General features: G+C 36.5%; 2 protein-coding genes across 2 annotated transcripts; one reads left to right on the forward strand and one right to left on the reverse strand.

Annotated features, from left to right (window-relative positions):
* Positions 1-31,122: 31,122 nt before the first annotated feature.
* Positions 31,123-99,731, forward strand: vps37d (VPS37D subunit of ESCRT-I). Its single transcript, XM_030155121.1, has 4 exons — positions 31,123-31,348; positions 53,074-53,245; positions 87,645-87,727; positions 98,497-99,731. Exons 1-4 carry the CDS (start codon positions 31,226-31,228, stop codon positions 99,040-99,042), a joined length of 924 nt encoding a protein of 307 aa, XP_030010981.1. The 5' UTR covers positions 31,123-31,225; the 3' UTR covers positions 99,043-99,731.
* Positions 99,732-123,294: 23,563 nt separating this feature from the next.
* On the reverse strand, positions 123,295-128,114 carry LOC115433246 (ATP-sensitive inward rectifier potassium channel 1-like). The gene is made up of 2 exons (XM_030154553.1): positions 127,715-128,114; positions 123,295-124,538 (listed from the first exon to the last, which is right to left on the reverse strand). Exon 2 carries the CDS (start codon positions 124,529-124,531, stop codon positions 123,383-123,385), a length of 1,149 nt encoding a protein of 382 aa, XP_030010413.1. The 5' UTR covers positions 124,532-124,538; positions 127,715-128,114; the 3' UTR covers positions 123,295-123,382.
* Positions 128,115-139,241: the final 11,127 nt, after the last annotated feature.

Below are 139,241 nucleotides of genomic sequence, written 5' to 3' on the forward strand. Positions count from 1 at the left end.
ATGTCCAGTAGATGCTGACCCCAAAAGGCACAGACTTATACCAAACTTCTCTTTGAAAATGTAAGATTCCAAGATTTTTTCCCCCCGGGTTTCATTCTGGTCTCATTCACTTTATTTGGAACCTCTAACAGGTGTTCTGGTCCATCCATTTCCTCCATTAATAATATCTTAGGGCTTTTATTAAAGGGTCTGTATGACAGCTCTTTACTAATTAAAACCTATTTTTCTAACAGATGACTCAACTGTAGTTATGTGTAATACTTTAGACCAAGATCATCAAATGGCTTTCTATTGCAAATGTTTGCAAAACTATCACCCATGAATCACTCAGTTTGGATGACTCTGACCCCTCTCACACCCTTAGCTTCACTACTTTTGTCCAAATATAGTTCTTTGCGGCTAACAAAAAGATAACTTGCTACTGGACAAAATGCAACAACTGGCTTTGAAGCAGCAGTTCAGAAATTAACAGGTAATGTCACGGCTCCTGCACACAACTATAGTCGCACATTGACTCATGGGGATCCACAGGTTCTAGATGTGGTAGTTTTTATGCTGTTGTGTGTTCATGCATGCTGTACTGCATTTGTCCAGCAGTCACTGCCAAAGTATTCTGGGTATAACAATGTGATTGTAAGGCTTTTGTATTCCAAAATTACTAATATCTTCCAAAATATTGGTCCTATCAACTTGCCGTTTTCACTGGTCTATTCCTTGACCAAAAATGCGTAAGTATGACAAACTGCAGCAGTCAGCTCTTTACAGATTTTGTGTCAATCTCGAGACACACATACACACACACGCAAGTACACAGGGGCCACTTGGCTTTTATAATACAGATACAGTCTGTGATGGGATACAGTGATACATTAGTCAAAACACCAAACTATTATTTTTACTTCAATACTTTACTGCTAATACTTGTACTTGAGTAAAATTTTTTATGAACAGTTTTTTATGTTTCTTAATTTGTACGTCTACTTAATGAATACTTGAAAATTTGAAGTAGTTGTTAGTAATGTTTTTGCATAAATGTAGAATATACTGTTTATAAAGCATTGGTTTACAAGCAGGATTAAAAATGGATTGCAGGTGCACAAGATAACAGTAGTAGTGATGAGGTAGCACTCAACCAGTTTAAGAGGAACTGAAAATGTAAAGCAACTCGGAAATGGATAATCATTCATTGCTCTGCATATAACACATTAAATATGTGAAAGCAGTACAATGTTCCTGGAAGCTTATTATAGTCCATTTGAGCTTATTATACTCCATTATATTCTGAATTGTCATCTAAGGCCTTTTTCTACTTTTCAATATAAAAAGATACAAAAAAGGCACAAACTGGTGGGGAAAATATACTAGAACACAAAGAATGAAGTGTGTGATGCTTAATGATCCCAACAATATTCAACCAAATCTTGCATCCATTTACTTGACTAAATGGTAGAACAGTTCATGTTGCTTTATACCGTGGACACACACTCTCACACACTCACTGTGTATGTGGTCTGTGGAGCGTAGCAGAAGAATCAGCCACCTCGGTCTGTTTCAGTTTTGTAGGAAAATTAGAAGCTGTATGCAAATATGACAAACTCTTGTCACATCCAGCAATAAAATTAAATTCATTATCGATTTAGTGAGAGTTCAGACAACTGTCATTTGAGCCCACATAGAAGTCACCGCTCTGAACAGGTAAGATTCATTCATTTTAAGTTTTTTTTATCAGCTGATCAGCCAGTCATGCTACAGCTGCGGCCTTTGTCACACCTCTTACACCTCAAAGTGGAACTATTCAGGCACAGATAAAACCCAAGTTCTTCAAATTTGTTTTATTTCTCATTTTGTGTGAGTAGCTTTGTGCATCTCTTAGAAGAAACTTCGTCTTTATTTTTCAGAATATAGTTTTCATGTGAACACACCCTGAATTTAAAACTCTGCATTTAACCCATGACTAGCTGACAGTGTCACACACTGCAAACTAGGAGGGGAGTTAAGTGATCAGCCAACAATTTAACTGCTGGTTTGGGGAATTGAACCAGCAACCCTTCGGTCACAAGCTGATTCTCCAACCTTCTGGGCCATGGCTGAGTCTATATCCTGAAATTCTGTTAACATATTCAAGTAAGAAGCCGGTGGCACCGACTGAACAAATAAGTAGGATCTAAATTACACTATAGCTTTGTGTATAAATGAACTATCCTGAACATTTTATAACCCTGTCCACATCATCTTATCATATGTTAAATACATGAGTAGATCTCTAAAAAACTGGGAATATGTCCAGAATGTACCCCGCCTTTGCCCATAAGTAACTGGAATAGGCTCCAGTAACCCCTTGACCATCCTGAGGATTAAGCAGTTCAGAAAATGAATAAAATAAATAAATGAATAATATAATAGGTATAACAGCCTATAGATAATAATCCACATTTTTCTCTTTGCTTTAGTGTGAGAAAAATCAAACTGTAATATGTACAACCTGAAATTTCTTAAGGAAAGTAATTGTCAACAGTTTCAACAATATTATGTCTCAGCTTATTATTAACACAATGTACAGATCACAGTGAATCTACAAATGCACAAAACATTTATTACCTCCGCCAAGGAGGTTATGTTTTTGCCAGGGTTTGTTTGTTTTTTTGTCTGTCTGTTTGTCTGTCCGTTAGTGTGCAACATAACTCAAAAAGTTATGGACAGATTTTGATGAAATTTTCAGGGTTTGTTGGAAATGGGATAAGGAAGAAATGATTAAATTTTGGTGGTGATCGGGGGTGGGGGGGCCCATGGGGGGGCCCATTTCCAACAAACCCTGAAAATTTCATCAAAATCTGTCCATAACTTTTTGAGTTATGTTGCACACTAACGGACAGACAAACAGACAGACAAACAAACAAACAAACCCTGGCAAAAACATAACCTCCTTGGCGTGGGGGGGCCCACGGGGGGGGCCACTGATCAGCCTTGGCGGAGGTCTGCGCTCTCCGAGTGCTTCTAGTTTACAGATATATTATTGTTAAAATTACACTTCTCTTCATGCCTTTCAGCTGGTCCATGTTTCTTCCGGTTATTCATATTTTATTGTGAAAGGATAGTTTGTAAATGTAAACATTTTCATGACATAACTCAACTTGTTTCACAGTAAACCAAGAAGGAAATTTGGATATTTCATTATTTATTGGCTATTATGCTATAATTTTACTTGAGATCACACTGGACTTCATCAGGTCCCTGAACTAAAATGAATTCGACACCAGTGATGTTTAATTTCTTCATTTTGCAACTTCATCCCTGGGGTCGGATTGGATTAGACCCTACTGTGGGCCCTATTTTGGCCCGCAGGCCGTATGTTTGACACTCCTGGAATAGATAAATGATATATGACAAGTTTTTTATGCACAGGTATGTGTTCTTGAAAACACACAGATGTTAAATTCTTAAGGAGTCCAATAAATGTATCACACCTTCATTAAAATATCACTAATACTACAGAAACAAAAACACATCATGTGACTTTTGGCACAATCTTTCCATGGTGATTTTCATGCATATGTCTGGAATTATTTGCAATAACAGTGGGCCCTAAGAGGTGTTAAAATATCCTGTTGAGACAAATCTACACCAGCAGAACCAAATGATGCAAATTAGTGAGAAAATCTTCAACAAAAGTTATTACATTTTACTTCTTCTTTGGTATTTAGTTCTTGTAAGACATCTTGTAGTGATTTCTTTCTTCATTTCTTCTTTTGACATTCCTATTGTGCTGCTCTCTTTTATCTGCTGTATCTTATAAGTTGCTGTAATGTTTTTTGCATCTTTTCATCTTGTTATATCATTTTTTTCTCAATGTGTCTTTACATAAACTTGTGGAAAACTTAAAATTGCAATAAGCAGATATATTTGTGTTCAAGGCATTTGTAAAGAAAAACGACAGACAGACAGACAGACAGATAGACAGATAGATAGATAGATAGATAGATAGATAGATAGATAGATAGATAGATAGATAGATAGATAGATAGATAGATAGATAGATAGATAGATAGATAGATAGATAGATAGATAGATAGATAGATAGATAGATAGATAGATGAGCATTAGTACATAATGGCTGAAACAGAATACCCAGCATGAGTTCATCTCTATCCATTTGTCATACTTGCTTTTTTTAAGTTGACAGGAAGCTGTTGACAGGATGTGGTTCATACAGATAAATAGAAAAGGCCACACTTATACTTGGCTGTTCTGGGAGATAACACACACACAAATACTCTTCAGCTGGTAGAGTATTAATTTGAAAGCTGCATCGAGCAGAGATCAAACATCTTCTGATGCTCGGAGCAAACACTACCATATTGTGAGGTAGTGAGGAACAGACACTGCTTCTTCTCAAGAATAAAACTCCCTAGAGATCATCTAATCTGTCAGGTTTCTACTGTAAATACCAAAATAACCCTAAGGCTTAGTCAACATACAGAAATGGGAAGTGGAACTCAGTCTTCTTTCCGATGTTGAGAGCTGTGTAACTGAAAAGCAGCAGGTCTTTTTTCGCAGTTTACAATTTTCACAGCTGTTTTTTTTTTTTTCCTTTTCTTTTTTTCTCGCTGTTCCTGGCGGGGTGTCAATCAGAGTCCCCATGGGTCTTCTACGAGATTACATCTGGCTGTGGGTGATCATTGTGGTGATCTTTGTGTCTTTTTTGATCAGTATCATCTTTGTTCTCATCAACAAGTGTCTATCCAGAGGAGGTAAGCTCTGCTCAGCAGCAATTATGCTATAACTGTATGTAGCACCTGATAACCTGCTTTTTTTTTCTTCTAGTTTTTCTTTATATGCATTTCTTCTTCATCATTTAAACACAGAAAAGTTGACAGACCGTGGCAGTGGATTGCGCAATATGAATATGTTTGTGTCGTAGTCAGCACAGAGGTCATGTTCTGAGTATCATGTCACTGAGTGTATGTATTAAAAGCATGGTGCATTGTAATTATGTGCCAATTTGAGTCAAATGTGAAGATATACAGAACAAATATTGTGGAAAACAGTGTATTTTTCTATTGTAATGCAGTAATGTATTTTTAAGCATTATTTTTATATAATTTTTACATGATTTGTACAATATTGTTCGGAAAAGAGCCAATATGTCCCACTCAAAATTACAAAACCACATTAAATTATAAATATAAACCTAGTAAAACATATTCTCATTTGGTATTTTATGAAATTAATTATTCATTTCAGTAAACTTTGATATAATCTAGATGGATAAAATACGATGGATAGAAAGATAGAAGACTTTATTGGCCATTTCTATTTACATGAAAATGGAAATTTGCCTTTGGCCTTCTGACATAAATATACAATTAACAATACACACATATAAAGAGCATAGTGCATTCTAAAAACACAAAACAACAAAGGAGTATTATATGGAAGCAGTATTTCTCTTATTTCTGTGGATTCAGTATTGCTTTTTGTCAAATATTATCTCAATCCAAAAATAATTAAAATAAAAGCAAACATTTTCAGTATAATAAACCTAATTCATGCTTTAAAAACACTTTTTTAGTTTGACGATATCTCTATAAGGAGGTCTGTTAGTCATCAGTTTCATTATGATTGTTTGAGTGATGGTTTGATAGATTCTCACAAATGTGGCTTTTTTTTTCTTTTTAATTTTACTTTCACTCCAATGTTAAGTTGAGGTGAGACTATGGCCAGTGGTCAAAGGTCACCAAGACTTCAAGTCACAGGAATGAGGATTTGAGGATGAACTGATTAGATGCTGGTGGCCGAGGGTCAAAGGTGACCTGACTAACACACTTTTAATCGTAACTGATACAAACTGAGACAAGATTATGATACAAGGATAGTGTGTGCATCTAATTCAATTTAAGGTTCTTGTTTGAATATTTTGGAACCACTTTTGTTGCTATTTATCACTATTTATCAAAATTGAAGGTTCTTTTACTTTACTTTTTATGAGTATTTTCATTTTCTGCTGCTTTGTCTTTCTACTTCATTGCATCTCAGGGTCAAATATTGCATTTTTTACTATTTGTCAGACAGCTTTAGTTTATTTTCAGTTACAAACAAATGTGGTGATTTTGAATGTTTGTGATAAACTGAAGGATGAAGTGTCCTATACAAAGCCGTGTTTTTCTGACCTTAGGACTTTTTATATGTTTCTGAGGAAAATGATGCTATAAACATATGGTGATCTTATAAAGTGTGATGCATTTCTGTACGTTTAACTACCCATTGTTTAGAAAGTAGTATGAGCTCAACCTTCTACATGTACAGTGGTAAAATTAATGTAAACATAAGTATCAGTAAAATGAATCCAAAAGCTTGATGTATATCAGTAAAAGCACAGTTTAACATAAGGTAGATCTTTCCCATATTCTGGTTCTCTTTGAAGATGAGGATCTGGATTCTTGAATGTTTTAAGCATTACTTCACCACTGGGCAGTAATTGTCAGAAATGAAGGCAACTAAAGAAAATTCACACATGTAACAGGCAGCGGCGGTTGGTGAATTTACTTTTTGGTGGGGTGCAGTCTAGGGCGCCAACAGCAATTGTGGGCCTCATGAAAGGTAAACATTTTGGGCCCTTCATAAAATTCAGTATCTTTGTCGGAGTGGGGGAGGCGGGGCAGCAGTTATATACGTGGGGGTACGGTCCATGACTAATGTAACTACTGCTGTCATGAAGCGAAAGTCAAACTTAACATACTTTCAATGTCAGACTCTATTATACACCGGATCTTACACGAAAATTTCACTACTTCTAACCTGTATCCACTGGGCCCCCCCCCCCACTGCTCAATGGGCCCCCCAGAAATGCTGGGCCCTGTGAATTTTTCACGTTTATCCCCCCTTTGCGGTGCCCCAGGGTGCAGTATGCAATTGAGTTTTCGGATGCTCAGTAACCACATATCACCACTAGGATACACCTATGGGCTAAATGAAATGCAAAGTTGTCACTGCTCCTGCCAGGATCCAAACCCCAGTCTCCTGCATTGAAGTCAGTAATGTTACTTACTCAGATATACAGCCACTGATATGCAGAATAGTAGTATGACCTGCTGAGCTATCCGCTGGTATCATTTTGTCGTAGTCATTGTCTAAGTAGCTCACAAGCCAAGAAAATGTGGACACCCCTGGTTTAGACAATCCTGTGACATTGCATTTCTCAGGAGGATCTGGATTCTTTTTGGGATGTGACATTTACTCCTGTGGGCGATGCTTAAAAACATTTGGGTCTTTCCATGAAACTGGGTTTATTTTGGCATCTGACACTTTACCAGCTTTTTTTAGACCCAATAATAAAAGACAAATTTTGGCATATTTCCCTCCAGGATGGACCTAATGATGACCTCAGATAAATGCAAAAAAATATACTCTTGCTCTGAGCTATTCCAAAATTAATGAATTTTTAATCAAATATTGGGGCCAAAAATAGGACCTCAGTTGGGACAGGAAAAGCTACCTGCGTGTCAGTGCATTTGATTTGGAGAACATGGCTTGAAATGGTCCTATATACCACTAGAAATAAAGACACTGTTTTAAATTTTAACCCTGTAAAGCCTGAACCATTAAATCATTGACAGAAAATTTAATTTCTTTGAAACTGGAGCCTTTATTGGTCCTTCTGAACAACCAAAACAATTTTTTTCAGATATCAATTTCCATGTATGAGTTTCAATTTTGTATCATATTTGATACATCGGGTCTCAATGCTCAAATATTATTATTTTTGAACAAACAAAAATATAACAACACAAACATGTCTAACAAATTGGTAATTCCTTTTCAAAATTGGCAAAGTTTTGCCTCCTTCCTCAATAATGACAATCTTGTAGTGTCACTGGAAAGGCTTCTGGTGAACGAATTCCTGCTCCCTGGTGGATTATCTGTCTATTGCATGTATCTAGTTGTATACATCAGGTTTTTCAAGAAAAAAAAAAAAAATCACATGGATCATGTCAAGGGCTTCAAAACTCATGTATCAAATATGATACGTTTGGTGTTATAGGGTTAAGTTAAGTTTCTCTAATCCAGACGTGGGTTTTTCATGAATCGGCAGTCTCATTCCAGGTTTCGTGTGTAACCCATTGTGTCCCCTCGCGTTAATGTGTTGAGTGATTTTGCAACAGCAGTCGTTTTTGTGAGACCTTCTGCCTTGCATACTTCGATTACCAGAATGTACCTGTGAGAGAATAGAGAGATTCAAAAAAATAGTAGCATGTAATTTGTGTGTCCTATTTCCCTTGGTTACGTTGGGGTAATCATTGCATGCAGAATCATCCACGCACAGCTGGAATACTGACTAGTTAAATTTCAGGAGAAAACTCAGATATCACTGAGTTGTCTGTGGATTTGCCTTATGTAATAGTGTGGGTATTGGGGAAAAATAACCTGAAAGAAAAAGACAGGGGTTCATTATAGAAACCCGATGTTCGTGTTACATCCGGATTTTTGTATGCACGCCTCAAACAAAAATGTGTTATATCTGAAAAATAGTTTCTCTTTTATCTCAGTAAATATTTGTTTTTAAAATAGAGCCAAAGTGCTTCCAAACTTGCTTTGTAACATTAGTCTACATCTTTTTTTTTTTTTTTTAATTTTAGCCCCTGTGTCCTGCTTTTAGGGACCAGTTTCATAGAAGTCCACATTTCTAAACTACACTTGAATATGGACTATACACATGGCCTGTATCATGTATAACTTATTTATTTAAATACTCATGTTTGTGAACAATTATTTTATATGATTCCTATCGCCTTCTTCATGTGAGACAGGTGGGGTGGCACCCTGGCGCCCTCTATTGATGGGCAGCCACTGACAACAGGGCATGATTTGATGCTGAAATGCAAATAAAACATTTCCTTTGGACCATCAGTCTGTTTTCCGGCTACAAATGCACTGATAAACACAGATGTGAGGATGTGAGTCACTGAGATACGTTAACAGTCCTACATCTCATGATTCGCTGAAAGTTGAATCATAATCTGAATGGTTTGTGAACCCATTGATGATTTGCACCTTTCATCCATTTGCGTTCTGCAAAGCCAAAGTTTTGAGCAGTTCTGAGTTTTACTTGTGGTGGATTGTGATGGACGCAGCCACACATGGTAACAACTCGACAAACACACTATCACCTTATTAGTTTTTACATCTCATTTCTATAAGTTTGGTTAGCAGCACATGGTCTATAGTTGCAGTCAGTCATTTAACATACACAGTTTAGTTAATTTAGTTGTTTATTTTAATCATACACTGCTGTATAGGTGCACATACAGGGTGGGGAAGCAAAATTTACAATGAACATTTAGTTGTTTTTTCTCAGTAGGCACTATGTCAATTGTTTTGAAACCAAACACATATTGATGTCATAATCATACCTAACGCTATTATCCATACCTTTTCAGAAACTTTTGCCCATATGAGTAATCAGGAAAGCAAACGTCAAAGAGTGTGTGATTTGCTGAATGCACTCGTCACACCAAAGGAGATTTCAAAAATAGTTGGAGTGTCCATAAAGACTGTTTATAATGTAAAGAAGAGAATGACTATGAGCAAAACTATTACGAGAAAGTCTGGAAGATACTATTAAAGAAGAATGGGAGAAGTTGTCACCCGAATATTTGAGGAACACTTGCGCAAGTTTCAGGAAGCGTGTGAAGGCAGTTATTGAGAAAGAAGGAGGACACATAGAATAAAAACATTTTCTATTATGTCAATTTTCTTGTGGCAAATAAATTCTCATGACTTTCAATAAACTAATTGGTCATACACTGTCTTTCAATCCCTGCCTCAAAATATTGTAAATTTTGCTTCCCCACCCTGTATATTAACAGTGTAGAGTGACCAGTAAATTATTTATGTTTTGTTACATTAATCCTTGGTTCCTTTGTTTGTTACCGTGTGGGGGAGTTTCCTGTCGCCATCCTGATGTGGAAAAAAGGCGTGGCCAAGGGTGGAGCAGCATTATATACTGCAGCCACCTCATCAGGAGAAACTATGGGCTGTGTTGTCATGGGGGGATTTAATGTGATCAAAGCTTCAGTTGTATTTAGTTATAGTTAGGGTCCATTTTGTTTTCCCCTTTATTGTTTAATGGTTTGGCCAAGCCAGTATAAATGTTCCCCCTTTGTCTTATTTTGTTAGATCAGTTTTTGTCAGTTTGTTTGATGCATCAGTTCTTGTTCTCAGCCTTAGTTGCTATTATTTTTGTGTACAGTTCTTTTATGTTGACCTCTTATATACTTAATTGTTAAAACTATCACTTTTTAAAAATAATTTTGGGTGAATAAAAACCCACACGTGAAACTTCAATCCTGTCTCCTTGTAGTCTTACTGCTTGGTCCCTAACATGGATGATTTCCACACTGGGATATTACCTAAAAGTGATTGAGTGGAAAAAAAAAAAATCTTTAATTTCCTTTCAGCGTATGGTGATTAAAATAGCCTGATTCTGCGTTACCTTTGGATTCTGTTTTCAAAGCTGTGGGAAATCTACTCTGTAACGATGAGGTTTTCAGAAATGTAGGGGTTAAATACGTCATTGTAATTACTAATTCTACTCTGTTACTCCATTCTGAAAATAAAACCGCTCCCATAAGTGTCATGCTTTGGCCTCACTCCTCCACATAGACGTGAAACAGTGTGAGATCACTGACCTTTATATTTAATCTCCAGATTTGGACAGAAAGGAGAAAGCTACAAATGAAGGGGGATTTCCACCTTGCATTTTAATATGAAAACAAATGCTTCCAGTGAAGTTCACTGCAGTTTCATTTTCATTGACTACCTCTTTTCAGTCCATAGGAAAAAAAAAAATAACAAAATAATCAGGAACTACATTCTTACCACAGATCAGGAGCAGAAACAGGAAGAAAAACCAACATTTCAGTTAGAAATGCATTTCAAAGTACTACCATGCAAGGCAGAAGGAAAACTATTATAATTGTATGAAGTGCTATTATTAGGGGAACCCTCTAGATTTGATTGGCTTAGATGAAACTTTAATGATCCCTGAGGGCGATCGGGGCTGCAGTGGAGAAGAGCTGTCTCTACTGTTGGTTTAGAATGGTGAAAGAGATAATAACACAATAAATAAATATGATTTACCACACGAGAAGGTAAAGGAAGACAGTGAATATGAAAATAGCATAAAAAAAGTTACACAATTTAGGCATCACTGTGTTTAAATTAATGTGCAATCAGTTTTTAGAAAATCAACACTGAATGTTTTACTTTTCCACATGTTCTGGGAGTTTTCTTTGTTTTTGGATGTTTTCACATTTATTCTCACCTATCTTTTTCATTTTTTGTGCACAAATATGAGTGACTCTGGTGTGAGATTATCTATTTTTATTGAAAAAACAAAACAAAACAATAATTACTTGATTTATTGGTTATTTTTTGATTAATTGAGCCCTGCAATGAACTAGGCTCCAGCACCCCTGTGACCCTCTTTAAAGACAATTAATTGATTAGGTGTAACTATTAAATAAACAGGGACCTATTTTATTATTCCATTTGATACATTCCTTAAGCAAAATAGCTCTAAAATCTCTGCTTCCAGCTTTTTGAATGTGACTATATAACGTAAGTTTCTTACCTTTAGTGGATGAAAGAATTGCACTACAACTTTATAGAGCACATGAAAATAGAAACTTAAATGATCAATTAGACAGCTCATACACTAAATCTCAACAAAACCATATTTGCAGCATATTCGTCTCTTTGAAAGTGAGTTTTTGCAAGAATGTGTTGTAAAACTGATAAAGGTTGTTACATAGTTTTCTTTAGCATGTTTTGTTAAGTTGCACCGTGATCTCTGTGTGCAGAATAAGGGTTCAAAAATGTTACCCGAAGTGGAAAAGGGGGTGGAAAGAGATTTTTGCAGAGTAGCATGGGAGGACAGAATGTGAGAGTTCCTACATATATACTTGTAGTGAATGGATTCAACATTTATCTACAAACATAGTTTTGAAGTATTTCTTGTTATATCCTGACCTATATCAACACATTACTGAAGTGTTGTTAATGCAAAAAGAAAAAAAAAAAAACGTGAGATGAAACTGAAAAAAGATAATAAGAGAAACTAAGAAAAGACCACTAAATAAATAAGACATATTAACATGTTATTTGCATATTAACAAAAAAGGAAACATAGAAGTGAATAAAAGGCCTAAAGCCTTATCTATTCAGACAGGCCTATTCAATTCCATAATTTCACTTTTATCTACTGCCATTTTATGTACTTATGTGTTTTATATATGTATGTGTGTAATTTTAATTGTGTTTTATTTATTTTAACAACTTTGTACGGTGACCTTGAGTGTCCTGAAAGGTGCCTATAAATAAAATGTATTATTATTATTATTATTATTATTAGTATTAGTATTATAAAAAGGCCAATTAAATATTATAACACGCATGATTTTTTTTTGTAAGTGATATAATAATAAATAAAAAAAATAGCACCCATAAGTTAAAACTACTAAAATAAAATAAAATAAAATGATTAATTGAATTAGACCACTAAAATTCACAGCTAGCAAAGTGTTTTCTATTTAACTTTAAAAGATGACACTGTTTCAAATCTCAGACTTCAACCTGTAAACATCCGTTTTTCAGTCATAGGAAAAATCTTCCGAAAACAAAGGGAAAATCCCTGTAATCACCATTTGTCACCACTAAGCTCTAAATAAAATGAACTTTGACCTAATATTTTGGACCTTGAATGTAACGTCATGTGTCTTTTGTTTCCACAGGTAAACACAGAATCTCACAGGTTTACAAAGACAAGCCTGCCTTCTTTGCTGAGTAATTAACACAAACATTTATAACATTCCTCACATATCATTTTGACTGACAATTAACACATGGATCAGGAAGCAACCTTGGTTTAACATTTCTTTTTTTTTTCAATGTTTCAGGAACAACAAATACCAGGAGAGAAATTCTGAGATCATCATCCCTCCTCTGCCTCCGCGGACTCAGTTTCTCACAGCGGGTAAGACTCGATATCAACAATTAAAGCTTTGTTTCTGTTTAAAACCACTCGACAACACCACACAATCACAAAGACCACAGCCACAGAATGTATTTTACAATCTAAAAAGCTAAAAAGACATTATATTTGTGGTATCTTTTTGGGTTTGGCTAAGAAAAATTGAACAAAAATGTTGTACCACTGATGACAGTCAAATTAGACAAGAAGAGGCCAGTGAACAGTCAGACTTTGTATTTCTGCTTCACTGGCAGGAGGAGTAACTTTCACTAAACCTCAGAGCTGGATCCAGGATAAAATCACATAGCTAAAGCTGAGGTTTTTACATCAAATCATTCTGCATCTTCACATCAGGAGAATGAGAAATGACCTTCTGAGATCCTGTGTGTCCTCACATTCACATTTTACATTCCGTGTATCTTCTTCATTTAACCCATAAAGACCCAAACAGCCTCTAGCAACCAAAACATCAACTAATCAAAAATGTTTAATAACTTCTGACCTTCTAAACTTATCACTACTTTGAAATAATTCAGGTAAAATGCAGTTTGGCACCTTTTCATGGTCATCAGATATGACCCATTTGGATGTTCAGAGGCTCCATAGTTACCATGGAAACACTGTCATCTTCTTCAACATCTTCACTTAAATAGTCACTTTTTCTTCAGTTTACTCTGTTTCTGATCTACACTACCTGTCAAAAGTTTGGACTCACCTTCTCATTTAAATGACATGAGATGGACCACAGATAGCCAACAAGTGCTCAGCATCACTGGGAACTCCTTCAAGACTTTTGGAAAACATTTCAGGTGACTACCTCACGAAGCTCATCCAGAGAATGCCAAGAATGTCCAAAAGCAGTAATAAAAGCAAAATATGGCTATTTTGAAGAATGTAAAATATAAAACATGCTTTGAGTTATGTCACACTTTTTTTAACTACATAATTCCATACGTGTTCATTCATAGTTTTGATGCCTTCAGTGAGAATCTACAATGTAAATAGTCATGAAAATAAAGAAAAAACAGGTGAGTCCAAATTTTGACTGGTAGTGTAGTCCTAAAGTCATAGTCACAATCCTCAACTTTAATCTGATCTTTTATGAACATCTACATGATCAGTGAATTAAACACAGAAAATACTTGATTTACACTGGAAAAACACAACATGAAGAGGGTAAAATTACAATAAATGGTGATAAATCACTTGAGAAAGGTTAAATAGAGATTAAAAAAAAAAAAAAAAATTGGAACTGACATAAAAGTAGCACTAGGTCTATAAGGGTTAAATCTGTCGTCCTCATCTGTCAACAACCCTGACTAATCCCTTTCTGGTGGCAGCAAAAGCACGAAACATCGATCTGTACAACAACATGATGGAGTCATTTCTACAGAGATAAAAACAGACCAAACGAACAAACATAATACAAGTTGTAGGTTTATGTGACACGTTTTTAAAAGCTTTCAGATGCTAGTGCTAATTGAAACATTTGAGGACATTTCAAACACTTCCATCTTTATCTTTAGATGTATTTTACAGGCTCTTACAGAACAACACCAGTCCTGCTTTGCACAATTCTGATCTATTAGCCTCTTTTTAAAATTTTCTTTAGCTGTCTTTCACTCTTCCTTTACTTTTCACAGTTGCTTTTTTGTTTTAGTGTGTTTTAAAGAGTATGTGAAATTACTTTAAATACACTATATTGCCAAAAGTATTTGCTCACCTGCCTTGACTCGCATATGAATTTAAGTGACATCCCATTCCTACTCTATGGGGTTCAATATGACGTGGGTCCACCCTTTGCAGCTATAACAGCTTCAACTCTTCTGGGAAGGCTGCCCACAAGGTTTAGGAGTGTGTTCATGGGAATTTTTGACCATTCCTCCAGAAGCGCATTTGTGAGGTCACACACTGATGTTGGACAGAAGGCCTGGCTCTCAGTCTCCGCTCTAATTCATCCCAAAGGTGTTCTATGGGGTTGAGGTCAGGACTCTGTGCAGGCCAGTCCAGTTCATCCACACCAGACTCTGTCATCCATGTCTTTATGGACCTTGCTTTGTGCACTGGTGCACAGTCATGTTGGAAGAGGAAGGGGCCAGCTCCAAACTGTTCCCACAAAGTTGGGAGCATGGAATTGTCCAAAATGTCTTGGTATGCTGAAGCATTCATAATTCCTTTCACTGGAACTAAGGGGCCAAGCCCAGCTCCTGAAAAATAACCCCACACCATAATCCCCCCTCCACCAAACTTTACACTTGGCACAATGCGGTCCCACAAGTATCGTTCTTCTGGCGACCGCCAAACCCAGACCCATCCATCAGATTGCCAGATGGAGAAGCGCGATTGGTCACTCCAGAGAAGGCGCCTCCACTGCTCTAGAGTCCAGTGGCAGCGTGCTTTACGCCACTGCATCCGGCGCTTTGCATTGCACTTGGTGATGTATGGCTTGGATGCAGCTGCTCGGCCATGGAAACCCATTCCACGAAGCTCTCTGCGCACTGTTCTGGAGCTAATCTGAAGGCCACATGAAGTTTGGAGGTCTGTAGCCATTGACTCTGTAGAAAGTTGGCGACCTCTTCGCACTATGTGCCTCAGCATCCTGTCAGGATCTGTGCCTGGGTGACTCTTTGCTCCTCCCTTTTGGTCATGGACCTGTGCCTGTGTGACCCTCAGCTCCTCTTTTGTTATAATCATTATCATCATCATACTCACCTGCTGGCGCTGCGTGGCTGCAGCCAATTACCATTGGCCTATTTAAGGATTAGGTTTGCAGCCATGCAGCGCTGGTCCATTACTCCTCATTCCTTTCCATAGCCCGGACAATTACCCATATTCATCCACGGACTCTGACCCCAGGTTTTGTATGTTTTTTTTTTATGGACTCTGTTTTCTGATTTAGTTTTTGTATTAGGTTTTTGTTGTGTTGTTTTCAGATTTTGTTAAATAAACTTATTTTTTTCCCCTTCAGTACCGAGCATTTGAGTCCTTTCTTTTCCCCTTGTGACACATCCGCTGACCCTGCTCCGTCAGTTTACGTGGCCTACCACTTCGTGGCTGAGTTGCTGTCGTTCCCAAACACTTCCACTTTCTTATAATACAGCTGACTGTGGAATATTTAGGAGCCAGGAAATTTCACAACTGGATTTGTTGCACAGGTGGCATCTATCACAGTTCCACGCTGGAATTCACTGAGCTCCTGAGAGCGACTCATTCTGTCACAAATGTTTGTAAAAGCAGTCTGCATGCCTAGGTGCTTGATTTTATACACCTGTGGCCATGGAAGGGATTGGAACACCTGATTTTGATTATTTGGATGGGTGAGCCAATACTTTTGGCAATATAGTGTAGGTTATATGTAATATTGATGTTTCAAATTCTCAACAGCAGAGGGAAGTCACATACCAGAACACTCTTAGAACTATCAAAAAACCACCAACAAATCAGCACTATGTATCTAGTATGTATTAACTATGAAGCTCATTTTTACACACATCTGTAATATGGTATCGTCAGGATTTTTTTTTCAGACTAAAACTCAGACTCGCTTAATTTTAACAGTCAAAATAACACTGTGTCTTATAATCTTGTCGTGCTGCATCAGCTGATAGTTTACATTATAGCTTGGTTAGCTTAGCTCTGTTTTTGGACAGAAAACAGCCACAAGAAAATCACAAATCACCTTTGTTTTCTATGGGCATTTTCACACTGGGTATCTGAGTCAGTATTCGAGTACATTGGACCCCAAAGTCCACTTAATTTTACCAGTGTGAATGCAAATGTTCTGTGCGCAAGTACTGTACCCGAGTCCAGCTGAGAATGTGGTCCTGGGTACAGACTGCGTGGACTCCAGTATGGTGCGCTGCAGTGTGAAAGCAATCCATCCCGAGACCGGAGGTGACCTAATCACTAATGACCTAATCACCTCAAGACCATAGACGGCGCTCCTGTTGTCTCCTGAAAAAGCCTCAGATCCACGCAGCATGGGCTCACCTTATCAACTGAACCACTCAGTGATATATCACAGACAACAAAGGTCACTCTTCTTCACTTTGCCTCAAACAGCCCTGTAACACCCACTTGTACTCCGGCACGGGCCATGGTACGTGCTTGTGAACACAGCATCTGCAGGAAAGGTGTGAATGTATCCAGGTATGGCACAGATCTGGATTCCCAGTGTGAAAACAGCCTTAATGGTTAGACTTGTCAATACATGCACTAAAGATCTGTTTGGAATCATCTCTACGATCCCATACATAGGTATCTTTGGCAGAACTTCAGAATTCTTTATTCCAAACATTTGTGATGATTTAAGGTCAAATTGATCTGTTTAACCAAAATGAAGAACAGGACAGTTATTTATAGAGAAAAGAGGAGTGGTCTGAGAACTGAACCTTGAGGCACACCACACTGGAAATTAGAGAGAGATGACCGGAAATTTTAAATAGATATAAAAAGAGAGAGAAATAACAATTTGACATAGTTTAGAGCTGTTCCAGATCTGCTGAACCAGTGCCTTAATCTGTGCAAAAGAATCACATGATCTATCAAAGTCCCCCTTTCAGGTCCAGATACACCAGAAACCAACATATACCATGTACCTTTGAGAAATGTCTCAAATATCTATGAAAATCTTTTTTTTTTTTCAGAGGCCCAGAGCTATGAAAATCTGGCTGAAGGAGCTGGCTATGAGCAGAATCAAGTCCACATACCAGAGTATAACCAGGTTCAGGATCAGGCGTATGTTCCCAGCTATGATCAGACGTTCCCTGATTATGAGCAAAATGCGTTTGAGCCACCGGACTACATCAGTGTGGAGGATGAGGTGAAGGTTCTTTCTCCCCCTCCTCCTCCGTATGAGGATCCAGATCTGGACAACGCATCCACGGAGGACTATGATGACATTGGAGAAGAAAACCAGGACGAAGAAGACTACGATGATGTGGGATAAACCTAGAGGGGATGAGGACATACATTTGACCCAAAAACATCATCCTGTTATAATGATTTGAGAACATGATCAAATATATTTTAGAGGGAAAAACACAACAGAACAGTGAAACTATTACATGACTTTCAGGGAGCTGACTTTGTCCAGTTTCTCAGTGTTAGAAACAACAGGTGAAATGTTTTATTTTATTAAGCAAAAATATGAATAATATGAATCATAAAACAGATGAAAAGTAGGTGATAGGTTTCGTTCAGCCCTGGTAATCCTTTGATAAACTAATTTGATATTTAGATGTCTAGCTTTCTTTTCTTTTCATATCTGTTTGCTGGCTACACTGATGGTGATTCATCACGTAGACTCAGTGAGAAAGTTTGTTACTGTTCTGTTTAGTTTTACAAAAGTCAGCATCAAGAAAAACTCTGCCTGATGTTTCCATTTAAGTTGGGGAAGCTTATTTTTTCACCCAAGTATTTAGATGTCGATAGCAAGAATAACACATGAAGGATGTTCCTTATAGTGAATTAATGATGAGTCAGCCTCATGCCTGAATCATACGTCCCTTATAGCCTGATTCTATACATGATACATTATGATGAGGATACAGGAAAATATAAATATGTGCCAAATGTAGCACAGTGTACATATTTTAAAAGTTGTTCAGGTTATGTTTTTAGGACAGCTGTCTACTGAGGAAAGATTGTATGTATATATGCCTGTGATTTGCATAAATGCACAGTGGCATTTTACTAACTTTTTTGCTAATTTTTACAGTTACTCTGATAATGTACTGTACATCTGGGAAAATGCAACTATATCACATTCACCAACATTTTTCTGTAACATCTTTGTGTAAAAAGTATTTGTAATATATGTATGTGATGATTTCTTTTTATGATGCATGTGTAGCTTTTTGTATGTTGTAATTTAAGTGTAGATTCCTGGGAGGATGAAGGGGATTTGTTGTCCTCAAAGTTTCAAACACATGAATTTATCCCTCAAATAAATACGGTAATGTACACATATGTAGAGTAATGTTGCCGCTAGTTTAATTCAACACTGAGTGAATTATGAACTCATTAGAACACTGAATCTTTATAAAAGCTTAAAAGGATTAAGAGTATTAGGATATATATATATATATATATATATATATATATATATATACACACACACACACACATATATATATATATATATATATATATATATATATATATACAGGGTGTCCCATAAGTCTCCATACATAGGAAAAATAAACGTTTCTTGACATAACCCATTTTTATTTATATAATATGCTCTATATGACCACCATTTTGTCGGGAACACATTTCAATGCGTGTCCTCCACTGCTGAAGAACTATAAAGAAGCAATATAAAGAAATACATGTTAGAACCATATATGTATGGAATGTATTATGTCTCCTATGTATGGAGACTTATGGGACACCCTGTATATGTGTGTGTGTGTGTGTGTGTGTGTGTGTGTGTATATATAAATTATTATTATTATTATTATTATTATTATTATTATTATTATTATTATTATTATTATTATTTCAGTTCTCTTTTTATTTGGATTTTCCATGGTTCACATATTCATTCACACAACAATTCACCATTCTCATCCATTCATATGAAAATCATGACTGAATCACGCAGCGATACCTCTGTGACTCCACAGACAATACAGATAAGGATGACTGGTTCTCCCTCAGCAATACAAAAGATGTAATTTATACAATACGTAATTAAGAACTAAACTCCCTAGAACAGGAGGGCTGGGGTGCACATTTGTGATATTAAAAAAATTAAAAGAAAAAACAAAACAAAACATTGATTCAAAAGGGTTAAAAATGAAAAAGAGGTGGAATGGACAAAAGTCACGGTCATAGATAAACAATGGTTAAACTGATGTGTCATAGCTAATCCATCTTTCCCACCTCTTCAAAAACATACCTTGTTGTAGTCTTATTGCAAAAGTAGCTCTTTCCATCTTAAAAATGTCATAAATGATGCCAATCCACTCTTCCACTGTAGGTTTTTTGATAGTTTTAGCCACTTTCTTGTTATGGCTTTCCTACAAGTAACACTTAAAATCTGAAATAAATATTTGCCATTAGACGAGACTTTTTCTGATGGTAGAACTCCTAAGAGGATATGGTTTTTTTATCAATAAGTCTCAAAACTAAATGAATTGAAGGTTCAGGTCAACTCTCTTAGCAATTAGCATTAGCACGTAGCACACAATAGGAGCAGTGAGCTGAAAGTGCACAGGGACCAACTCCTGATCTTCATCAGTATCTTCATCATGGTCAGAGGCAACCAACAGGACATTAATGATTACGCTTCTTTTTTTCCCCAATTTATCTTTAAGAGGGGTTACAAAAGTCTTTGTGTTTTTATTTGGTCAGCAATAGACAAAGCAAATTTTATGCTTATACCATGACAAGTGAGTTTATTTTTCTAATTAAGTCATAAAGACCAAGCACTACTTTTATGTCAGTTCCCAAGTGAACTTTTCTCTGTATTTAACCTTTCTTAAGTGAATTATCACCATTTATTTATGATATTATTCTCTGTATTTTCTTTTTTATCAGTATAAATCATATATTTTCCTATATTTAATTTACTGATCATGCAAATGTTCATAAAAGCTCAGATAAAAGTTGAGGTTATTATATCAAAAACAGAGAAACTGCAAAAAAAAAGTGGCTTTTTCATTAAAATATATCATTAACTGAACATAAACCCAATATGTCCATCCATTGTCATTGATCCAACTCCATGGGTTTTACTGGTGAATCAATGTTGTAGAAGATGACGGTGTTTTTAAGTTCACTACAGAGCCTCTTTCCGTCCAAATGGGTCATATCTGATGACCATGAAAAGATGACAAACTGCATTTTACACCAATTATTTACATGTATTGATAGAATTAGTGGATCAACAGGTATTAAACAGATCATATTTTGCTAAACCCACTTTTATTAGTCTTTGGTTCATTTATTTCTGTATTTGGACCCTAATAGTTAAAAAAGTTTGAATTTGAACCCTCAAGGTGCTGCAAAGTTGTCTTTATATTGACTTTGGCAAAAATCGAGTGGATTTCTACAACCAGTTTCAGTTCCTTCTTAATTTGGTACGTTTTATAGCTAGTTACGTCACGACATTTGCACATATAAGGTCGAGACTTCCGACAAACATTTTTCAGAGTACGACATAATTGTTTGTCAGCAGCAGCAGTTGTAGTCCATACTGAAAATATGTCCAAACTTTGAGCTGATTACCTAAAATGCCCAGTTGTTGGTTCAATGGGACAGAGCAGCACAGCCAACAACCTGGAGGGGGGTGGGTGGGCCTGAAGTGGCTCATTTGCATTTAAAGGGCCAGCGCTCAAAATGCTTTTCTTGTGAAATAGGGTTAAAGATGGACCTGTGGAGTTGAATTAATGATGAATTCAGACCCAAGCATAGCATTTACAGTTTATGTAGACCACAGGGAAATGTTTCAAAATGCATTATTCCAAAAAAAAAAGAAAAAAAAAAAAAAGAAAAATATCACTCTTTTAAACATTTAAATTAGCACATGATTTTGGTTGGCGATGAATGTTTGGTCTTTATGGGTTAATACTAGAAGTGAGTACGAATATTAACAGTGACAAAGACATGTGAAACACAGAGAGGCATTAGCTGTAAAAAAGACTTGAAATTACTTCAAAGATGTGGCAAGACAAAAAAGATGTAAGAGCTGGAAATGACATAAAACAGACTTTCAGGGACGGTGCTTCGACAGTGAAAATGTAGATCTATGTTAATTAATGACTTATCTTTAAAGATTTTTTACAAGACACCACATTCCTGTTTTGGGTCTTGAGCTAAAAAAGGTTTGAAATCCACTGATGTAACATGTCGGTTTGTTTCATCTTCTCCGTGAATGTTACAGTTTCCTCATCATTTCACATGGACACACAATTATTCACCTCATCTGTTTACATTGACCTTATTCACATTTACCACTCAGGGGTTTTATAACCCTGTCACTGACAATACAAATAAATACAGCTCCATGGAAAAGTACCTGAAACACCTACAGCATAGTCAGCGTTGTCATTATTTTTAAGTTAATGATTCACTGACCAGTTTGACGTCAACATTCGGAGCATTCTTGAGCACATGTCAGCGAAGTTGTGGTGTTTTCGCAGACATTGCAGAGTGCGATGCATGTTTAATGTGAAATGAATACAGTTTGTTTTTGCAGAATGAATCCCCCTGAGACCCTGAGAAGCATCTGCATCCTCCGTATCGTCTGTCAAGGGACCGGATGATGGATGTTGTGTCTCTCGTTGTCAGACTGCCCTCTGGAGTGTGGACTGACTTGGCACCTGAGTGTGTTATTGTACCTCCTGATGTGGATTTGCTTCTAACAATGCCACATTTTCTGCCATAGACATCTGATTTGCGATGTAAATAAGATTTTCTTCACTTCAGTAAGTCAGAGCATCAAGGGACATGGTGGCTTTGATTAGAAAAGGAAAAGAATGGTCGGTTGAATAGTTTAATGGGTCATGACTGTGCTTTGCACTGTGAGGTTGAATATTCAGACGTGTCTTCTGGGCTTCTTTGTTTCTTCAATTTTTTGTAGAAACATCTTTCAGAGCTGGAATGCTATGTAAAATACATCAGTGCTTAAAAACATTTAATATCCTGCTCCGTGTAAAATAGTATATTTCCTAAACAATACTTCATTTTTATTGTTTGAAGTTTCTTGAGGAAGCATTAAATTATGCAAAAGGTTCTTATTACTATCTCTGAGTATTGTGCAGATAATAAAGGGACACTTTTTAAAAAGTTGGGTATGTTTATGAAGTCTGCACTTATTCTGACTTATAGAGTCTGATGTCTGCATAAGACACTGTGATATGACTCATATGTTACAGTTTTCAAAGTCACCAGTTTTCAACCCAACTGAACTCTGGGGGATTTTTGAGGCTGTGTTGGACAGAGCTGTCCTCCATTGACAAAACAGGATCCCTATGTTCCCTATGTCCCTATGTTCTCCACATTGGCATGGAAAACACAGAACCATGAGAAACAAATAATAAAATAGCAAAAAAAATGTATATACAGGGTGGGGAAGCAAAATTTACAATGAACATTTAGTTGTTTTTTCTCAGCAGGCACTACATCAATTGTTTTGAAACCAAACATATATTGATGTCATAATTCATAATCAATCAAATCAGACTTATTATCACATCTAACCTGAGGACTGAAGAGGCAGAAAGTGTTTTACTGTTACTGTTGAAAGCAGCAACAGCGGCTCTATGATATCTAAAGTCTGAATCTGCAGGGAGGACACACGTCTGAAGGTTGGATGGTAAATGTGCACACTTTTGGATTCTGTAACAACAGAACTAGATGAAAAGAACCACACATCAGTATAATATGATCTGTTATGGACAGAGAATGTTCAGGAGTGTACTGCATGACTGGTTTTGGATACATACAGGGTGGGGAAGCAAAATTTACAATGAACATTTAGTTGTTTTTTCTCAGCAGGCACTACGTCAATTGTTTTGAAACCAAACACATATTGATGTCATAATCATACCTAACACTATTATCCATACCTTTTCAGAAACTTTTGCCCATATGAGTAATCAGGAAAGCAAATGTCAAAGAGTGTGTGATTTGCTGAATGCACTCGTCACACCAAAGGAGATTTCAAAAATAGTTGGAGTGTCCATAAAGACTGTTTATAATGTAAAGAAGAGAATGACTATGAGCAAAACTATTACGAGAAAGTCTGGAAGATACTATTAAAGAAGAATGGGAGAAGTTGTCACCCGAATATTTGAGGAACACTTGCGCAAGTTTCAGGAAGCGTGTGAAGGCAGTTACTGAGAAAGAAGGAGGACACATAGAATAAAAACATTTTCTATGATGTAAATTTTCTTGTGGCAAATAAATTCTCATGACTTTCAATAAACTAATTGGCCATACACTGTCTTTCAATCCCTGCCTCAAAATATTGTAAATTTTGCTTCCCCACCCTGTATATATATAAAAAAAAAAGCCTTTCACTCTGGTACACCATAAATGCAGATCAGTTTTAAAATGTCAGGAAGCTTTAAAAGTGAAAAAACAAAACAAAACAAAAAACCTATGTACAGTGTTAACCTAGTCATGGTTCATCAGATTGGTGGAGTTCTATGGCTATAGAGTCTGATGTCTGCATAGGACACTGTGATATGACTCATACGTTACAGTTTTTACAGTCGCCAGTTTTCAACTCAACTGAACACTGGGGGATTTTTGAAGTTATGTTGGACAGAGCTGTCTTCCATCGACAAAACAGGATCCCTGTGTTCCCTATGTCCCTATGTTCTCCACACTGGCATGGAAAACACGGAACCATGAGAAACAAATAATAAAATAGCAAAAAATGTATAAAAAATGCATTTCACTCTGTTCACCATAAATGCAGATCAGCTTTAAAATATCAAGAAGCTTTAAAAGAGAGAAAAAAAAACCTATGTACAGTGTTAAGCTAGTCTAAAAACCATGGTTTATCAGATTGGTGGAGTTCTGTACAAGATTATAATGGTTTTGGATTTTTCATTCTAGTTTAGTTTTATTTAGTTTTGACTTTTTTTTCTCTAATTCAGTTAGTTTTAATTAGTTTTTAGAGCAGGTTTGCTAGTTTTTATTAGTTTTTGTTATTTTCTAAATGCTTAGTTTTAGTTTAGATTTAGTTTCTTTATATCTTTCATCTTCTTCAACGTCAAATTCAAATAAATCCCATACAGGACTCTGCTGCTTTCTCCCAACTTTAGTCTCCATGTTTCAAGGTAGAGTGGGGATGACTAAATGACAAGTGACAAGAAGTGACGGACCGTTAAATATCATATGGTGCCAGCAGCTAAAATTGCTTGAGGGAAATAAATCGATTTCGTATCATTGACAAAGACGAAAACGAAGGGAATTTTATCCATTTTCATACGTTTTAGTTAGTTCTGTAAACACAGAATACAGTTTCAATTAATTATGTTTTTTTTTCTTTTAATTACAGTTTTTATTTATTTCAGTCAACGAAAATGTTTTTACAATTCTAGTTTTCGTCATTTCGTTAGTTTTCGTTAACGATAATAACCTTGGTTCTATGGCAATGGAGTCTGATGTCTGCATATTACACTGTGATATGACTCATATGTTACAGTTTTTACAGTCGCCAATTTTCAACCCAACTGAACTCTGGGGGATTTTTGAAGCTGTGTTAGACAGAGCTGTCATCCATCGACAAAACAGGATCTCTGTGTTCTCCTTCCAGTTGAGTCACACAGTGTAGAATCAATGAAGACATGTTCACATTTCAGTATCCAGTTCAAGATCACTGGTGTGTCCTTGATACAGACAGTACTTCACTTGTACTTACAGTTTTTTTAGTGTCGTGATGTGATAGACCTTCTTCTTTAACACCATCATTTGTCTTTAACTCTGGAAATTCCCCACGTGGTCATTTCAAACAATATGATTTCACTTATAAAACTCACTCAGTTAATAATCCCACAAGGGAAAAAATTCAACATTAAAGGGACACTTTTATGTTCCGGTATCAGTGATGACAGTGACATACGTAGACGCTTCCCGCTAGAATATTCACCGCTTTGAACCTCAAATCCCCAGACCTCATTTTTCCTGAAAATCATCTGAAACATGAACTTGTCTGACCACAGATATGAGCTCGGATCCAGAGAACTGTGGATATAGGCCTCCCTCCTTGTCATAAAAATGTCTCCAGACTCCCTGAATCTGTCCCTTATAATATATAGGACGGTCAAAGGAGTACATTTGTCGCAGTTCTGTGTAAGATGAGATATGAGATAAGATTTGCCCTTATTAGTCCCACAAGGGGAAATTCCGGGTTTACAGCAGCAAAGCACACAAGAGCAAAAAAGTGTAAATTAAAAATAAAGACAAATCAAAAAAGCTAGTTATACTATTTACAGCTGTGCACATGCTGATCATGCCACAGGTTGGATAGGGATACGGTTTACAGTGGAGTTTTACTGATTGGAATTTTCTCCTAAACTTTCCAACCCAACTAATATGGATATTTTACAAAATGAACATTTTTCTCTACGTTTTGGCTTCTTGTTCACATGCAAAAACCATTTTGGGGTCACTTAAAAAGAGATTTTTTGTAAGACACCATGCAAAGTGACAGAGAATTTTGGGAAATAATTACATGGTTGCCCATGAAGTTGGAATAAAATATTTTCACCTCTTCTCATGAAATGATTGTGGCTTATTCTTGACAGATAAAGTGTAACTGGAACTCAGTATGTGATCATTGTACCTGGTCAAAGGTGATACTGGTCTGTATGAATAAGAGTAAAAAGAGGAATGTGTCTGAAAATGGATTTTTTTCCAATTTTACAGCCAACAGTGTAGATTTAAAAAAAAAACAATGATATAAATCTCAATTGGCGCAGGTCTAATGTTGCTTTATATAATGAACATGTACGTGAAACATTAAACATTGGTCGTATTAGATAATATGAGTTTGTTCACCCAGCAGTGGATCAGCATCAGCACAGATACATTTGGGAAATGGACACATGTACCAGTACTGTAGAGAAGTCAATATAACATATAGACTTCAACTACCTGAACCAAGTCAGCCCCTCATGAACTGGTGACGTGTCCAGGGTGTAATCCCTTTACCCATAAGTAGCTGGGATAGGCTCCAGTGACCCCTGTGACCCTAGTGAGGATAAAGTGGGTTCAGAAAATGAATGAATGAATGAATGAACCAACACTTTTAAGTCAATAGACAGGAAGTATGCACCTTCTATTTGTGCCTCAAGGGACATTACTAAGACAAAAATTGCATCACACTCATTGCAAAGAGACAAATAACTTTTCTAACTGATTTCAATTCTGCATCTATAGTCACTTTTCCATTGACCCTCAAATTGCGCAAATATAACTTGCGCGTAAAAATTTACCCAGTGGAAAAATGACAGTTTCGCCAAAAGTCTCTTTTTTTGATTAAAAGTTTTTGCGGTGACAAGAGGTGGTTTTTCAGGCGTAGTGCAAATGGTGTATCAGGCAAAACTGCAATGGAAAGACCTTTTTTCGCAGCTAGAGTCAGGTGAATAAAAAAAAAAAAAAAAACGGATGTTGACGTACTGTACATTACAAGCGAAGTAAAAGAAACATGTCATGGTATGTGTGGATGCATCAGGAAACCCAATCATTTTTTACTTTATACAATACTATGAGATAGAGGGGTAATATATAATAATAATGAATATATCCGTAAATCAACACAATATTTACGTTCATCACCATGTTTATGGAATGACGTCTCGTGTCATCTCGCGATAATAAATAAACAAATCATTTGTGATTTAATGGAAAAACTGACTTTGCGCACTTCTGTTTTTTCGATATTTGGTGAATATCGGTAAAGTTTTGCACAAATGTCCAATGGAAAAGTGACTATTTACACAAACGTATAATGTTTGTCAATTTAAAGGAGAATATTTTAAGTTGACAAAAGCAGCAAATCAGACAATGAAGAGAATATATATCTGAAAATCACAGATATGATGTCATTGTAATTGTCTCTATTCAGAACTGTTTAAGGCAGTGGTTCCCGACCTTTTTTGGCTCTTGACCCCATTTAACATCACAAATTTCTGGTGACCCCAGACATTCAAAAATTAGACTTTTTTTTGTTGCAAAAATTAATTTGTTTTTGATCATGTAATAGATTGCTATACTATGTTGCAAATAAATGTTAATTTTAGATGACATTTAGGCTGTATTATATATATTATTATGGACGGAGGCAGAAAAGCCAGGTTTAGATTACTGGACAAAGTGAGAATTTTATTTTCTTTGGTATTTACCAAGGCTGCAAATTAATACTGAACAAACAATAACACAAACTATGAATTATGAAAGAGCTGCAGCATCTTTAACCGACCACAATGAACATTTGAAAGATAAACAGTACCACAGTACTTCAGTTTCAGCCTCAGACTTTGTCATGTCTTTTATGGATTGTGATTGTTTCTCTCAGCTCACCATATATTTTTTATTAGTAAGTTTATTTTTATTTTATCAATTACCAAAAATTTCAGGCGACCCCATTTGAATTCCAGGCGACCCCACGTGGGGTCTCAACCCCAAGGTTGAAAAACACCGGTTTAAGACGTCTCAGAGGTAAAAATAAACTAAAAATAAATAGGTGGTGTAAAGAATAAACTATGATAGAATATAAAGTGCATATGTAAGTCTATTTAGTGCAAAAGAGCAACAGTTTCGGGGTGAATAATGGATCAGAACAGCATCAGAAATGACAATAGGGCAATAAGTATATGTAAATTAGTTGAAAATGAGAATGTAAAGTGATTCTCTCCAAAATGTTGAACAAAGACATGTTTTGGCATTAAAGCAGTCCTGACCTGCTGAAGTATGATCCACTGTTCAGGGGGAGGGGAGGTGTGTTCTCTCCACTTGACGACAAACTCCTCCAATGTTTACTGTGAAACATAAGGTTTTCTGCGCCAGCGACTATTTCATGACACATTCACTCCATCCACATGAAACACACGGACTTCATCCATGAAACCCAAAGTTTATACATGGTACCGCTTTGTGGCAGCGGCTCAGACGTAATGTGTGGGTCTTTACTGCCAACCGTCCAACAAGAAACCAAGATGAAGTTTATTTCCTGTCTGCCAACAAGTCAAAAGGTCAATACATGCAAAACAAAACGGCCAATGACAACAATTCAGCATCAGATCTTAAATACCTACCTATAGCAGCCTGTATTTAACGTGTTTAGATATTTCCAATCTTTGTTGAAGACGTTTACAGTATCACAAAGGTTTGTAGGTGTTTTCAAGTTCTTCATACCTGTGCTTCAGTGGAGTTTTCAGGAGCATGTGTTTTTCTTTTTTACTTATTACATCTTAACACAAACATCTATACTTTCTGCTACTTTTCAGGACATTTAAGGTGAATTATCCTTTTTTTTTTTATTTCTATCATTGCATACCAGGATCAGGATAAACTTTATTGTCCCGCATGGGAAATGTATCTTGGATAGCAATGTTACACATGCATTTGTACACATATAATAAACAAAACACACTCTCAAGCTTAGTGTCAGCATAATCACAATTTGTAATTCATCTAATCTATGTATTGCACCCTCCACTCCAAGATAAAATAAATGAAATGAAATAAAATACAACAGAATGAATTAATTTGAATAGATGAGAGGGCATTCTGTAAAAACAGTGCCAAGGATGAAAGAATTCAAGTACTTCCAGGATCAATATGCAGAATATCTTCACAGTATCAAAACTGATTGGCCTAAATGGATAAATAGATAGAAGAGAATGTTACCTGGGTTATCCATGTCACAGTATATGCAAAAAACAAAAAAAACTATGCTAAAACTGTAACAGTCAAAAATGCTGAAAACTATGAGAGGTACAAAAAAGATTGAACATCACAGAACTAAATGAAAACACTGATATTTAGTGAAGTGCTACACTAGTTGTATTCATCTCATTCATTTCCACTGTTGTTGGATGAAATGCCCTCTAGTGGCTTTAGGAGCTTAAATATCTGTTCTGTCAGCTTTAAGGTGTTTATCCAAACTCATGGACCAAAACACATGTACATCTACCAAAACCACCTGAATAAAGTAAAAGCTCATTGTTTATACACATCTGTATTATGGTATCATCAAGTAATATATATAATAATCATAAAACTACATGTTTGACCTCATAAGTGACATAGAACCACATTTATAATAATATGCAGTGTTTAGCCATGAATGTGGTAAAAAAAAAAAAAAAAAAAAAATCTGGCCAAAATGTAAGATGGAGAATGTTTCCGTAGTTCTGTTGTCTTTTTTACTGCTTCTATCAGACCATGGACTACAGAAGAAGATCAGGGCCACTGCGGGGAAAAAAAAGGTCTGATATATTTAAAATTATTATTCCAAAAAAAAAGTCAGAATTTGGATTTTAATCTAAGAATTCAAACTTTGTTTTCTTACAATTCTGACTTTTTCTCAGAATTCTGAATTTAATATCGATTCTGAATGTTTTCTCATAATAATAATAATAATAATAATAATAATAATAATAATAATAATATATTGGACTTTTTTTTCAATGGCCCTAATCCTCTTCTGTATTTTTGACTTCCACATTTCTGATTTTTGACTTTTTCTTCTCAATGTTCTGACTTTTTCCACAGAATTATGACGTTAATCTCAGAATTCTGAGTTTTTTCTTAGAATTCTTACTTTAATCTCAGAATTCTAATTTTTTTCTAATAATAATAATAATAATAATAATAATAATAATAATAATAATAATAATAATAATAATAAATATATTGGCCTTTTTTTTTCCAATGGCCCTTATCCTCTTCCATATTTCTGACTTCTTCATTTCTGATTTTTGACTTTTTTTTCCTCAGAATTTGGATTTTTTTCCCCTCAGCATTCTGACTTTTATCTCAGAATCCTTATTTTAACCTCAGAATTCTGATTTTTTTTTCTCAGAATAATAATAATAATAAAATATACTGGTCTCTTTTTTTTTTTTGTTTGTTTGTTTGTTTGTTTCAGTGGCCCTAATCCTCTTCCTATTTCTGACTTCTTCATTTCTGAATTTTTACTTTTTTTCCACAGTATTCTGAGTTTTTCCACAGATTTCTGACTTTAATCTCAGAATTCTGATTTTTTTCTTAGAATTCTGAATTTTTTCTCATAATAATATTATTATTGATAATAATAATAATAATAATAATAATAATAATAATAATAAACATATTAGCCTTTGTATTTTTTTCCAATAGCCCTAATCCTCAAATATATTTCTCTCTCTCTCTCTCTCCTCTCTCTCTCTCTCTCTCTCTCTCTCTCTCTCTGTGTGTGTGTGTGTGTGTGTGTGTGTGTGTGTGTGTGTGTGTGTGTGTGTGTGTGTGTGTGTGTGTGTGTGTGTGTAAAAAAGCCGTGCTCCTGGTGTTTTATTTTCCAGTGTGTGTGGACAGGAAGTGTGCGTCCTGGCGCAGTGTGTGCGTCTTGATGCCTCGCTGCTGCTGCTGCTGCTGCTCCTGAACGCACCGCATTCCGATGTGAACGAGATGTGACCACTGCGCGGACTTTATGTTTCTAAACCTCTTCCAGCCGCAATCTGAAGGAATAAAATGTCCACGGTGAAGGAGTCCAACAGTTGCCCTGACGGCTACAGGGCGCTCAGCACCTCGGAACTGAGGGAGCTTTTACAAAACGACGACAAAATGGACCAAATCATTCGACTCAATGAAAAGGTTGGTTTCCTCTGTTCCTCAAAGAGAAAAGTGCCGAGAGGAATGTGCTCTGCTAAAGCGCTTTTTCTGCATCCTTTTTACATTTTAACCGCTCTGATCCCAGGTCTGTTGGATCCCTGTGCAGGAAAATATCCATTTCCACGTTTTGCTCATGAAATGTACTGTCCAGTGTGAAGGTAAATCCGCTTTACATGGCTCATCGATTGTCTGCGTGGCGAGTGGTCGCATTTCCAATCCCCTAAAAAAAACCCAAACAACAACAAAAAAAAACATTTCTCCTAAAATCTGCGGTTGATCATTAGTTCACAGATTGGATGAAGCTCAGCAGAATGATCCTGTGTGATGTTCAGGAGTGTGCGTGTTGTGTTCACTGTGCAGGACGCATCTTTGTGCTGGGGTTGAAGCCCCCATACGCGCCGTGGTGCGGTTGGAGACCCGACGCAAACCCCCCTTTAAAAACCTGGTAAAAACACTAGTTCCAGGCTGTTGGACGGACTTAAACACAGGATAAAACCTGCATGTAGGAATAACACATATACTCTGTCATCCTCATTAATTCGGCTTCCATTCAAGGCGCAACCAAAGTGTTATTTGACTAAAATTTCAACTTTTAAAAGTGCTTGTTACCAGTATTCTCCCCTGAAAACGGAACCAAACTGCGCTTTTTGGCACAACGCAGGTGTTCCTCCTCATAGAAGTCTTTTTTTTTATGGGATTAGAGGTGATATTTGTCTGCCTTAAAGGTCGTTTGGATTCAATGAGCTGGGATGTTTTAGTCAATTACAGTATTTGGATAGGAACCAACTGGGTTTAAAAGCAAAGACTGGTGTTTGATGTGAATTTATTAGGTTTTATTTCACTGTTAAGTGTCCTTGTCTCTTTTATTTAGTCAGTGCAGTTTGTCTCACATAACCATCCAGGTCCTTTTCAGTAGTTCCTATTCATCTAAAGGGCTAATTCCACCAGTAAAGTGGACTTTTTTTGTTGCCAGGCTGTATTTATAGGATTAGAGGTGATAATTGTCTGTGATAAGGGTTGACTTGTTTCAATGAGCTGTGGAATTTTAGTCAGTTACAAATAAGACGATTGTTTAGGCATAGGTATGTGCGTTTATCAAGGAATAAAAGGATATTTAGAGTCCATTTATTAGTGTAAAGTATCCTTGTTTCATTCATCACTTCTGTGGCTTTTACTCACAATACTAAGTAGTAGGGGTGTAAGAAAATATCGGTTCTGCAATATATCGCAATATTTCATTTCACAATACTGTATCGATATTAAAAAGTACTCTATTGATTTTTTTTAGGTATTCACATGCAGAATTATGGAAGTTCATTTTTGTTTTCCTTTTTTGTTTATATTTTATTTGTGATTTTTTTAACACTTTTATTAAATAATGTTACTTCCATTGTTGGGATTACACAAAATAATGTTCTGATGTTAGTTCTGAACTAATAGAATATGAACATTTGTACAGGATCTGAAAATGTAATGTCTGTAAAACATATATTTCAGTTTGAACACAGGAACATTTTGTTGATATAACATTAGATCCCGTTCTGATCAAATAAAAATATGTTTAGTATTTGTGCATATTTCTGGTGTAATTCAATTCTTCAATGAAATAATCATTAAAAAATAAAAGAAACAAACAAAAACAAAAAAACTGCCTTTTTAACAGTATCATGATATATCGTGATATATCGTATCATGATCCTCGTATTGGGATTTGTATCGTATTGCCACATTCTTGCCAATACACAGCCCTACTAAGTAATAACAAACTGTCCAGACTCATAGTAGTTTCAGTGCGTAAATGACTAATTCCAATAGTGAAGTGGTGCTTACAGTGTTTGCAATAACTCAATAATCTGCCTTTTTGCAAAGTTGATGTAATGTTTATACAATATTTCAACTTAACGTCGTGATTATTTTTTCCGCTGTTAAAGACAAAACATCGCAGAGCAGTTGTTCTTCAGTCATAAACAGGATGTACGTATCATTTAGGTTTTATATATGGGGTTCGAGGTGATATCTGTCTGTGATAAAGGCTGATTCATTTCAGTGGTGTTGGAGCCGGTTACAAATGAAACAATGGATGGGATGGTTTGGATGGAGGGACTGAAATGGACAGTGTGACTGGTTGTTTTTTCCATATAAGTCAACCCTGTGATGAACTGGCAGCAAATCTATGGTGTAACCCACCCTCACACAGTGGTAGCTGGGATAGGCTCCAGCACCCCCACCACCTTCGATGGAGGCGTTAACCTGTTCCTTTCTGCCTAATTTGTGTTCATTTTTGCCTTTTTACCACATCAAGTTTCAAAGCTTAGAACTGAAGAACTACAAGGTCAAAATTATTCAATTTGAAAGGTAATAATCTGTAGTTTTTTTAATATGTGGATAAAGTCAGTGACATATTGTGAGTCTTGCGGTTTGTCCTCAACACACCATTCAGTCAGAACTTTCTGGTAGATACTAAAAGGCGTGATCATTTGTGAGCATCTTGAAGACAGTGTTTTCACTAGAGGTCGACCGATATGGGTTTTTCTAAGGCTGATGCCGATTTTAAAAATTTGGTCAGATGATGACCAATATCTACAGCCGATTTTTGAGGCCGATATTTAAGGCTGATTTTTTTTTAAGCACATTGACTATAAAATACAATTGAAACACAGATTATTTTTATGCAGCAATATTTGAAATTATTAATACACGTACACATAGTACTCTCTGTATCTAGATCAGGGGTCTCAAACTCATTTTCCTTCAAGGGCCACATTCAGCCCTATTTGATCTGAAGTGGGCCGGAGCGGTGAAATAATAACATAATAACATATAAACAATGACAACTCCAAATTTTTATCTTTGTTTTAGTGTAAAGAAAAAAACCCCCATCAAATTATGAAAATACTTACTTTTATAAACTATCCAAACAAAAAAGATGTGAATAACCTGAAAAAACTGAAATTTCTTAAGAATAATAAGTGCAAATTTAACAATATTATGCCTCAATTTATCAATTCTACATGTGCATTATGGATCAGATCTACAAAGACACTAAACACTGAGTAACAGGCAGAAAATAGTTAAAATTGTGCTTAATTTTCTTTAGACATTTCAGGTTGTTCATATTTGTTCAGGTTATTCACATTTTATTGTTACAGGATAGTTTGTAAATGTAAATAGTTTCAGAATTTAATGTTATTTTTTGCAGTAAAACAAAGAGAAAAAAAATGAAGTTGTTCATTCAAGATTTTTTGCTTAATTCAAGATTTTTTTGGGGCTTAATTGAAGATTTTTTTCCTTAATTCAACATTTTTTCCTTAATTCAAGCTAAATGTTTTTTTTTGTTTTGTTTTTTTTTGCTTAATTCAATTCAAGAGTGGAATTTTTGACTTTGCAAAAACATCCCACAGGCCCGATTGGAAGCTTTGGTGGGCCGCATGTGGCTGCATGTTTGAGACCCCTGATCTAGATAGATAGATAGATAGATAGATAGATAGATAGATAGAAAGAATCAAACATCAGTACTGGTTTCAATGCATTTAAAGGTTTAATTCAAGTACAAAAGTGGAGTTTAACACCTTTCTCTATTTCCTGTCCTGTTTGCATTAAGTTACATCTCCATTTATGGGCTTTACACCAGACTGAAGAGGTGTTTAATGGCCTAAATAAAGCCTCTTCATTCATGGTCTTTCTTGGTGTGTCACATTCTCAGAGGGCTTTCCACATGCCTTAGTCTTCACAGAGGAGGCGGTTCAGGCTGCTTCAAGTCCTTCCTGTCTGCAATACCTCCTTCAACTTGTTCTGAGGCTCTGAACTTCTTCACGGGCCCCTCTTTGATTCGTTTAACCCCGGGTGGGCTCATAGAAGACTGTGGTGGTCATGAATCAGCGGACTGTGGAAGTGAGTGACTGTTACAGCAGCGGGTGGTGAAGACAACAGAGGATGCAGTGAAACATGGTCTGTGTGGGCCCACATACATGTATCACTGATTTAATGTCGATGTAGGCGAGTTACAAACGCAGTTATTCTTGAAATGCAGGAGGCGGGATGAGTCGGTTCAGGATATCATATTTAACCCTTGAAGACCCAAACAGTCACTGGCAACCAAAATCATCTACTGATCTAAAATGTTTTATAATTTATGAACCACTAAACCAATCAATACATGTAAATAATTGGTGTAAAATACAATTTATCATCTTTTCATGGTCATCAGATATGACCCATTTGGGCGTTCAGAGGCTCCGTAGTGAACGTGGTAACACCGTCATCTTCTACAACATTGATTCACCAGTAAAAAACAATGGAGTTTAACCAATGACAGTGTTTGTAGACACTTGTTTTTACATTCATATACATTCATATGTTTGTTGAAAAAGTCACCTTTTCTTCATTTTTCTGTTTCTGATAGAATAATCTCCAACTTTAATCTGAGCTTTAATGAACATCTGCTTGATCAGTAAATGAAATACAGGAAAATACCTGATTTATACTGAAAAATGCAAAATTTAGAGGATAATATTGTAAAAAATGGAGATAAATCACTCAAGAAAGGTTAAATAGAGAGAAAAAAATCATTTTGGAACTGTCATAAAAGTAATACAGGGTCTTTATGGGTTAAAGACACTTTAAATGCTTGGTTAAAATATGAATGTGAAATTAAGTAACAGGAAAATATGTTAGAAATTTGTTATATCTACTTACAAAATGAGGACATCTTGTTATAACATAAATACGTCTTCAGTATATATTATGATAACAGGAAAATATCTTGAGGGATGTGATTATGATATAAAAATATGTTGTTGTACAGGGTGTCCATAAAGTCTCTTTTCAATTATAAAAATGTATTACAAAAGCATTTGATGAGATATGTTAATCAGATTTGTTCTGTGTACTCAGTGGTTATCAAAGTTTTAATCACATTTTGGAATCATGTGCAATCAAATCATTGGTCCATTTTACTTCAATTACTACATATGTTCCCCTTGACCTTTTGACTGAATATGTGTCACCACAACTGGATGACCTTCAACCAACCGTCATTTTCCAGGTAGATGGTGCACCACCACATTGGGGACTGCATGTCGGTGGGTTCCTAAATCAAACATTTCCAAACCGGTGGATTGGAAGGGATGGTCCAGTTCCCTGGACATCTCCGTCACCAGATATCACTGCCCTGGATTTCTGTCTATGGGGTTATGTTAAAGATATCGTGTATCGAACAAAGATACGGGAAATCAACGACCTGATGACCTGAAGCAAAAGATCACTGATGTCATTGACACCATTGATGAGTCTATGCTACAGTCAATATGGAAAGAAATCCAGTACCATTTGGATGTGCTTTGTACAACTAATGGTGTCTATATAGAGGTGGATTAGATGAAGCAAAAAACTTCAATATCTACTTTTCATTTTGTAATAATTTCCACAGATTCGTCTATTCATTTGCTTTTGTAATAAATGTGTTAAATTGTAGAGACTTTATGGACACCCTGTAAAATAAAACAAGGTCTGAGTGGGCGACTCGTCCTTGTATCACAGGGTTAAAGTTGATGTAGGCAAGTTACAAATGGAGATATTCTTGAAATGAAGGAGGCGGTAAGATTCTGCTCTGGAGTTTACTGCATTTAAAGGCACTTTTTATCCTTGATTTACTGAAAATATGCAAAGTCTTAAGAGAACAATTCAGTACGACTGAAGTCTTATTTCCACGTAAAGTGAGCGGATAGACAGTTTTATGCTCCGTTGTCGCTGGCTGGACCTGAGGGTTTGACTTGTTCTGTGGGTACATACCTGGTTTTCAAGTTTAATACCTCAACATTTGCTTTTTCTATGATACAGCAGCGAGCAATCAAATAATCATGCAGAATTTCACACTAAAATTCTTTGACGGCGTCAGGTCACTGCTGTGCATCATGGGTCGTTACGGTTACTGTGGCTCGACTAGCAGGTTCATTTCAGTCTGTTTAACAGGTAGATAAATGCAAAACTTGTGGGTCCATTAAGTCAACAGTCTGTATACTTGTTTAGTAGAATTTTGAAGTTTTCAAATTTGAAGGTGCGGCAACAGTTTAATGTCAGAAAAAGTAAATTAATTCATGATTTGTTTACATAGTCTGTGTTTAGATGGTGATTTTATGTGTCTTTTCCAAATAGTCAGGTCTAATTTTACTACTATATTATAATTATTGTTATACTATTATAGTTTTTTTCAGTTTTTTATTCTTATTTTTAAGTGTATTTTTAGGTATCCTTGAGTGTTTTTCAAGGCACCCAGTAGTAGGTGACAGGAATGTACTTTAAAGCTGGACGTCACCTGAGATAAAACAGAAACACGAAAACACACAGTGACATGGTGTGTTCTGTGCATGTGACCGCTGTGGGCATCAACGACTCCTTCTGAGGGAACAAAAGAACAATGATTCTTTTTTTCTTTTGATTATACATAAATGAAAACATAATGATGCAATAAGATCCTCCTAAATCTGACACAAAAGTTGAGTTGGCAAACAGTGCATTTTTATTGGCTTTTATAAAAATGTGTTTAAGGAAAAAATCAATTGTTGACAAATTGTCTGAGTAGAAATGGACCAATGTTAGAAATCAAGTGAAAACTACTAGAAACTTTAAATCCAGAAACAAAGTCAAGTCAAATAAATACCACAATGAATAAATCAGTGAATCTCGAACTGAACTTTAAACTATCTGTAAAAAAACAAAGCAATTTGAGTTTATTTTTTCAGCTACTATTTGCCTAAAAAGTAATCATGGTTAATTTCAGTAAATCAATTAACTGAAAAAGTTAACTTCTACTTAACATGTTTGTTTCTTTAGTTCAGCTCGGTATCTTAATTATGATGTTTGTTTATTTCTGCTACCAAAAATCCTTAATTTCCATTTGGAAATCAATCCCTTTAAAGACGGTTGTGTCTCTGGTGCTACATTTTGCATTCACCCTCATTCCACTTATTGTAACTCCTTAACCGTTTGCATATAGTTAATTGATATTTGTATTTTAGCTGTAAATATTATATAGATGTATGTATATTTATATTTATATGTGTGTAAATCTATAGGCAGGATCTAGCCAGGGCAGAAAGGGATGCATTGTCTGAAAAAGAAGCAGATCATGGATACTTCTGTCAGTGAAATGAGGGGCTGTGTCTACAACTAGACAGAACATGAACACACAGGATAAAAATGACTAGAAATAACTAAAAATAAGAAGCTGGAACATGGACACAGAATGATCTAGACAAACAAAAATGTTTGTGCACATGTAAAGGAGTTTAAAATTTATATCGATGATCTCATAAACTTTTGTTATCAACATTTATAGTTCTTCATAATAAATATGATTTTAAAAATTTAATTTTTTTTTTTTTTTTTTTTTTTAGTTTTTACACTGTTTTACACATTTGTTACATATAATAAATGATAATTAATGGCCAGATATTGAAAGTTAAGTTCTTCCTGAAAAACATGTGCAAAAGAATTGAAAAAAAAAGAGAAATTTTCTGACACTTTTATTGCAAAAAAAAGATAAAGAAATATAGGTGACCTGTTATAATGGTAGTCCTTAAAGGGTTAAACACATGTCAGCCTCAGTAGTAGCAGAAATTTTTGCTTATTTTCACCTGAAGCATGACCAAAAATTGTTTCGCAATAAAGATATTAATATCAAGCAATACTGATAACTAGAAAAGCACTCGCAGACTTCCTCCAAGCCCCCCCACCCCCCGATTCCGGATCACCACCAAAATGTAATCATTTGTTCCTTGTGTCAGTATCAACATTTCCTGAAAATTTGATCAAAATTCATCCATAAATTTTTGAGTTACCTTGCTAACAGACAAACGGCGTTTTTTTTTTTGTTCAGAGAGAAAATTAATTCATAAAAAAAGAAAATGACATGAAAAATGATGAAAAGATGCATCAATACAAAGACACTCCTGTTGTCTCTGATTTCATCATTTGTAGCTGCATTTCGTAAATTTAATAAATCATAGGTTTACATAGTGACAGCAGTTATCATTCTCTACTTCTCTGAGATGACCGACTGTTGAAATAGTTCAGAGAAGGAATCAATCTGCTGTAAATGTCACATTCTTGCTCATATAATACTGATCGTATTTCTATACACTAAAGGCAGATGACATCAGCTACTGTGTATATTTAAATCAGATTTGACTCACACAAACACATTAGCTGTAATTTATCAGTATTTTCTCCAAACATGTATCTGGTTCTGTTGTTTTTTCCAGTCAATATGAATCGGTGTATGTGATAAACTAACTATAGATACTTCATACAACCCACACTCCACCGAATCCAAACTGACTCTGTAAAAGCGTCTGTCAGGTGACGATACCTGTGAACAAACAGATTCCTCGTCGGCCCCATATTGGTCTCGGGGTCTGGGCGTCGGTCGTGACATTTAAGCCTGTGGTCTGTGGTGGATCAGGTCATTTAATTCTCTCCTGGGACTCGAACAGAGTGAGTCCCAGACCTGGTCCAGACTCTGCTGTTGGTTCAGTTTTCACCAGGCGTCCATTCACTGTCTGTCAGTAACTAATGGATATGTTTCTGTCTGTGTTTGTCTGTTGTTTGATCTGCTTTTGTCTTTTACATGTTCTTCATCTTGTGTTGTTTTCTATATAGTTTTCATCTCATTTTGTCACGTCTTTTACATCCTGTTCATCTCACTGCGTTGTTTTTTTTTTAAAATGTCATTTGCATCTTTCTTGTCATTTTCATCTCTTCTATGCCATTTCATTTTGTTTTGTCTTTGGCTTTTTTTGCATAATTTTTATCTGGTTTTGTCCTTGCTACAGTTTTTTCCAACGTGAGATCATGACTCACGAAAATGCACATGCCTCTTTTAATTAGCATGTTATCTGTACGCATTATTATGCTTTCCACGTGTATGTTCACATCATTATCAGCCCCCTGTCCAGCCAGAATTGATGTGTCAAATACCACGCACTGAGGGTTAGGATTTGGGTTAGGTTTAGGGGTTAGGGGTATGTGAACTAGAAATCTTGGCGTAAATTGACACGCAATCAAATGCCGTTGAATAACATGCGAAAATACATATGTATAGCATGCCAAGTGCCTTAAGAACTGGTGAGACGTACAACACCATTTAATGAGATCAGTCTAATTTTTCATTGTTTTCATCCCTTTTATGTCAGTTTAGTCTGGTCTTGTATTTACAGATAATTGTAGATGAACTGGTCCTGCGTCGGAGCTTTTACTGTGTTCATTTACTTACTCTGGCTGAACCAACATTTATCATTATGACGGTTGTGTCAAATTAAAGTGTCCTACATCATGGCGTCACGGCACTAAGTCCAATTTGTTTTTCATCAGTCATAATCAACTACATGATGGATGTAATGCTATTAAATAGTTTATATTCTATTATTCTAAGCAGAATAATGGAGTCACCAGTATCTGACTAACCCTTAATGATTTGCTGTTGAGTCAAAGCTGGTAACATGGAGGATCACATTTCAGCTGAGGGATGCATGTTGTGTTTGTTTACAAAGTTCATGTGTAATCCTGCACCGATCCGGCAATGTGGCCCATTTGAAGCTGACGTAATTAAGGAGATGAAACATGTACAAGACACATCCTGGAAAACCTGATTACAGCACCGCTCTAGTCCTGCAGAGTCAGCCCTAACTCAACAGTGTTTTTGTCCTGCTTCTTCTTCTCATTATTTAACAGTTGGAAAACCAGCATAGAGGAGCATTACTGCCACCAAGTGGACTGGAGCTACAGCACTTTCAGTCATGGGCTTTGGTAGTCTCATTTCTTCTCCTTTACTGAGTTGAAGTGCAACCAATACTGGTTAAATCTAGTTCACCAGTTTGGTTTGTTGTTCAGCTTCATATCAAACTGGTTTTAATAGCTTTACACCAGTTCATCATTTATGGCATTTTGTGTGTTTTTTGTTGTTTTCATTGTTTCTTTTTGTCTTATTGTGCCTTTTACAACGTTTTTCCCTTGTTGTGTTGTATGTGTTGGTCATTTTCTTGTTGTCTTTTTATGTTATTTTCATGTAATTACATCTTTTTCATTGTTGTTGTTTCCATAATCATTTAAAATTGCAAATAACTGCACGGTTTCTTCAACTGTTATGAAAAATCAACCTTGAAACTTTAAAATCCGTCAAAAGAAAGTTGAAATTAATATGCTAGTTATCACTATCAATTAATATGATGTTTTGCTGATATGACCTTTATAACGTGTGAATGATATTATCATCATCATCATCATCATCATTACTATTATCATTATTTAACCTTTATTTTTTAACCAGGACATCTGACCAAGACAATAAAAGGAGCATTACAATAACATTAAACATGAAAACATTTAGTTTTCATCGTGACACCAGTTTAGACAGTGTTGCCCATTTCTAGTCTTACATGAAGAATTCTCTTTCATAGAAAAGTTGACTGAAACGTGAAATTGATGGTTTTGTGTCTAATTAGGTCTGAGTCTCATTTAAGCAAAAACAGAAACACCTATTTACTGCACTGCAAGTGGTCAGACATGTTGAACCGCAGAAAACAACAGCGCCGGTCTTCTCTGCGGCAGAACTCCCACCGCTTTACGCTCCCTAAGCGTCATTTGTCAGCTATGGTAAACACTGTCAGCCAAGCATCAGAACACAAATGCTCCCTAAAGGCTGCTGCAGCTCATGATAATGGGGGAACGGAGGAAATGAAATGAAATGTTTGAGGAAAACCGGACGCATAATTTGGCCGTAAACGTGACTGGAGCTGCTGTGTTGATTCTCACAGGACGTTTTGAGATTGAACAGTAGATGCAGTCGTGTCCTTTCTTCACTCTCACACTGAAACTCTTTTGACTACAGGGCACATTCTGCAAATTCCTACGAACACATCCTTTTGATGACCCGTAAAATGTGACACAGATGCACCACATGAAACTGAAATGGCCTTCAGGTCCAAAGTGACTGACTGTTGAAAGAAGGCAATCGAGCAGGAAAAGTATCCGTCGGGGCAGAGTCGCAGGAATGTTGAGACTGATGGAATATTCACAGACTTTAGATTTCCGCAGTGTGAAGCTCATAACGTGGCCTCGTGTCAGAGTCTGACAGTAAAAGTTTCTTAACAGCAGCAACAGCGTAGTTTGGCAGGACTTAAAGGGAGCGGCGTTGGCTTTAATAATGTATGGGCTTTTTGTTTGGTCTGGTGACAATGAGTCCACACCCTAACAAATTGACTTCCCCTCCCCCAGACGTCCTCAATCCCCTCTCAGGCCCTGAACACAGCTGATGGCAATAGTATGTTAGAGTCATAAACCAGCAGCCTCTATCCATAAAAGACTTCTGAAGTAATTTTTTTCAACAGAAAGACCCATATTTTGTGTCCTCTTTAAAAATCTATCACAATCCAGTATGTTTTATTGACTTGAATATCAGGTGAAGCAAAGATTCAACCATTAGGTGAATGAAAAACAATTCATTAAAGTGTCTAATGTGTTACATTTAGGAGGATGCATCTGTTGTAATGGATTATATTCATATATTCACGGATTAATATTCATAATTATGTTTTCATTAGTGTATAATGAGCAGAAAATATGGTTGTTGTTTTCGTTCCGTTAGAGTGAGTTGTTCATATCTACAGAGGGAGCAGGTCGCCTCCACAGAGTCCACCATGTTTCCAAGGCAGATCAGAATAGAATTTACATCAGAGTAAAACCAGCATATGCAAATGAACACTGTGGCTGAAAGTCAAGACCCTTGAAGTGTCTGTTGTTCCACACCACAAAGTGTTGAGTTAACACTAGAGTGTTAGTAATGTAACACTTTTTGCAAAGAACATTGACATTTATCTCTCATGTAGTTCATATTTCACACTCTTCAACACTCAGTGGGTTTACATAACTCTTAAAAAAAACTAATTATTGCATTAGAAGTATACATTAGTGTGTTAGCTGTGCTGAAATTGAAGTTCTAATAGTTGGAATAACACACCCAGATAATGGGATTGAAAGTTGATCTACTCCTGCTTGTAAACAGACCAGTCGGACTGGAACTGGATGAAGTGTTCTCCACATGATGTAGAACTCTGCGACAAATACTGGCCTGGAAGTCGAACATCACGCATCTTATCTGCACAAAAAGTCGAGCAAACAGAAAGTATGTTATATGTACAAATTTGCAATGCTGGTCATTCCTGTGCCAGTTTACCTCTGGGATTCTAACTTGCTCATTGTTGAATATTGTTGTGGTCTGTGACATCGTAGGTGAACCAGAAATAGCCCTATGCAAACAAACTGAAAGAGTGCGCCTGTCGTTGTTGAGATGACACAATATCAACAATAAACCCATTACACTCCTGTGAACGTACACTGGGACAAAGACAACAGTTCAGTTAAATGGCTTAGTTGAGCTGTGGTTGTGGCTGGACTACATTGTGCATGTAAACGTACTGACTAACCAGTGTTATCTGTTCTCAACACTAGTGTCCAGTGTTATACATGAAGACTCCTGTAGTTTTCATACTGACGACAAAAAAACCTGTATGTATATTTGTACTATTTGGTTGTTAAAGTCTGATGTCATGGTTTCAAGGAATCCCATGTTGTCTTTGGTCCGGGGTCAGCATCTGTCTGTGAACGTCCCTATTCGTCCAGAAAAGTCATCATGGGATCTATTGTCTAATGTTGAACTTCCTGTTGACTGCACTACTGGTTAGATGCCAAACTGCGTTTCCTTTCATTGCTTTGTACTTGTACATGTGTAATAACAATAAAGATTAATGTAATATAATCTAATGTTACCCCAAGGTGGGTCAGACATGAGCAGTAAGACAAAAAGGATTGGATAAAGTCTTGTCTTGGTGCATCTTTTACATTAAATTTCAAATATTTCCAACGTACTGGACCATAGAATCCTTTACCCGCTCACCTTCATCACATCCCTGAAACCCTCCTTCTCATCTTTATTGCAAAGAATGTTACAACTACCATCTGGACTGATACGTGTTGCTGCAGACACAGTGGATTATGGGATACGCTCGGCAGCTTTGAAGCAGTGTTAAGAAAAGTGTGCATCCAGGGTGGGTTTCATATCTCACCTACTATCTGATCTCACACTTCAGAGTCCAGTCGCGAAAGTCTGAGTTCAGGAGCTGCATTTCACAACTCTGGCTCCCTCTGCCACTTCCCCGTCTGTAACTGAAACTGAACAAAATCTCCTTTCCAGGACCCGCATGTGCCGTCATATCGTGCCGAGCTGAATCCTAGTGGCACATGTCAGTTTTCTTCTCCCATCATTTTTATCAAATCAACTCGGCCTGTTTTCCTTCCATGGCCACGAGCGGTGACTGCTGCGACTAATCAGAGCTATTCAGTCAAATTAATACTGTCTTCATACATATGCACATTATTATGTAACATGATTATCTATTAGCCTGAGGACTCTTAATACATCACTTAATCTGATCATTCAATCATTCTGCTCAGCTCCTGGGTCTGGAGCCTGTTGAAGTAGAAGTAGAAGTGACTGTGCTCCTCGGTTTATTCTGGTTTGAGTATCCACGTCATGGCAACAAGACTGAAGGCCAGGATCGGAGCTCGGTTTCAGTGTCAGACCGGTGTACAATTGAATTATGTAGTTAGTGTGACGTGATGTCTGAACGCTGCTGTCAGTCCTCATATTGTGTTTCAAGCATCCTGGTGTTTAAAGTCAAACATTAAAACTGAAGTAATCATATAAGTTCAAGGGGAAAAACTAAAAGTAGTGATGGTGGAACTAGTGCTAGAGTGGAAGTAGAGGACTAAGCACAGTAAAAGGATAAATGAATGAATGAATGAACGAATGAATGAATATTCTTTTAGAATCATTCAGAGGTGCATCTGACATCATGAGTGGCGTGGTTTGACTGATTAATATCCTGGAGTTGAGACTTTCACCAGGTCGAGTCTCAGTCGAGGGTTTATTCATCACCAGTTTTGCATCTTCAGAGTAGGTTAAGGATGTAGCAGCGTTGCCATGGTGACCAACACTGATCAAACTGACCCAAAGATAGAAGGATAACCCACTAGCCTTGTTTTATGACACAATGACTTTGGTGTAACTTTAATTGTGACAAATACAGATCTGTAACAAACCACAACTCTGCAAACACCCTTTGTGTGGGTTAAAAAAAGACTGTTTGTGAGACATAAATTATTCTGTTTTCCAAAATGACCCACTTTTCAGTTCTCAAACAGATGGACTGTCATTCATGTAAGAAACTGTTCAGTGTTTGTGTCAGTATTTCTGATTTACAGAGTTTTGTTGTAGTCATGATTTTTCATCTTATAGTGTAAGTTTTCAGGTTTGTAGGTTTCAGTTTATAGTGTAGTTTTGTAGCGTGGCACAACTAATCATATTTAAGGTGCCATTTGTTAGCCCCACCCATTTTCAATTCCTAACAATAGGATGTTGACAATATTAGGAAAACTAGTTATGAAAAGTGTATAATTCAGGCTTTAGTGGATCAAAATTTCTGCACAGCCTGTAAAGGGGAGAAATATTACAGTTTAGTGGATGAATTTTGCCTCTTACATCAATGTATCTCAATTGTTTTCGGATGTGTACAGCACACTAACATCTCAGTTGATAATTTTGTTGTTGCTAATGATTAGCTAGCTCTGTTAAAATGCCCTGTTAGCTTTGTGCAAGTCATCGTTAACAGATTTTTTTAGCAGTCATCAGTGAGCAAAGGTTTAGCCACAATGTATAAGCTAACGGCTAACAGCTAACACGAACTAGCTAGTCACTGTAGAGGTGACTGACTTTAAACAATGAATGTAACTGTACATGTATGGTACAGTAGGTGTTTATCATGAGTTATGTGGGTTTATGTCAAAATCTGATCCCAGCTGCTTTGTCAGCTGATCTGCGGTTATCCAATCAGAATGTTTGCCAATGAAAAGTGGGCGGTGACATTCTCCTAGCAGTGTATATGTCACAGTAGAGATTGAAATCCAGTAGGATTCATAATCCTACTAGGACAGATAGGAATTTTAGTTTGTCCTAGGACAAACTGAAGAAATACAAGAAATTAGGATCTGAAGATTAACCCTAACCCTAACCCCCTAACCCCCCCCCCCCCCCCCCCCCCCCCCAACCCCCCGTAACCCTAACCCTAACCCCCTAACCCTAACCCCTGTCCTAGTAGGATTACGAATCCTACTGGATTTCAATCTCTACTGTGATATATACATTATGTCAGTTAGCTGGCAAGAGGAAAAATCAAATCTATACTCGTTTTTTTGCCAACACACAAAGTCTTTAATATGCACATATATATTAGAACTATATAAGATACAGGTCTTTAAAAGGTGGGGTAATAGATGTTTTCCTGGAGCATTTTTTACTATATTGCTTAAAATCCCCTTCACACCCCGATTACAACTAATTAATTAAATGCTCTAACACGAAAATTAAAAAAAAAAAAAATAGTCACCTGTGGAACGGACAAGACTGAAAAAACACCATCCAATCATATTGAGCGCCCACTCGAAATGATTGAACGGTGATATGTCCATCAAACTCATCTGCCATTTGCCCCACCCCCCTATGTGCGTACCCTTCTTCGAGCATGAATCGTGCATTCTAAGGGGCTTGAAGCGCTTGTACAGGAAGTGAAGCCAGAGCCAGAGCTTGGCTATATTAGTTATATTAGGATGGAAAGTTCACCAGCAAACTGTTTTGTCCCTAACATAAATCACTAGGAAATGTAACATTGGTGAGATAGGTATGAATTAGGGCTGTTCTGGAAGAGCGGAGGTGTTGGAGGAGACTGAATGAGGTATGCATGGATCTGCGAGCTGGAGCCTCAGCCGGCGTCGGAGCCTGAGCCGGGGCCGGGCTGGACCGTAGCCAGGGTCGGAGCCTGAGCTGGGGCTGTAGCTTGTGAACCCTCGGAGCTGGGACCGGAGCCGGAGCCTTAGCCGGCAAATTGTTGCTGTGCAGCGCTTGTGAACCCTCGGGAAGAAGCATTGCGCGTGGCAGTACTCTGGAGGCGTGGCTTCAGAGGGATGTCTGAAGAACGGGGTTTGGACTTTTGAATTGAGTATTTTCAAAATGTAGCTGCTCAAACTGTTTTTCTAAGATCTCACACCCCACCTTTAAGTCGTTCTCATCTTTTGGCTTTTACATCCTTTTGATTTTGTTTTGACTTGTACTCATTTTCTTTGTCTTGTTTCCTGTTCTTAGACCTTTTTGTCATTTGCATCTTGTTACATCTTTTATAAATAATTAACTGTCACCAAGCCTCAAAAATCCACCTTTAAACTTTTAGCCTTTAAAACAAATACCGACTGATATTTTTATTAGTATCATCTGATATGAACATTTTATTATGATGACAGTTTTGTCTGTATCAGATTTTGTATTTAAGCTTTGTTAAAGTCCAGTTCGACTGTTTGTGGTGTTGATTTTTAAGGTGTTAGATGATCTGACATCAACATACTTTCCACTGTGATCACCTTTGTGCAGAGTCTGTGCTGCTTTCCACAAAGCTTCCTGTTAGTGGTGACTTCCTCTGCCAAATTTAGTAACTTTTTGACAGTCACAAAAACGCACCAGTTTACACCAGATTCATCTATTTACAGGTCTGATACATCCATGACAGCATCATTAATTATTTCACAGACAGAAAATCTCAAACTGTGCACTGTGAAAGCCAAACTGAAAACGTTTCTGTCTGACCACACGGAATAAAGTGTTTATAGTTTTTTCCATTTTCCACTTGAACATGGATTATGAGGAGACAGAACATTGTTTAAAGACATATATCTGAAGACAGTCTGGCCTGGAAAACTTTAATAGCATTGCTCTTTGTTGTTCACATGAAAAGTGACAGAAATAGCAAAAAGAGAAGATCTACTGAAGTAAGCGTGAATGTGTGGTTGTCAGTGTTTGAAGACTGCAGCACGTTTTTTTTTACAGTATGTCTCTGTGTTAATGTGACTTTGGGAAGGTGTGGAGGATTTAGAGTTTATACTTCATGTTTTATCATTTCTATCACAAACTCAAAGTGATTCATTATCTTCATATCCATCCTTCATCATGTCTCTTCAGCAGGTATAAACATATGGTCAGATGAGTGGTGCTGTCATGATCATGAAAGCTTAGTGGTGATTAATTGGCTTTTTCTGGTAACTTTTGCCACTTTTACAGTCTAAAGTGAATAATAGTTTGAAATACATGCACTTTATGAAGATGAGGAGCCACTGAATGTTGGTACATGATAAAAAAAAAAAGACATTTGTGGTTTACTTTAAGGCTTTGGAAACAAATTGACATAAAAAATAGAGGTTGAACTATTAATCTTGTCTAAGTAAGTGTATCAAATAACGTAATAAATCTCAAACTAACTATTATAAATGAAACAATGTTAGGTTGTTGAACTAATATCCCTTAAATTCAGTGTTTTCAGTTTGGAATCGTATTATTAATCATGGACCACAGTCAGAGCCAAATTCTACTGAAGTCATAAATAGTAAGATAAATAAAGAAAGTCAAATATTGGAGGTCAAGCTGCTCAAAATAAACAGTTTGTGGTTCTAATTTTTCATTCATGCCATTAAAGACTAAGTGGATTTAGCAAGATGATAAATATGATAAAAAAAAAAAAATTGCAGCAGTATTGGCAGAAATCACTGCAGATAATGGCTGACGGGTAATAATAAACTTCTTAACTGGTAATACTGACTTTGAGGGAAAATAAATCTCAGAAGATAGAAACTTTAACATCTACATTTTTTGTCTTTTCATTTTATGTTGATTCAGTTCTGTTCAGACATGCATAATGCATTTCAAGTGTTCAGGAACAGCGATATCAACCAGTCAATGAACAACCACCTTTTTCCTGCTCCAAACTGTCACTATTCATTTATCTTTAAAACACCATCATCATTTAACTCTGGTTTTAATGCAAGATGATCATGGTCAACTCAAATCATCACAGTTGATCAGTGATGTGAAAAGTGGGACATGTTGTACAAACAGAACTGAATAAAACACACTGAGACTTTTATTAATTTAACCCATAAAGACCTAAACCTCCACCACCGACCAAAAGTATCTACTGAACTAAAATGTTTAATACCTGTTGATCCACTAATCCTATCAATCCGTTTAAATAATTGGTGTAAAATACAGTTTGTCGTCTTTTTCATGGTCATCAGACATGACCCATTTGGATGTTCAAAGGCTCCGCAGTTACCGTGGAAACACCATCATCTTCTACAACATTGATTTGCCAGTAAAACTCATGGAGTTGGATCAATGACAGTGGATGGACACACTTGTTTTATGTTGTTAATGATATATTTGCTACAAAACTCACTTTTTCTTCATTTTTGTGTTCTGATATAATAACTTTTGAATTAAATCTGAGTTTTCATGAATATCTAAGTCAAATATAGGAATTTAAATATAGGAAAATACATGATTTACAGTGGAAAATGCAAAATATAGATAATAACACTATTATAAATGGTAATAAATCATTTAAGAAAGCTTAAATAGGGAGAAAAATTCATCTGGGAACTGCCACAAAAGTAACACCGGATCTATATGGGTTAAATCGTTGAATTGGAGAATGTGACTGTTTAACCTTCTTCCCTTTTGTGGTGCTTACTACTGATGTGCCTCTGAGCAGGGGCGTTTTTTGCATTAGGTGAGCGTGTGATGTGCGCTGCTTCGATGTACCTACAGGATGAGATCAGTCAGAAGGCCTGCAGCGCCGACTGCATCAGGCAGCTCCCTCTGACTCTCATATACCGAAAAAAAAATCCAACTGGTTTCCACCTCCAGCTCTGTTTTATCACTCCTAATGTTTTTATGTTTATGACAAGCAGGGTTCTTTCATCTGATTGGTATAAAACAACATGGATGGCTGCATGCTGTGCTCAAAATTAACGTTGGTATTTATTCAGATTTTTAATGTCAGTGATCTACTTTGCATTGCAGAGGAACATCAACTCCAGTCCACAGAAGTCCAGCAGCTTATTTTACTCAAAAATCAGTCATATATCTTCTAAGGATGCACTGATTTGCTAGATTTTTGGCCTTTATCAATAGAATAGAATAGAATAGAATAGAATAGAATAGAATAGAATAGGCTTTATTGTCATTACACCAGTTGTGTAATGAAAATGCAAGTGGTCTCTGCCAGCAACAGTGCACTTCAAGGTTGTAATAGTTTTGGATTTTTCATGATAGTTTAGTTTTATTTAGTTTTGACTTTTTTTTTCTCTAATTCAGTTAGTTTTAATTGTTTTTTAGAGCAGGTTTGATAGTTTTTATTAGTTTTCATTATTACCTCCGCCAAGGAGGTTATGTTTTTGCCAGGGTTTGTTTGTTTGTTTGTCTGTCTGTTTGTTTGTTTGTCTGTCCGTTAGTGTGCAACATAACTCAAAAAGTTATGGACAGATTTGGATGAAATTTTCAGGGTTTGTTGGAAATGGGATAAGGAAGAAATGATTAAATTTTGGTGGTGATCGGGGGTGGGGGGGCCCACATGGGGGGCCACTGATCAGTCTTGGCGGAGGTCTGTGCTCTCCGAGTGCTTCTAGTTTTCTAAATGCTTCATTTTAGTTAAGTTTTAGTTTTTTCATGTCTTATATTCAAATAAATCCCAGACAGGACTCTGCTGCTTTCTTCCAGCTTTGGTCTCCATGTTTCCAGGTAGAGTGGGGACAAGAAGACGACTGTAAACCATAAGTGACAAGAAGTGACGGACCGTTAAATATCATATGGTGCCAGCAGCTAAAATTGCTTGAGGGAAATAAATCGATTTTATATCAATCCGACATTGACAAAGACAAAAATGAAGGGAATTTTATCCATAATTTTTTTACGTTTTAGTTAGTTTTGTAAACACACAATACAGTTTAAGTTAGTTATCGTTTTTTTCTATTAATTATAGTTTTTATTTATTTCAGTTAACGAAAATGGTTTTACAATTCTAGTTTTCGTCATTTCGTTAGTTTTCGTTAATGATAACCTTGGTGCACTTACATCTAAATAACAACACTAAAGATACAGACATGTTTTTAAATAATATGAAATATAAAATAGTGTACAATTGAAAATATGTGCAAATTAGAGATATGCTGTATGAAAGAGTAAAAGTAAAAAAATATATAAAAATAGTATAAGTAGTATAAAATACTCTGCTGGTATCTCGCTCCATCATGTCAGGTTGTGATGCAAAGTCTGAAATGCCCATTTCTTCTAAACTGCCCCTCTTCAGGTGCATTTATTTTATTGAATTTCTCTGTTGAATTTCTTTAGTTCTACTCCATAAATGTCACTGCCTGTACTGTATCCATTGGTACAATAAATCAATCATTAAGGAATATGACATGCTTTTTTTATGAAGTATATTAACAATATTTAGCTTTTATTCTTATAGATCCTGTTGAAAGACAAGTTCAGGTTCTCAGGAAAATTGCCATTTATCAATAAATTGTTAATCAATCGATAAGCTCAACCAACTAATGATTAATGGATTAATCGATAATTTGCATCCGTAATAGAAATAGTTACTGTTTTAAAGTCTTTCAGTTTTTGATTACATCTATGGAATGAGAGTCAAACATAGAAATTTCTGAAAAACTTTAAATAACACAGTAGATAAATATCTGTCACCACCATCTGTGAAAAGGCATCGTATACACTGATACCGACGTGGGCTGACAGGCTGACATGTGGGTGAATCCTAAATAGTTTGATTTTACCCTCAAACAGCTAAACAACAAATGTTTAGTATCTTCTGAACCACTAATCCTGTTGATACATGTAAATAATTCAGTTAAATGAAGATTCTCAGCTTTTCATGGTCATCAGATATGATCCATTTGGACGTTCAGAGGCTCCGTAGTGAACGTGGGAACACCTTTATCTTCTGCTGCACTGATTCACCTGTAAAACCCACAGAGTTTGACAAATGACAGTGGTGGCAGACGCTTGACTTTACATTCAGTTAATGAAATACTTTTCTAAAAAGTCATTTTTTCTTCCATTTTCTTTGTTTAGATGTAATAACCTTTGAACTGACTCTGAGCTGTAAATCTAGGTTCAAGATATATTTCTGTTCTCTGGCCTTTCACTAATCATCCAGTCTGTCATAATGACTTTAACTCCGTATACATACATCCCTTATTGTTACCTCTGCCAAGGAGGTTATGTTTTTGTCAGCGTTGGTTTGTTTGTCTGTCTATTTGTCTATCTGTCTGTTTGTGCGCAAGATAACTCAAAAAGTTATGGATGGATTTGGATGAAAATTTCAGGAAATGTTGATACTGGCACAAGGAACAAACAGTTAAATTTTGGTGGTGATCGGGGGTGGGGGGTGGGAGGGCCCACGGGGGGGGCCCACTGATTTGCCTTGGCGGAGGTCTGTGCTCTCCGAGTGCTTCTAGTTTGTTATGCTTTACACATGTACTAAGTGTTCTCTACTTACATATGACTTAGTTGCTACTTACTGAGCTCCACACTGTTCCTGTAATAATGCATATTCACCATTCATTTAAAATTTGGTCCAATGCTGTTCAAGTTGAATGAATCGAGATGAAGTTGGCTAACTTTGGAGATAATTTATGCTCTATAAAGAGTCAAACTGAGTCAGAAATCTCTGATCTATTTTTGTGTTTGTTCCCAGTTTCAGGATTTGCAGGTGGACAGGGAGACGCTGCTGACGTCCAATCGGAGCGTGGCTGAGGAGAGCCTCGCCCGACGACCTCGCCTTAATAACGGAAAACTCCAACTCGCAGAGAAATACCGTGAACTCTCCAACCTGGCAACCACATGCTGGGAAAAACAGAGCCAGCTCGGTGAGTTTACCCCATGGTCAGAGAGACAATGGGTGGGATGTGGGGGGGGTATGAGTGTCTGATGACAAAAGTCAAAATGTGAGGTCACTGGTTCAGATTTGTTGCACCTAAACTGACAAAAATGTTTTTCTCCTAATTGACAATATAAGCAAAAGTTCAGGTAATAAGACTGATAAAATAATTGCATGAATGAAAAGAACAAATCTGGGATATACATTCACTGTTAAAGGAAAGTTTCATATTTTAATCTTATCACTTTTCTTCATAACCAGAGAAACCATTTAAATTCAAGGTAAAAGATGAAAATATATCTGAAACATGTTCTAGAAAGAGTCCAAAACCTGAGCAGCATTTCCAGAAGTCTCTGATCCTGCTTCAAAATAGGTGTGAATGGAGCACAACTAATGTTTTAAAACAAACACCTATTAGCATGGATGCAGCCTTAACTTTGAGAAATACAGCGTTTTTTCCTCCAGTTCATGGTTTCAATTTTCAACCTCCAGACAAACGTGCCTTTAGGTGCAGGTTTTCTTACTTTGAAAAGTTAAGCTGCAGCTTTGTGGAAGCTCAATGTGATGAAAGGGGAGCTTTCTATATGACCTTACACAACCAAATACTGTTGTCATTCTGATTTCCATACATGGCGTCACATCTTCCCAAAGGTTTTGTGTACATCTCAATGAAAACAAACCAAAAGAAGAAATCGCAGAAAAGCCAAAGAAAAGGTTGCATTTAACCACTTAAGGCTAAATGTAATTACACACGATATCCCACACTGGCTCCTCATTGTCTTCCCTTGTAATTGCACTTAGACAAACAGTATTTACTGTGCGCTTTGAGACATAGAAGGCATGAATAATTTGAAGTCACTTCTTCTGACTTGCTGCGACACTGTTTTCTCAGCTCAGAGAACGAGGGAAGTTTCACATCGAGTCGGGAAAAGCTTGATAGTGTCAGTGAGACGAGCCTTCAACTGCTCAGCGAACGCCTCAGCGTGACTCGAGTTTGGTCATGGGAACGAAATGGAGCATATCAAATGCCAGCAGGAAGCTTGCAGCAGTTGTCAAGGAATTTGTGGGGTGAAAGGGGCCTTGTCTTTGTTTAGCCAAGTCATGCTTTTGACAGGGCAGCTCCAGAGGATGTTCACTAAGCCTCAGCCCTAAAGTCTAAAGCCTCATGGGCAAGCGGCAGAAATCCGTGCCAGTAGAACGAGCCAAGCAAGAGCAGGTGATAAAATAAATCCCGCTGCATAAATTTCCTGAGGTAATGTCAACTGCTGCTTATTTACAACACAGACTGTAAGCTTCTCTGCTTGATTTATCCTAATGAAAGGCACTGCCAGATTTCTGCCTCAGTTGCCGACCGGCCGGTGATGGAAGTCGTGTGGAATGTTAAACTTCCTGTCAATGCACTCGCTGAACACAGATGCGATCCCACCTCCCCAGCAGAGCAGGATGGGTGGGGGTCCGTCCTTCCTCTGCAAAACATCTGACTCTCATTTGGTGCAGAAAGGAAAGGATGAATGAGGAGAGTTTTTCTTGAGGCAAGTAATCGCAGCGGAGACAAACTGTGCACAGGATCAAGGCGGACAGATGGATTATTTAAACATCCTGCTGTTGGTTCGATGGGATGTGTGACCAGAGAAATGGAGGAAATGCACCCTTCAACACCTCTTCTCACCACTGTTGTGTTGTTGTTGTGCTCCTCTGGTTCTTATTGGTGGTACTGTGGTTATGAATCATTGGCACGAACTTTGAAGATTAAAGTTAATCCTGGTATGACTCAGCTACACTGACCAAAACCTAAAATCCTGATCAGTGGTGAAATGTAAGTGAAGGGTGACGTGTATAAATTTGACTTGTGACGATGTGGATGGGTGAGGACAGTGTGTGGAAGGGGATGTCCACTCATGTCACACAGCATTAAATGAATATCCCATAAGTGTGAAATACTCACCCTCCAATATTTGGCATTAAAACTAAATACCAGTGATTAGGGCTGGATGATACTGGAAAAAACTGACATTGCGATTTTTTAAACCTGCGATACATATTGCAATATGAAATAGTTGTGTGGTGTCGACGCAAATGGTCAAACAAATTAGTTGTGTTTCCTCTCGTTGTGGCAACAGTTACAAGGCACTGTCAACACGGAACATGTGTTTTAGTGTCGCTGAAATAATTCCAGATAGCTGACGTTGCTTTTCTTTTTGGCGCCAAGTCTTCATTTTTGGTGATTTTCTCTTGTTCGTTGCTCATTTTTTGATGTCGTTACCAGCGACTTACTCCATGCGCAGGGGCGTGGTCTGCTTCTGCAAACTCATTAAGAACGATTGTGATTGGTGGATCGCTGCACGCAGTGTGTGTCAGGTACCAGGATGAAATTAGATGAGAACATGTTGAGTTCATTAGCTTCTTACATTGGAGGACCTGCGATGTGACTATTGCGCATACGTATATCACAATGACGATGTGCAACTCTACCAGCGATGCAAGTTTGCAGCCTTTCAATATTGTTCAATATAAGAATCCAATAGAGCCATTTGGCAGAAATAATGGAGTCGACATCACTTAGGCTGCGTTCAGACTCCAGGCAAATGTGGCCCAAATCTGATTTGTTTCCCCATATGTGACCTGTATCCAATCTGTTAATGACAGTTTGAACAGCACAAATCCGATTTTTTAAAATCCGACCCAGGTCACTTTCATATGTGGTCCTAAATCCAACATGTATCTGATATTTTGCAATGCGACTTCAGTCTGAACAGCCAGGTCGCATTTATCTGACCTTTACATCACTGAAAAGTGACAAATGTCACAATTCTGCGTCCCAGGAGGAGGAGAGGTGGGAACAACATATTTATGTAATTTGAACGAGCACACAAAAAAAATCGGATTTCACCAAAACATCAGAATTGTGCATTAAGACCTGCTGTCTGAACGTAGCCTTAGTCTCATGTGAAACCTTTGTATCTGATTCAGTGTCTTCAGGTCCTTTATATTTAGTTTCCAGAGTCTAGATCTGATTCATATGATATTCATGTTACAGAAACTCCTCTCTATCCTGACAGTCTAGTTGTTCACTGATGCTGCTCCATATATTATCGTTGACTTCATAATCTCATTAATTTGTGTTTCGCACAAAACAGTGTGGCGAGAAGTCGACAAGTCTATTTATAAATTTCACACTTATGATTAATTTGATGCCTTTTTTAAATTATTTTAGTTCTGCAAAGGCCTGAAAAATCTACTTTGGCAAAAATAAAACGCTGCATTTTCACAGCTTACTGTATATATTATGTGTGAATACAAGGGTTAAAAAAAATGCAGTGACGTGAGAATTAATCACATGAAAAAATGCCTCCAGTGTGTAAAGACCTTTATGCTGTTTAATTCATTAAAACAACCGACTGTATTCACTGGAGTAGTAGCCAGCGCTTTTATTTACTACAGCTGCACAAGTAACCAGGCCTTTATTTAAAAGAGGTTTGTGTTAGAGACAGGCCTTTATTTCTCATTTTCTCTGTTTATTATGTAGAAATGGTCGTACTTAGTGAAATAAAAATGTAAAAAAAAAAAAAAAATAAATCAAAATAAAATTAAAAAAAAAAAAAATAAAAAAAAAAAATAAATAAAAAAAAAAAAAAAAATATATATATATATATATATATATATATATATATATATATATATATATATATATATATATGTATATATATATATATATATATATATACACACAATATGATCTGCTCTTGTTTGCAGTGTCAGAAGTATTGCATTGTGCATCTCTATGAAAGTTTCTACAAAGACCTGATCAAGAACCAGGCAGTGTTGAAAACAGCTGGATTATGTTGTTGAATGTATTAATCAAACTTGTAGAAGTGAACGTTGTGTGTAACTAGCAGCACATTACATGACAGGTGCCAGAACTTCATCCATATTATTTATTACTTGGTATGTAACTGAGAACTGGTTTTTACTTGTTTGTGTTGACCTCAACACCGGCTATTATTAGTGACCTGGTGTGTACTTGACTCCTGGTTTTATTTTAGGAAATGAAACATAAACGGTGTGTTACTGTTACTGGTAAAAGTTCAGTTCAGTTTATTTTGACTATGCAACAAAACAAACAAAATAATCCTACTTTTAGTGCCTAGAAATTAGACAGATTTCAAGAAAGCATGCAAACTTATACATATATATGAAAACAAAATGTGACTTCATTTGCATATTTGTAGTTGTAGAGAAATTAACTCAACAGAAAGGGATTTAGAATGCAGTGTTAACTCTGCACTATATAAAATAATTTGTGGAAGAATGAAGAAAAGACAAAAGAAAAGAGGGAGAGAAACAGTTAATGCTCAGAACTTTTCTTTGTCTTTATTGACATGTGATATTTTTAAAGGTAGCTCATCAGTTGAGGCATTGAAACGTGTTATTGGTAAAACCTTGTCTAGTGACATTTGAAAGTATAAACTGTATGAAGAGAAGACATGACAGGCAGCTACTGTACAATCAGAAAGAACAGGACACATTTATGCCTCATGCAGGGTGCTGTTTACTCATATGCAGACATGCACATGGCCGAGTGCAGAAACCACAGACACCATGACTTTTTCCTGAGGGGGTGGGGGTGGGAGGATGATGATGATTGGTTCGACATCATGGTGACTGTTAACCATCAGCGATAGACGTTCCAGCCCTAGAATATAACATCGTCAAAGCAAATATTGTCCTTTCAACTCCACTGCATTTGTCTGACGGCTTTAGGTCATTTTCAGATACATTTGTGGAGATTTGTCACTTGTCAGTGTTTTTAGTGGTTTTTAAGTCTGGTTTTCTAGTCCAGTGTCAACCTTTTGTATCCAAACCTCAACCATGTTTGTTTTTTTCATTCATTCATTTATTAATTTATTAACCAGGTTGGTCCTATTGAAATTGGGGGTCTCTTTTTCAAGGGAGACCTGATCAAGACAGCAGCGATACAGTCACATTATTTAAGTTTTACAATAATAAAAGCATTTGCAAACAAAGAAAAAAACTCACACAATCAGTTGAAACATTTACAGAAGTAGCTCTTCTGTTTTATCTGTTGGTCAAAGTTCTCTTTCTGTTCAGGATTAATCAGAATAATCATTCTGTGCCATTCACTATAGAGATAAAATATAATATGGAACTCATCAGACATTAAATTATGCAAAAATCATCAGTTTATTTGACTACTCGCTTTGCCATTGGACATCTGCGCAAAACTTTACTAAATGTCGAAAAAACAGAGGTGTGTAATGTTGGTTTTTCCATTAAATCACAAATGCGATGATTTGTTTATTTATTATTGCAAGATGACACGAGAAGTCATTCCATAAACATGGTGATGAACATAAATATTGTGTTGATTTACAGATATATTCATTATTATTATATATTACCCCTCTATCCTTTACTAAATTAAAAAAAATATTCAGTTTCCTGGTGTGTCCACACATATCATACCAGGTTTTTTTTAAAACTCTTTTTCGCTTGTAACGTCCACCAGTATCCTTTTTTTTTTTTTTTTTTTTATTTATGTAACTCGAATTGCAGAAAAGGTCTTTCCATTGCAGTTTTGCATGATATACCAATTGTGCTACGCCTGAAAAACCACCTCTTGCCAGCACAAAAACTTTTAATCGAAAGTGAGAGTTTTGGCGAAATTTATTAAATTAAAGTTTATTAAAGTTATATTCGCACAATTTGAGGGTCAATGGAAAAGCGCCTACTATCATGCTGTATGTATATTTTCCTTTTTTCTTAGCAGTGCTGGTTCTCAGAAGCTTTCAGACATGCCAGGTGTTTCTGTCATTCATCACCAACATGAGAACATGGTTCATAAATGATCCAGGACTGGACGCACTCAACGACCGCAGCCGTTTTAGATCATGCTGATTTTAGATTCATGTAAAAGATGCACACACTGATTTGTGGCAGGCTGGTTTAACAACAAAGGACCGTAGAGTTAATGTAAAGGAGAAGATGAACCTGTTAATGTCAGAACCCAAAGGTTTAGCCTCGTTCATCTGTTTCATTACTGTAGAATGCAGCCACTGTCCAGTATTTCAGATGTTACACCTGTATTTGGTCGCATTCATTTGTCAAACAATTGAGCGAGTAAGAAAAGGTAATTCTCTTATAGCTGTACTTTAGCTTCTTCCCCTCCTTGTTTGTTTGTGTTGCCTTCATGCAGATTTCCCATCTGTGCTGAAGAAACAGCAGCCACATAATGCAGCAGAGTGTGATGTATAAACAACAGAGCATAAAAAAGAAATAGAAGATGTTTTTCTAACAATATATATTGCCATGACGCACATCCATAGCCTGTTTTTTTAAGGAATATACACTTGTTAAATAAAAGGCATCTATTGGCATGTGTTTGTTGTCTTTCCTATGTGTTTTTCAGGCAATAATATGACAGCATTAGATCCCTTTTAGAAACTTCTAAAGCCACTATCTTAACCCTTAGGGGTCTGAGCCTATTTTGGCTGTTTTTAAGTACTTTTGATTTTGCCTTTATATACTATATAAAGAAATGTTTACTATACCCATGTTTGGTATCTTTTTTTTTCAGCACTTCATTTATCTCATCTGCCTATTATTTTTTTTTCACTTTAACCTACTATATCAACACACAAGGCCAAAAAATACACAAAAAATATACAATCTGATTTGAAAACTTTATATAATTTATTACATAAATAACACAAAGATGCCTAACGAACCTTTTCAAAGACTTTAAAAGTGAATATTGGCTCCAAATACTAGTATATAAAATCATAATTGTAATAAATTAAAACTATACTCAAATATTGACATAAAAGCACATCTTTACATAGATGTTTTCTCGGGTTTTCTCACCCTTCCCCCCACCCCCTCACCCCCAGTCCTCCCAGTTTCCGCATCCAGTTTAAGTGGGGTCATTCTCACCCTTACCTGTAATGCGAATGAAATCTGTGGATTAGAATCTGCAGACTTGGCCAGTTTTTTCTGTTTTGAAAAAGGACAAAAAATGACAATGATATGGTAAGAAATATAACACCTGCCCTACCTCATTTTCATACTTTTACTCATGTTTGTTTGCTCCCAGTTCAGTCCATCATATCTCCGGTTGTATTTGCTCTATCAACATCAAATAAAAAATGGGAGAGTGTTTTCAAGTCCATTCAGAGAAAAGAAAAAAGCACTGAGGTTTAACAATTAATCATGTAAAAAATTTTAATTTCATCGTGGAGCATCAACCACAGACAGTTACACTCACACATCAGTTTTTCACAAGAGAAACATTAATTTAACCATACGACTACGTTTAATAATTATTCTAGGACTACTATAAAGATGTTAGTTATGCCAGAATAATTATTGAACCTCCTGGGAGGTTTTACTGCCTTAATATGCATCTGTGTAATAACTAGATATATGTGAGTAAAAAATACCTAAGTGATTTAATGTTTCACTTCAGTAGATTTTCAGAGATTAAAAAACAAGTCACAGTCGAGGGATTATCTCCTCTTGGTTCTTGTGTTAAAGAACCAGAAATAACAGGCATCACATGTATCATTTGTAATATACAATAACACAGCATTGTATTATATAGAAGAGATGAGTAATATTATCATTTCAGTATTAAAAGATCTAAAAATAACTCAGTCCATGTTCAATATTTAGTTAATTATTAAGTCAGGTTTGATTTTGCCTGTCAGTGACATCATGTTCACTTCACTAATATAGATGTTTAATACAAATAAATGATAAAAACTAAACTGAAACACTCAAAACATTACCTTAGGATTAAAATGAATGCAACTCCTGAGCATCACCTTCTATGTATTTTATTATGGTTTTGTTTTACAGCCTCCTAGTGGCAGAAATGACATACAGTGCCTTTGATTTGATCATTAAATTAATAAATATAACACAACAGAACGTTTCAGCTCTGTATCTTCTCAGGAGAATCAGCTGCTTTCGAAACATTGTGGTGAGTAAATGATATTCTATGAGCGGTGATGGTCTGGCATAAATTTACAGTCTGTATGTCTTATGGTTTAGTGAAGAAGATTTCTTATCCTTGAGCACAAGGTTATCGTGATCTGTGATGTGTTGTGAGTTTGGTTATTTTTAACTTTGGCTGCGATGATATAAAGAAGAGCAGAGACGTAAAGGTCAAATGTGTTCAGCGACATGACAGTCTGAAGGGCTGCTGTAAATGAAAACACCTCAAACTGTCACTGCCTAAAAAACATTTAATTTATTTGGTTTTACATCTTAGCAGGTGGAGTCATAATGTGTTAGTCTGCAGGTAAGATGTTGAAGACCCAACTGTTTCTCTAAACAGAGGAGTGTTTTAAGTCACTTCTCCCATAGGAATCCATTAAAAGTCCCCAGGGATGTGATATGTTTTGTTTTTATGACAAAATGCACAGCCAAAAAAGTCTGCATGTAACTAAGCACGTAGATAAGATCCTTCTATTGGATTATTACTGCAGTGATTAATATGTTTCAACTGCAAAAAGTTCTTTAACCCTTTAACTGATGCAGTAACTTCTCATTTCTTAAAGGGGTCATATTTTGCTAAACCCACTTTTATTAGTCTTTGGTACATTTATTTGTGTATTTGGACCCTAGTAGTTCATAAAGTTTGAATTTGAACCATCCAGGTGCTGCAAAGCTGTCTTTATATTCATTTTGGCAAAAATCGAGTGGATTTCTACAACCTGTTTTAACCCTTTCATGCATAGTGGTCACTATAGTGGACAAATATTCTCCAGCTGTTCTTTTATATATTCATGGGTATAGTTGTTTTAATTCTATCTCCTCCTGAGACCCAGTAATGCATTTTTGTCCTCGGTAAGGGACTAAAGTTTGACAGTTTTAATAAAAAAAAAAAAAAAAAAAAAAAATGCTGTTCATTGAAAAGGACATTCCATTAAAAAATAAATTAATTAAAATAATTTTTAAAATGTATCTGAAAAAACTGTTGCATCATGCAGTTTCCAATCAAGATGACTGTTTAATGTAAAAAAAAAAAAGCTAAAGATTTTCACTTTACTGGATCTCAAGAGGATATCAACCAACACAATGGACGCTCATGCATCATCTACACTGACATTCAGACCATTAATGTAACTTTGTTGTTCTTGATAAACCTGATATGCACTAACATTTTTGAATGTACAGGGTGGGGAAGCAAAATTTACAATATTTTGAGGCAGGGATTGAAAGACAGTGTATGACCAATTAGTTTATTGAAAGTCATGAGAATTTATTTGCCACAAGAAAATTTACATAATAGAAAATGTTTTTATTCTATGTGTCCTCCTTCTTTCTCAATAACTGCCTTCACACGCTTCCTGAAACTTGCGCAAGTGTTCCTCAAATATTCGGGTGACAACTTCTCCCATTCTTCTTTAATAGTATCTTTAATAAAGTCGACATTGCTGTGTGATGTTCTGTTGGTAGCATGTTCTAAAACGCCCCAAATAGCAGAATCCAGAGGGTTTAGATCTGGGCTAGAAGGCGGCTATAAACATGATTCCCAAAAATTGCTAAAGTTGGCTTTGTTGCTGTTGTCAACAAGTGTTTTGGTGTTCTTGTGTAAGATTGTAACTTCAAATCATATTTTACTGCATTTCTACCAGTCATGTTGTCTACCTCAAGTTCAATTGCCATTTTTCTCATGGATTTGGTTGGATCCTTTAGGATTTTGGATTTGAGAGCTTTAATAAAAGCTTTGGTACGTTTTTTGTTGCTTCCTCCACTTCCAGACTTTCTCGTAATAGTTTTGCTCATAGTCATTCTCTTCTTTCCATTATAAACAGTCTTTATGGACACTCCAACTATTTTTGAAATCTCCTTTGGTTTGACGAGTGCATTCAGCAAATCACACACTCTTTGACGTTTGCTTTCCTGATTACTCATATGGGCAAAAGTTTCTGAAAAGGTATGGATAATAGTGTTAGGTATGATTATGACATCAATATATGTTTGGTTTCAAAACAATTGATGTAGTGCCTGCTGAGAAAAAACAACTAAATGTTCATTGTAAATTTTGCTTCCCCACCCTGTAAATCAACTGCTAATTTTCTCAAAAAAAAAAGTTTTTTTTTGTTTTTTTTTTGCGTATTATCTCCATAACTAGTATTAGAATATGACAAAATGTGAGAAAGCATCAGATTAGCTGCATTAAAAATGTTTTTATTTCATAGTTTTCACACAGTATATCACTTTATGATGATGGGTTTTAAATATATGTGTCTTCGCTTCAAAAATTTAACACATGCCGTCCAGCTGAGTGGACATTTTTGTAACTCCATGAAAAATAGGTTCATAAAAAAACTCAATCGCACTGTTTTTCCATGCCTAAAGAGGAATAAAAACTCAGGAAAAAAATCTTGATTAAGGTTCTCATAATTCATGCATGAAAGGGTTAATTCGTGCTTAATTTGTTATGTCTATAACTAGTTACGTCACAACATTTGCACAAATAAGGTCAAGACTTGTGATGAACATTTCTCTGAATACGTCATAATTGTTTGTCAGCAGCAGTGGTTGTAGTCCATACTGAAAATATCTCCAAACTTCGAGCCGATTACCTAAAATGTTCAGTTGTTGGTTGAACAGGACAGAGCAGCACAGCCAACAACCTGGAGGGGGTGGGGCCTGAAGTGGCTCATTTGCATTTAAAGGGCCAGCGCTCAAAACCACCTTTCTGGTGTCATTACTTAGAAATAGGGTTGAAGATGGACCTGTGGAGTTGAATTAATGAAGAATTCAGACCCAAGCATAGCATTTACAGTTTATGTAGACCACAGGGAAATGTTTTAAAATGCATCATTCCATTTTAAAAAAGCAAAAATCTCACTCCTTTAAGTGAAAAATAACACTAATGGCATCTTTAGTGTGATGGCTCTTATCAAAATACCAACTCAGAACACATGAAAATATGGAACAGATTCAGAGAATGTGAAGCATCCTATTAATCTCCTAATGAATAATAATGAATAATAAGCTTGATATGCAAAACTGGAGACTATGTGCTTAAATTTGAGTCACGTCTACTGTATTATAAACTGAATTTCACAACCTTTAGCAGGGAAAAAAAGCATCCCAGAAACTGAATTCATCGTTTCCCAACACTGAAAGACAATGAACGAGCAGAAATTGTATTGTTTTTAAAGAAAACATCACAGTTGTTTTAAGCTGTACCCGCTGACCACAAAGGAGATGCTTCACACACCCAGCAACTATTTCAGCACAAGAAAAGGTCAACGTCTGACAGGACTGGACTCGCCACGTCTTACTTTCATACTTGCATTTGTATGATTTTGGGTGTGGTTATCAGGATGGGATTATGGGCTGTTGTGCTGCATCAGACACCAGATCAAAGTGGAAGACAAAGCTGTTGTGTTCACTTCCTGTGGGAAAGCGGCTGACTGTTCACATCCTGCACTTCTGTAGCCCGGAGAACAAAGTGCGTAAGATGGTCTGGTAACCAGGAACTTTGTTTGGGACTTTCCAAGTTCACATTTGAATAAAAGCCTTACATTGTTTGCCTGAAAGTCAACAAGTAACCTTGAAAGAGGTGTAAGGCATGAAACGGATCAGAAGGTGTGATAGAGGCTTGTGTTCGGCAGTCGGTCAGATTCACACTTTAACCCCCTGGCAACCACAAGCATCTTCTGATCTAAAGTGTTTAATAACTTCTAATCCACTAATCCCATCAAAACATTTAAATAATTGGTGTGAAATAGAGTTTGTTGTCTTCATGCTTATCAGATATGACCCATTTGGACGTTCAGAGGCTCTGTAGTTACCGTGGAAACAACGTCATCTTCCACATCGTTGATTCACCAGTAAAACCCATGGAGTTTAATAAATGACAGTGGATGGAGACACTTGTTTTTAGGTTCAATTATTGACATAAGCTCTTGAAGACCCAGCTCTGCAGAGAGCACCTCCGGTCCTATAGCATTTTCAGACACTCCATTTTAAATATATTATTATGTTTATTCTGTTGTTTTACTCGGTATTTTTATTTCACTTTTTTTTTAAATTTTACACCTGTTTTTATGTCTTTTTAACCTATTCTTGTATTTTAGTCTATCATTTTGCTTTTTTATTCTTCCGTACAATACTGTTTTAATTGTACAGCTGTTTTACGTTCACATTTTAATATAATCTTGTATTTTTCTTTTATTTTTGGTTTTTCCCCTGTAAGTCACTTTGGAAAAAAGTGTCAGCCAAACAAGGTTATAATAGTTTTTGATTTTTCATTATAGTTTACTTTTATTTAGTTTTGACTTTATCTTCTCTAGTTCAGTTAGTTTTAATTAGTTTTTTAGAGCAGGTTTGCTAGTTTTTATTCGTTTTCTTTTTTTTTTTTCTAAATGCTTAGTTTTAGTTTCTTCATATCTTTTATCTTCTTCACCGTCAAATTCAAATAAATCCCAGACAGGACTCTACTGCTTTCTCCCAGCTTTAGTCTCCATGTTTCCAGGTAGAGTGGGGACCAGAAGACGACTGTAAACCACAAGTGACAAGAAGTGACAGACCGTTAAATATCATATGGTGCCAGCAGCTAAAATTGCTTGAGGGAAATATATTGATTTTATATCAATTCGACATTGACAAAGACAAAATGAAGGGAATTTTATTCATAATTTTTAGACGTTTTAGTTAGTTTTGTAAACACACAATACAGTTTCAGTTAGTTATGGTTTTTTTCTTTTAATTATAGTTTTTATTTACATCAGTTAACGAAAATGTTTTTATAATTCTAGTTTTCATCATTTCGTTAGTTTTCGTTAATGATAATAACCTTGCTGCCAAAGGCATAAATGTAAATGTAATCTTTGCTGAAAAAGTCACTTTTTCTAGAGTTTTCTCTGTTTTTGCTAAAATAATCCTCAACTTTAATCTGAGCTTTTATGGACATGATCTACATGATCAGTAAATTAAACATAGGAAAACATCTGATTTTCACTGAAAAACCACAAAATGTTGAGGATAATATTAGAAAAAATAGTAATCAATCACTTAAGAAAAGAGAAATAGAGAAGGAAAAAAAATTTGGAACTGTTTCAAAAGTAGTACTGGGTCTTTATGGGTTAAATATTCATGTTTCCTCAGTGAAAAACATATTTAAGAGCTGAGATCCAGGGTGAAGTGTTGCAGCTGAATTCAGGTTGTCCTCAGTGGAGATCATTAAGGGGAGTCATGTAACACTGTCAGAGGCCACAGGTGTTTCAGTCTGCTCAGATCAAACTAGGTCATGTTACGTGTTCTCCGGCTTGGTCTAAAGCCAGAAGTATTTAGACCTGTTCAGATCAGCACCTGTGAAGCTGCTTCAGGCTACTTCCCACTGCCTCAGAGTCACTGTCTTCAAGTGCTCTGTCTTTGTATCGCTGACACAAGACATGAAACAGGGACAGCGACACAGCTTGAGGACAGTTGTGTCATAAACTGACAGTCAATAGAAACTTTGAGGTAGAAATGTCTACATAGTTCTACTTGAAGGGGGGTTGTAATTATTCATTGTGGATTTATTGATGACTTAGTGCTCGGGTAGTTGAGATAATGATGAGTTGTCGTGTTGTCACGGTTCATTGCGCATGGGTTAGTCTCTTTGCAAAAGTGGACCAAATACACATTGAGCAATACTCAGTGGGTATCTGCACAATTTGAGGATTGGTTTTGAAGGCCTATATAAAGGCCCAAAAAAGGCCACCATTGTTAGTGCAGTGAACGGCATCACGCCACATCTATCACATGAACGTCTCCGGGCACTGGGTATGGTGGAGGCCGTTTGAGCTCCAGTGATATAGCCAGGCCTATGGGCTGTTCCCAACCCACAATCAGAAACCTGGTTGAACGCCACAACACCACAGGCTCTGTTGACCATAGACCGCGTCCAGGGAGAGAGAGAGTGACAACTCCTGACCAGGACCGCTACTGTTGTGACTTTGTGTTTGGCAGGTGCCATTTTCTTTTGTTAAGTTTTTTGTTTTGAAATTATTCTTGAAACTTTAGATTGTTGTTTCTGTATGCCAATGTCCTAAACAAATGATTCATATGAAAAAATTCCAGTTTAGGGTTTCAAAATAAAAATTATGACGAAAAATATGGTCTCAAAGTTTTCATTGACTGTGAGTGTATATTTCAAGGCACAGTTTTACAGTCACTATGTTTACATGTACGGCTTAGGCGAGCTCAACTAAGCCCTTTAATTGGACTGTTGTGTGTCTTTTTCTATGTGCACGGGAGTGTAATCGACTTTTAAAATAATGTCATGGTACTGATGAAGTTGGACCATGAGCGCCTTTAACAGCAACTCACTGCTGCTAATATGCTAATATTAATACTAGGTGCTGGGTGTGTTAAGACGGGTAAAAACAGAGCTAATTTATGCTACAGCGATATTAAAGTGAGATAACCTTTAAGCTTTAATGGTTTAACATGCTTGGTGAAATAACCAAAGCAACATGAAACAGACGATAATGTTCAGTTTTCATCAGTGGAAACAAGTTTGTAATGAAAAAACTATGAATTAAACATTTTTATCACTAAATAAAAACATCACAGCAATCTTATCAGTGACAATTTGTAAAAGAGATAAAACCAGCACACATCCTGTGTCGTAGAAGTATAGATTGAATCTATTACTTCTTATGTAAATATGTACATAGTCTCAAAATTATTATTTTTGTATTGCTTTTGCATTTTGTATCTTTCATTATGCTACATGTACAATTTTTTGCCCCTGCCTTGCTGCTTGAACTGATGAATTTCCCTGTTGGGGGATCAATAAAGTTTCATCTTATCTTATCTTATCTTATCTTATCAGCAGACATGAACTATATAATATACAGTTGCTATGTGTCTCAATAAACTAAAGTGTTAACAGAAGGAAGGTTTCGACGCTTCACACTCTTTACTTTCATTCCAATTCTACTGGTTCTCACCCCAGAACTGAACTGAATAAAACCTGGACTGCTGATGTGAATCGGTTGTGACGGTTGACTTGTCTGTTTTTGGCTTTGAGAAAAACTATTAAAGACACACCCTCCGTCAGTCCTGCTGTCAGAAGCTGTTGAATGATCAGACAATGAAGACCGGCTGATTTGACTTGGGTTTATCAAAGACCAGCAGTCCATGCAAAACCGTGATTACTAAACATCAGCGTGTCAGTACAGGATGCTAGAATAGAACAGGGTACTTTATTCAAATAATTTATTCATTCCCATGGGCAACATTCAAAGTATCCATCAGCTCACTTAGAACCCACAATCACAACACAATCACAACAATACAAGCACAGGTATATTAAAGTTACATAGAAATATAACAAACACCATGGTTGTAAAAGTAAAGTAGAAAAAGAGGAATTCAAACTAAAGCAAGATAGAATAAAATAATAATAGCACACAGTCCAGTCCTGGTGGATGCTGTAACAAAGCAGAGCAGTGACACTAGTTGGAGTGCACTGGCCTTTTTCCAACAGTGTGAGTCTGGTGTCTGCAGACAGCTGTTAACTCCTGTTATCTGTCCGGATACATGACAGGGACACACTGAGCACAGTCCACACACTCTGGTACATCCAAACCTGTGGCTTCACCTCTTGTAGTAAGATGTGATAACACAAACTCTAAGCCAGACGGTTTTGCAAATGCAATTAAATAGTCATAGCTGTGACAGTGAAGTATGCGTAGGTCCTGATATTGTTAAAATGTTAACAGTTGAATGAATGAATGTTTTATTTCAGATATATAAAAAGCACAAACAACCACCAACAAATGCAAATGCCTGAAGCAAATTAACAACATACATAAGAACATAACATAAAAATAGATTTATATTATTATACAAAAGAAATACTTAATGCAGTTTTAATGATATTTACACATTCAAAAAGGAGTGGGAACCAGTAAACACATATTTAATCCCATCCCCAGGACATGTATACATGTCCACATCAGTCAATATAATAATCATCACATATACAAATTCACTACACACTACTCTTCCCCTTTCTAAAATAATCGCCTAAGTAATTTTTTGACAAAATAACTTTTTTTTTTCCCTAAATCATCTCATGACGCTGGCCATTCTGGTAAATTCACCTACATTCCCAGTTGAACAGATCATGCGATTCTACCCTGTTAGATACTTGCCTGTGTGTGAATTCGGTCTGGTTAAGGTTTGTGTTTCTTGAAAAATATGGGAAAAATGACATAGGCAGTTATTTTAGGAAGGTGACAATGTGTTCAATATAAACCCATTTAAATACTGTATACATTCGACTACAATCCATAATTATATACAATTTTCCCTGCAATTTACTGACTATTTCAATAGTCTACTGCTCTTACTGATACTGGTTATTGCTATGGTTCTTTATTGATAATCATGTTGGTTTGTTGTGTTAGGTCACAATTATGGATGAATTAATGTGTTTTCTCATTTGTAGTGTGAATCAATGGATCACGGCAATAATAAATAGGAAATCTAGTGTCGTAATTTGTTTTATTTACATGTAGTGAAATGAAAACCACCAATGTCAGCACCTGCCAGTTCTCTGATCTTTAACAATTTCGCCCTGGGGCCCGTTTAATCCTTGGTGTCAATACCCAGCACTAGTTCAGACATGTATTAACATCTGTGCTGACAAATCCAAACACATGTGGACAGCCCTTATGCCAGGTGTGAACACACTCAGGAGGTTCTGGGAACACCATCATAACACAATCTCTGAGGATGCATGTGTACACACTTTTATATCAGCATAAACAGAATGTGTTCTGGGACGGACTGAAGAACCAAATACTCAACTGTTCTCTGTGTAAGCAAATAATCAGAAAATTCTAATTATTTTATCTCTGTCCACAAACAAACAGGGAGGAAAACACTTTCGCTATTGACAAATGAACAGAAATATTACTGCGTGGCTTATCTTCCAGCTTCCATTCTTGGCTCTGAACAAACAGATTTCCTTGTTTTATGGCTGACCTGCCAACAGCATCACTTCTGATCAAACACTGCTAGAAATCAATGTGTCTGACTGACAGAGTTCCAGCTGGAAACAACACACACACGCTCATAGCGTCAGTCGACAACCAATACAACCCATCCTAAAAGCTGCTAACGCTACTGTGCTGGATGCCCGTGAGAAATGAGGTGAAGAAATGCAGTTTAATGTGGCGGGACAGCGATCTGCGACTGATTATCCACAAATAGGTCATGGTTTTACAGATGGGGCCACGCAGGGCATGGACGCAGCCCAGGCTTGAAAATCAGCCAGTGAGTCCGTGATGAACTCCACCCCTGCAGCGTCTTTGTCCTCAGTGACAACGTGAGAACTTTTAGATCGCAGGTGTCAAGCATGAGGCCCGTGGGCCAAAACTGGCCTACCAAGGGGTCCAATCCAGCCCGTGGGATGAATCTGTGAAATACAAAAATTACACTGAAGATAGTAACAATCAGTGGTGTCAAAATCATTTTAGTTCAGGTTCCACATACAGACCAATATGATCTCAAGTGGGGCAGACCAGTTAAACAGTATCATAATAACCTAGAAGTAATGAAAACCGCACATTTTCTTTAGTTGTTGGGTAAAAAAGTTAAATTACATGAAAATGTTTACATTTAGAAACTGTCCTTTCACAAAAAAATGTGAATAACCAGAACAAATATGAACAACCTGAAATGTCTTAAGACAAGTAAATGCAGTTTCAACAATATTCTGCCTGTTACTAAATGTTTTGTGTATTTGTAATTGTAATGTAAGTTGTAATGCACATGTGTATGATAAACTGATGCATAATATTGTTAAAATTGAACTTATTTTTCTCAAGACATTTCAAGTTGTTCATGTTGTTCAGATTGTTAAGGAAACCTTGTCGACGTAAGCATTTCCATAATACAATTTTCCTTTTTTTTACTGTTCTCATTTGACTGGTCCGGCCCTCTTGAGATCATATTAGGCTGTATGTAGCATCTGAACTAAAATGACACCCTTGATTTAGATACAACACACGTGTGAAAACAGCTTCACAGCTTCATGCGCAGGACTACAGTCTCTACCAGCAGTGTCTATATAAATGACATTTAGATTTATGGGCTGAAAACTGCCACATGCTGCTGAGACAAATCAAAATGCCAGACACTGTCATCCATCAGTTAATCATTTTCATGCTGCAGTGGGCTATCAATCAAACCACAGTTTTTGTCTCAGAGTTTCTGCAGGTTCTTGTCTTACTATGTTGATGCGTGGTCAGTGCAGCCTATAGGATTATTAGAGGCTTTAAGGCTGTTTTTTTCTAATGCTGGTTAGTAAAACAGGAGATGCTCTGCTTCCTACCCACACTCTCTAAATCCAGACACACTTTGATCCTGTCACTGTTTCAGACGTAGAATGTGTTCAATCCATCTGACTGTCCTGTAAACTGTGAATTCGAGACTAGGTGCTTTTTCTGTGCTCTAGCTCTATGCTTGCCCATTCACAGCTCATAATAAAACACTTCTTTAAAGGAGTGATATTTTACTTTTTTTAAATAGAATTATGCATTTTAAAACATTTCCTTGTGGTCTACATACACTGTAACTGCTATGTTTGGGTCTGAATTCTTCATTAAATCAACTCCACAGGTCCATCTTCAACCCTATTTATGACTAATGACACCAGAAAGGTTGTTTTGAGCGTTGGCCCTTTAAATGCAAATGAGCCACTTCATGCCCCACCCCCTCCAGGTTGCTGACCGTGTTTTCTGTCCTGTTCAGCCACTCGTTTTCGTTAATACAACCAATAACTGAACATTTTAGGTAATCAGCTCGAAGTTTGGACATAATTTCAGTGTGGACTACAACCGCTGCTGCTGACAAACAATTATGGCGTACTCGGAGGAATGTTCATCAGAAGTCTTGACCTTATATGTGCAAATATCGTGACATAGCTAGTTATATATGTAACAAATTAAGCAGGAATTAAAACAGGTTGTAGAAATCCACTCAATTTTTGCCAAAATAAATATAAAGATAGCTTTGCAGCACCTGGAGAGTTCAAATTCAAACTTTTTGAACTATTAGGGTCCAAATACACAAATAAATGAACCAAAGACTAATAAAAGTGGGTTCAGCAAAATATGACCCCTTTTAAAATAAAAATATTCTACAATCTCTAGATGTAAATATGCCACATCCTACAAAGTCCTAGTATGTACAGCACAATACATGAGCATATTTAGTTGTCTATTCATTGTTTTCAGTATTTACTGTTCTTTAATCTGCATTCCTTTGCCTTCATGCTACTTAATTTTCATGTGTCTATTATGAGACTTTCTACAAGTATATAATATAGGAAATTTAGTTTTTCCTTGTGTTATATGCAGATCATCATTATTACGATCATTAATGTGCTTTCACCACATTCGTACTTATTCTTTTTTAATTTAATTTAATTTAATTTAATTTAATTTAATTACTTTACCACCTGTCCCTTTTTCATCATTTGGATTACATCTGATTTCTCCGATCGACCATCCTTTCATTTGAGGTTGAAATCAGTGCTGGATTTGTGATGTTACTGTGGTTACATCATTGTGTGTTGTGTAGACAGCTGACATCTTACAGGCTGTGCAGTTTTTGTTTTGTTTTTTTTTACCTGTTAATCACTGCAGGAGGTGACAACATGAATCATTTCATATGCCTTAATCTGTTCAACTCTGGGCTTTTGTTTCCAGTGGGAATCATTTCGATGTAACACAAAACAATTAATTAGCCAATAGGAGAAGCTTAATTCATGTAAAACCAAGTTATGATCAGAAAACAGCAAAGGACAAATGACATTTTGAATCATTGTTTCATAATGGGGCCTTTAGTTTTGCTGTTCTTTGTCTCGTTCAGTCAGTTTTAGTGGTGGAGAACTAATACTTGTACTGTTGGATCTGTTTAGTGTTAGCTTAGCGTTGCAAAGTTGGTCTCATTGGTCTGTTTTATTAAATTATTCATGGCATACGCTGGTCTCAGACTGTTGGCTTGTTTTTGATATTCACCCTTTTAAGTGCTTGTTGTTTGGATTGTGTTCTGTTGTCCGACAGTTGGTTTTGTTGAGCTTTTAGCTGACGTTCTTCTGGTTATGTGGATGTATAGCATGTGTATATTGCTACAAGCATAGTGTAGCATTACCATGGCAACACAGATGGAACTGTGGTTCCCTCTGGTACTGGAACTGAAAGGCCCGGCTAACCACCGTGCCACCACAGCTTTTTTCATTCATTGTGTTTTCATTGGATCTGATGATCTGCACTTTACTGATGATTGAATCCAGATTATAAGTGTAATTTAAAGACAATATCCCCAACTTCCAGTGAAAACAAAAATCAGCCTTTAAATGTAAAGAAATAATAATTTGACATTTATTATAAAAATGACCAGCATTGATTTGCAATCATCAGTTTTCATCATATTAAAGTGCATTAGTTTTTATCACTTTTCTTCTGCTTTTCAGAGGTATTGTACAGATCATATCATTAGTAAATAATAGTAATTTCTGTGCAAACTTTCCCATTCACTTAACATTAATTTTAAATGTCTTTAACACCCGACTTATGACAGTATTTTAGACTGAGAGTTGAATTATGGATTGTTTGTGGCATTAATGTCACGTGGCCAGTGAGTCTATTTTTATTGTGTGTCTGCACTGAAATTGTTAAATTCATTTCCTTGAACTTACAGAGTTTGTTTAATGTGTTGTTTTGTCACTGAAGAAATAATATCTGATGAAATAATAACTTCAGACGGTGAATCACAGTAACTGTGAGCTGGTCAGACTTGTAAACTCTAGTATGATTTACACTTTTGAGTAAAACCATTTAACTTCATTCTGAAACTCAAAGTCTATGTAATTAATGAGCCACTGCTGTGTCAGAAGTGTATGCACAGTTAGGAAGATGTGGACTAGTGTTTACTTCAGATGTGTTTTCTATCATCCAGACCTCAGCTCCATGTTAACTCATTCAACCAGGACCTGGAGGTTATGGATGGAGCAGTAATGCCCCTGTGATCTGAGGCAAAACAGGGGGTGATGCATAATGAATGGGAAAAGATATTGTTTGACCTTTTAATGTCATCCTGAGGAAATGTCTTACTTTTCTTTTTTTTTTTCATAAATCTTTAATCCTGTTATGAGTGTTTGTGGCTTTTCACCTTTTGGAACCACCAATGAAGAAGAAGGCAGAGGGATGTCCTTAGGAATAAGAAGACAAAATAGAACTAGTCTGAATGTGTTAAATGGAATTAAGTGCAGTTCAAGGTTATAATAGTTTTGGATTTTTCTTTATAGTTTAGTTTTATTTAGTTTTGACTTTTTTTTCTCTAATTCATTTAGTTTTAATTAGTTTTTAGAGCAGGTTTGCTAGTTTTTATTAGTTTTCATTTTTTCTGAATGCTTAGTTCTAGTTCAGTTTAGTGTAGTTTCAGGTTTTTTTTTCATATTTTTTATCTTCCTCGCTGTCGTATTCACATACAGGACTCTGCTGCTTTTTCCCAACTTTAGTCTCCATGTTTCGAGGTAGAATGGGGACAAGTAGCTGAGTCTAAATGACAAGTGACGAGAAGTGATGAACCGTGAAGTGTCATATGGTGCCGCTAGCTAAAATTGCCCGAGCAAAATAAATCAATTTCATATCAATCCGACATGGACAAAGACGAAAACGAAGGGAATTTTATCCATAGTTTTTATGTTTTAGTTAGTTTTGTAAGCACACAAAACAGTTTCAGTTAGTTATCATTTTTTTCTTTAAATTGTAGTTTTTATTTATTTCAATTAACGAAAATGTTTTTTCAAATCTAGTTTTTGTCATTTCCTTAGTTTTCATTAACGATAATAACCTTGGTGCAGTTATGTGTGATTATTGTTGTTTTCTTTGTTTACACTCATTTAAGGGTCTGTTTATGGCTACATGATCCCACCGTCATGATCATCACAGATGTTGCATCATTGACATTGCTGTGTTGTGTATTTTATATAATTTTATCTTGTTAAATATTAATATCACTTACGTTTGGTTGCACTTTTAAGTCAGGTCGTCTTGTGTCTTTTATATTGTTTTCATCTTGATATGTCTATTTACAGGTAAAGCCCCATTTGCATTTGTACCTCAAGTAATTTGTAATAATATTTGTGAATTTGTAAAGAAAAAAATATCTGCCACATTTTATGCATTTTACATATTAATAAAGTTTTGCAAGAGTTATAGGTGGAAATTCAGGAGGTTAATGTCACAAAATAACATGGATATTCATTGAAAGAGCAAACAAACCTGTCAGAAGAGCAATATCTGGAAAGATTGATGGATGACATGATGACAGCTACTGTGAGGAACATTTTTTTAATATTTTTCAGCAGTTATCTGTGAGTGGGGAACTGCCTTTTATCATCAGAACTGAGGAATAATGTTATTAAATTCTAGTGAAAAACATACTTTTTTTTATCAGATGCCAATGGGGGTACATTTCCAAATCACAAGTGGGGAAATTTAAGCATCTCAACAACAAGGGTGACAAAAAGTGACAGTAAAAGAAATAAAATATGAAGAATATAAAAATAAAAACAGTAATATAAAATAGTTATAAAAAAGGCACACATATAGAGATGTTTACTGATCAGATACAGATATTTAAAGACCAGAATGAAACATGAATTCACATATGATATATACCATTTGTCAACCCAATAAAAACAGCTTTGCCATCAATTTCGGGTTGTACTTCACCCTTTAGAAAGACACATTAATAGTTGTATGCGATGCACAATAAAGCTACTGGTGCAGTCGCATCGCAAATGTCTGTCTTGGACCACCGATTTGGTGACTCTCTCCATCCTCTATACACATTCTCCCTTTGAACGTCATTCCTTACATTAGTACCATTACTTCATGGTACCTAACAAAGCAGGTACACTCACTGTTCATGCAGAGGTGGACCTTACAGACCCTGGAGACCACATTAGACATGAGATTGTCGACTCACTGTCCTCACTAGGGCTGCACAATTAATCGTTAAAAGATCGCGATCTTGATTCGCACATATATGCAATCTCATTTCTAAACACAGATGATATTTAAGCATTTCATTTTACGAGCTGCATTACAAACAAATGCCCAGAAACGCAGAACCACCGCCGCCTCCTCCTTCAACCACCGGTAAACCGTCTTTACAACACATGAGCCTGCTGCTGTCGGCTGTAGTTGAGTGAAGAAAGAGTGAATTACAGCAGAGGAACATCTGCAGTAAAGAGAGTGAAATAGATGAAAACCCCAGTGGTAGTGACAGAGTCACCCACCTGAACTCCTGCCCAATTAAGGTTCACATTCTGCGGTGTTAATCTCATGTCGGTCTTTTCTGTCGTCCAGATCCAAGTGTGTTTTCACTTTCACTTCTCTGACTTCTGCGCTGTTGTTCTTATTCTCCTTTTCTTTTTTTCTGTCAGTGAGGGTAAGTCGGCCTTTAACCAAGAATCAAAAGTCTCTCCCTCTCTAAAAATTGTACATTAAAAATATTCCATTGTGCCGGCTAGGAAGTTTTTTTGCACTGCAAACAGATCAGCTGATGTCGCTTAGTAACCAGGACCATAAGTGCAGCGTTTCCGCTGGTAAGGCTTATCCATGCCACCACACCAAACATTTCATACAAAAAAAATCATCACCCTTGTGTATTATACATATGTATAATATATAATAGGCCTGGACAGGAGGGTAGGGAAAAGGGAAATGAACATAAAGTTTCATTTTCACTTCTGCAGGAGCATGGACCGCACCACCCCCTACCCTCATTGTATAAGTAGAACGGAAACCGACGCACACACACGGGTAACTGGCCAAAACTCACGTGCGTGCAACCCCTCTCGGCCGAACTGTGCGTGTGTGGCCAAGCCCACCCCACACACCGACTGAAACGCATGCCCCCTGCCAGAATGTGCACGCCCCCCCATTACACACAGCCACACCAACAGATCAATTCCACAGCAAACACTGCATAAGTGAGCGGACTACTTGCAGAGTGATTTGAAAGATGCAAATCAGAGGTAAAAGAACCCATTTTCCTTGACAGTGGTGCAACAAACATTTTGTGAAAAAAATCGTGCCAGAGAATAGTGATCGCAATTCTAAGCTAAAGAATTGTGATTCACATTTTTGCCAGAATCGTGCAGCCCTAGTCCTCACTGTAACTGCTGCTGTCACTGTTTTGTAATGTATGCAGAAATGACCAAAAATAGTTACTTGCCGATAAAGGGTTAAGGGTTACGGAAGATCGTAAAAATTACTCGTGTTGTGTGGGAACCCTAATGATGTGAGTTCCTTACTTGACATTGCACGTCCTGTGTTGTTATTACTGTCACACATTTCAATGACGATGCTGAAAGGATTTTATTGCGTAGTCTTATAGATGTTGTCGGTGCTTGATAGAGAACAAACAGTTACTGTGGGAACATAAAACATGTCCGATCACGTTCTGTGCAGGCATCTGAAATCTGACGCACATCTATAAATCTGATCTATGCAGTGAGGTATGTACAGTGGGACTCATTTACAGTCCCCGAACCCACTACAGATCCACCTTCAACGTGTCGGCTTTAAACGAAGGATTGTACAATGTGTTCTGCAACTGTCAGATTCTGCTCTGGGATCAGTGCTTCATGTAAGGCATCCTAAGAGGTTAAGTCTGACATGAACACATGGCTTTGATCTGAAGATGTAGGTGCTGATACCAGCGACAGGTTTTCTCTCAGAAAGCTTAAAAGCAGCAGATCAAAGTGTACTCTCAGATGATTATTGGACCGTTTTTACTGTGAGACAGGAGCGTTTTACTGTCCACTGTCTGTGTCTTTACTGGAGCTGTCTTTCCCATCAGCGGCCTCTGCTAACATGTTGACATCAGCTGTTTTTCTGGGAGGTTTCTGCCGCTTTGTCCACTCTGTGCTTTCAGTAGAACTGTCACATCGATCCCTGTTTCCTGCCGGACGAGTCAGTTCGGGCTCCACAAAACTGTTTTTTTTTAGCTCCTGCAAAAAGAGGTTAAACCTTATAAATAACATGACATGATTCTATTTTCATTGCTCTGTCTTTCAAAGGAACAGATGCGGAGTCTCGTCTTCCTCACACAGTGGGCGTTAACCTGCAGCTCCTCATCTGAGATTCACTTTAATCACTCGCCTCTAATTTCAGACCTCGACGTTAATTCACAGCAAGAAAAACACTATTTGCATAAAGTTTTTTGCAATTTAAAGTAGAAATACAAATAAAGTCACAAACAAAATACTGGGAAAATGTTGTTATAGAGCAGATGTTGCATTGATTCACAAGGGTTGAATAAAGCAAAACATCTGAATCTTAGTGAAGTGACCCTTTAAGAGCAGGACTAAAGGGACATGAAGTAAACGTGTCCATCTGTTCATCAGGACATTGCAAGCCTTTATAATGAATGGGGGTTGAAATGCTAAGACTACACCCTCAAGGTCCAGAGCACGAGACCTGAATCCAGACCAACGCTGATGACGTAAACAACAGGGTGTGTATCGACGATTCGTTACACTTCTAAATACACGAGGTTATGGCACATTGCATTGATGATGCATTTTAACCCTTTCACAACTGCAGTCTCTCTGGCGCTGCTTTTTGCACTTTACAGCGTTCAAATTACTGTAACTACTGAACCGTTTGTGCTATCCACAAAATTCAAACAGCTTTCAATTCAAGCTTTCCAACGCTATATAAGACTTTATGGGTGCAATGTGGAACTCTTAAGTAGAAAGGAACTGTTTCAGACACTTCCACACAGACTACAACATGCCTGGAAATGAAAAATCTGAAGCCATAATATGGATACTGAATGTCCAAGAGCAAAAAGCATATTTGAGCAGATGTAAAATAGTTGAAAGTCTATTTCTGCAATCACAAAAAGTTTCTTTATGGACAGTTACAGTTGTTTCTAATGATAAATATGCTACAAAATTTAAGTCCCTTTTTTTCTTTTTTACTAAAACACACTGTTTTAAGCATTTATTATTTATAATAATGATAATTAATGGCCAGATTTTGAAAGTTAAGTTCTTCCTGAAAACAAAGATGCAAAAGAACTGGCAAAAAAGACATTTTCTGGCTCTTATGTTGCATAGAAAACATGAAGACACCTAGGCAGTCTGTTATAATGGCAATGTTAAAAGGGTTGATTATGAACAAACTAACCATAAAAAAATCTAAGTGATTCATTTTAGGGTTAGTTTTTATCATTTTAGCTTGTCTTTTCCCTTAAAGTCAGCCATTCCAGTTGAGAAACCTGATATTTACCATCAACCGTTACAGAGTTAACATACTTTCACAACCGACTAGGCTGAGGTGAAAGTAGAACCTCCTGGACCTTCTAACTTCTGGGTTTTAAAGCTGCAGAAGTTGAAATCAGGCCAAAAACAGCAGAATTTAAAAGTCCAGCCTTTTCTTCTGACGCCCTTTCTTCTCAATCCAAAACAGATCAGATTAAATACATCATCTGACTGAATCTGAGCAGGGATTAGTTGTTACAGCTGTCAATCATGTATGTACTGCCTACCCGCTTAAAAAGAAAAAAAACTGAGTGGTCAATACCTCCTGTTGTGTTAGGTTTTCTTCAGCTTAAAAATAGTTTAGAAAAGGAGGTAAAGTTCTTGTTTTCTCTCAGATTACTTTAATTATTCTACACTTAAAAGTAATGATAAAGTTTGTTCTGCAGTTTAAAGTTATGACTGAAATCTCTGTTGTTCCAGAGCCGAGGGTGGTCTTTGTTGTGGTCCATGTTTATTCTTCACAATGGGTCGCTATATTTTCTGTCACCTGCTATTTTTTAAACCTTTATAAACTTTCATCTGCTTATCTGCCTGCCAGTTAAATTAAAAAACACATGGATCTCATTTTAGTTTCTCTGCTCAGCACATCAAATATCAACCAGACCAGACCGCAGCTTCTCAGCATCATTAGAACCAACTATATTTTGTGTTAGACGAAACCCTAATGAATTCTGTTGTTTCAGAAACAGTGACTTAGTAATCTTTATGACATCCACAGTTTATATCCTGCACCCACACCTCTGTTTTAGGTACATTATGTGCAGTTATACAATAAATGTGGTGCACTCCTGCCTGTTTCCCTGGACTTCACATGTTCTCTAAACGTCTGGTATGAAGCACTGATCCGAGGCCAGCTGTCAAGTCCTTCCTTCTGGGCTCAGAAATATGTTCCCATGAATTTGACAGTTAATGTGGTTAAAACTTTACTGCCAGTGGATTTTCTGATTGCCACATAGTCGATCTGAAAAAAAAAAAGAACAAAGAGCAAAATCTGAGTTGAGTTTTAATTCTGTGTCAGATGCAGCTCCAGTGAATTTTATTGTTTCAGAACCAATGATATAGTTGTTTTATTGACATCTTGAGCTTTATTATGCGCATATTTAAAATCAGCACTTTGCTTTTTGGTAAATAATGTGTAGTTTTGCATAAAATGAAAGTAAAAAATCCCTGGACGTCATGTTGGTTTTTTTTTTTCTCTAAATTTCTGGTATGAAGCACTGAACGGAGGCCAGTTAAGTCAAAAGGCTCAACACTTAAGTGAGTTTTATGATGCTGATGATTCTTTTCTGTGTATGAAGGGAATTAAACCTTTGGCAGAAAGCAAAAACCAGAGGGAGGTGTTGTAGATTGGGTGGGTGCTTTGAGATACCCCTCATATTAATAAAGATAAAGATGTGTTTTTTATTGTGATGGTAATATCTGTGATGAAGTTAGTGATAATGATTTTGACAGTTTTGGACACTTATTATGGCGGTATGGATGTGTCTTTATTTATCCAACTACAGGAGTGTCAAACATGCGGCCCAGGGGCCCAAATCCGGCCCGCCAAAGGGTTCAATCCGGCCCGTGGGATGAATTTGTGAAATACAAATATTACACTGAAAATATTAACAATCAAGGATGGTAAAATAATTTTAGGTCAATTAACTCTAAAGTGGATCAGAACAGTAAAATACTATCATAATAAACTATAAATAATGAAAACTGCAAATTTGTCTCCTTGTTTTAGGGTAAAAAATGTAAAATTACACAAAAATGTTCCCATTTACAGACTAGTCTTTTACAAAAAAAAAAAAAGTGAATATCTGAAATGTCTTAAGAGATGTGGAATTTTAATAATAGTCTCCCTGTTATTTAATGTTTGGTGTATTTGTAGATCCACTGTGATCTCTAAGTTGAGATTCACGTGTATAAATGATAAACTAAGGTGTAATACTGTTAACATTGCACTTATTTTACTAAAGAATTTTCAGGTTGTTCATATTTGTTCATGTTATGTTCAAGTACAATTCGTAGATGTAAACATTTTAATTACGGAATTTTAAGTGTATTTTTGCATGTATTGTAGGATATTTAAGCATATTTAAGTGTATTTTTGCGTGTATTGTAGGATTTTTGAGCATAATTAGGTGTATTTTTGTGTGTATTTTAGGATATTTAAGCATATTTAAGTGTATTTTTTATTTTACGGAATTTCTTCACTCAAAAGTTCTTATCCTATTGTTTATATTACTTTACTGGTCCGGCCCACTTTATATCATATTAGGCTGGATATGGTCCCTGAACTAAAATGAGTTTGACACCCCTGTTCTTAGTCATGATTGCCTCCAATTTTCTCATTACATAATTAATGCTACACCTGGGTTGTGTTTATTTGTAGCCCTGACAAGACCAGGTCCAAACACGTTGGTTTTCTAAATGATTTTGCACAGAGAATAAAGGCTTTTTACATTTCCGTCCTGGAGTGCTTGGATCTCTTCCCTGTTTTCAGAAGGGGGCTTTTTGAGAAATATTATACAGGCAAACGTCAGCTTTAGCCCACATGCTTCTTAAGCCAGTGAGTTTTTTTTTTTTTTTCACAGCAGCATTTCTTTTCTATGGCAACAACAGCAGAACAACCCACCTCATTATCTCATATGCTCTCCCAGAAGAAAACTGTTACTCCATCACTAACAGCGGCTGCATCGGCCTCAGGTCCACCCCCACCTCTGTCACTCTCCCCCTCCTCAAATGTAGGTCATATACAGCTGCTCCAGGAGTGTTTGTTTGCCTGCCTGTCACCTCTCATTACAGCCCCATCTCCAACATCTGCAGTGAAGGGTCACGGACGAAGCCTTCCTTCACACGTGCTTGTTTTTTTTGTTGTTTTTTTTACACAAGGGCAGCCACGACAATGGAACGGGATGTTTTTTTCTGCTCAAACAGCTCGCTCCTTTATCGCCGCTACAGATCTAGAGGAATAATGTGAACCCAGAGCGGCATTATTACACTCCAGCGACAAGCATAACATTAAAGACACCATCCTGACAGGGAATCTGCTGCACACATCCTACCGGCAAATCACTGTCCGATATCTCGAGATGTTTTTTTCCCTGAGGGGCTTAAGACGTATTAGAGTCATTACAGTGACCTCTATTTGGCCCCCAGTCTCTATTGAACCTTGTCTGACTTGCGAGGGGTTAGCGTGGCTGTCACAGCGTCTCTCAGAGCAAAAAGACACACTTCAGAGTCACCAAGGTCAGGCCTCTTAATAATAATGGCTGACTGTGTGTGTGTGTGTGTGTGTGTGTGTATTCACGTACTGTACTCATACATATTAATCAGACAGGCCAGGCCCTGTTCCGCTGGTAACTGTCACTTGTTCTTACACACAATGACACGTTCTGTCTCTAAGCTTTAATGAAATCTAATGTTAAAATCTTGTGCTCTAGTCAGATGAGGTAAAAGTGCGAAAGATAATTATGGAAAAGGTTGGTCTGAACAGGGTTGGGTACTGGACTACTTTTACACCACTGATCAAATTGCTTAGACAAGGGGTGTCAAACACGGGCCACGGGCCAAAACCAGTCCACCAAAGGGTCCAGTTTGGCCTACAGGATGAATTTGCAAAGTGAAAAAAATTATACTGTCAATTAGAGCCCGACCAATATGGGATTTTTGGGGCTGATGCCGATACTGATATTTAGGGCTAAAAAAAAAGTCGATATCCAATATATTGGCCAGTGACCGATATATCAGCCGATATATGAAATAAGAACATTGATATACAGAGGATATATACTGTACATGAACACAAATTCTTATAATACCCAAAATCTAAATAACCTTTTCAAAATTATTTTCATGAAGACATTAACTTGTGAATTTATGAGCCCCGTTAAATCCTGCATGGCAGTATGAAGTGAAGTGGGACGCTGTATAGTAGTCTGATATTAAGGGTGGGCATGGGAGTTAACAGTTGCATATATCTTTATTTCACAAAGATACAACTTACTCAACTTTAAAACGCTGTATAATAGTCTTATATTAGATAATGGTGGATATGGTTTTCAGAGGACACTTACAGCCTAATTTGATCTCCTGAGGGCCCAGTGCAGTAACAGCATAAAGACTTGTAAATAATGACAACTCCAAAGTTTTCCTGAAAAATTGCTATAGCCTATGAACAACCTGAAATTTCTCAAGAAAAATTAGATTACCAAATATTTTGTGCATTTGTAAATCCACTATGATCTGGGAGTTATAATGCACATGTGTAAATGATAAACTGAGGCATGGTATTGTGATATATAATAGATATAATTTCAGGTTGGTCATGGTTGGTCAGGTTATGCACTTTTTTTTTTTTTTTTGTGAAACGATAGTTTGTAAATGTAAATATTTTCATGATGTAATTTTACAATCATACTTTCTTCTACTAAAAAAAAAAAAAAAAAAGGAAAAATTTGGAGTTGTTATTTATAGGTCTTTATGCTGTTACTTTACTGGTCCGGCCCTCAGGAGATCAGATTGGGCTGTATGTGTCCTCTGAATACCCTTGATAGTGTTATGTTTTTTCACTCTGCAAATTTATCCTGGAGGCCGAATTGATAATTTTTTTTTGCACTAAAATAAAGACAAAAATTTGGGGTTGTTATTATTTCTAGGTTTTTGTGCTGTTATTTTACTGCTTCACTTCTTGCATCTGTGTGCATTAGGTGAGTTAGTTTGTCTCTGCAGAAATAACAGTGAGTATTTCTGTTGAACAGGATTGTCATTCTCCTTCTGTCTACTTTTGTGGGTGTTATCGCTTCATAGTACAACAGCCTCTGAGCTACAACCATAGCCTGGTGCATTTTGACACACGTAATTGTATGCAATATTTTCTTTTGCTGGTATTTGCTCAGTTTAATACCATGTCAAACTTCCTCGTGGGCGCATGTTCCTAGCAAAATAATTTTCTCCCGACACTTTATTGCACATGCACTAATCCACTGCACTCAAGAACAACCCAGATAACTTTTGCCCCTATTCTAAAACGATACTGGATGGTAACTATGGTGTTGACACAGTACTAATATAATGTGGAGCTTGATGTGGTTATGTGAGACTCCTACTGAGAACTGAAAGATCATCTACATTCCAGCTTCTGCTTTTCCGTCACTAAGTAAAGGGTGTGATGAGGCCACCCTGAGACAGTTCAGTCCACGTCCACCTAACAGCTATGAATAGAACTAATAAACTCTGTTCCATGTACTCTTAAAAGCATTTATAAATAACATATTCATTTTTGAGATTAGGTCTTAACTGGGGCTCAAGCACATACGCCCTATTGGATCTGTCAAGGTAATCATCCACCTTAAACTCACCAAAATTTGAACTTGCATCAAAAATGGTGACACGTTTTAAGGTTTTAAAGAACAGTACTGAAGTAGTCTCATAGTCCCAGCCTCAAACATCATTTGATTGATTTAAAATTAAATGGTTTGTGTGATATACAGCATTGTGACATACACAGACCAACCATAAAAAAAAATGGATTTGACTAAGTAAATGGATAGAAAGGTTCATGTGTTTGAGCTTCAGCCAGTTCCAAGTCCAGGATTCATCAGGTTCAAACTTGAAAGTGGTTCAGGGATCATGAAACACAGGGACTGTCCACCACAGAGTCCAGACCTGAACCACATTGAGGGTCTTTGGGATGTGGTGGAGAAAACTTAACGTAGTGCATCTAATTGTCTAGGGCTGCACGATATTGGAAAAAACTGACATTGCGATTTTTTTTTTTAACCCTGTGATATACACTGAAAACTTTGAGACTATATTTTTCAACATAATTTTTATTTTGAAACCCTAAACTGGAATTTTTTCATATGAATCATTTGTTTAGGACATTGGCATACAGAAACAAAACTATGAAGTTTCAAGAATAATTTCAAAACAAAAAACTTAACAAAAGAAAATGGCACCTGCCAAACACAAAGTCACAACAGTAGCGGTCCTGGTCAGGAGTTGTCACTCTCTCTCTCCCTGGACGCGGTCTATGGTCAACAGAGCCTGTGGTGTTGTGGCGTTCAACCAGGTTTCTGATTGTGGGTTGGGAACAGCCCATACATAGGCCTGGCTATATCAGTGGAGCTCAAACGGCCTCCACCATACCCAGTGCCCGGAGACGTTGTTGACGTTATAGACGTGGCATGATGCCGTTCACTGGACTAACAATGGTGGCCTTTTTTGGGCCTTTATATAGGCCTTCAAAACCAATCCTCAACTTGTGCAGATACCCACTGAGTATTGCTCAATGTGTATTTGGTCCACTTTTGCAAAGAGACCAACCCATGTGCAATGAACCGTGACAACACGGCAACTCATCATTATCTCAACTACCCGAGCACTAAGTCATCAATAAATCCACAATGAATAATTACAACCCCCCTACAAGTAGAACTATGCAGACATTTCTACCTCAAAGTTTCTATTGACTGTCAGTATATAGTGCGATATGAAAAACTACTCAGGAGGATATAATAGCTGTTTGGTGCCGACATAAATGGTCAACAGGTGGAAGGCACTGTCAACACAGAACACGTGTTTCAATTTCATCCTTCTTGTAGCCGAAATAATTCCAGATAACTGACGTTGCTTTTCTTTTTGGTACCAAGCCTGAATTTACGTTGATTTTCTCTTGTTCATTGCTCATTTTTCAATAATGTTACCAGCGACTCATTCCAAGCAGATTAAGAACAATTGTGATTGGTGGATCGCTGCATGCAGTCTGTGTCAGGTACCCTTGAAATTAGATGAGAACACGTTTGAGATCATTTGCCTCCTACATTGCAGGACCTGCGTTGTGACTATTGCACACGCATACATCATGATGACAGTGCTCAAACAATATATTGTGCTGCTCTACAACTGTCAGAGCTCAAAACGGTGGCAAAAAATGAAAGCAAATCTGGATGCAAATAAATGCTGTGACTTATTGTGTCTTTGCATAAGCATTGATCGGCTAAAAGTTCAATGAAATATTGTCTGAGGGGCTTGTTTTTTGGCTGTGTATAATTAGCATGTGTCCTACGTACAAAATCTGGATTGAGGAAAACTTGACCATATTTCTTATTAATCAGTGCCAGTAATGTTTCATGTCTACTCAATCATCTTTAGATGCTTTCAAACAAATGAATTTGTTCTCTGTTTGTTCTTTTTCCAACATGACTTGATCACAACATTCTGTAGATGTGTGAACAAAGTTTCTTTAATGCTGCAGATGACTTATTGCTGAAATTTTGGATGCATTCACATTCAGTTTGACCTCATAATAAAGTGGTTTACATATTCTGTCCAACTGTTGGTGTATTGGTTCTGTAACTGACTGGGTTCTTGTGTTTCTTGCCTGGTTTGGTTCTACTCCAAACGGGAACTGCAGAAAAGCTAATTCCAGTCCTTTATAAAATAAATTACAGCTGCTGACGGCATCACAAAGCTCTAATAGTGTCTTATCTGACATTATTCTGTAAAAAATAGAGTTAAATATTGTGCCATATAATATATTTGATGCAAGGTGTAATTCAGATATGGTAGAAGTGAAAATACTCGCTGCTGAGCGTAGTTTTTTAGATATATTAAAGGAGGAGAAAAGGGGGGAATTGCTTGTTATATCTGACAGTGAAATCTGAGTAAACGGCAAAAATGAGCGTCTGAAATGGATTTCAGTTTCGTGGTCAAACCGAACTAAGAGCAGCTTCCCAAAAATAGCTCAAAGTTGAATATTTACAGCCCCTCTTCTCCTTTTTTCTGACCAGAAACTGTCCTCGGCATCACCACCATCTCCTCGTCAGCACATACCCTCCAGACTCTTTTGTGATTTGGAAAATAATTTTCTCCTCTGTGGTTTCTCGGTTACTGGGTTTCCCTTCCAGCTCCAGTGAAGTCATCCCTCTCCTCTCCTCTCCTCCCATCTCCTCCCATCTCCTCTCCTTCCTCCGTATGCATCAGTAATGTTTGTGTGTCGTTGCAGAGGCTCGTGGCCAGAGGCGCAGCCTGCAGACGGCGCAGAACCTCCTGCAGGAAGAGGTGGCACGTGCTGAGGAGCATTCAGAGGTAACAACAAAAGCTCCAGAAATAGACCTGTATTGTTTGTTTGTGCCAAGAATCCAACAGTCTTTTATCAGCGCTGTACAGAACGGAGTAGGCTGTCAGCTCCACAGTGACAATGACGTGAACATACTGTAAGAACCTTCAGTCCCAGCTCATTTACAGTCCCTGTTCTTTAGGAAATGCAGCTTTATGTGCTTTTATCAGCACTGTAGACATAACTGGACCAGTAGAGTTGGACGATAAGACAACAATATCATGAAGATAAAAATGTTCATATCTGTCAATATTAATAAGTGTCAGTGGTTTGTTGTGAGATTTATGTGTTCGTAAAAGCTATAATGAGATTAAAAAAAAAAAAAACTGTGTAAAAGGCTATTGTTTGAAGCTCTAAACTTTTCATGGTGAGAACAAGTACAACTACAGCAGACTGAAATAATCTTTTGCATTTTCTTTTGTAACAATGTAAACAAAATCAACCCAAAAGACAAAAAGAAAAAAAAAATGATACTGTGATTATGATTAGCAAGTAAAACTTTATAATCAGATTAAATTCCACATGGGAGCACAATGTACTGCACATAGTGTGGAATACAAATATAGACAAAACAAAGCCTGCAAATTAAAAAAAATGATAGACAAGAGAAACTAATTAGAATGTATCAGTTATGACAAATAAACTATACAAAGGGGCGACAGGGGTGAGTGGTCAGTACTGTCGCCTCACAGCAAGAAGGTCCCTGGTTGGAATCCCACGGGGGACCTTTCTGTGTGGAGTTTGCATGTTCTCCCCACGTCCGCATGGGTTCCCTACGGGTATGTCAGCTTCCTCCCACCATCCAAAGATATGCACTAATACAGGAGTGTCAAACTCATTTTAGTTCAGGGGCCGCATTCAGCCCAATTTGATCTCAAGTGGGCTGGACCAGCAAAATAATAACAGTGAAAAAAGTAAAATTATATTATGATCAGGTTTACATCTACAAAGTTTCCTTAAAAATCTGAATAACATGAACAACTTGAATCATCTTAAGAAAAACAAGTGCAATTTTAACAATAGTATGCCTCGGTTTATCAGTTTATCATTTACACATGTGCATTACAATCACACAAAACATTTAGTACCAGGCAGAATATTGGTAAAATTGCATTTACTTTTCTTAAGACATTTCGATTTGTTCATATTTGTTCATCTTATTCACATTTTTTTTGTAAAAGTATAGTTTGGTAATGTGAACATTTTCATGTAATTTTTACTGTTTTACACCAAAAAAACAAAGAGAAAACGTGGGGTTGTCATTATTTATAGGTTAGTATGATAATATTTTACTGGTCTGACCCACTTTAAATCTAATTAGGCTGTATGTGTCTGTATGTGGAACCTGAATTAAAATGATTTTGACACCATTGATTGTTAATATCTTCAGTGTAATTTTAGCATTTCACAAATTCATCCCACGGGCTGGATTGGACCCTTTAGCGGGCCAGATTTGGCCCCCGGGCCACAAGTTTGACACCTGTGAACTAATAGGTTAATTGGTCAACAAATAGGTGTGAATGTGATCCTGATTGGTTGTTCGTCTTTTATGTCAGTCCTGTGATGAACTGGCGACACATCCAGGGTGTACCCCGCCTTCGTCCACTGGTAGCTGGGATAGGCTCCAGCGACCCTGTGACCCTCTGGAGGACTAAGCGGTTTAGAAGATGAATGAAAAAAAAAAAACTATACAAAGGGATCACAACATGAAATAAGTGTTAAAATCAGATAAAAAGAAAACTGATGACTATCAGAGTCTGAAATGACTGTTTATTATGATAGATTAAGCCACTGATTATGGATTATCTCTGTATAATATAAAAAATACACTGCAATTATAACCTTAATGATTATCATTTTATTGTCCAGTTTTATGTACCAGTGATTCCATTATTTACTGACTTTAAGCAGTAAAAACTTGGTGGTTGCAAAGAAATACAGTGCAGTAAGACTCTTTAAGTGGGAGGGGAGGTGGGAGAAGACGGAAGGAGGAGCAGCTGGGTGGGGGCGTGTAGGAGGGAGACGCTCAGGAACACTTCTGTCCTCGGGTGGGTCTCTATGATTTTATGTTTTTATGCTTTTATATTCTTATGGTTTTATGTTTTATGATTTTATGTTTTTATGTGATAGGTGGAAAACACATCTTGTCTTTTAAGTCTACTTCTTTTTAATCTAAGTTATTCACAACTACTTATACTCTGCATTTATTTATTGATTTATTGTGTGTTCATGTGGTATGGCTGTGTTTGTGGAGTGGTGACCGCAGGGGATTAATAAAGTAAATCAATCAATCAATCAATCAATCTATCTATCTATCTATCTATCTATCTATCTATCTATCTATCTATCTATCTATCTATCTATCTATCTATCTATCTATCTATCTATCTATCCATCCATCCATCCATCCATCCATCCATCCATCCATCCATCCATCCATCCATCCATCCATCCATCCATCCATCCATCCATCCATCCATCCATCCATCCATCCATCCATCCATCCATCCAATTTGTATCCCAAACCATTTGCTTTCCTCAACTGTCACTGTTCATTAAACTCAGTGAGTGATTTTATCATCACATGTTCTTCATATACTGTGTGTTAACGTTAACATGCATGTGACATGACATATAATGCATGGGACCAGCTCAACTCCACTCACTTTTTTTTTCGTCAGGTATAAGCTACATATACGACCTGGTACCAGCTACATTTGTTTGGCATATTTTGCTTCCAACTGAGATGAGACGATACCAAAAGGTTGAACAAGGAATGAAGACTTTAACCCATAAAGACCCAGTGCTACATTTGTGACAGTCCTCAAATTGATTTTTTTTAATATTTAACCTTTCTTAAGTGATTTATCATCATTTAGTATAACATTATGCTTGATATTTTGCATTTTTTAGTGAAAATGAGGTATTTTCCTGTATTTAATGTACAGTAATGATGTAGATGTTCATACAAGCTCAAATTAAAGTTGAGGGTTATTATATCAAAAACAAAAACAACTGAAGAAAAAGTGACTTTTACAGTAAAATACATGATTAACTGAACATAAACCAAGCATCTCTAACCAGTGTCACTGATCAGACTCCATGGATTTTACTGGTGAATCAATGTTGTAAAAGATAATGGTGTTTCCATGTTCACTACATCCAAGTGGGTCATATCTGATGACCATGAAAAGATGATAAACTGCATTTTCCACCAATTATTACATGGATTGATAGAATTAACAGATATTAAACATTTTAGATCAGGAGTTGACTTAGGTTGCCGGTGGATGTTTGTGTTTTTATGGGTTAATCCTACGTTGTGCTAAATGTGCAGAATAAGTTGACCACTGAAGGTGCTGCCTTATCCTGTAATCATCCACATTTCTGCATCAGCACGTGTTGCTGTTTTAACCTCGCGTGCAGCTTTTCTACCTCTTCCTTTGGTTTCATTGAGGACAGAGAGTGAATCGCATTCACAGATGAAACCTACGCTGCAGCTCCGGGCGTGAATTGATCCTTTCAGCACACCTCCCCCTCCTCACACGGATCCAATCGATGACTCTGTGACTCAGCCGTCAGTGTGACCGGCTGCTGATTGATTTAATAACACCCACCTCAAGCCAAACACAAAATACTCGGGCACATTTTTTACGAGACAGTAAATACTTAATCCTGACTTTTTAACTTTGACTAAGTAAGTTCTGCATTTACATAGACAAAGATATTCCACTGATAATCAGACTAACAACCCAATCAGACTAAAAATGTCATTTCAATCAGCAAAACCTGCCTCATCAGAAGGAATAATAATTCAAGTTCAGGGGCTGTTATAAACCTTCAATAATCTGTTCAGTGGGAAAATATGAGCACCTAATAACCACAAAAACACTTAGTCAGACTGTTTGTCACTAGTATTATGGTTATTTCTGCTGATGTTTGCGGCAAAACATTAGGTGATGGGGAGGAAAACTAAACTGCTCCATGGGGAGTATTATTTTATTGATCAAGACAGTAATGTGATTGAAAGAATGAACAGAGCCAGAATCTAATACTGCATTAAAACTGATCAGATAAACGATTCTACAGCCGCGTCAGGAAATTTATATTTGGTCTCAGTAATAGTCAAAAAAACACATTTGAGGTTGGGCAATTATTGTATTATTGTGATTTCCAAGTGTCATTATTGCGATATAATGTTTGTCATCCACATGCATGTCTGCCATCATGTTGTGTCAGGAACGTTCAGTATTTTCTTACACGGCTTGCTGATAATGATAATGGTATATGATGTCATTTTAGAGCAGAATTTGAAAACCACTCTGTTATTTGCAACTAAATCCCTCTTGAACTACTCGACTTCTCAGCTGTCAAAAGGCAAAGTCAATGATGCAAAGCTAAATGATTAAAAGTTTTCATTTATGAAGGATACACCCTCCACTGATGGTTCCCTTCTATCAATATTGAGTGAAATGTGCAAATCTTATCATCGTCAGTGACATCAATTTTAATGCCATTTTGTTTCATTCACAAGTATCATCAGTAACTCAGCTTTACTTAGTTCAGCTTCATGTGGGATATTCTAATCACAGTGGTTTCAACTTAGTTTAATAAATATTGTGCAAATATTACTAGTTTTAACCCATAAAGACCCAGTGCTACTTTTATGTCAGTTCCCAAATGAAATTAACCTTTCTTAAGTGATTTACCACCATTTGTTTATAATATTACCCACTGTATTTTATATTTTATCAGTATAAATCAAGTATTTTCCGGTATTTAATTTGCTGATCATGAAGATGTTCATTAAAGCTCAGATTGAAGTTGAGGGTAATAATATCAAAAGCAGAGAAAACTGTGGAAAAAGTGACTTTTTCAGTCAAATCTATCATTAACTGAACATAAATCAAGCGCTCTCATCCACTGTCATTGATCCAACTCCATGGGTTTTACTGGTGAATCAATGTTGTAGAAGATGACGGTGTTAGCCTCTGAACGTCCAAATGGGTCATATCTGATGACCATGAAAAGATGAATAACTGTATTTTACACCAATTATTTACATGCATTGATAGAATTAATGGATCAACAGGTATTAAACAGTTTAGATCAGTAGATGCTTTTGGTCGGTGATGGATGTTTGGGTTTTTATGTGTTAAATAAAAGTGTAGGAAGTCAGAAGATATTACATTTTCAGACTGATTTGTTTTCAATTCCTTTGCACATTTTGACTCTGATGATAAAAACTCCCACATTAAAACTGACATTTCTCTGCGTGTAGGTGTACGTATGAAGGACTAATCAGCACAAAGTGATTTCCTTCTGCCGGGATTTTATCAAACTGAAATTAATGCAAGCCTATCTCTGTGAAGTCCTGATGCTGTGACTATCTCTGCTGATCTGTTTGAGATTAAACCCTCAGAAGCCTCCAGAGGCATAAACCTCTAAATGTCTTGATAGTTCTGCAGCAGCAGCACATCATCATCATTCAAACCTCACATTAGTGGCCATGGAAATCTGGAAAAGCCCGTTTTGGGGTTTTTTCTGGCCTCAGTGACAGACACATCCAGTATCGCTGCCTTTGAAAACTGTGGCCAACATCTTCTTCTTCTCCTCCTGTTGCCTAAAGTCAAACAAGCCTCCCTGTTAGGAGGATTCCTGTCAGGTAGTGACATGAAAAGTGAAATCTGACGAGAGAGACAAACTCACTGTTGTCTCCGGTGCTTGTAAAAATCACCCAAGTTACAGTGAGTTTGGGGATAAAACTGACAAGAGGGTTTGTGTGGTTGTTCAAATGATCCCTCAGACTCGACACTGAGCTTGTTTCTCTCTATTTGCAGAAGTATATTGAACTGAGGACACCCACAGCACACTGGCTATACATTTTTTGTCAGTAACCATAGTTCACAGGCTCATTTTCTCAGGGTCGTGCTGTGCTAAAGCTGCTGGGCAGCAGCCAGCAGAGACTGAAGTTACATCAAACATCGACAAATGACCCCGACACAAACGCCGTGTCCATGAGCACTGTGCTCAGCCTCGTACAGCTGTGTATGACATGTTCTCAAACTATTCCAGCTGTCAGTACACGTGACTGTGGTTAGAGCCGAGCAGTGTGACAGTATACATCATGTGATGACAGACAAATAGCAAACATTTGATAAACAATGGGCTTCATGAACCCTGAAAGACACAAACAGCCGCCGGCAACCAAAAGCCTATACTGAAATAAAATGTTTAAGAACTTTTCCAAACCTTAATCCTATCAGTACATGTAAATTATTCAGGTAAAATGCAGTTTATCATCTTTTCATGGTTATTAGATATGACCTATTTGGATGTTCAGAGGTTCCGTAGTGAACATGGAAACACCGTCATATTCTCTAACACTGATTTAAAAGTAAAACCCATGGAGTTTGACAAATGACAATGGATTACAGGCTGGGTTTTGTGTAATTATATATTTTTGCTATATTTTCTCTGTTTTGATATAATAACCTTTGAATTCACTCAGAGTTTTTATGAACATATGATCGGTAAATTAGGGAAATGCTTGATTTTCACTGAAAAATGTAGAAATGGTGATAAATCACATGGGAAAGGCTAGATGTAGAGACAAATTTATTTAGAAATCAACAGAAAATTTGTCCTAGGTTTTTAAGGCTAAAATGTCATAAATAATGATGAAAAATATCAAATCACATTAATAGGCATCACAACAAATTTTTTAAACTTTTGAAGTTGATTTATGATCTTGAGAAACTAGACATTTATTTTGCACCTCAAAATTATTTGTGAAAGTCATAGTAAGGTGACAGTCACATCAAGAACTGGCAACATGAAAATAAAAGAAATAGAATTTAAAAAAAAAAAGAGACATAACAAGATAAAAGCATTGGTAAAGGTGCAGCTGAAAATGGTAAGAAAAAATTTTGGAAAAAGACTTTTATGTAAAATGAAAAAAACAACACAAAAGACATGAAATTAAAAAAAACATAAAACAGGGAATAAGGTAAAAACAGTAAGTAAGAAAAGACGCAACGAGACAAAAGTGGCACAAAAGAAACACAAAAAAGGGAAAACATCCATGGCATTTGTAATTTCTATCTTGTAGCATCTTAAACAAGTAATTTAAAGCCAAAATGTACTGACACAAATTACTGATGTTACTAACAACTTTTATTTTCTTGGCACTCGACCCTATCTGCACACACATATGCATTCCTATAAAACATATCTAAATGCACAAATACAAAAACATATGCATAGATCTTATAGGCAGTTTGCACAGTATGCAGGATAGAAGATTAGAGTAGATAAAGTATGAGTGATGCATGTACACCTCAGCAGACACTACACTGTCCTTAATCAGGTCAGAACGATGCTCTGGGAACGTGTTCTGTATGTTCTGACCTCATTTCTCCCACTGACCTGGTTTCCTGTGGACACATCAACTTACTGTGTGGTCATTTTCATGAGATGGCCTGCTGGTTAATAAGTTCATTTTATTTAAGAAAAACTTTTTGAACCATGGGCACATTTTCTTGAAACAACACAGTAACAACTTTTTCAGTGTTAAAAAATTCCCATTAACAGACACCATATCTGAGTCCAAGTCCACGTCTTCAGATGGACACTTTGTGCGTCCTCGTCCACCACTCAGCCACTGGTCAACCATGTCATATTGATTGGTTTCCAGTTTATTACTCCTCCTCCCACTGCTCTGCCATCTGGTACAGATACCCTTAACTAAACCTGAGGTCATTGAATATATTGGCTTTACCGCCTGTATACTGTTTTTACAAGCACTGCAGGGTTTATTTCATCTGGAGCGCACTGGAGCATGAACGATAAAAATATTATGTTCATACATCACTATAAAGCCAAGTTTTAAGAGACCATAGGGTGTTGTTAAATCAATTTGAAGCGTAAAGGCACAGCTGAAATTGAAGCACAAGAAACATTAAGATAAAAGAATCTCAGTTGAAGATATAGATTTATTGGTACAAATGTCCCCATTACTGAAGAAAAATGTCTGGAAGAGAAAACAAAGACCACTGGACCGAACTGCTGCTCTAAATAATGTACATTAAAAAACTAACATATTGCACTAGGTTTAAATTATGCAGTTACCCATGATGCTTCCACAGGACTGTACGGACTGATTTATTTTTATTCTGACAAGCAGTGGAACTGGGGCTGAACAGAAAAAAATGACATTTTTGATACTCTCGTGGGATATTGCTAGTCAAAATAACTTTGACTTCAGCATCCTAAGACTCGTCCAAAGAAATCTGATTACATTTATAGAGTTGGACCAGAGCCTCAGAGTTTACCTGTACTCTCTGAGCAGGTTTCCTCAGAATTAAAGATTAAAGGTTAACTTTCCTAACTTTTACAAGCATTGAATTAACATTACTTGAGGAAACTGAATGATATGCAATAGGTATGATTGAGGACGCATCGATGTGTATGTGGAGTGGACGTGAGTAGTGCATCATTCTTTTATTTTGCTTTCATTTTTTTCTTATTCTACTATTTTATTTTTATTTCAGCTTATCATACTATTTGTTATTATTACATGTCTTCTGTTTTACCCTGGGCTTTGAATTGACAATAAAGGAAATATAATAGAACACAACCTAATATAATATAATATAATATAATATAATATAATATAATATAATATAATATAATATAATATAATATAATATGTATTATCCTGGTACAGAATTTTGGTCCCTGCAGTTTAACCATCCTAATACATAAACACAGTATCTAGCATTAGCATTAGCATGTATTAGAAGCAGTGATCTGCTATTGAAGATGCTTTGGGACCAACACCAGATCTTCATCAATACTATAGAATTGATTGCAGTTTACCTCTATTAAAAAAAAGAACATATATATATATATATACACTACAAACAAAAAGTTAAGGATATTTTAAATTTTTGGGCTATTTTTTTGAGTTGGAATTCATGCACAGTGCTTTTTACTTTTTTGTGTGTGAAATGAATTAAAACACATTTTTTGAATGACCAGACAGTTTTATTTACAAATGGCAAAAATGACAAAAAAAATAAAAAAAGAAATATCCTTAACTTTTTGATTGTAGTGTATATAGGTACATTGGTACATATAGCTCCAAATGTGTACTATGTGCTAATGCTAATGCTAGGTACTTTGTGTGTCGTGTTAGGATGGGTAAAATGCAGAGACTGAATTTCCCTATTTAACCTAACCTTAACATAAAGTACAATAGCAGTTTAGGGACCCTTAAAGTAAATGGAAAAAAAAGACACAGTTCAAGTAAGAGGATTATTTTGTTTCACTTTCACTCATCCTCCTTGTATCAAATGAGGTTTTTCTATGATTTCACAGTAATTACCATCACATCTCATAATCCTAATGCATGCACAGCTTTGTATTTCTAATATTCCAGGTCACATATTGTATGTTGTATATTTTTCCATACTATATCCATCGTCTCAATGCCTTTAAGCGTGCAATTATTACTGATTTTTTTGTGCTTATACTGTATATCTAGTGTTTCTCCGTGTGTTGTGTGGGCTGAGATTGGAGCCGCTGCTCTGAAACTAATTTCCTGTTTGGATTAATAAAGTATGTATCCTGTCCTAATGCAGACAGAGAGTAGCATCTGTACTAACACTGTGTGCAGTATTGGGGATTTCAGATGTAATTAGACTGAAATTATTTTATTACAGAATCCAATATTTGAAGTGGAACTTGATGCTGTGGCCAAAAATGTAATCATGATGAAAGTCATGTTGGTAATTGTCGCAATAAATGTCAAATCATTGGGTTTCTTTAAAAGACTTTTGAAGGTTAAAGTCTCATTTTTGCTGACAGAAAGTTCACAAAAAGACAAAAACAGTCATTATCATATTTCAAGGTACACCACCGCATGCTAATATCCTGTCATTTCAGTCCACTATGCTCCCTTAACCTTGTGCAAAGAAAACATAATTTTTCCTTGTTGGTATAAAATATTTTAGTCACTTTCTGAAGCTGCACACATTACACAAACCTGCTCTCACCATTCAGTACCTGGTGCACTTTTAATGTATTTTTTAGCATGTTTTATGTAAATATCCTCTAATCTGTCCTGTCTGGATACGCATTTAATATAGTCCTCTTAATCACATATTCCTGCATACACAATCTAATGATGAATCTTGCTAAAGTAGATGCAGGGTGATCAGTTTAGGTTAATAGATTTTTACAGTTATCAGAAATTGTCATGACAGCAATTACTTTGTCATCCATTTTTTGAAAGTAAAGATCTGTTGTTCTTGTAAAGTATCTGTCAGGACTGTGCCTGTGCATGCATTTAATTGGCTGGTGTAGTCAACTGCTGCAGATTACTGTCGTATAGCAGCAGGTTCTGGGTTTTGTTGTGATTACTTCACAAATAATGCTGCTCCCACCCAGCTCCTAGTATCCTGGGAACACATTCAGACACAGATCACAGGCCTTTCAGGCGTTGGCACATATAACAGTGGCTGCACATGGACCATTGTTAGCTGAGTAAAATGTACTTGGAGTGAAATATTGTTACAGACTAACTATGCCAAAGTTCATGGGTAAACATCCCCGAGCTTATTAAATCCTCTTTCTACTCAGAGGAGTTTGTTTGAATGATTTCCCAGGGTCAGACCTCCCTTTGTGCGTTGTCCTGTCTGCTGATGCTGGTTTATTTGTCTGTCTTACTTCACAGGAGCTGCTGGAAAAGTTCATGGAGGGAAACGTAAGCCTGGATGCGTTCCTGGAATCGTTCCAGAGCTCCAGGAAGACGTACCATATCCGCCGGGCTCAAGCGGAGAAGATGCAGGAGATCTCTCGTGCAAAGCAGCAGCCGGGGAAAAACAAAAGAGCGGAGGAACAGGAGAGCAAAGTCCCAGAGGTGAAGAAGGACTCAGAGCAGAACCAGGATCCTCAGCGGCCCAACGGCTTCGTAGCTCAAGGACCTCTCAGAGTGTTCCAGGTCCGCTACGGGCTGACGCCGGCCATCCTGCTCCCCCATTACCCTGTTTCTCCCCCTGCCTCGGCTCCATGCCATCAGAGTAGTACTCCCCCGCCAGAACCCCCACTGGGACAGACCCACATCCTCAGCCCCAGCACCCCACTTCCAGGACATGGCCAGCCAGTCGGCCTCAGGGTCATTGGACAGTTACCAGGCGGCTGGCCAGCCAACGGGCGGCCGGTCCGAGTGCAGCAGCTGTACAGGCCCAACCCGCAACAGCCAGAGCCACCGTTCCGATAAGATCACGGGTGGTCGAGGACGACGAGCCGGTCGAGAGGTCTTCCAAGACATGGAACCAAACAGTGGCTGTCACAATCATGTAAGCAAAGACTGATCCAGAGACAGACAGCACTGCAAACGTCCGTTTCTGTTCTCCATCCATGACACATTATGAAACCATCAGACACAGGGCGAACTAGTGGAGCAGAGAGACGCCGTGTTTCCATATGTTTGTCAAGCAAATTTGAAGTGAAATGTTGCAAAAAGAGAAAGCAGTCAGAAGGTGGCGCTAGAGTCTACGTTAGAGGACGTAGAAGTCACAATTAGGGATGGGAATTGATACAGTTTTATATGTATATATATGTCAGTGCGATTATTTAGTCATATTGTTATCTTAATTCCTAATTCCTGATTATTTTTCTAAGGGAACAAGTAGAGCTAGACAGTTCTTAATGACAGCTGTTTTATTTTCTGAAACTGAGTGACAGCAAAGAAACGGTGAAGAAAATATACATGCGATTCAATACATTGGTCGTGTTGTAAAATAGGGTAAAGTGCCAGACACAAAGCATTCCTGGAATTTAAACCCACACTGTTTAGAGAATGATAATGGATTAGATTTCTGTAGTGCTTTTCAAGGCACCCAAAGTGCTTCACATTATTGATCCATTATTCATTAGCTCTCACATTCTCACTCTGGTGGTGGTAAACTGGTTGTGAAGTGTGTTGCCCAAGGACACAACAGCACATGACTAGGACAGAGTGGGATTCGAACTGCCAACTAGAGCTGCACGATATATTGTTTGAGCATCGTTATCGCGATGTACATGTGCACAATAGTCACATCACAGGTCCAGCGATGTTGGAGGCAAATGAACTCAACATGTTCTCATTTAATTTTAAGGGTACCTGACACACACTGCATTCAGCAATCCACCAATCACATTCATTTTCAATCAGTTTGCCGAAGCAGACCACACCCCTGCACATGGAGTGAGTTGCTGGTAACAACACAGTGTCTCCACTGGTAAGGTTTTCACTCCCCCCCCCCCATCACCACTACCACTACCACCACCTACCGACTGAAAAACACGTGTGTGTGCCCGTGCCCCGACCTACTGACTGAAGTGCGTGCACATGCACCCTCACCCCCCAGGCCGAATTGCGCACACAGAACAGTTCCACGAGAAACACTGCAATGTTGAAAAATGAGCAACGAACAGGAGCAAATCACCGAAAAGGAAGACTTGGTGCCAAAAAGAAAAGCAACGTCAGTTATCTAGAATTATTTGGGCTATAAGAAGGATGATACTGAAACACGTGTTCTGTGTCGACAGTGCCTTGCACCTATTGACACAACTAATTTGTTTGACCATTTACGTTGGCATCACACAGCTATTATATCCCCCTGAGTATTTTTTCATATTGCAATATATATCGTAGGGTTAAAAAAAATCGCAATGTCAGTTTTTTCCAATATCGTGCAGCCCTACCACTAATTCAGAATAGTCTGAGCATGTTTCTGCTGTTTCCACTCATACTTGAAATGCTAATTTTATAGACATTACAGGACACTGTTGTCATGTTTTTTGTGAAATGAAGGTACACTTTGTTGAACTGTTTCTTCATCTCTGCTATCACTCCTGATATAGATGTATAAGTTTGACAACATTGTTCTATAATGTGCAGCTGTCAGAAAAACATGCTGATACAGCCCAAAACAGATGCATATCCCAATAAACTTTAAGTTATTAAGTTGATTTTGAGGCTGAATGAAAATTAAAGAAACCTGAAACTTATTTATGAAACAAGAGTAAAGAGTAACTGTAAACTCATTTAGGACTCATTTTCTTCATTTGTAATATAATTAGATTTAATCTTAAATCTAATGAATAAATAACACAAAGAGCTCCATCTGAGATTTTGTTCAATGGTGTATAGGATGATAATGTGTGGTTGTGGTTACAACATGACAAATGCTTCACATATAGAACATTTCACAAATCTAGAGTACGAATTGAATTTAAGATAAAAAAAAAACCTCACCACTATACACAGGAGTAGAATTAACCCAGCCCTGCTGACATGAGTATAGCGGTCAATTCCCATCCTTAATTGCAAACCAGAACCATGTGTCTTATTTTTCACGGATGAAACTGGAATAATTTGGTCTCATCAGTCCACATATCCAGACATGTTTTCACGCTTGATGTGAATATGTGGGAATCAGTGGATCAGCCACGTGAACTGTTCACTACGTCACAACCCAATAAGGTGACTCAGTTTCCCATAAACCCTGTTGTTGCCTTCATCCTTTTTTTTTGATACTTCAAAATGCACATAAAACCCATGAATGGAAACACAGCGACATTAGATGAGACAGGACATCAGAGTTTTAATCGTATTTTGTTGGTTTTTTTTGTTTTTTTTTATAAATTACACTGAGGGATGTGAAGCACAGGGTTGTGAAGCACATGAAGAGAACAAAAAACAAGAAGATCCCATTGTTCATTCATAAAGCATCAAAAAGAGAGGCTCTGTGAAATGCCAAGAGTCATCACAATGAAAGATGACATCAATAAAGTGCTGTTTAATATAAACTCTCATTGTTTTTTCATCTCTCAAATAAAGCAGTGACATTCATACTTGGAACATTCCCAATATCGTGAATGCTGATAATGCTCAATCACTGCAGAACAAAGTGTGAACAAAATGCAGGTGGTATTTATTAATAAATCCCAGACTGTTGCCTGCCGTATTATTTGCAGTGTCATATATGTTATCCCAAAACCTTTTATGAGCAGCATTGGAACTCACATCAGTGAGTGATTTATTTATTCATGTAAATCCTATTTTAAATGGCTGACTTCAAAGCTTCTTGTTTACCGTGCTAAATGAAAAGCTGCTTCTCTTTTCAAGGCAGCCACTTGTTTTTATTTCTCCCCCGAACTGAGCTGTAGAGTGAGGGGAATTTAATCTCTATGAGTACGGCTGCATTCTGCAAAGCCTCAGTTAATAGAAGGAGGTTTAGGAGGTACAGTACACCCCTCTCATTTCATTCTGCCTTTTCTCATTATCCATCCACCTCGTTTAAAGGAAGAAACCGTGGTTGAATTGATAATGGTTCTGCTCTTCAACACAACAGTTAATTTTCCTCAGAAATATCTCACATACCCACATGTTTACATAAAAGTACATGAAAATGCCTTTAGCAGACCAGTGCCCAGATGCATCAAATGTCTAAAGAAAACATCATCCTTCACTCTATTTACTGTAAAGAATTTCATTTGTATAGAAAACTTACTTAATGGACCCCTCATAAAAGAGCCGAGGCCAAAAATGTTAATAATAATGTTCATATCAGTTGACAGTAGAGGTTATCACTATAAATATTAAATCATTATTTCTCTCTTAAACCTTTTAAAGTTTGGATGTTTGGTCCTGAGTAAAAGTTCAAGAAGCCAGACAGGTTTAAGTGGTTTTACATGGTTCATAGTAGACAAAAACAACTTACAGATGAAAAAAAAAAAAAAAAAAAACAGCACTATTTAAAAAGACAAAATAGGGGGAAAAAAATTACAAAATGAGATGAATCGAAATGAGACAAAAACAAAATAAGTAAAATGACATTTGGATGAAACAACGAAGAGATAAAATGAGACAGAACAGAAATGAGGCAAAAACGAGACAAAATGGAATGAACTGAGATAAAACGAAACAAAATGAGATTGAGATGAAATGAAAAAAGAGACAAAACAGAAGGAAATGAGTCAGAGACAAAACAAGAGAAAACTAGACCCAGTTAGACAAAAAAAAAAAAAAAAATCTATGCAGGTGATGTGTCAAATTAAGTTGTTTTCATTTCCATAAAAGCATGAAACGTTACTAGAACTGGGCAAAATATATCATTATCATTTAAAAATAAAGAAAACAATTGATATCCAAATAACCAGTTGGCTATCTGTGGGATAGGAGAAATGTCCCAGTATCCTTTAAAAATCCAATACTGTTTGACCTCTTGTGCACAAAGTGGATTTATATCAACATCATACAGGGGTTGGACAAAATAATGGAAACACCTTTTATGATGCCACAATGTTAGGTGTTTCCATTATTTTGTCCAACCCCTGTAGTGTTGGTAGTTTGGTCTCAAATCACCCCCGAGTATCAAGTTTCAAACTTTTATGCTTTTATGAGGAATTCTCATGTTTACTTGGAACTTTATAAAAGATGGTTTGTTTTCATACAAAACGCCAGAGATGATGATGATGATGATGATGATGATGATGTATCTGGGCACTGGTTCCAGCCACACATGCAGTTTTGTGTCCACTCAGGGTCTTTAACAGTTTTCAATGCAGTGCGGCGTCTCTTCCTGTAGCACAGATAGACCCAGGGTGAAGGGGGAACCTGTACCCATGGATCTCATGTTGCCCCCCTCTCAGAGAGACTCCAACCGTAACCATGGTAACACTAATCACCTCTCCTCCTCCGTTGCCTCCAACGTTTCATTGTTGCAGTGAGACTTGACTGAATGAAGGTTTGAAGCCTGTGTTATTTGCTTGAGAGTAATGAGGAAATAAGGTCTCAACCCATTTATTAACAGTGCTGTCTGTTGTGGCTGAAAAAAAAAAAAAAAAACAAAACACAAGGATCCACACTGTCCAAATTTTCTGGGATTTTTTTATTCCAGCCAGATGATTAATGTAAGATTGGAAGCTTATGTGTTTGGAAAATGTAAAGTGCTTGTTTCTGCGACTGTGGTTTTATTCGTCCAGTCTGTTATATTGTGTGTGTCTTTTTTTATCATGAACTAATCCCAGCAGCCTTCTTTAGGTAAAAAAAAAAAAAAAACGAAAAAGTGAACTAATAAAAAAGATAAATGAATGTCGTTTTATAATTGGAATTCAGTGTGTCCGAGCGTGTGCGATGATTTGTGTAGATGAAGGAGCTGTGGCTGCAGGCGTTCATACCAGATGATTATGAGCAATGTCAAAGCTGATCAGCGCCACACTGAGTGAAGATGAGCTAATAATAAACCTGTCAAGTCATTTCCACCCCCTCCTCCCTTCTCCCTATGGAGGACACCAGTGTGTATGTTTAGCAGTGTGTGTAACTGGATGCACGTGGTTGTCGAAACGCCTCAGGATGAAAGCATGGAGTAGAAGTTTAGAAATGTCAGCACGTAGGAATGATCTGATTACATGAGAAGAAACAAAAAAAGAGCCGTGTCAACCACTGGGTAACAGCATGCTTTACCATGCCTTGATGTCTGAATGCATTATCTTATCGTCGAACATTGCTGATTTTTTGTTTTCAGTTTCATTCTATGCTGAGTTTTCTGAGGTTTTTTGGGGGGGGAAATTAAAACTGTTCAACTGGCAACAAGCACCTCAAAGAGAGAGTTTATTTATTTATCTATTAATGGGTTATTTAGTAAGAACAGATGCATTATGTAGAGTTAACTGAAAATCTGATTCAAGTATTATAGTAGTGAAACCTCATTTACAGCAGCTATTAAAGAGCTAGGTCCCAAAAATGTTATAACAATGAGCATTTTCATATCAGTCATTATCAATTGTTATCAAAATAATTGTGCAGTTGCAAGTTTAAAGGCTGGTTTTTGGTCCTGAATAAAAGGTGAAGGAATCAGACAGTTATTTGTGGTTTCAAATTATTCATAAAAGGTGCAACAACAGCAACAACAAAACTGTAAAAGCCATAATAACATTTATCAAGAAGTTCAATAAGGTGACAAAAATGGTGGTTATTTGTAGTTTTTGTGGTTATTTCACAAATCTAAAGGGAGAACATTCAAAACTATTATACTGAAAACCACCCAATAACACCCATCCCAAGAAAAAAAACAAACAAAAGCAAAATAAAAATGTATGCTGTAATAAATAGAATGATCATGATACAAAAATATCTCACAGTCACTGAGTAGAGGTGTGCATTGTAACTGGATCACATTCATCCTCAGTTTTCAATTTCAGTGTATTTGGCTATAATTCATTCAAAAATGCTATCCAAATTAAAAGACTAAATATAAACATAGATGATGTGGAGTCAAAAAATATAGTAGTAGAGTCGCTTTTGACTGAATCTGGACAGTGATCTGTAATTCCAGCTGTCAATCACATATTAAACACTGACCAAAACCCTCCATGACAGAACAGATTTCCAGAGGAGGCAGAATTCTTGTTCAGTCTCAACATCCTGGAAGATAAAGTTTGCCCAGTGATGCTTTACTAAAACTACTGAGCACTGCAGCGTTAACACAAGTAGTCAAACATATCAGATTTTCTTAGTATCAACAACTGCATCCTTTCAACCTCAGTATTTGTGTGGCAAGGCAACGCAAGGCAAGATTATTTCTATAGCACATTTCATGTACAAGACAATTCAAAGTGCTTTACATAAAACATTAAAAGCATTACAGCATGGAAGCAATAAAAAGTATAGGCATGAGAAAAACAAACAAACAAAAAACAAAACAAAATCAAGTAGATAAAACGGATGAACAGATACTGACTCTGGGAACTGACAAAAGACCGGATCCAGATGACCTGAGGGGTCTGGTGGGTTCATACTGAGTCAGGAGGTCACTGATGTATTTTGGTCCTAAACCATTCAGAGCTCTGTAGACCAGGCAGCCAGTGTAAGGACCTCAGAGCTGGAAAGAATATGTAACTAGATGTCTCTGAATATTACACACTGAACCTTTAATATGATTTATAAAGAGACCTTCATTTACTGAAATTGGATTTAGACTCAGTAGCATTTATACTTTTGATGCAAATGAGCTTTAAACCTTTCTCAAAGTGAATAGCAATATGAATAGTGAAGCCAAAAGTTAATTTGATCATTTATATCTAGCATTTGAGAGATATACAAATACCTTTGGATAGAAAAATAACAACATTGACACTGGTGTAGTAAACCCAGACATTTAAAACGATTCGTCTAAAACTGAAGTGCATCTTAAAAATGATGAAATTATTGCTCATTAGTCAAACCACTGGCAGAAAGCTGTTAAAAAATAACAGAAGCTGCCATAACAGTGTTACCGAACACATCATAATAATTAAGGCTGTTAGCACAGAATCCATTTCTCCTTGCTCACCAGCTCAGCAGCAGCAGAAACACTTCATTGCCCTGAGTTAAGTCAGTGATTCATGACAGACTGATGACGTGTCACAGTCATATCAGCGTTCCTACTGGCCCATAGTGAACATGGGAGGGAGTCACAAACACAATATGTTTGTTACCTCCGCCAGAAGGTATTGTGATCGCTTTGCTTTGTGTGTTTGCGTGTTTGTTCGCGTGTTTGTTTGTTAGCAGGATAACTCAAAAAGTTATGGACGGATTTTCATGAAATTTTCAGGAAATGTTGATACTGGCACAAGGAAGAAATGATTACATTTTGGTGATGATCGGGGGGGGGGCAGGTCTGTCTTGGTGGAGGTCTGCGCTCTCCGAGTGCTTTTGTTGTTCCCTTTGCAGGCGATCCCAGTCTGTAGATATGCACTTTTAATGGTACAGCACTGTTGTGTAATTTACATCACATTATTTTGTGGACCCTCTGGCTGTGAGTCACATCTTCACAGATTCCCACAGCCTACTTTAAGCACCACTGAGCCTTATACAGAGCATGTTAAAGAGCCCAGACAATGAGGCACAGTTGGTGACTCACAGGGCTGTTATGCATACACCAACCATCATTTATTCATGTAAACTGGCAAAATGGCAAAAACAAACACTCTGAAACCTTTGGGAAAATACAAGAAAAGCCACTCATCTGTGTCGTTTTATTGAGGACATCAGTTAAATAGGAAATGTTCATCTCCTCCAGTACACTATGCATTTAAATATGCATGTAATCAAGCATCAGAGCGGCATCAGCAGTGTGACAGGGATTTTATCGTGTCATTTATCCATATGCTATAACTAAATCTCCAGAATAGACTTTATGCAACACAACACATGTGTTGTAATAACCAAAAATAAATTATCTACAGATACAGCGTTCATATTTTCCAGCCACTTCAGCCCAAGATGAAGCTTTGCAGTTGCGGCATCCCATTAATTATGGAAGTAATTCTGTGTATGGATGCACATGAGTCAGTTTGTCAGCGTAAAATACTGAGGCAGCTCTTGAGTGAATACATGTCAACATCTAGGCTGATAATGGAAAGGATTTGGACAACAAAATCTGTAATATTAGAAAAATCTAGAATGTATGAAGCTACAGACACACCCAGCCTCTGTTTAAGAAAAAATATGAACTGAGCCTGTCCAATTAAGGGATATTCAAGTAAATCAGTTTTATTGGAAAATGAATAAAAGCATTTGTCTTTATGCCAGCAGGGCTGTGACTATGAGTCCAGTGATTTATGTCAGATGATCCAACTGGGAGAGAAAATAACCATTAACCTTGTCCATTAATTCTAGCCTGAAACCCACATCTGTCTTCTAAAGTGGCCAATAAAATGCTTCATACACACTGACTTTAGCTCGTTTCATTTTGGTGAGAAAAAAAAAAAAAAGAAAATAAGTTCATGTCAAATTTTACATGAGTCTCTGCAGTTCTTTCCATGCTGAACATTTCCAAGCTGGTCTTTTAAATGCTGCTGAGTAAAGCTCACATTTTTTGCGTTAAAATATTTATACGAAGTACATCAGGCCATACTTCACCACATCATGGCCGCTAAACTGTACATATGATGAATATTTTTGATGGCAGCAGACCAGCTGGTCGACCGAGACTCCATCTGAACATCTGACGTAACGAAACACAATGAGCCCCAGCCGTGTGTGTGTGTGTGTGTGTGTGTGTGTGTGTGTCTTAACCACTGTAGACTGTGTTCAGCTGAAATGTCATTTCAAGAACAATGGTGTAAAAAGATTGTGCAATGGTGTACACATAATTTTCGTCTCTCTGTCATACAAGAAACATCTCAAGCAATGGAGAGACATGAAAAGGAAAATGTCAAAACCACAGATGTCTATGTGGGATTGAAAACAGTAACCCCTGAGGTCAGACAGCAAACACACCTGCTTCCCAGACACTAATGCACCATTCACATTTATCACATTGGTAAACAAAAGCCTGCTTAAATCTTTGTGTAATTTCATATGTTTCTAATATCACTATACTACCATTCCATTCTGACTAATTAAAACTGAAAGGGTTCTACAAATATCTCACATAACTCAGTCTACAAGAGCTCTTTTCAGCCCCTTTTTATCCCTATTTTTGTTCAAATACAGGCGCTGCTGTCATACACCCCTGCAGGCCTTGCAAAATGGGAACTGAAATTTCAGAAAGTACATATTCACTGACTCATTAGTTAATTGTAAAATATCTAAAATATCTGATATATCTATGAAGATCGGATTTATGGATAACGGCAGCTATGCTTTTAAGTCACATGGAGCGGATAAAGTCTACTGTGCATGTAGGATGTATATTTTACTGTCTTGATCAAACTGGGAAATTAATTAAAGGAAAAATGTAGATAATAGTTAACTTCCCTCCCAAAGTAATCGTCAGCTGTCTAATCTTAACCAGAGTCTTGAATTATTTACAAAAGCTTATATTTTTCTGTATATTTGGGCTTCTCATCCACATGTGAACAGAGTTTTAGATTAAGATTTTTAGATTAAAAGTTTTAGATTAAAACTAAGATTTGAAAATGGATTTCCAAAGTGAAAGCTCATAGATCTGAAACATCCTATATGAGTCAAGTGGATGTATTAGAGCAAGGCTCTCAAACATGCGGCCCAGGGGCCAAATGCGGGCCACCAGACGTTCCAATCTGACCCATGGGATGAATTTGTACAGTGCAAAAATTCCACAGTCAAGACTGTCAAACTCATTTTTGTTCAGGTTCCACATACAGACCAATATGATGTCAAGTAAAATAACAGCATAATAACCTACAAAAAATAATGACCTCATATTTTCTTTTTGGTTTGATGTGGAAAAAAATCATATTACACTATGCCTATAAATAATGACAACTTCAAATTTTTCTTTGTTTTAGTGCAAAAAATAACATTAAATTATGAAAATATTAACATTTACAAACTATCCTGTAACAAAAAAATGTGAAAAACCTGAACAAATATGAACAATCTGAAATGTCTAAAGAAAATTAAGCACAATTTTAACAATTTTCTGCCTTTTACTAAGTGTTTAGTGTCTTTGTAGATCTGATCCATAATGCACATGTAGAAATGACAAGTTGAGGTATGATATTGTTCAAATTGCACTTATTTTTCTTAAGAAATTTTAGTTTTTTTCAGGTTATTCACATCTTTTTTGTTTGGATAGTTTATAAAAGTAAGTATTTTCATAACTAGCGGCATTGTACCCGTGGTGCCATTGTAGGACAGCATGAGAGGCTAAAAGCGCCCGCATACCTCACAACATTTGAATATGGACATTAAATTGTGCCTAGTAGATAATCAGGTAATGGTTGTGTTCATTTGGCGAGTTGGTGCGGATTGGGCCTGTGAAGGTCTGTGGTGAGCTCAGACCCGGTGCGAGGTGAGGTGGGATCTGGTCTGTGGTGAGCTGGGAGCCGTTCCGAGGTTAGCAGGGACCCGGTCCAAGGTGAGCTGGGACCCGGTCCGAGGTGCGCTGGGATCTGGTCTGTGGTGAGCTGGGAGCCGTTCCGAGGTTAGCAGGGACCCGGTCCAAGGTGAGCTGGGACCCGGTCCGAGGTGAGCTGGGATCTGGTCTGTGGTGAGCTGGGAGCCGTTCCGAGGTTAGCAGGGACCCGGTCCAAGGTGAGCTGGGACCCAGTCCGAGGTGAGCTGGGATCTGGTCTGTGGTGAGCTGGGAGCCATTCCGAGGTTAGCAGGGACCTGGTTTGTAGTGAGCTCGGACCCTGTTAAAATCGCCCAGCATACCTCATAACATTTGAATACAGACATAAAATTGTGCCTAGTAGATATTCAGGTAATGTTTCTATTCATTTGGCGAGTTTGGTGATGATCGGGCCTGTGAAGGCTGAGGAAAACCTGTACAAATGCCCTCCCGTGCTGCAACATCGATGGGACATCGATCAGACAAATGCGCCAGACACAGAACGTCCATTATAGTAGGAGGATTTAATGGAGTTTTTTTGCACTAAAACAAAGACAAAAATTTGGAGTTGTCATTATTTCTGGGTTATTATGGTTAGGTTATTATTTTACTGGTGTGGCCCACTTGAGATCAAATTGGGCTGAGTGTGGCCCCTGAAGGAAAATGAGTTTGAGACCCCTGGATTATAGTATTGTCTGCAGGAGTTGTCTGCACATATTGGAGGAATGTATTAGTGTTTTTGAAAAATCTATGCATATAATGTAGAAACTACATTTTTAGACAGCTTAAGGTTATACTTGTCATTGCTGCTCAATTTCATGACAGACTACTGCCTCTGCACCTGCTATGGCCAATGTTTTCTGCCACAAAAACATAAATATATCTGAGCATTAGTCCATAGTTACTGTGTTTAACTGTAAAATGTCATGTTGGCAGACTTTTTTCTTTATAAATAAAAGTGCAACGGTAAGATTTTTGTGACTTTTGGTGTGCTGCAGTTAGTTAGCTCATTAGCATAATTGTGCTAACATTAGCTACTGTCTACATTAAATAAACACCTAAAAGTGAATGCTTGTTACTGTCTGCATTTTTCCTACTAGATAAAGACCTGGTAGGGAAGCTAAAGAAAAAATTGGTTTACAATAACTTAAACTTTTTGTCATTTTGGTCTGGTAGGCTATGCTACAGTTATCTTGCTAGCAGCTGATTTGATTGTATTTGAGTGTAAATTGTCTAATTCATGAATTCAGTGTGTATATATATTCGGTAAGAAATGTTTTAATTGTCTATGCATGCCATTGTAAAAAACAAGCAAAAAAACCCAAAACAAAACAAAGATAATCTTATTTTAAACAAATGTTTTGAGATTTTGGTGTGTTCCAGGTTTGGGTTACTGTACTGTTTGGGTTGTGAAACACAATAGTGTCAGCTGTAATACCAGATAATGCTATGTGTTTAATGATATCCTGTATCAGCTTTTTGTATATAGGCTTAATATAATAAAAAAAATACTGTTTTGCTCGGTGAGGCAGCAAAAAAAAAAAAAAGAGCCACAGTGGTAAGTAAACCACAGAATTAGGTCCTAAATGAAAGGTATCTTTATTAGGCTGCACTAATTAATTTATCATTAGATAAATAATTAAAATGCAGTCACTAAGACTCCATGACTAGCACTGTTGGAGCTGTTCTGTTCTCCCCCTTCCTCTGTTTTTCTCATCAGTCAATATGCAGCGTAGTATTGCATTTTTATGGAACTAATTACATTTTGCCTCTGTCATGCATTTAATTAGACACCGAAGAATGGTGCTTCCAGCATAGTTCCAGTGAGATGGTTCATAAAAATGATGATGTGTATCAGTTTTCTGTTTTAATAACCCCGAATTGTGACACTAATCTGTGTTTAAAGTAATATTTAATTTAATAATCAGTTCTTCATGTTCTAAAATAGGCTGATGGTTGCTTCTTGTCTGTCACCAGTGAAAGCCCAGGTGTTCGCATGAAGCATGAGGGATAGACAACTTTGGTGTGTTCGCACAGTCATTGTTATGTGTTGTTTTGTATAATCAGACCATGTCCCACTTGGTGTCGCAAGCTGTAAACAGTTTTTATATCATGTATCTGCCGTGAATCCCAATCTGAGTAGTGTGCAGACTTCAGGGCATAAACACTGTTATGAGTCCCCAGTGTAATAGATGTGATGGAAATTTCCAAAACATTACCCTGTATGAAAGGTTATGCATTGCATACATTTTCTCTGACCTTAACTGACCTGTAACGACATCATTGGAGGCTGCTGGGAAAGTTCTTATGCATGCTCGGCTTTAAGAAATTTACAAATATGATCAAGTTGACATATTATTGAACAAGACTTTAAGTGGGATGACATCTTTTCTGGCTACTGTATGTGTTCTGCAAACACTCCAACATTCAAGTGACCTTATATGACATGTTTACATGTGAAACGATTTACATTTACTTCCCATATGGATCTGGGAGTTGTCAATAAAACCATTTGCGACTCTGATTGGATGTGCCTTTCTCTCTGTTGTCCTACATCGGTGTTTAGATATTACTGTTTTTATATAGTGTTTCTGTTGTTACAAAAATTATGATAAATAATAACTAAAAAAAAATTTAAACTTAAAGCATTACTTTCGAATATCTTTTAATAAATGTCCTATCCAGTATAATGAAACAGAAATCTCATGGCGATTTATCCATATTTTTAAGTGAAAGTGAAAATGACATGAAAAATGTGGTTTTGGTGATGTAATAAATATGGAAACAGTATAACATCAAAGAGTCTGAGGGAAAATTGTGATAGCTAGAGAATAAAGCACTAAGATTATGTTTATGCATGATTTCCATTTGCTTCCCATATGGATCCAGGACACCCATATGTAGCTCAGATAGGCTACTGCACCTCCACAACCCGCAAAAGGACAAAGCACTTCAGAAAATGGATGGATCCAGTGGCCGTCAATAAAACCATTTGCTGTGATTGAATGTGCTCTTCAGTTCGTCTTGTCATTCACAGACAAAACAACACCAGTTTGCTGTTCCAATCCTTTGTATGTAGTGTTTCTCTTGTTACTGAGGCTTTATCGCTAAAACCAAAATCACCTAAAAGTAAAAGCTGTAACCATGAACATGGTTGTAAAACATGGTGAAAATGTCATGTTAATAGTGAATAAAAGCTAACACTAGCAAAATTAGCCACAGTTACAGTACATTCTGTTATCAATTCACCAGTCCTTAGGAAAAAATATTTGAACAATAGATCACATCAGGTTAAAATAGAAAATAGAAAATAATGTTGGTATTTTAAAAAAGAAAGTCAAAACTATATGAAAGATATACTTAAGTCAAAAAAGCCAATAGCAGGAACAGTGATTTTGTAGTGAAAATTAAGTATAAGGTTAGAAATTGAGGTACAGACTTACCATCCCAACACAGACTGCATGTAAGCACAGAAATACACAAAGGCTACATACTGATTATTATTATTTTTTTAATTTATTTTTGTTTTACCTCTAATTTAGAAACAAAAAAAATCCATAGAAGCTGGCTTAAAAAGGTGAAAATGATCATTTAAAAAAGAAAGAAAGAGAGAAAATGATGGAAAGGCAAAACTAATGTAAATAGACAGGAGCTATAAAATGTAAAATGTAAATGTAAAAAGAACTGTAAAAAGAAAAGAAAAGCATGGTATTAAAAGACTAAAACTATGAATGAAGACCAAAAAAAAGCAGAAACTACAAAAACATTTTAAACTATGTAAAATGACAAAAGCTTTGAAAAAGATGAAAGTATTAAAAGACTGAAACTATAAACTATAACTAAAAAGATCAATACTGTGTAGAATAACTACGTTAAAAGACAAACATAATGTGCTGCACACTTTCAATCCCCCTCAGCCAAACATAGTGTAATATTCTGTTGAAAGTTACTGTTCTATAATTTAGATTAGATTGTCTTTGGGTAAATTTGGTGCAGATATCTCGATGCATTCTTCAGATAATGCGATTACATTATTGAAAGGACATGTTGCCATTTGACCTTGAAAAAATAGGTCAAGGTCACCTGTTTTCAATAGGCTTCTGCTCCATGCCAGGATGCATCCACAGTATAAATTAGGTGTAGATATGTCAATGCATTCTTCAGATAATGTGATTACGTCGTTGAATGGACAGAGAGACGGACGGACGGATAGACAGATGACAAAACAATTACAATTCCCCTTCAGCCAGAAGTTGGACGAGAGGTAAAAACTATGCAAAGAAAAACAAAAATCATGACAAAGATGAAAACACACAAAAGGACAGTGTTATTAAAAGACAAAAAAATACTCAAAAACCACTTGAAACAAGAAACTGTGCAAAAAGACAAAAATGGTGATGAAAATTATAGAAAAGATGAAAACTATGTAAAATGACAAAAACTAAACAAACATAACAATGGTATTAAAGGACTAAAGCTATGTAAAAAAACAAAAAACAAAAGACTAAAACAGTGTAAAATGACAAAAACTACAAAAACAATGTTAAAAGCCAAAAATTACTTTAGAGAAAACTAAAAAAGACTAATAGTGACACATGGAAAAAGGGAAAAGATTAAAACTCTGTATAATGTCCAAAACAATATAAAAGGAAAACAACAATGTTGAATGACAAAAACTGCTTCAAAAGACAACTCAAAACAAAGAAAAAGTACGAAAAGACAAAAAATTGTGTTAAAAGATAGAAACAACAGAAAAGACGTAAAAATACTAATACAGTACAAAGACAACAGTGATAAAGAAAAATAGTAAAAAAAAAAAAAAAAAAAATCTATGTTTATGATGTTATTGAAGTTATATGTTTTTAAAATGTTATTAAAATGACTTCCCTGGTCTAATTCACATTTATGAGTAATAAATGAGTCTTAAATGTTTAAATACAGGAACGTCTGCTCTGATCAGTTCTGGGTAAATGCATAAAATGTGTGTGTGTGTGTGTACATATTTGGCCTTTTTCCATCACACTGGGGATAAAGTAGGACTCTTATCTGTGCACCAGCCCTTGGCTCTATCAGTTTAACACACACTGTACCTTCCACTCAGCCTTCTCATCTCCGTCTGGCCTTTTTTTTTTCCATTTCAGCTGCTCCAGACTCTCAGTGTTCCAATCCCTCTCAACACTTCTGTTCATTGTTATGCAGATGAAACCCAGTTAAGTTGCTTCCATAAACCCAAATGGAATGAAAGCAATTTTCAGACGTCTCTGCCTCACTGACAGAAACGCTGCAGCTATTTCAACACACGACAAAGTGTTAAATGAACAACCCGCCTCCCGCTGGAACACATGCAACTGCTCCAATAACCAAGTTTAACGGGGGTCCATCACTCCGACGACAGGAGCAGGATGTTGTTTTGATGCTGCTGTCAGTAAACTGGAGGACACTGGGGAAAACACTGAGCATCGCAACTTTGTAGACTGCACCTTCTCAAACATCCCTGAACAAATGAAAGGGAGAATTCTGACAGAACTGGGACGCTTTGGAACAAACACTTTACTGTAGAATTAATTGTTAATAATTATATTCTTAACATAATCACACCAAACCCTGCCAGCGCTCTAGTGCTCTCTAGTGGTCAGGCTGGATGACACAGTCTTGATCAGTGGTGGAACATGTGGTCAGATCCTTTTTGGACTGCAACTCAGGGGTTTTTTCATTGGTGGTTACCTTCTCTAAAAACTGTTTGATTTGTACAATATCAGAAAATAGTGGAAAGATGTTTCATAAAGACAAGATAATGTCCACAGATGTCCTGTTTGAGCCACAACCCAAAGAGATTCAGTTTACTGTCACAACTAAAAGTAGAAGTTCTTATACATGCTGTAAAAATACACTACTAAAAGTAAAAGTACTAATACATGCTGTAAAAATACACCACTAAAACTAATAGTGTTAATACATGCTGTACAAATACACCACTAAAAGTAAAAGTACTAATACATGCTGTACAAATACACCACTAAAAGTAAAAGTACTAATACATGCTGTACAAATACACCACTAAAAGTAAAAGTAAAAGTACTAATACATGCTGTACAAATACACCACTAAAAGTAAAAGTACTAATACAAGCTGTAAAAATACACCACTAAAAGTAAAAGTACTAATACACGCTGTAAAAATACACCACTAAAACTAATAGTGTTAATACATGCTGTACAAATACACCACTAAAAGTAAAAGTACTAATACATGCTGTAAAAATACACCACTAAAACTAATAGTGTTAATACATGCTGTACAAATACACCACTAAAAGTAAAAGTACTAATACATGCTGTAAAAATACACCACTAAAAGTAAAAGTATGAATACATGCTGTAAAAATACACCACTAAAACTAATAGTGTTAATACATGCTGTACAAATACACCACTAAAAGTAAAAGTACTAATACATGCTGTAAAAATACACCACTAAAAGTAAAGGTACTAATACATGCTATAAAAATACACCACTAAAAGTAAAGGTACTAATACATGCTGTAAAAATACACCACTAAAAGTAAAAGTAGTAATACATGCTGTAAAAATACACCACTAAAAGTAAAAGTACTAATACATGCTGTAAAAATACACCACTAAAAGTAAAAGTGCTAATACATGCTGTAAAAATACACCACTAAAAGTAAAAGTACTAATACATGCTGTAAAAATACACCACTAAAAGTAAAAGCGCTAATACATGCTGTAAAAATACACCACTAAAAGTAAAAGTACTAATACATGCTATAAAAATAAACCATTAAAAGTAAAAGTACTAATACATGCTGTAAAAATACACCACTAAAAGTAAAAGTACTAATACATGCTGTAAAAATACACCACTAAAATTAAAAGTGCTAATACATGCTGTAAAAATACACCACTAAAAGTAATAGTGCTAATACATGCTGTAAAAATACACCACTAAAAGTAAAAGTACTAATACATGCTGTAAAAATACACCACTAAAATTAAAAGTGCTAATACATGCTGTAAAAATACACCACTAAAAGTAATAGTGCTAATACATGCTATAAAAATAAACCACTAAAAGTAAAAGTACTAATACATGCTGTAAAAATACACCACTAAAAGTAAAAGTACTAATACATGCTGTAAAAATACACCACTAAAAGTAAAAGTACTAATACATGTTGTAAAAATACACCACTAAAATTAAAAGTGCTAATACATGTTGTAAAAATACACCACTAAAAGTAATAGTGCTAATACATGCTGCATAAATCAAGGTTATTATCGTTAACAAAAACTAACAAAATAATGAAAACTAGAATTGTAAAAACATTTTCGTTGACTGAAATAAATAAAAACTTTAATTAAAAGAAAAAACGATAACTTACTGAAACTGTATTGTGTGCTTACAAAACTAACTAAAACTTATAAAAAATTATGGACAAAATTCCCTTCGTTTTCATCTTTGCCTTAGTCGTATCAATATGAAATCCATTTGTTTCCCTCAAGTAATTTTAGCTGACAGCACCATATAATATTTAATGGTCCGTCACTTCTCGTCACTTGTCGTTTAGAGTCGTCTTCTCGTCCCCACTCTACCTGGAAACATGGAAACTAAAGTTGGGAGAAAGCAGCAGAGTCCTGTCTGGGATATATTTGAATTTGACGGCAAAGAAGAGAAAAGATATTTTTTTTAAAAAAGTAAAACTAAACTAAAACTAAGCATTTAGAAAATAATGAAAACTAATACAAACTAGCAAACCTGCTCTAAAAACTAATTAAAACTAACTGAATTAGAGAAAAAAAGGCAAAACTAAATAAAACTAAACTACAATGAAAAATCCAAAACTATTGTAACCTTGGTATAAATACAACACCAAAAGTAAAAGTACTAATACATGCTGTAAAAATGCACCACATGCTGTAAACATGCTAATACATTCCACATATTCGCACTTTCAGTCCATATATTTAGACTTTCATTCAATATATAAATATATTTATTTATTTATTTATTTTTAACAGAACTAACTGTTAAAAATGTGCACAATATGTGAAGTTGAATTGTCTAATGCCAGTTTAAGTGGAACTTAGTCCTTCTCTGTTCACCTCTAGTAATCAGGAGAACAACTCCGCCTCTGTCAGATGTGTAAACATGTTTAAATGTTGTGACAGATTAAAAGATTTTCTGCTGCTCAGAGTGTGTAAGTACTTTTGGCAACAGTAAACACTGAAGTCATTCAAGCAACAAAAGAGTGTTCTCTCTTTTTATGAACTCGTAATAGTCATATAGTCGTGTAGTCATAACATTTTCATTGTGTGTTTTACTCTCTAATTATGTTAATATCAATGAATTCGGCTACATTATTTTAATTCAGTACCTGAAAAAAATGTTATATGTAGTACTAATATTACAAACCCTCAACAACAAGTGGAAGTTATGTTCCAGAACACACTTAGGACCAAAACCACCAATGCATTAACACGCACATCTATACTATGGTATCATCAACTTTCCTGCTATTTATTTTAATAGTCGGTCAAAATAATACTGTGTCTTATAATCTTCATGTGCTGCGTCAGCTGATTTACATTATAGCTCTGTTAGCTTAGCCAACAGCCACAGTCAAACCACAAATCACCTCAGTTTTCAGTACAATGTGTTGTCAATAGCTGAACTAAAGATCTGTTTGGAATTGTCCAAACAAGGTCAGAACTGTTACAGTTTAGTCTGATCAACAAATGGTAACTTAATAAAGATGATAACATCACATAATACATTTATACCATCATCAGCCTCAGAATCAAACTCATCCATATAGAAGGAATGCTGTGATTTCAGCATCAAACTCCAGTCTTTTCATTCAGAGCTGTGTCCACTGGTGAAAACAACAGTACTTCTAACTTTTATCACTTTTTCACTACCTTTGATTCTAAAAGTTGTTCCTTTGTGGTTCTCATTCCATCTCATCACTTTTTCATATTTTATTCAAAGGCCTTGAGATGTTAGTTTTTCTCACCATGCTATACCAGCAGAGTGACTCACTACTCCCTCTCGTGGTCACATAAATCCTTCAGCCCATGGGTGTGCATAGATTCAGTTCATAGCTCTACAGTCCTATACATTAGTGACTTTAGCATTAACGGCATAGTTGTTTATTCTAAACACTCTAATGATAATTGTAGGTTATTTGTTTATATTTGAAAGTACAATAACTAGATATAGCTTCTTAAATGATAGAATCCTTTGACAGACTTCTTTTATCTACTTAAACACATCACATTTTATTCAATATAAAACAGTTCTGAATGTCCACACACACACACACACACAACAGCCCTTAATTAGACATAACTTTTGCTTTGAGAACAGGTAGAAAGCACAGAAAAACTGCCATAGAATATATATATATATATATATATATATATATATATATATATACACACACACACACACAAGAAGAATTTATTCCAGCCACTGGTGTTACTTTCCCTGAGATTGCGTTAAAGTTTATACAATTAAAGGCTTTCCCCTGCTTTACTCACCATTTCCTAATTATTGATGCATACACAAGAAAGGATTAAAAATGCATACAGTTAATGTTTTAGTAGGAATAATGAGAACTCTCAACAGGCCTGTTCTACTTTATTTCCCTCCCTCAGCCCTTGTAGCATGCAGTTTTTCATTAGAACAGGCTCAGGCCTTAATCTCCTCAGAAAGTACCCACTGTGCCATCCAGTGTTTTACCCCTTTTACAGATTTAATCTAACCCTCAGTCCTCCTCCTTCCACCTTCACCTCAACAGTCTCATGTTCCAAACATGCTTTGATTGTGTGAGATATGACTGCAAATAACAACTACTTTCACTGTCGATCAATATGTAGACTATTTTCTCAAGTAAATGATTAGCTATTTGTTTCATAAAATGTCAGAAAGTGTTGAAAATTGATGTTTTAGATGACATGCTGTAATGTGTTGCTTGGTTCAAAGATATTCAGCCACTTTCACAGAAGAGGAAAGAAACATTTTGGTATTTCTAATCCTGCTGCAAAAATTAAATAGAACGAAAACATGAAGAAGTCATATTGTATTTCAAACACTAAGCAATGAACAGAAATGAAGAAAAAATGAAATAAAATAAAATAAAAGAAGCAGGTGATGTGAAGTTTGTATGAGTAAATTATTTGGTTTCCATGAGTTTGTGTTGCTGATCAGTATTACTGGTGATTAATCTAATTGTTGACGATGTATTGATTCATGCAATATTCATTGCAGCTCTAGTATGAAAGATCTTAACTCCCACTTAAGTGTGAAATCTCAGCTTTTAAAAACATTGGAAATCATAGGATATTTCTTCACTGCATTGAAACACACACTGAAATGGCAACTTTCATCTTCTGCAATCATTAATGTCAGTCAGAGAAGGCTTTATGGAGCTAATTTCCAAGCAAAAACGTAATAATACTTGACAGTCTGGCTTGCAAATATTAAACATGATTAACAAAGACATGCATTTTGTAAATATCAAACAACTACACGTAACTGTTTCCAGTGCATCACATACTGTGCGTAGGACACCGAGCACCATAGGAGGCAACAAAACAACCTAATGATCATCAATGTAATCATAATGATGAATTATTTATATTTAAGATGAAGTACAACCACAAAAGGAAACATGACCATTACAGAAAATAGAGCCAAAATGCATTAACACACACAACGTTTCATGTCATATACACTAAATGCACTTTCAGAGATTTCCCAGTTGCAGCTTGGTTTCCTGACTTATGATATGATGACACATTCATATTTATGAAGCAGCATCTGTCATCTGTACGATATTATGTTATGTTTAGTATCACATTTGCTCAGTTGGGATCTCTGCAAATGTGAAACACCAAGAAAGCCACGTCATGTTGATGATGCAATCGGACAGAGTTTTCGGACAGTGCTTTTAAACGGACGTGTGGAGGTGAATGACACAACACCTGAAATTCACAGTTGGAAGAAATTTGTCAGCATGAACATGGAAAGGTTGCAGCAATAATTATGACATATTCTTTGTCATTGTATGATGTATTAATTTGTACTTGGAAAGCATGTTGTATTCATTTATACACCAACCAGCCATAATATTATGACCAATCACAGGAGAAGTGTTAATAATACTGATTATTTCATTACAGTGGTACCTTTAACTAGATTGGATATATTAGGGAACAAGTGAATATTTAAACAAAAAAGCTGATGTGTTGAAAGCAGAAAAATGAGTAACGTAATTGTAAAGGACGGACCGATAGTCATAAAAGGAACACACATAACTTAGTCAAAATGTAACAGCTTTTATTTAGCCAAAAAAATGATTTATTTAACAAGAAATTGGGCCCATTAAAGAGGTCAAAGTATCAAAAAGGTTTAACAGAAAAAACTTAGTCTAACTCCCAACTTAACACTACACAGAACAGACAGGGGACATTTAACCCTTTCATGTATAGTGGTCACTACAGTGGACAGCTATTCTACAGCTGTTCTCTAATATATTTGTTGCATTAGTTCCATATCAGCCAACACATGCACCACCCCATACATGAACATACCATTACTGCTACTTTGCTGTTCTTGATAAACCTGATCTGCACCAACATGTTTGAGTGTAAATCTGTTGCTAATTGTTATAAAACTGTAATTAACAGTTTTCTTACACAAAAAAGGTTGTTTTTTAATATTATGTCCATGAAGTGAGTAATAACTAGTATTAGAATATGTTAAAATATGAGAAAAATCAGATTAACAGCATTAAAAATGTTTTTATTTAATAGTGTTCACACATTATCTCACTTTCTGATGATGGGTTTTAAATGCATGTTTCTTTGCATTAACAATTAAACTCATGGTGTCCAGCTGAGTGGACATTTTTATAACCCCATGAAAAATAGGTTCATCAAAAAAAATTCAATTACATTATTTTTTTCATGCCTAAAGACGAATAACAACACTCAGGACAAAATTCTCAACTAAAGCTCTCATAATTCATGCATGAAAGGGTTAAACTGGCTGATCAGGCCATCTAGACCAGTGTTTTTCCAACCTTGGGGTCAGGATACTATATGGGGTTTCCTGGAATTCAAATGGGGTCACCTCAAATTTCTTGTAATTGATAAAAATAAAATTAAAAAATCTTACAAATAAAAAATACATGGTGAGTTGAGAGAGACAATCACAATCCATAAAAGACATGACTAACTCTGCGGCTGAAACTGAAGCACTGTGGTACTGTTTATCTTTCAAATGTTCATTGTGGTCAGTTTCAGATGCTGCAGCTCTTTCATAATTCATAGTTTGAGTTCTTGTTTGTTCAGTATTAATTGTCAGCCTTGTAAAACCAAGCTGGACTGACTGTACATATCCTGAGCAAGGAAAATAAAATTCTCACTTTGTGCAGTAATCTACACCTGGCTTTTCTGCCTCTGTCCATAATAATATACATTATATAGACTAAATGTCATCTAAAATTAACGTTTATTTGCAACATAGTATAGCAAAACTATTACATGATCAAAAGCAAATTAGTTTTAGCAAAAAAAAAGATGTCTCTGTTTTGAATGTCTGGGGTCGCCAGAAATTTCACGAGCCAAAAAAGGTTGGGAACCGCTGATCTAGACACACAAGGAAAACCTATACTTAACCAACTGACACTAGACAACAATTAGATAAACTAAATAAGAAGTTAGATTTTAACAAAACAATCAATGTGGAAATAATAAATGGAAATTGAAATGAAGTGACAAATCAAATATGACAAACTAATACATTTTAAACTAATGAAAGTAAAGCTCCCCTTCTCTTGGTTCAGGCTAGGGGAGGGCTCTGAGGCCACGCCCCCAGCTGGTAACTTCACAGTCAGTGTGTGGGAGGGGCAGTCCTCACAGTAATGAACTGAGTGACATTGACCAGGTCCATATTTCAACGGTGATGACTGGGTCAGAGCATCTCCACAACTGCAGGTTTTGTTGGCTGTTCCTGGTCTGTAGTGGTTAGTACTGACCAAAAATGGACAAAAGAAGGACATCCCAGTATCAGAACAACTGATCATCTGTGGGAGGTGTCCAACAAATAAATCTGATCCATGGAGACCCCACCTCTACTTCCAGGACTTTGGGGATCTGCTGCTATCGTCTTGGTCCAGATGGTCCTGGTGGAGTCTAGGCTTCGGGTCAGAGCTGTTTTTGTGGAAAAAGGCAGAACCTACACAATATGAGACAGGTGGTAATAATGTTCTGCTCCCATAGATGCCCAGTTGGTTGAAATCAGGTTGTTATTCTTTAGATACTTTTGGTAGGTACTAATTACTTTACACTGGGAATGAACAACAAGATCTGGAGTTGCTCTGACCCAGTGATTTGACCATCACTGTTTTTTTCTTGTCAAAGTTGCTCAGATCCATACTCTTACCCATTTTGCTGTTTGTAACACATGAACTTCGAGATTTAAATGTTGTATCCCACCCACTGAAAGGGCCCATTACAGTGAGATACTCAGTATTATTACCACTTCACCTGTCAGTGGTCACAATGTTATGGCTGATCAGTGTAAATGATAATATACCCGAAATATGTTATTTGTTTGATAAGTGTATTAGTAAAAACAAACCACAGCTGTTCATTTGCAAACCAAACTGTATTAATGATTCACAAAGCAACTGATTACAATTTTTGGTATGTTTGTATCTCCATGCTTTTCATTTTTTCACATATTTGTAATGTCCACGGACTCATGAATGTCTATCACTTGAAACCCCAGATTGTCGATGCCCCCCTTCTGCTCACTGTTGTGGTTTTCTTCAGTGTGGTTGTGGGGGTTTGTGTGGTCCACATCGGAATCAAAACAGTAGGCACAGTGTGGCGTAGACACTTTTACACTTTTAGAAAAGTTTGAGAAATCCACACAATACTTTCCAGTCTTTGTGCGGGAGATGATGGGGAGGAAGCTGTACCCCCATCGGATCTCCTGGGGGATGTACGATGTTCTGACCTGGCAGGAGGAGCTGGTGGACTCAGCAGTTCCGTCCAAAAACACCACCAACTCAAAGTCCTGTTGTGGGAGCGTGTCGGCTGATAACTCATAGAACGGACTAGATCTGTCTATTATGTGGTAGATTGTTAGCGGGCAAACAAAAAACAAGTTATCCTTTCCAGTGTCGACCATGAAGTCGATATCCACCTGGTCCAGAATGGTGGTGTCTCCATCTGGTGCCGTGGTCGTCTTTAAGAGTTTACCATAGATCTGGCTCCCGATTAATAAGGTTTTCCGAAGGTTGGCCACTCTGATCAGGAGACACAGACTGCCTTTTCTTAAGCAGACAACGGCTGTGTCGCTGAATGTGACAGTTTTGGCCCTTTTTTTGGGTAAGGAGATCTTAGCTAAAATGACCCCACACATGAAGCAGTTGATGAAGACCCCGATGAGGGACTGGATGATGATCAGAGCCACCGTGCCTGCACAGTGCCCGGTAAGCGCCCTGCCACCATATCCAATGGTGGTCTGGGTCTCTAAGGAGTACAGAAAAGCTGTGGTGAGGCCGTTGACATTGTCTATACACTGGACATGTCCATCAGTGCGGTTTTGTGCATTCAGGTCCCCGTTGCTCTTTGCTATCCAGTACCACAGGAGGCTGAACATGAACCAGCTGCCGGTGAACGTCGCTACAAACAACAGGAGTACAAACCGCCAGCGGATCTCCACCACGGTCGTCCACACGTCCCCCAGGTACGCAAAGTGACTGCTGTATTCGATGTTACCAAACTCGATGTTGCAGTGCCCGTCCTTGGTGACCAGGCGGGCTTTGTGGCTTCGGTGTTCAGCTGACTGGATGTGACCGTGAAGCAGCTGGAACATCCTGGAGCTGGGGACGACAAAAGCCAAGTTCTTATAGATTAAATCAACATTACTAGAAGTCACAACAATTCAGTCAACATCAGATGTTCTGCTCGGAATGTGTTGTTAATTTTACTTTTCACCTGCAAGAACACTGGTCTCAATTTTTTTAAAGAATTGATCTGCCTCAGAGATTAAAAGTACTAAATCTTACATACCTTAACCCATAAAGACCCAAACATCCTAAACCATCTACTGATCTGAACTGTTTAAAACCTGTTGATCCACTAATCCTATCAATACATGTAAATAATTGGTGTAAAATGCAGTTTGTCGTCTTTTCATGGTCATCAGATATGACACATTTGGATGTTCAGAGGCTCAATAGTTACCGTGGAAACACTGTCATCTTCTACAACACTGATTCACCAGTAAAACCCATGGAGATTGATCAGTGACAGTGGATGGACACACTTGGTTTATGTTCAGTTGTTGATATACTTTACTGAAAAAGTAATTTTTTTCTTCAGTTTTCTGTTTTTTTTATATAATAACCATAACTGTAATCTGAGCTTTAATTAACATCTACATGATCAATACATTATATATAGGAAAATACCTTATTTATACTGATAAAATACACAATTCAGAGCATAATATTTTAAACTAGAAAAGCACTCGGAGAACGCAGACTTCCACCAAGGCAGATCACCCCCTACCCCCCCGAATCACCACCAAAATGTAATCATTTGTTCCTTGTGCCAGTATCAACATTTCCTGAAAATTTCATCAAAATCCTTCCATAACTTTTTGAGTTATGTTGCAAACAGATAAACAAACAGACAAACCCGGATGAAAACATAACCTCTGCCGTTCCTTGACGAAGATAATAAATGGTGATAAATCACTTAACAAAGGTTTAGATATAGAGAAATCTTCATTTGGGAACTGACACAAAAGTACCATTGGGTCTTTATGGGTTAATAAGATGAAGAGGAAAACAAATGACAAAAGTGCTGCTTATCTGAAATTTTCAATGTATACAAAATTGTTACTGCATATATATATATATATTGTTTAATGTACATTTATATAATACGTTTATAAATCTTCCACTATAAAGAACCTGTAAAGTGAATATATAGTAATGTGTAGACAGTGATTTGAAGTAGATCTGGTAACTCTGAGACAAACATTCCTTTTGAGTAAAACTCATTCTCTCATTAATTCTCAGAAGTTCACATTTTGACTCAGGACTATATCTCAGAAACTACAGCCAACCAGCATTTTTGACTTAAATTTTCTTTTTTAGTGACTCAAACTTGGAGAAGTTTCTCTACTTTTATTCTGGAGCCTTTTTACTAGTCGACTGGTGGAATCTGCAAATCATCCCAAAACAAATGTGCAGAAAGTACTGAAACAACAACTGAGCTTTTAAATCATTGATGTGACTATTTCTAATTTTCTAAGTGTGTGTTGTTCTTTAGGCCTATACAGGGTGTCCCATAAGTCTCCATACATAGGAGACATAATACATTCCATACATATATGGTTCTAACATGTATTTCTTTATATTTCTTCTTTATAGTTCTTCAGCAGTGGAGAACACACTGAAATGTGTTCCCAACAAAATTGCAGTCATATAGAGCATATTATATAAATAAAAATGGTTTATGTCAAGAAACATTTATTTTTCCTATGTATGGAGACTTATGGGACACCCTGTATATAGAATTAAATTCCACCACAAACTGACAGAAAAAACACATATTGTTTTATATACAAATCACCTGTGTTTGATTCTCAGAAACACGTGTCCACCTCAATGTTCAATGTAAACCTACGTTTGCAGGAACATAAATTCATTAGGTACAAACTGCAACGGAACACAACCATGTATGATGAGCTACAGAAATGAATATCAGACCAAGGCTTTGACAAACTGTGGAAGAGTCTGAAACATTACATGATCCAGACCAGTGATTCAGCTCACAGACAAAAAATAAAAACAGCTTCAGGTTTTGATTAAATACTTCTCAGATCTATCAGCTCCAATTAATAGCTTTATTTATATGTTACTATATGAAAAATGTAAATTGGAACAGTTGGATTATGAGAAAACAACTCTTTATATTCACAAAGTAAATAAACATAAATTACTTAGATTTCCACTCATGACAGCCCTACAGGTAAACTAGTATCTCCAATAATTGTGATGATGTGATTACGTAATAACAGTGACGGGCCTGAATGTAAAAACACAAGTCAACTAAATACCAAACATGGACCAGTTTGAGATATTTTTTAAGTGGAAATGTTACACATTATATTCTTAACCTAATGATTTGTTTGAACATTTTCTCATGTGATTGAAGGTGATTGTGTTTGTGGAGGGGGAATTTTGACCCCGGTCAACATGGATGTAAAAAGGCCACATGAAGACAAATGGTGGCATCTCCATGGCAACCGAGAGAAACTAATTTGGAGGCTTTTAGCTTTGAGATGTGATTGAAGAACAGAACAGAAAAGGAACTTTTTCCTCCAGAAGAAGCAAGAAAAAGCCAATTAAACAACAGTTAGAGCTTTGAATCCTCACTGGATTAAAAGTGCATCTGTTTAACTTGAGAACTGAGCAAATCATTTTAATACCAATGTGTTATTTAAAGTGTTTATTTACATTCGGGCTCAGTCATACTGGGTGTTAGTACAGTTTATACCACGTGGTCCATGAAGAGTCTTACATAACTCCCTCTGCCTACTCACAAAACTTGAACAACAATTTAGTATAGTACATTTATACTTAAATGTTGTTAAAGACACTTAAAAAATAGCAACATTACAAGAAAAGGAAGACAAGTAAAACTAATTTACTGGTTTGTCATTATCTTTGTAAGAAACTGTTGATTATTGTCATTGCTGCAGATGAAAACAGTCTTTCTGTTCTTTGCACAGTTGTAAGTTAGTAAATCTACTGTATAATGTACAGTTAATGTGTATTTGCAACACTTTTGGGACTTTTTGAAATTAATTATCTCTGAAGTTCTCAAAAAAAAGTAAACTAATTTTAATTTAAACTCATACTCATACTCATTCACTGCAGTGAAAGACGTCTCACAACATATTTATAGATCTAAACACTTTCAAACACTAACTACTAATTTCTGCAGAAAGTAACAGAAAACAAAAGGCTTTATTTCAACGTACCCGCTCAGTGAGACCACTGGCCCAAAGTCCTCACTGGATCTCAGACTCTGCAGGAACTTCAGACCCCTTTCTTTTTGTAAGAAAAAGATTTTAATCCACAGTGAAATGTTCTAATCCCAGCCACATGCCACAGTGTACACTGGCTTCATCCAGACTGAGGAGGCAGCCACCGAGCTCCCAGTGGGCGTCAAAACCCGCGGACTGACAGGACAGCTCCCCTCATCACGACTCCACAAACTCTTACAGTGACTTCACCACAACTTTGATGGTTTTCACTGTAAAGTTGGAGGAGGCAGCGCTGAGACCAGGATCAGTGGAAGCAGTGGTCGCACAGTTCGGCCCAAAGTCCTCTGTGCTATTGTGTGACAGGAGGTAGGTCTATTGAAGGGGCTGATGTGGCCAATGCAGCGCCCATGCTGGTTTTGTTTTCACCCTGAGAACATTTGGGATTTGCATTGGGGCCTCACAAAGAAATCCCTCAATTGCATTTCCCCTGGTCCCCCTCCCCCTGTTAGAACCTGCAGGGCTGCCTCACATTTGCATCAAAATGAAGAGCTGCAGGGATGTAGGGTGTGATTCTGAAATATTGTGTCATTAAAAACCTTCCTGTACAAGATGTTTTTCAAATGAGCCAGAGCTGGTTTCATCAATGACTGTCACTACAAATGTCACATCAGCACTTCAATTAAACCTTAGAGGCTGATTTTTAGTTGACAGTGAAAATTTAAGGAATCAGATGGATATTTGTGGTTTTAAGTTGTTTGTTAAACAAATAATTATGTTCTATCTATCTATCTATCTATCTATCTATCTATCTATCTATCTATCTATCTATCTATCTATCTATCTATCTATCTATCTACAGGGGTTGGACAAAATAATGGAAACACCTTAAAAAACAACAAAATATAATTTAATATGGTGTAGGTCCGCCTTTTGCGGCAATTACAGCCTCAATTCTCCGAGGTATTGATTCATACAACTTGTGAATTGTTTCCAAAGGAATTTTAAGCCATTCTTCAGTTAGAATACCCTCCAACTCTTTTAGAGACGATGGCGGTGGAAATCGACTTCTTACTTGAATCTCTAAAACTGACCATAAATGCTCAATAATGTTGAGGTCTGGGGACTGTGCCGGCCATACGAGATGCTCAACTTCATTAGAATGTTCCTCATGCCATTCTTTAACAGTTCTAGCTGTATGGATTGGGGCATTATCATCTTGAGGTGAAGGTGTTTCCATTATTTTGTCCAACCCCTCTATCTATCTATCTGTCTATCTATCTATCTATCTATCTATCTATCTATCTATCTATCTATCTATCTATCTATCTATCTATCTATCTATCTATCTATCTATCTATCTATCTATCTATCTATCTATCTATCTATCTATCTATCTATCTATCTATCTATCTATCTATCTAATTGTTTTTTCTTTACAAATGCCTTGAACACAAATATATCTGCTCATTGCACTTCTTTGAAGTTTTCCACAAATTTATTTACAGATACACTGAGAAAAAAATGATATAGCAAGATGAAAAGATACAAAAAAATTAAAGCAAATTATAAGATACAGCAGATAAAAGAGAGCAGCGCAACATGAAATTACTACAAGTACTAAATACCACAGAAGAAATAAAATGTAATAACTTTTGTTGAAGATTTTCTAAAAAATGTCTTGAATAATTTGCATTACTTGGTTCTGCTGGTGTTGATTAAAATTCTGACAAAGTTTAATTTGTCTCAACAGGATATTTTAGCATCTCTTAGGGCCCGCTGTTATTGCAAATAATTCTGGAGATATGCATGAAAATCACCAGTAATAACATTATGGAAAGATCGTGCCAAAAGTCATATGATGTGTTTTTGTTTCTATAGTATAGTATAGTATAGTATAGTATCGTATAGTATAAGGTGTGATACATTTATTGGACTACTTAAGAATTTAACATGTGTGTGTTTTCAAAAACACATACCCATGCATGAAAAATTTGTCATATATCATTTATCTATTTCAGGAGAGTCAAACATACGGCCTTCAGGCCAAAATACAGTCCAATCTGACCTCCACGATGAATCTAAAATCTAAAACATGCAACAGATAGAAACTGTAAAAGACGCAACAAAACTTGATAAGAAAGAAAGTAAAAAAAATGAAACATGGGGACGACAGGATAAAAGACATCAGATGAAAATGAAGTAAAATGCATGAAGATGGAAATGATGCTAAAGTTGCAACAAGAAAGAGAAAGAGAAAAACTAGGTAATTAACACAAGATGCAACGAGTGAAACAAAGAAAATGATGTAAAACACATAAGACACAAAAGAAATAAACCATACAACAATATGAAAACAATGTAAAAGATGCAACAAGATTAAAATACCAAAAATAATGTAAAAGAGACAATAAGAGGAAAATGACTCTAACATGAAAAAACAAAAATGGGATAGAAAGCATAACATGACTAAAACACACCTGTATGGTTTAGCGCTAATTTTGTTCAGTTTATTTATTTTAATTTAATGTGAATGTCAGCTATGATGATAATTATCACAATGAGTTTATTATGAGAATTTCTCCATTATTAGTTTTTTTTTGTTTTTTTTTACAAATGAAAAAGGACAAGCTTTAACTGGTACAAAGTATAGACAGAGAAACTGTTAACTGAATGTGAATTAACAGAATGGTTCAACATGCAGACACTAACAAATACTTGTTGGATGCTGCATTCATTTACATTTAGTCAGTTTTCTCCTGAGGTATACTGATAAATAGTAAATAAAATATGGGAGTACAGAGATAATAAATGGGTTATATTATAACAACACCACCAACAATTTCTAGATAGAAGTGTACATTCCCTTATTTATTCATCACACACTAAAGTTTGTTTTAAATGCATATGAAAAACAGAGTGAAAGCTGTATCTCAGTGATGGACAGAGATACTGATAATTAAATGTAAAGGACAGAACAGGATGGCTCAGGATGCAGACAGTTGCTGTTGTATTGATTCAGCTGCAGAATCCTACAGGCTGCTATAGCAACGCTCTGTTCGCTGATGAGCAGTGAAAGTCAATGAAGCCTTCAACAATTCCTACAGATGTTCTGGCTTCTGATGATAACTTAGAAACACCCCTGTTTGTATGGAAGTGTTACAATAGAATATAAAATCCTACACACTCTGAGGAATGAATTGGATGACATTATACTGCAGGAAGGAGCAGAAAAAGACAGATCATTATAAGCCTTAAATGTTTAAACCTTATTAACTTTGAACTAGGAATGTTATTGTAACGTATAAATATGTCATCCAATATAAAGGTGTAATATCTCAAACAGAAGGAAAGTATCTGAGTTATCTAAATAAATGTATACATCTCTGATCTCTCATCACTCACACACAGATTGAAACTGATTATATTTAGTTCACTGGAGCAGTAAGAGTGTTGCTTAACAGCTTGATTTCTGTCTTTCATTTATTATTGCATCATTATCTCAATTCTTTGGCAGAAGGTTGTTTTTCTTTTAACTGTTTCACCACAAACAGAGAGGAAGTGGTTCAATGTGGTTTTAGTGCATGTGTTTTGCACATTTCACTCTATTTTCTTCCTGTTTTTTTTTTTTTAATGTTCTTTGCTGTAGGATGTTTCAAGTTGAAGAGATGATGTGTAGGTGATGTGTGTTTACCTCCAACACGAACCACACCTCAGTCAGCGACATGAGCTGAACTGGTTTCAAATGGATGTTTCCAACAGGAGACTCAGAGTTCTCCATGTATTTGGGTTGAAATTGTTTTTGTAAATGTTGTGAAGATGCAATTCACAATTCGGGAGAGTACTCACAATTTGAGAGGCTTTGGATATTTCGCATTACCCACACGTTTTTGTGTGTCTGTATGTGGAGTGAAACTTTACAACAGTCTGGACATCCAACACAACAAATATCCACCGATTTATGCTGTTCTATAAACTTATGGTCTGGTCCCAGTTTACAGACAGAGGGTCCTAATACTGATGTTACATCAGTATTCTGTCCTTCTGGTTTTGGTTTTACCATTGCTGGTATGTGCTGCCCTTCATCATTAGTGGTATTGTGGGTTTTTTGGGGGGGGGGTTTTGTTTTTTTTACCATTGTTGGTATGTAATTATTATAATGTAAGTTGATGGTTAACTGTTACCTGTGGTAACACCACCAGGAATGTACTTTGTTTCTATTTTTCACACACATTTTGGTTACATAATGTAAATACTGTCAGATGACTTCATTCTAATTTGGTATAGGCCTATTTTGTTCGTTGTTCAGGCTTGAAGTCAAAGTACAGGAGTGAGTATTTAAAACGTTATTATGTTAAGTTATTTGATGATGAGAATGGGGGTGGGATTAAATAAGTCTTTCTTCTTCCCACTCCTTTTCAAGTGTAGATGAATGATTTTGCAATTTTGAATGTGCATGTATTCTGTAAATGCACAAAATAAACAAACAAAATGAAATGAAAAAATTAAATGGTGCAGAGTAATGGATAATTAACCTCAAAAGCATTAAAACTAAAGAAACAAGTCAAACAAATCTCAACAAATCTTCACAAGATTAACACAACATTGCTCAGTATCTGCATGATGCGTTATCCTTGATAAAACTTCTGGTGATAATATACTGTTCATCGCTCTACTTTGCCAGGTGCATTAAAAACAATGCAGAGTAGATGCAAATTACAGGCAAAACTGAACTATATCAAACCAAAACCCTAATAATATCTGACTTTCAAATCATATTTTCATACTATATGTGCTTACATGGTCTTAATAATGAGGCATTCACCAACAGTTTGGATTGGATTGGATGTTAATATCTCATTGAGATGGCGCCTTCTGCTGCATATTACATGTATGACACCTTATCTCTGAAATACAAGTAGTATAAACAGCATCAGCTCCCAAAGTGAGTACACCTTTTAATACTTAAATTATTCAATCACTTTCTCTCTAATTTTTAAGCAGATGTATTGAACACACGTTTATTAAAGAGTAAACATTCTGTGATTAATTTACATTTCCCTTAAATAACTGTTTTAATGTGTTCTAATCAGATATTTGACCATACCCCAGCGCTATGATTACTCTTATGTTTAATAAAAAGCACTTTAACATTTGTAGAATTTCATCTCTAGGTTTTCCGGATCTTGGTGTTGTGTAAGATTTTCCTGGAAAGGCTGATAAACTGGGTAGGGATCGCCATGGCACTCACCTGGTCTGAACCATACTTTAAGGACAGGGACTACATTGTGTCGACAGGCAACAAGTGGGTAAAAATGATGTGTGGAGTTCCCCAGGGCTCAATTCTGGGGCCTCTTCTGTTCAATATTTACATGCCTCCACCAGACCAGATTATATGAGACAACAAAATAAATGATCATTATTTTGGAGACAACACACAAATGTTCATAACCCTGTCACCAGGCCACTAAACACGGAGAAGCAGCATTCAGTTTTTATGCATACTCTGTGAAATATATTTCAGGCTGATGCCTTTAATGCAGCAAAATTTTGTTCTTACTTACATCAGCTCCTGAGCATGGCTTCATGTTTTACCAGCACAAGCAGCTCAGTTATGTTTTGGTTGAATTAGTGTTAATGAAATAGAAAGGTGATTTGACCACTAAAACACATGGAATTAACAAAAAAAAAAAAAAAGGAAGGAAGAAAATTGATCATTAATTTATTGCATTAAAACAGAAATGTCTAATTACGAAACAGAACATAGTAGACAGCACTTGTTTTTCCATTGACTCTCAACTTGTGCAAATATAACTTGCTCATAAAAATTTACGTAATGGAAAAATGACAATTTCGCCAAAAGTGTTTGATTACAAGATTTTGCGCTGGCAAGAGGTTGTTTTTCGGGCATAGCGCAAATGGTATATCACGCAAAACTGCAATGGAAAGACCTTTTTTTGCAACTAGAGTCAGGTTGATTAAAAAACCAGATGTTGACGGACATTACAACAAGCGAAGAAGAAGAAGAAACGTGTCAGTATGCGTGGACACACCAGGAAACCCAATCATTTTTTAATTTAGTACGAGATAGAGGGGTAACGTAATAATAATGAATATATCTGTAAATCAACACCATATTCACGTTCGTCACCATGTTTATTGAATGACTTCTCATATCATCTAAATAAACAAATCATTGCATTTGTGATTTAATGGAAAAACTGACATTACACACTTCTGTTTTTTTGACATTTAGTAAATATCGGTAAAGTTTTGCGCAGATGTCCAATGGAAAAGTGACTAGTGTCCCAGTTTGCTTTGCTGCTGTCTCCTCTCTGACCCTGCCACCTCATCAGTAACACTGGTTTCTCCTGGGACTCCCTGCTCCTGTCCTCTCCCTCACTGTTCCACACCCGGTCAGCCAAACCCATTCCACCTGTCTGTCCCAGATGTACCTAATCAGCTGGCCAGTATTTATGCAGCACAGATTCATCCACCCAGTACCAGATTGTCCTGGTCACTGTCACACTTTCCAGCGTTCATCCTGAACCTACTTTCCTGTTTCTGACCCTGTCTGATTTTGACCACCTCTCTTCACCTCAGCCCTGGTAACCTGACCTGTTTTCTGTCTGTGACCCTGAGTTCTGTGATTCTGAATTCTCCTGGTTTTGACCCTGTCTGGTCTGACCACATCACTTCTGGACTGTTGAATGTCCTGAGCCTTATGCTTGTGGTATTTCACTGATCAGACTCAGCTGTTCCTAGGTGAGCCCCTGACCCACTGCTTCCATCTGTTCATTTGGCCCAGTGGCTACAACAGCGGCGGTCATATCTGAGCCCTGGGTTTGAGTCTAGCCAGTGCCTCGGAGTTCCATTGTTCCCAAACTGCACCAGTGTCAAAGCCTGTTAGTTTACATTTGTTCTTTTGTATGCCCTCAATAAGAACTGTTCTTCATAAGCTTTACCTCTGAACTGTGCTGCGTATGAGTCCTAACCACACCTTGTTACACATATTACTAAATGTTGATTAAAACCTCTTTAGCCCGATCAGCCCGCCCACGGGCCGAAAAAATTATATTAATATTCATCTACTATAAAAATATAATAAATCAGGACAATGGATGTTTTTTTCAACTTTTGCTCAAAGTTTAGACCCTAATGCTAATAAAAGTACATCAAAAGTGTAGTTTAGTGCAAACTTTAATGTTCAAACATGATTTTTAAAAATCTCCGACACAAACAATTAATTTATGCATATTATCGTCAATCCAGCCGAAAAAAATGTAGGTGAGGATAAAAAAATTCAAATTTTTGTTTTAGTTTGTTACAGTTTACTCAGGCATAGTAATAGATACAATATTTTAGACAATGGGAATAGATTCTGTGAGGTCTCTAAATGTCCATAGACACCAAGAACATCCAAAAGAACCTTATTATTGTGAAGTAATTCTTCATTTACTTTGGGTATGTCTTTTTAGGTGTTTTTCCCCTGAAAATATGGTCAAGGTTTAACAGGTTAAACTGTACTTTAATTACATGACAGTTCAACAATTAAACCCCAATCTAAAAAAATTCATCTCCACCTTGTCTTTATTCCCTGAACCAAAAAAGGGAGGAAAATCATTACCTCCCAGTATTGTTTTTATCTGAGGTACAGACATGCTCCAAAATTAACTTTGTTTCATCCACCAGCAGCAGGTAAACAGGGAAAAGTCACCAGCCATGATTATTATTATTATTTTTTAGCAGCCATAACCTTGCATTTACTTGCCCAAACAGTATCTTGTATGATGTATATTAACTCATCATGCACCAGTCCATAGTATTGGGCATAAAGTTACATTTATGATGCCTGTTTCACATGACTTAAAACATTTCTTTACTGTGTTTTAGATTACCTTAAATAGTAACTACACACCAATGTGATTACTTCTAAATTTGCACTGAAATGGTTACTCATATTTTATTTATCTTGCTCTTTTTTTTGTTAGTTTACAATTAGAAATGGTATTATATTTGTAGAGTATGAAAGTTGTATGTTGTGTCTTGTGCTCTTTTGGCCAGGTCCCTTTTGGAAATACAGGACATGTATAAATTGCTCTTGTACACTGATGACATGTGTCTACGTTGACAAATATTACTATAATAAGATTATTATTTCCATAAGAATTGCTGTTCTCTCTGAAATTGAGCTCATCTCTTTTTGATGGATCTGAAAATTTGATGGGAGACACACGTAGACATAAACCCAACTGAACATCTCTGGAGAGACCTGACAATGGCTGTCCACCAGTGTTCACCATCCATCCTGACAGAACTGGAGAGGATCTGAAGGAATGGCAGAAGATCCACAACAGGTGTGAAAAACTTGTTGCATCATTCCCAAAAAGACTCATGGCTGTATTAGCGCAAAAGGGCATTTCTACTCAATACTGAGTAAATGGTCTGAAAACTTGTGACCATGTGATATTTCAGTTTTTCTTTTTTAATAAATCTGCAAAAAAATGTCTATATTCAGCTTTTCTGTCAAAATGGGGTGTTCATTGTACATTAAAGAGGAAAAAATGAAATGATTTAACAAATGGCTACACTATAACAGAGTGAAAAATGTAAGGGGGTCTGAATACTTTCAATACCCACTGTGTAGGATTTATTTGATCTTGTGAATCCATTGTATTAATTTATCCAACAAACCTACTGATGTATAAACCACACATCATATTACTCAATATTGCTTTATTTGTTGCTATATTTTATGAATAACTAGTGGTCACATTTTTACAGTGTAGGATTGTGTGGCCTCTGTGTTACATCTCTGACTTGTCAGTACATTAAAAACTGCGTTACACTTTTATACCCGCAGGCAAACATCTTTTGTGTGATCCAGAGGTTCATCTGAATGATGAAATGAACAAAGTGCCCGCAGTCGGAGCCTGAGGCTGAGGAACGATACGTCTGAAGAAACCAGGTCGGCCCAGTATGGTCCCATCTTCAAACATACTTCAACCCCAGCTTTTACTAATTTTATTCAAGTTTTAATTCCCTTGAAGTGTCTCCTCCTTTTCTTGTCCTACACTGCATTGATCTGTTTTCCATCAGAACTTGATTTTGCTGATTTGTGCAGCATATTCCAACATGGAGGTTTATAGGTCTTCAATACATGATGATTATTGTTATTATGAAAATATACCAAAATGTGAAAAGACTTTACAATGCTACGAAAATGTAAGTTGGGTTACAATAGATTTTTTTTTTTTTTAAAGGAAATCCTCATCCAGGCATACAATAAACATTAAGTAACACAAATACATGCACTTACTTGACAGATATTTTTATAAACTATACAGTGAGTCAAAGTCAAGGTCACTGGAAAAGAGATTATGTACATGTTCATAAGATGATCACAAAAGCTCAGAGTAAAGTTGAAGGTTATTATATCAGAAACAGACAAAACTGAAGAAAAAGTGACTTTTTCATCAAAATATATCATTAACTGAACATAAAATCAAGTGTGTCCATTCACTGTCATTGATCAAACTCCAAGGGTTTTACTGGTGAATCAATGTTGTCAAAGATGACGGTGTTTCCATGAATAGATGACAAACTGCATTTTACACCAATTATTTACATGGATTGATAGAATTAGTGGATCAACAGATATTAAACATTTTAGACTTGTAGATGCTTTTTTTTTCTGACAGTGGATGTTTGGGTCTTTATGTTAACACCTGTGAATGAGGTAAAAATGTTACAATTATTCATTCATTCATTTTCAGAGCTGCTTAACCCTCAGGAGGGTCACGGAGACGCCTGAGCACATCTCAGCTACCAATGGGCAAAGGCGTTGTAAACCCTGAACGTGTCACCACATCATTACAGTGTAATTATTTACTATAAACTAAAGAGACTTTGGCAGCTGTTAGTACCTCCCACTGACTGAATAACCCCCACCCCCACACCAATGGACAATACAATACTCACCCGACCTCAGTGCAATAATCACAACCCATGCACCTTGTCTTTTAACCTTACCTTGTACATATCCCATACTGTCTGTATAGATCCTTATATGTTGTATATATTTTTTTTCATCTGTGGCATAGAGTTAGCTTTTTGTATATTTTAGTATTTAGTAATTTTTTGTATATTGTCAATACTTTTCATTATATATTTTCAGTATAATTTTGTGATATTTTTATACAGTCTCATAGCACTTTAATACAGTGACAAAAATACAAGGATTTTAAGCCTGAAATAACCATATCTTGATACTTGTGGCCACAATGAAAAGAAAAAGTAACACCATTACTAGTTATTTTGGGAAAAAATTAAGGAATGAGGAGGAGGAAGAGTAAAAGAGAAATGAAAGAGAAGAAAGAAAGGTAGAGAAACCAGGAGAGTCAGAGCTGAAGAGGACCACTGAGAGGAACAGACCAGGAAGGAAGAGAAGAAGATGTCAATGCGAGGGATGAAAACGAGGAAGATTTGGTTTGTGAAAAAGGGACAGAAGCAGATGCTGAGAAGGCAGATGGAGAGAGTGATGGCAGGGAGTCAGAGGATCCACCTTATTTCAGCTGGACCACACGGTATGGTTTTATTTTCCACATAGATTCCAGTTCAGTGATGTAACATGTTACTCAATAAAATAACATGTTTTCACTTAAAGCTATTGTTATAAGGTTAGATTTGTAAAGGTTTAATGTATTAAATTTGCATACACTGAAAAATATTTGACTTAATAATACAAACTAGTTCCCATTACATTAACAAAAGTTTAAAATTTGTATCCTGTGGTGCAACTCTGACCTCTGCTGATATAAGTCGGTAGTCACAACTGCACATTATGAGACAAGTACATGTCACTGTAACTGGTAATATGTCCCATTAGATACAGAGAACATAAAAGATGTAATAATAATTTAAGAAAATAATAATAATCAAATCAGAACATTTTAGCCTTTGACCCAATGTACTTTTATTCTCCATCAGACCCTCGGGTAAAAACAGTGTCTGTGCCTACGTGAATAAAACCAATTATATCTGCAGACATTCTTTTCAAAAGAAACACCTTTAAAATCAATAGCATACACATTAAATGTTGATGCTTCTTCCAACGACTTTGTGTTGTCTCGACATTTAAAACTCATCACCCACAGGCCTGCAGGGTTTAGATTAACTTACAATGTAACCTCAATTACCAGACATTTTTAGCATAAATGACTTCTTCACTGTGCAAGATATTCCAACACCAGCCTCAAGACAGTCCATAATGTTGGAAGCAGGATCCATAGTGTGAGGTCAGTATGAGCAGACTTAGACTTCTGTTACTTCAGTGACTGGTACACTCTGATTACACACAGTTATTCAATATATCTGTTTATTAAGACCTTATTCACAGCAATCTTTATCCTGTTACTCAGTTGTGGCACAGTTGGTAGAGCAGGCTGTCCAATGACCAAAAGGTTGGCAGTTTGAATCCTGGCTCAACTGTCCACATATCAAAGTGTCCTTGGGCAAGACACTG

The sequence above is a fragment of the Sphaeramia orbicularis genome, chromosome 14 (genome assembly GCF_902148855.1).
Source record: "Sphaeramia orbicularis chromosome 14, fSphaOr1.1, whole genome shotgun sequence".
In the NCBI taxonomy this organism is placed as follows: domain Eukaryota; kingdom Metazoa; phylum Chordata; class Actinopteri; order Kurtiformes; family Apogonidae; genus Sphaeramia; species Sphaeramia orbicularis.

Bases quoted from the DNA above. Each gene is read 5' to 3' on its own strand.
- LOC115433246 (XM_030154553.1), bottom strand. From the start codon at position 124,531: ATGTTCCAGCTGCTTCACGGTCACATCCAGTCAGCTGAACACCGAAGC.
- vps37d (XM_030155121.1), top strand. From the start codon at position 31,226: ATGTCCACGGTGAAGGAGTCCAACAGTTGCCCTGACGGCTACAGGGCG. The intron at 53,246-87,644 runs GTGAGTTTACCC...GTGTCGTTGCAG, and splicing joins GGAAAAACAGAGCCAGCTCG to AGGCTCGTGGCCAGAGGCGC. The intron at 87,728-98,496 runs GTAACAACAAAA...CTTACTTCACAG, and splicing joins GTGCTGAGGAGCATTCAGAG to GAGCTGCTGGAAAAGTTCAT.